Source organism: Pseudonaja textilis, chromosome 3 (assembly GCF_049901715.1).
Source record: "Pseudonaja textilis isolate UNSWEBS1 chromosome 3, rPseTex1.2, whole genome shotgun sequence".
Lineage (NCBI taxonomy): Eukaryota > Metazoa > Chordata > Lepidosauria > Squamata > Elapidae > Pseudonaja > Pseudonaja textilis.
In genome coordinates, this window is record NC_141992.1 from 62,473,784 (window position 1) to 62,617,962 (window position 144,179).

Below are 144,179 nucleotides of genomic sequence, written 5' to 3' on the forward strand. Positions count from 1 at the left end.
GACCTTTCCTGATTTACTAGTTTTGAAATCCCTGCTCCCTGCCAATTCCCCTTTTTGAAGGAACGTGCAAACAATGACAAACGAAATGGCTCTTAGATTCATTTATTTATTTCATTAGAAGCTCACGCTGGACTTCACAGCTATCAGAATCTTAACATGTGTATGTTCTGCATTATTTGTTCAAGGGATCAGTAAAGAGGAAAGCAAGCCTCAGCAATGCTACCCACTCCAGCTACTGGTAATTTCCTGTTTACTAGAGCAGCTGCAGGGACGATTTTACGAACCTGGGGTGGGGGTGGGAACCCAGTTATTTAATGGTGAGCACAATAACTTTTCTCTTTGCTATGCCCCTCTAGCTCTGTCCTAAACACTCTTTTGCTGGGTGAAAGATCCTATAAATGTTTACTTTTCCTTCTCTTTAGAAAATGAAAGGTCCTTGAAGTTTTTAGCAGTGTGGAGCAAATGCTATGGCCTCTTTTGCCCTTTTAAAAAAAAATCAAGTAGTTAGAGGAAGAAAGTAGCAATCTGCTTGCAGCTCCTAGGTATGCATAATTAATACAGTTTTTTATTCATAAAGAATAAAATAATTGGGAGGTTTCTTTTAAAAATAACAAAACTCTTGGCTTACAACCCGAGTGCAGAGCTATTGTGATCTTAGTATCTTGAGAGGCAGGCAATAAGTCATGACAACTTATTCACCTATTTTATAAAAGCCGAACAACCAGAGAATATATTCCCAGGAATAAGCATGGTTAAGGCTCCACCAGATGTCTTTTCCCTCGTTTTTTTTCCTCTCTCCTTATACTTGTATTTTTCACTTAATTGTTCAACCGGTTGCCTTTTCCTCCCTTGTGCCAGACATACATTTGCCTCTTAAATGCAATGGATCCTGGCACGTTGTGTTCAAAATTGTCTAGTCATGTAATCTCTCTGAAAATCGGCAGAACGGGCAAAAAAAACCCAAAACCACCTTTTATTACTCCTTATTTTTGTTGCCTCGTTTTGAGCTCCTTGGCTTCTTAGCCTATTTATCCAAATTTATACTTCCTCGGCTTAAGCCTTCCCAATACGAACACAGCCAGACTTTCTGGCAGAATTAACCCTTCGCGCTAGTCAGGAAGGCAAGTTAGCTCTGAGGGACGCGCAGGTATGTGGGGGGGCCCCCAGGACGCGCCTCCCTTTTTCCCGCTTCACAGGAGAAAAGCGTGTGTGAGAGAGAAAGAGAGAGTGGGTAGGTGGGCTGAAGAGACGCAAGTCTGCTTCAAACTTGAATGCGGGCGCTGCGCTTTTCCGGAGAGGGGAGCCGCAAATCTCGCGACTGCGGCTGCTATTCCTGCCGCAGCACACGCAGGGTTACAGAGACGTGTGTAGAGAAACGTCTCAGCAACTCTTGTGTGGAGCAGGGAAAAGGGAGGGGGAAGGCGCGGGGGGGAGAAGAGCAGGGGCATTTTGAAACTGCTGGCTGCCGTCTGCTGATTGGCCGAGGCGAGCGTCTCAGCGTTCCAGCCATGGAGCTCACCTCCCTCCACTCTGTCCATCCCGGAAGGAATTTCCTTTGCTGCTTGATCTATTGTTGTTGTCGGTGGTCTTTGCTGCGTGTTTTGGTCAGATCAAGTAACCATAGTATCAAAACTATTCCCGGAGCCTGCACAATTTTTATACGAAGAAACCTTGTCCCTCTTCCCCGCACGCCTCTTAATGATGATTTCATACCATGCTTGGGTGGAGGAAGGGTGGGTGGGTGGATGGGAAGAATACCCCCCCCTTTCTCAATGCAGAGATGGCTTTAATCAAAGGGCTCCGTGGATAATAGTTTTCTTCCTCTTTTGTAAAGTCGTGTCTTCCCCCCCACCCCCACTGCTTACAAGCAAAGCCAATTTCGGCGTAAACCTTTATTTTTCACTTTCACGAGTGTCAATATTAATGAGATTGGTTTTTTGGGGGTCGTTTGGCTATACTTCTCCCCCCTCCCGTATTGCAAGTGGGGACTGTAGCGCAGAACACATCGCCCCCTCCCCCCGGCCCGGCCTCTCCGTCTCCCTTGATCTGCTGCAAACGTTTTGAGTTATACACGGTCGCCTCCGTGGGGAAGAAACCATTCATTCATCTGGAGAGGTTCAGCGCGCGCGCGCATCCACACGCACACGCGCTCCCGCTTGAGGAGCCGCTCCGCCGCTTGCTATTTGTATCTTCTGCTGGAGCTAAATATTAAGGTTAGGAGAAGGCTGAGGAGAAAACCTTGGGAGAAAAAGACTCCCTGCAGATTTGGGGCCGAGATTCTGATCTTTTATATATTTATTTTATGTAACGGGGAACGGCGCTACGGTGAAGAGGTGTGTGGCTTTGTGCCTACTGTGTGTGTGTATATATATGTATACACACACACATACGTATTTTCCCTTGCATCTTAACTTGCGAGATCTGGCGAGAGAGCCACTCAAACGCACAACATAGACCCACACCACCTCACATCAAAACGAACGGAGAAGGACCGTGGGCATGATGACCCTTCTCTGTTGCCACCGATTTTCTTCACCGCGGCGCCTTGGGGAAGAGGGCAGGCTCGACGGTAGAAAAACCCTGGCATTTTCTGCTTTGTAACAGCGGCTCTCTTCTTCTCCCTGGGGCTTTGCAACGACTAATTCCTCCTGAGGCTGACATTTGGCACTTTGGGAGGGAGGAAAGAGGATGCAAAGCTGGGGATGAAAGGCGGGGTGGCAGCAGCGGCAGCGGAGGATATTTCTGAGAACAGGAATACAGTATATTCTCTGTGAACTGGACTTGCCGTAAAAAATAAATAAATAAATAAATAAAATCTCGGAGCAACACTGCCCCCTAGAGACCCACAGGCCGCCCTGCACCCATGACCCGCGGGTTCGCCACCCTCAAAGAAAATGCATTTCATTTCCTAATTCTCGGGGAGCGGGAAAGGCTCGCTATTGAGCTCGTGGGAGGGGGGAGGTCAAGAGCGGGAACTAATCCTTGCCGCGATGTCCCCGGGAGCCCCTTTTCAAGCCCATGTGGGGCCGCCGCGACTAATTTGACTTTCTGAGCAGTCGTCGTCGTCCTTCCCTCAACTGGTTTATAGAGCCCAGGAGATTGGGGGACGGGAAGGCAACGGGGAGGAGGGGGTGAGGGCGGAGGCGGGGGGAGCTACACCTAGACGCCTCCAATGAAGCAGGTCTTTATTCTCTCTAGGAAGCTTTCTTTGTCTTGCAGAAATGATGTGGATCCTACAACGGATCCTAGCTTACCTCAGTCATTTCATGCAAGATAGGCCAGAGGTTGCCGGATGCAACCCGGATGGTGGTGGTGGTGATAGCAGGCAACAAAAGACTTTGGGAATAGTAAAGAGAAGGCGTCCCTGTTTCTGGAAGACCTTGGGCAATGCTAGGGAGGAAGCACTGTGCTGCATAGAGGTTGATCACTCCAAAGGTGGTCGCCCAGGTCTGCGCTTGCACCCTAAACATTACTGGGCCTGGTAGTGAGGAATTCAACCTGTTTCATCAGAGAGCCAGAATTATTAGCACAGCACAGTCCCCTGAAATCTGATTTCCCTGCAAAGCAGCCCTCCCTCATCCATGCTGGTTATGCTAGGAACTACTTGAGGCCCTTGGTAATAATAATAATCATTAGCGTTGTTCTGGAGCTGCCAGAGTGGCCCCTGCTGGCCTAAAAGAATTGCAGGCCGTACAATTAACCACCTCGCTTCCTTCAGCGCTTTCCAGAATACGTTAAAAACTCTTTTAAATTCTGAAACTGTTTTTATTTTGCTGCTTCAACCCGATTGGCTTTGTGAGAAATATATCGTAAGACTTTAGAGTGAGAAACCCCGGGGGCTTCATCCAATTTAGGATGATGTCCTTAGCGGAATCCAGATTGTTTCCCAATTAGGTTCATGATTGTCCTCCCAACTTGCATATGTAGCAGTGATTCTCCTGTTGAATTCTGATCCCATCCTGAACTCTTCTAGTTGACTGCAGGACCCGATGTCTTCATACATTGTATTAGTGTTATCTAAATCTCCCTCTAGATATGTTGGATTATGACTCATCTTGAGCCAGGATTTCCAGGGTTCCAATTGAATGGAGATGAACGATGTCTTGTATTTTCCATTTTTGTCTTTACTGTTGAAGCTGTTGGCTTCAAAACCGTTTCAAAGTCTGGGGTGCCCATCAGAAATTGTTCTTCTGTCAAAAAGTTTTTTACTTTTTAATTATTTAAATACATCTTTGCGAGAACAGTGTGGTTTCAGGTGTTTTACATTTTAAATCAATCATATCTATAATCACAAATGCAACTTTCCAACATCACTTTATTATCTATTATCATTTTTTGTCTTTATAGTCTCATAAATTACTTTGTATCAGCCTCTTTATTTTTATTCATTCTATATCTTCCTTAATCATATATTCTACATGTTTACAGTTTAATCTGTTCATATCATTTCATTAATCATTCAAAATTTCATCTTAATTTTTTTTATTTTACAGAGAAATTTTTCTTTTTTAAATTTTACGATGCTCAGCAGGGTATCTGTGAGGCTGCCCTTTCTTTTTATCCCCATAGCAATAGCCCTGTGAAATGCACGTAGTCCTCAACAACCGGTTCATTTAATGGCCATTCAAAGTTACAACAGCACTGAAAAAAGTGACTTATGACCATTGTAGCATCCCCAGGGTCACGTTTTTTACATTCAGATGCTTAACAACTGGCTCGCATTTATGACGGTTGCAGTATCTCAGGGTCATGTTTTGCGAGCTTCTGACAAGCAAAGTCAATAGAGAAACCAGTTTCACTTAACAGCCTTGTTACTAATTTAACCATAGTGATTCACTTAAAAAATGTAGCAAGTAAAGTTGTAAAATGAGGCAAAATGTACTTAACAAATTTATCACTTAACAAAATTAATTTTGGGCACAACTATGGTCGTAAGTTGAGGATTACCTGTAGATTGGGCTGAGAGAATGATCCCTCAAAGAGTTCCAGTGAGCTGTGAGGTAAGGAGCTTCCAGTCCCAATGCCCAGATAGCTAAATTTATAAAATAATGCTAGATTGCCCAATTCTTCTTTTATGGCATGGTTCCATCTTAAGAAGGTACTAAGTATAGCTGAGCATTTCACAGCAACAGAGTCCGTTTATTGGGTTTTTGTTTTGGTAAGCTGGCCAGAGACCCCGAGAATGAGTATTTATTTTTATTTAAATAAACAAACAAACATATGACCTGTGAAGAGATGGTAGAATTGTCAGGAGTGGTGAACCCATTGCCATTGAATTCCTGTAGGATACTTTGTATGCCTACATTGGAATACAAACATATTTTGAAATCTTTAAAACTTTTAATTTTTTTATTAAAAGAAAAACTCTTTCATAGACCACAGTAACTCTTTGAACTGAAACTTCAGGATAGCCTATTTTTAGTGCCTTCCAGTAAGGTTTTACTTCTGGCAACCTCTTGGCTGAAACGTGCACTTTTCCTGGCAATATTTTTAGAAGCGATTTGCTGTTGCCTCTTTCATAGGGCTGAGAAAAAGTGACTGGCCCAAAGTTACCAAGCTGGCTTTGTGCCTAAGGCAGGAATAGAATCCAATATCTCCTAGTTTCTGGCATCTTTAACCTCTACACGTAAACCCATAAATAAGACAGTGATCTTATAATTAATCCTGGACTTAAAGCCAGTGACTGTTAGAAGTTACAACGGCACTGAAAAAAAGTGACAAGATTTTTTTCACAGAACCGTGGCAGCATCCTTATAGTCACATGATCAAAATTCAGACGCCAGGCAACTGGCATATAGTATTTATGACGATTGCAGTCTCCCTAGGACCGTGATGGTGAACCTATAGCATGTGTGCCACAGGTGGCATGCAGAGCCATTTGTGCCGGCACACGAGCTGCAGGCAAACTTACCTCACTGGGCATGCGCTGCCTCAGAACTGATTTTCAGCCGGTTTGAGGCCTTTTTCGGCCTCCCAAAGGTTTAAGGAAGGCTTCTGCAGGTTTTGCAGACTGAAAACTATCCCCATTTCATCACTTCCTGTTTTCCGAAAATACTGGAAGTGACAAAACGGGGCTAGTTTTCGGCCTGCAAAGCCTACAGAAGCCTTCTTCCAGCCTTTGGGAGGCTGAAAAAGGCCTCAAACTGGTTGAAAATCAGCTGTGAAGTGCAGTGCAGGTAAGGGAGTGGCGGGGGTGGGTGGGTGGGGATTACATACGCATGCATAGGGGGTGGGGGCATGCATTGCCTTCTGGGTGCTGGCACGTGAGTGCAAGCATGCAAGTACATGCACAATTTTTGGCATAGGAGCCCAAAAAGGTTAGCCACCACTGCCCTAGGACATTGTCACCTTTTGCGATCTTCTGACAAGCAAAGTCAACAGGGAAGCCAGATTCACTTAACAACCCCATGTTATTAACTTTACAACTGCAGTGATTCACTTAACAACTGTGGCAAGGAAGGTTGTAAAATGGGTCAAAACTGGACAATATCCTTCCTTAGCAATAGAAATTTTGGGTTTAATTGTTGTAAGTCCAGGACTACCTCTTCAGAATGGGTACTTGTTATTTTGATTTGTACTTTCAGTGCTATATATATAAAATAAGGAGCAGATATGTTGAAATAAAGGAGAGAGTGATTGCAACGTGCCCACTTTGAAAGTGCAGTCTGCCATACAGACATTTTAGCATAATCAGGATCTAATCAGGGTCTAGCTTGAGAATTTGACCAATGTGCCAACAAATATAATGTATAAGGTAGAATTATTTCCTTTTAAAAATTAAGCCTTGAGTTTAAACTGTCATTTTAGGCTTAAATTAAAAAGGTGTGTTTTCTGTAATGATTTTTTTTTTAAAAAAAGGCTCTGCATTTCTAGCATCTGTAAACTGAAATAAACTATTTTAATTGGATTCATCTGTTCCAATATGACAAAAAGTAGATCAAACTCTTTTTGCATGATCAAGGTCGATCAAGGCCCCCTAGATAAATGGGGCCTTGAGTGACTCCTAACTTTTAAGAACAGCAATAAAAACACTGCTTCTCCCTTAACCTGTGGGCTGGAAGAAAGAGTGATATGAGAACCATGTGTGACAATTCCAGCACGGGCAGTAGGAAACAAATGTTAAGCACAAAGGTCTTTTCTAGTAAATAAATTGCATTTGGTTAAGTTGGTGAACGTCTTATGTTCTAGCTTTGTTTTTAATCGATCCTGATTCCTTAAATTTTGTCTGCCCTATTCTAGTTAAACAGTGCTATTTATAATGAAATGGATTCAAAGATGATTTTACCATGTACTTAGGGGTAAATAATGGGAGTAAACACTGGCACAATAAGTGCTGGGTTCTGTAGTATGATTAGGCTGATATTTTTTTCTCCAAATTTAATTGCTGCTCAGTAACGCACTCTTTAGTGAATGCTATGTGTTACTTAACCTAGAGCTATCCAACAGTGTGTACCCTTTTGCAATAAGATAGAATTAGAAGGATTATGCAGACTATTATGTGAGTATTATATCACAAGCCATCTCTAGGATTGTAATCGTGGGAGTCAATGCTGTCATATCCAATTGTTTTCTCTTTTTATTTTTTATTTGTACTAAGGTACCTCCACAGCTACGCAGGTGGCTTTATGCTGTTAGTTCAGGCTCCAGAGGAACCCATTGAGATGGATAGTTATTCACAGTTGGATGATTGTGTAGGTTATTCACTGTGGCTCGGTTGTGTAGGTATGCAGTTAAAAAAAAAATAGCACGGAAGTTGGCAGAGGAATCAATCATGGAAATCCTGCCTACTAATCCCCCTCGTGCCTGAATGCAGAGGAGTGTGCGCGTGTGCGCGTGCGTGCGTGTACATGGACAAAGTGGGGGTGGGGAGAGGATAGTGCAGAAAAACCCCACACCTTCCAATGGTTTGAGTTACAATGTACCTGGAAAAATAAAGAAATTGCAGTTACTAGAATAACAGTCTACAAGGATTTTCAGAAACAAAGGCATTCAGAAGGAAAATTCAGATGAGAGAAGAAGCATCAGGGAACTTGTATTGTGCTGGTGAGACGGGTATCACTGTGGTGGGACAAAAGGCAAGTGTAGCTTAGCAAAAATCTTTGTGCATATTTTGTTCACTACAATATTCAGTTGTTTCCAGGAGAGGGCAGAAATACATGCACAAGTTTAAGGCTTTCTGAACTGCTTGTCCTTTTCATCTGTTTTTCTTACCAGGCTGAGCAAGTGATCAATATGTTCCCCCAGAAGAGTGAAATTTAAACTGGGAGAACAGCTTTTTAATTGTTACGTTACTACCTTTTCCTGTGTTAAATGTAATCCTACTTGGATAATTGTGCACCTGATGAACGCGTAGTACTAGACCGTGGAACCTTTGGGGATAAGAAATGTGTTGGTCTTTAAGATGCTCTAAGTCAGGGGTCTCCAACCTTGGGAACTTGAAGGTTTGTGGACTTCCAACTCCCAGAACTCCCAAAGCTGGCTGAGGAATTCTGGGAATTGAAGTCCACAAGTCTTAAAGTTTCCAAGGTTGGAGAGCCTTGCTCTGAGTTATAGCGAGTCCTCGCCTTATAACCACAATTGAGCCCAAATTTTCTGTTGCTGAGCAAGACATTAGTGAAGTGAATTTTGCCCCATTTTACAACCTTTCTTGCCACAGTTGCTAAGGGAATCACTGGAGCTGTTATGTTAGTAACATGGTTATTAAGTGAATGTGGCTTCCCCATTGACTTTGCTGGTCAGAAGGTTACCAGGACGCTGCAACCATAATAAATATAAATCAGTAGCCAAGCATCTGAACTTTAATCACGTGACCATGGGGAATGCTGCAATGGTCATCAGTGTGAAAAGCAGTCATAAGTTACTTTTTTCAGTGCTGTTGTAACTTTGAACTGTCACTAAATGAACTGTTATAAGTTAAGGACTACCTGCATTTGAGAGGACTGGCAGAAGTTATATGGCACAGTATGCATCTCATGCATGTATGCATGCAAATAATCCTTTTAAATTAACTTTTCATTTCTACCTACTTCCTTGGGAAGGAAGTTCCCAAGAAGAAATATGAAAGATTATTTGAGACACTAGGTAGGAGAACAAAGTAAATTGCTGCAGAGTCACCTTTGAAAGCAGAAAACTAGTCGTGTTTAGAAATCAGTAGAAAACTAATAAAGCATTGCTGCTTTTTATTGGTTAAGAAGCATTGACTGCATAAATTGTCTTTTTCCACTTCTTGGTCTTGTAACATGAGTTGTGCTGCAAACTGAGGATATAACCAGATCAATCATATGATTGATTTAGCATATACTGAATAATGCTGTTATTGGCAGGAGAAACTCCCTGCTGTTTACCCACAGGGAAAACATTGCATTTCTAAAATAAGTGTGGTAATTATTTTGGTAAGATTTTACTTCGTTACATGCCCCCTCCAACATCTCCAATTGAATTTGTGCTAGAGAAACAGAGTAGCTTGTGTGGGGGAATTCTTAAATGTTAAAACTAAGTATAGATATGATGAAAACCTGGGGAACAGTGATGTTGGGTGCCTTTCAAAGTAGCCAGATCTTTAACCAGCAGGCAGAACTACATGTGTATAAAAAACTGCAGCTGAATTCTCAGGAGGCTATTGTTTTCTAATATTTACCTAAGCTGCCTGCATACAAATGTTCGGTATCCACCAGTGTTTTTCAGCCTCAGCAATTTTAAGGTGTGTTGACTTCAACATGCTGACTGGGGAATTTGGGGAGTTGAAGTTCACATATCTTAGAGCTGTTGAGGCTGAGAGACAGGGGTATACACCAGTATATGTTGTTCATCTCTTCTTTCCAAGTGCATGCATTTTCTCAGAATGCCGATAGCATATGCCCCTGTAAGTTGGTGATGTTTACTGAATGTTATATGTCATGCAGAACAGTCTTCACTACCTGAAAATTGTATCATCCATCTTATTTGAAAGCTGGTTCTTGCAATTCATTCTGAAAATGTTAGTTGTTCAGTATTTTTGAAAAAAACTTGTTGGACACATGTGAAATTCCAGGTAATCTGGAGTTGTAATGGTTTTGAATAATAAATTATTTGGTCTCAGTTCGTAATTTATGAATAATGGCATGTTGATTGAATATACAGTTAAAAAAATTTTTTTTGCACCTTCTGTTCTCATGTCTGACTAAGCAAACAGGTGATTCAGTCCTTGTTCTGTTTCAACTATGGTTGAATTGGAAGCTAGTTTGCCCAAGAACTAATTATGGTTTGTTCTTGGTTTATTATTCCAGCTTGCTAGGAGAATTTCCCAATTCAAAATTAAACTAATCTGGATTCATTATTTTGCTCAAGGAGAAAAGCCAGAAATCTTGTGCATTAGTGTTCATAATTAACTTAAGCTTTGAATGTGGATGCTGTGAACATCTTTAACAATATTATACTATATAAAGTATAATCTGCACTACAATGAGCCAGTTTTTGAGACAATGTGAAGCATATTCTTCTGTTTGTGTACATTTTTGTGGTTTTGGTGTTGTCTGTAGAAAACAGATCTGATTTGACTCATGACAATTCATGACCATTGTATAGAATCTTTGTTATTTAACAGAAAAGAAAAAAGAAAGTTATGCTTATATAGAAGGGACAACAGATCCAGAATTTAAAGTTGGTTAATTTCTATAAAAATGCAAAAGAGCTCTTTAGAATCTCCATATGTGTAACTGAAAAAGAGGACTAGAAGAACCAAGAACGTCCAAATGATAAGCCAGATGGGGTGTACTTCCATTTGCAATATGAGAGTTTCTTAACACTGACTTCTGAGTTCCAAGAAGTTCTTGTATAGAGCTCCGTAGATCAGAGGTGGTATTCAGCAGGTTCTGACCAGTTCTGGAGAACTGGTAGCAAAAATTTTGAGTAGTTTGGAGAACCGGTGGTAACCTTTCCTCAGGAGTGGGGTGGGAATGGAGATTTTACAGTATCCTTCCCCTGCCACACCCACCAAGCTATGCCCACAGAACCGGTAGTAAAAAAATTTGAATCCCACCATTGGATCAATTGTGGTACTTTAGCTCCTGTTCATCTGTAAAAGAAGATTAAAGTTTATGTCCAGCTTCCAAGAGCCTGCACAAACCCATCTTGCAACTTCTCTTATAAATATATGAAATGACATTACAATAATAATGTAGCATGGAATTCAAATCACGAGCTCATAGAGTGTCCTTAGGTAGCCAGCCCTTTGAGCTTTAAAATGTATGTAGATATGTTTTCATGTATTTATTCATAACATTTCTAGACTGCCCAACTTGAACAGCGGAACATGCACAAAACAATAAAAGCCAACAAGGCATGGGTCACAAATGTCTGGGGGATACTGTTCCAGAGGGCAAGTGCTACAACAGAGAAAACACCCTATGTTTAAGTTGTCTCCTCATTAGAGATTCTCAAGCTCCGAGAGCACCAAGGACCCCTAATTATCATTGTAGCATTTTAACTGTAATGAAGGGAGGCTTTCTATCACCTGATTAATGTCTGGGTACCACTAGCGCAAAGTGGTCCAACTTTGGCAACTTTAAGGCTTGTGGACTTCAACTCCCAAAATTCATCAGCCGATATGGAAGATGTCAGAAGTGATTAAAAAAAAATAGAGATGGTAAAACAGTTCTATCTTGAAATAAATGTAGTACTTATAGAATAAAATCTACATATGTACAGAATACGTAGAGACTGAGTTGAGGTACTAGAGTTTTAAAGTGAAGGAATGGTTGAAACCACTTCAAATTTTATGTCAAGCTTCTGAGGTTTTCACTGTGTAGTAAAAAGATGACTTAGCTATAACTTTTTTCCACTCATTCTTTGGTTTGGAAGAAATGTTACAAGTAATCAGTTGGTACATTGTACAGATTGATGGGAGACAGTTTTAAATAATCAGTTCTCTTATCAATGCTTTTTGCTGGTGGGGCAGTGGTTAGAATGCATTATTACAGGCAAACTCAACTCACAGCCTGGAGTTTGATTCTGACAGGGCACAAGTTTGATTCAGTCTTCCATCCTTCCGAGGTCAGTAAAATGAGGACCCAGATTGTTGGGGGCAATAGGTGAACATGGTAGACGGCACAGAGAGTACTGCAAAGCACTATGAGGTGGTATGTACATCTAACTGCTGTTGCTATTGCTACTTCTGTTGAGTGTGTAGCCTAGGTCTGAAATAACATCCCTAAAATACATTGTTGCCAATAAGTACATAAATGTTGACAGCCCTCAGTGAGATAAATTTATTTGTATCAGTAAGGAATTTGTAACTCAAGTTATGTGCAGGTATATATGTTGATGAGGGGAAGAGAAGGATCATGTTTTTTTTAGTTTATTTAAGTATGAACTAGCCAGATAAACTCATGTGCCATACTGTAAGTAATCAAGTGATAACAAATAAGCACTTGGGGAAAGAGTGCTTATTAAAACAAAAACAACTCCAGAGACAACTTGATTGTTTTCATTATAATAATACAACATGGGATCTACCATAGAATGTTGCATTTCTATCTTGTTGCTAAGAAAACAACATGGATGTACGATTTCCATTTTCTCTCTGTGTGTGTCTATCTCTCTGTAGAGATGGATGGATGGATGGATGATAGGTAAATAGATACTGTTTTGCATTATTGCATTAAGCGTATGCTTAATCTTTTTTTTAAAAGATGGTAAAACTTATATTTAGAAACCTAAGTTGTGTGACTCTTTCCCAGTCATGATGCTTGTTAATGTGGACAGAACATGGCATAATCCCTATGCACACAAAATGCTGTGTTTCAAATGCCAAGGAAAAATATTTGCTGTTCTTCAGTCTTGCTAATAGCAGAAAAGCAATGATTAAATGGTCTTTGGAACTGCCAATCTGTAGTTTGTACATTATTGTACAGAGACAGTCTGCCTTTTGCCAAACTTTAGTCAATCACTTTAGTATACATGAGATTTACAGTTCCATATATACTGACTTCTAAAGAGCAAAGTGCTAAAATCAATTTTGTCATGATGAGTTCCATGTTGTTAATGGGTTTCTTCCAGTGTTCCTCTAAGTTGCTGAATGAATACACAACAACAAGCTGTATTCTCTTCAAAATCTATTACCATATGCCTGACTTTTTACAGTTCTTTGGGCCATGATGCTCATAGAGTGGATAATTAGCTAAGTGAATTAATTGACATTCATACTTGCAATTAACAAATAGTTACAAGCAACCTGTTCTCTTTGGGAGGACTAAAATTTCTCAGGGACTAGTGTAAAACTACTGTAAAATCATTAAGAGTAAATAATGAGGGTTGATTGCCTTGTATGATTACAAAGGTTGTTTTCTTTCCTCAGCCGTAAAAGAATATATACTGTAAACAAGCCAGCAGAAGTTGGGGGTGGGGGGGTTGTGGTTGAAAAAAAAACAACACTATAAAATCTTCTGGAAAATGCCATCTCTGGAGAGATGTGCTGGATATGTATTCCAGATAGAATCTGAGCCAGATGGATGGCATGCCATAAACACTCTGATGTAGTTGCTTCAAGTGCTTCATCTTCAGTGGCAAAGCCAGTGTTTGCTTAACAGGTTTCCTGTTCAATATTGATTGCACAACAATGAAAAGTGTGCAGCTCTTCCTCTTTCTCTGGGCAATATAGCCATGCTGAAATTCTAATTGGGTAGGTGCTCTGATTGTTGAAGAATCTTTACGAGTCAAAAAGAGGGCTGTGAAAATATTTACAGACCCTTTACATCCCTGACATAAACTGTTTCAACGCCTTCCCTCAAAATGACCCTACAGAGCACTGCACACCAGAACAACTAGACACAAGGACAGTTTTTTCCTGAAAGCCATCACTCTGCTAAACAAATAACTCCCTCAACACTGTTCAACTATTACAAAGTCTGTACTACTATTACTGTTAATCTTCTCATCACTCCTTATCGCCCATCCCCTCCCACTTGTGACTGTAACTTTGTCGCTTGTATCCTTACGATCTACATTGACTGTTTCCTAGTATGATTTGATTGCTTATTGTACCCTATGACTATCATTAAGTGTCGTACCTTATGATTCTTGACTCTTGATGAATGTATCTTTTCTTTTATGCATACAGAGAGCATTTGCACTAAGACAAATTCCTTGTGTGTCCAATCACACTTGGCCAATAAAGAATTCTATTCTATTCTGCATTTGATTCTTAAAATTACATGCTATAGTAAAAGAATAGCTAGCTGTAAAAAAAAAAAAAAACCTACCAAGGAGGTAATATTTCTCTTTAGTGTAATATAATCAGGTTAAAATAATCTAACCACTATATTAAGGAAAAGTGGAAGAATCCAGACTACTAGTTAATTTTTCAGGAAACGAACACTTATGCTTAACGTTTTGAAGTTTACAACCTATCTACGGTATTTTTAATATTTGAAAGAGATGTTTGGAAATTAAAGGTAATCCTCAACTTACAACAGTTCGCTTAGAGACTGTTTGAAGTTACAACGTTTGAAGTTAAAAGTGACTTATGACTGTTCTTCACATTTATGACCGTTGCAGCATCCCCATGGTCATGTGATTTACATTCAGATGCTTGACAACTGACTCACATTTATGACGGTTGCAGTGTCCCTGGGTCACGTGATCCATTTTTGTGAACTTTCTGACAAGCAAAGTCAATAGGGAAGTCAAATTCATTTAACAACTGTGTTACTAACGTAACAACTGCAATGATTCCAGAAGTGGTATATTCAGCAGCCTCTGACCAGTTCTGGAGAACCGGTAGCGGAAATTTTGAGTAGTTCGGAGAACTGGCATATACCACCTCTGACTGGAGATTTTATAGTATCCTCCCCCTGCCACGTCCATCAAGCCGCACCCACAGAACTGATAGTAAAAAAAATTGAATCCCACCACTGAATGATTCACTTAACAAATGTAGTAATAAAAGTTATAAAATGGGGCAAAACTCCCTGAACAGATGTCTCACTTAGGCAACAGAAAATTTGGGCTCAAGTGTCATAAGTTGAGGACTAGCTATGTATGGCGGTAAATGAAGCACTTTTTCTCCTTCATATGCCAACGCTGTTCTTGGGTGTCAGCACGACTGCAAAGTTGTTTTACTTCACTAGTGTTATCTGGGGATACATAAGCATTGCAGATGCCCAGACATTCTCTTCAAAGCAGCTGTGTGAGTCCTCCAAAGAGCTTGGTTACTTTAATGCAGGCTTGTCCAACCCGCGGCCCGCGGGCCGCATGCGGCCCAGGTCACCTCGTAATGCGGCCCAGTGCCCACCCCAACCTTTGTGCCAGAGCTAGCGAGGAGGAGGAGAGGCAGGCGTGAGGCGGGGCGAGGCGAGCGCCACGCCAAGCAGCAACAGAAAAGGCGGGCACCGTCAGAGCGCCACCTCCTGCTGTTGCCGCTGCCGCCGCTGCTGCTTCTGCCGCCACTGCTGCTGCTGCTTCTGCCCCCGCCGCCGCTTCTGCCCCTGCCGCTGCTGCTGCTTCTGCCCCTGCCGCTTCTGCCCCCGCCGACGCTGCCACTTCTGCCCCCGCCGACGCTGCCACTTCTGCCCCCGCCGCCGCCGCTGCTTCTGCCTTCCAGTCCTGCCTCACCCAGCCGGGCCATTTGCAGGAGGAGAGGTAGGCGCGAGGCGGGCGAGCTTTCTTTCCTTCCCTCCCCCACCCCTGCAAAATTTGGCGGAAAATAAACCGTGATAAAAAAACCGTGATAAAAAATAAATAATTTTAAATAAATAATTAATAATAAATAATAAAAACATCTCACTAACTTCATTTCCAAATAAATTTAATATGTTAACTATGTTTTCTATGGGTTTTTTTGGATGATCAGATATCGTTACTGTTATTTTATTTTATGTGCGGCCCAAACCAAATTTTCATCTTCTAATGTGGCCCAGGGAAGGTGAAAGGTTGGACACCCCTGCTTTAATGCTTTGAAAATGAGGGAGATTGACTTTTACACTGCATGCTTTTTAGAAATCCTTTGGGGTCCCACCACTGACTTCTCAAGGCACCTATAAGTTTACTTATTATACCTACTGTATTTTTATATCACCAGAATCCAAGCACTCCTTGAAATTTAGGACCTTAAAATATAAGGCAACATTGATAAAAACAAATAGTAAATTTCCACTGTTTTCCATCATCAGATAGATAGATCAATCAACAGAGGGTCACCTCAGTTTGAGGCCATTTGGAATATGTAACTCCATCTTGGCTGAATTTAAAAATAAACCTGGGTAGCCATCCGTTTGATCTCAGAAGGGGAGGAGACTATTTTATAAAACATCTTTCTCTGCCTCCTCAACCTATTTTTTATGGAGTGAGAGCTGATAATATTCAAATCTGAATTGAATGTACTGGATAGTTATATTAAGAGAACTATAGATTTATAATAATTTATTCTTATTCTCTGCTTTCTGTTCTTTACCCTGTTATTGATTTCATAAAATCATCTGTCCCTTCATTCCAAATCAATGAATGCTGAGGTATCTTTAGTGTTGAACATTTCTCTTTAATAAGGCTCATTCTTCTTAAGGTTTCATTAACTAGCTTCTAATTTTATACATAGTTATTTTGAAACTGATATTACATTGGTTATCATTTAATTAAATAATGGAGAGGCAATTTTAGGAATATCTTACACAATTATTTTGTTAGCAATTTTACATTTAAGTTCCTTTAGAACAGGGGTGTCCAACCTTTCACCTTCCCTGGGCCACATTAGAAGATGAAAATTTGGTTTGGGCCGCACATAAAATAAAATAACAGTAACGATATCTGATCATCCAAAAAAAACATAGAAAACATAGTTAACATATTAAATTTATTTGGAAATGAAGTTAGTGAGATGTTTTTATTATTTATTATTAATTATTTATTTAAAATTATTTATTTTTTATCACGGTTTTTTTATCACGGTTTATTTTCCGGCCAAATTTTGCAGGGGTGGGGGGGGAGGGGAGGGAAAGAAAGCTCGCCCGCCTCGCGCCTACCTCTCCTCCTGCAAATGGCCCGGCTGGATGAGGCAGGACTGGAAGGCAGAAGCAGCGGCGGCGGCGGGGCAGAAGTGGCAGCGTCGGTGGGGGCAGAAGCAGCAGGGGCAGAAGCAGCAGCAGCGGCAGGGGCAGAAGCGGCGGCGGGGCAGAAGCAGCAGCAGCAGTGGCGGCAGAAGTAGCAGCGGCGGCAGCGGCAACAGCAGGAGGTGGCGCTCTGACGGTGCCCGCCTTTTCAAGCCTGCTTTAGAACTTTTTTGGACAAATACCATCTAGTCCTATGATCTTTTCGTTTTAGTCTATCATTAGTTTCAATTTTGGAGGCTAATTTCTTTATTTTATCATTTCAGCATAAGTATATGAAGTATATAGTTATGTATATGAAGTATGTCAGTGTAGGAACAAGCAAAGAATACACATGCATGGCCATACCAATTTCCTCATTTCTTTAGTACTCATTATCTTATTATCTATATTCTGTTTATTTATATAATACTGTATTGTTGATATTAGTAATGTTAGTGATTTATTTCTCAAAATTCTACCTGCATCCTTTATTGTTAATCTGAGGAAAGTTTGGGGAAACCAGGAGTGGATTTTTGAAAGAAGGGCTATCAGTTCCGTTCAGGTTTGTTTGAAAATGAAATCTCTGGATTCAGAATTCATTATTGCTTAGTATGTATCTTTTTCTCAAAGCTCTGAATAATGGATCTCAGGGTTCAGATAAAAAAGCAACATGAATTTTCTGAGCCTAAAATCTGCTCGTCTCTTATTTAAGGATCTAGAGGTTTTTGTCTCTTTGTTGTGATCAAAACATGCACTAATGCCATCCATGTAAGGAGAATTGACAATGACCATTTGTATAATCTGATTTTATGCTCCATTTCAAGATCATTTCAAATGAAGCACACCCATGTATTTATATGTAAATTGTTCCAACATGTTTTTAGTACCTAGCACAAAATGCCCCCTAATACTTGGAAGATAAGGCACTTCAGGGAAAACAAGCTTGGATATTTTGGCTTTCAAATCCTACTTAGATTTATAAATTTGACTTCATGACTACTTTGGTGCCAGTAGCAGATTCTATCTCACTATTATCTACCAAGCTATCGTCATATAAAGATAGCTTGGTAGATAATAGTAGTTAATTTATATGAATGTAAATTTATATAAATTTCTTCACATTAAAAAAACCCACCCGTGCTTTCTGTATATATGGCTTGTTAATAAGAAATGAGTTCATATACAATGCTAAGCCATAAAGCAAGATTTTATAAAGCACCATACTATAGCTAGGTTTTGGTATTAAGCCAATAAGAGCAAATCATTTCAGCCATTTTTTCAAAGGATTATCTATGATTATGAATTCCACTTTTAATTTTCCTTTTTTCTTGGATAGAGGAATTTTCTTGGATTTCCCATTTTTCCCATGATGACTTCTCAGCTTGTTCGCTCTCTTGCTACCTTCTCCTGCAAAGAAAAATCATGTTCGCTATGTTGCAAGAATTTTTTCTATTATGCATATACACCTATTCTTGGGAAGATAACTGCCACTTGTAACTCACCTTGATTATATTACATCTTGTCAAAAGCTCTTTCCCGCTTTCAAGCCGTACTCTGAGATAGCCAATCTAGCAAAAAAAGGCAATGTGATGTAATTAACTTTTTTTTATTATCCTATCTCCTGGCCCAAAAGTCGATGAGTAGATTTGTGTAATGCACCTCATAATCCCAGGAAATGAGAAATGGCTCTTCCTTTCCCATGCTTCTGATTGAGGATTAATGGAGGTACCAAGTTGGAGTGTTTCTCCTTACTCTATTTTCTCTTAGATACCCTTTTCATCTGCCATCCTGACAACCGTTCCACTAGTATTGCAATCTTGTAGGTCTCCAAACTCAGCAATTTTAAGACTTGTGAACTTCAACTCCTAGAATTCCACAGCCAGCACCCTAACGTTGCTAAATTTGGAGGCCTCTGCCTTAGATGGTCCTTTTGTGTGAGCAAGGTATCTCATACTGAGAAGGGAAGAGGTTAAATGTTTCTGTTTTATTTCTTCCAACCCAACAGAATGCTGGACAGCAATTGCACAATGGTAAGTCAGAAGTCCGTCCATCCTTCAGTTCTCTGAAAACAGAAGAAAATAGGATTAAATTTGATGTGAGGAGAAGAATTTGGCTAAAGAAAGACCTTGCTTGAAAATGAGCTTGATCTGGAGGGGGCCAGTGGGGAAAAACTCTCCAGAAACAATGACTGCTGCTGGAAATTAGGTTGGAAATACCAGTAATAGGTGAGATAGAAAATTATGCTAGAAAGAAAATGGGAATTTTTATGGGACCAAAGCTGGAGAGAACTTTGACAAATGACAAGATATAAAAAATTCAGCAACCAAATTAGGTCATTTATTAATTAGAGGTGATGTATTTCTAGAAAATAAAATTCCAGCTTTCAGTGATATAAAATCCTCCTTACCCAGAATTGTTAAATCATGCAATTCATTATCTTCTATATCAATCTGCTCCAGTTTGGTAAACCTGTTGATGTATGGACTTTCAGATTTCAGATTTGTGGCTCTCAGTCATGGTAGAGAATACTGGAAATTGAACTCCACACACAGAAGTCATCCAGGTTGAAGAAGTTTGCTTTAAATTATAAAAAAGAAAAGAGAATCCAGTTAACTATATGGGAAAAAAGTTCCTAAATGCATTTTAGGAATAACCTTATTAGATCAACTGAAATCATACAACAGTATGTATTTTTCAGAGCTTTTCTTAGCTTCATGAAGAACCCAAGTGCCTTAAATATTGACATCATAAGTACAACAAAATGAACTGCAATCGGTTAATATTTTCATCTTTGTAAATTTGATTTTTTTTTACTTAGTTTTTGTTAAGAACAGGAACTAATGTAATTCTTTGCAGATTGTTCTAATCTGGTCAGGATTGTCTTTTGGATCCAGATTCCTGGTTATGTAACCCTCTATTTATTCTTACTCTTGAAACTCATGCCAAATATATGCAGTCAGGCAACACCCAGCAGGAAGTCTCCAAGGTTGAGAGCAAACATCCAAGTATAGAAAAGAAAGAACAGCTCTAAAGAAACGTAGGCATATGGATAACAAACACAAAGCTTTAGAAGCCAAAGCCTTACTCTCCCATGAATCATGACAAAAAGGTGTGATTGCTTTATTCAATCCCCCTTTAACCTTTTCTGTAACTGAAATATGCTGTAATAAAATTCCTCAAAAGTACCCAGATTTCAAAGGCAAATGAGCCTGTTGGCTTTAGAATGTTATCCAGGAATTATTGCCTCCAATATCTACATCTGGCTTGCACTAAAGTGTGACTTGGTACAAAAACATCTCGTCTTCATTTCAAGATTGCTTGGAGAGGGTGAAATGGCCATATCTATGCAGAGTCCATTGCCAGAGTTGAACATAGTTTAAGAAGCATTTAATGTTGATTCTAATTTCCAAGAAATAATAATAAAAGTGTTTGTACTTAATGTAGTGATATTCAATTTTTTATGCATAAGAGTAGCCGAAAGCTTCCACTGGGCTATTGTTTTTAATTTGAAGTCTGCAAATTTTCCATAAAAAATCCGGACACTGCATGCAACTTAGTGACAATGTATTTAAAATAGAAAGCAGAAGTGAAGTGCATATTCGCAGGATGGCTTGTTCGCCAGCAAGACTTATTGTGAAATACTGTCTTATCCATAGGGCTAGACAAATTATGTGTTGTATTTCTGTGCAGTGGAAAATATATCTATATCCTTGCAGGGCTATTAAAAGACAACTTTTGATGCATTGAGGGTAACTTAGTTTACTTTTCATTTGCGTTATAATTACAGTCACAAAATTGAAAATGCTATTGCATCACTCAACAGAAACAAGAAGTAACAGTAATATGCAAGGGAATGCAGTGCTGGCATGAGTAATCAAGGAATCCAGTTTGACTTCATGGCCAATAGTGTTTACTCTATTTTGGCTGTTGTAGCACTAAAATAGTATAGCCGCTTCAAATCCTTTATCAGCAATAGCAGTAGAAAACTTACAATCTGCTCAGTAGTGCCAGACTTAACAATACGTTGCTGTCAGAACCTGGCTATCTTCATGGTTTGAATAGACCTTCTGTGCAATGTAGATCTAACTCCAATGTTTAAAAAACAATATGAGTCCTATTTCAAAAGAATACTAAATCTGTGTTTCATAAGAGTCCTGGATTAGACCTGACCAGGACTATGGTCTGGCATTTTGTCCAGGGCCACAAAATCTTAATATAGAAGTTGAGTGGATTCCCTGAAAACGACCTCAACAACCATATAATCACCGAAACCAGGTTATAACTACAGCCAAAAGTATTAGGAGAAGAAGGAAAATATTAAAACACCAAGTGCTATGGATAACTTCAAGCAGTCTTGGCATTGACTGGACATAACATGAAGGCGTGTCATGATCTCTTGGCAAAAGAAAAAAAAATCGTAGTTACTGGAACATGTTTGTGCCATGGTTAGGAAGACATGGAGAATAGCCTTTAGTTTCTTCAAAGTGGGGATCAGCAGTAAATACTTACTGAGATACAGTTCACCTACTGTACTTTAACTTGAGGTCAGTTAAAAATAAAAGCTGGTTTAGAAAGGTTTGAGGCAAGTCAATTCAGTCATTAAAGGTACAATCATCTTAAAGTAATGCTTGACTTTAGTTAAACATCCATTTTGTTAACTTGTTCACAACATGGGGAAACTTTCCATTGCTTTCTTCCCAACAACGTCCCAATCTCGTACTTTAACCTAAAACCTTGACAGTTCCGGTGGTCTTCCATCAAGTATTAATCATGTCCAACCTAGCTGTGCTTGTTTGAGATCAACCAAAGTCAGCTAGATATTGCCAGATTACTTTGTACTTGCTTTGCCTTACCTGGCTTGAAATGCAATTACGAGCACCTCCTTCTGTATTCACAAGTATCACTAAAGTCCATGAAACCAGTTCCTCATATCGTAACCTATATTCCTTTGTAGACAATGTTGACTTGTCTGCTCGCTTGCATGATGAACCCAGTTCTCTCTCTGCCTTTTTTCCTTTTTCTTTTTTGCAAGGGCCGACTATGCACCCCATTGATCGCTTGACAGCTTTTACCCGCCCCCTTCTCCAGCCTGTTGGCTACCCTAGAGAGCCTCTGCCAATCAATGTAGAAAATACACTGCACAATGGCTCCACAAAGTGGGGACAAGTGAATCCTTGTTCATGTAGCTTGGCAGTCATGAACTCACAATCATTCTGCAAGTGCAACAGCTGTGGCCTCTACTCCCTCCTTTGTTGCTCATTTATTGCATGTGCTTGGAGCAAGCCCTGGCTATTTGCAGGGCCTTTTTATTCTGCATGCCTTAGTTGTCTTTCAATTTCGATCAAAAGGACCAAGTGCAAACAAATGAACTTCCCCTATGTACAATTATGGTTTCTCCCCTGTGATTGCAGGTGCTATACCAGTCTATTGGGAACAAGATGCAGGTTAGGGGTTTCCATTCTCCCCAGTCAAAATGAAAAGAAATCTTCCCCTTCACTGCTTTTTATTCTAAACCACTTCCGTGGATACCAGGTGGGAAAAAAGGAAGCAGATGGTCTCTACTTTCTCCAATCCTAATCAAATTCCTCTTCCTCTGTACAGGCTTTACAATATTGATCCCAAGTTTGGGAAATTTACTAAGAGCCATATCATGGAAACTATGTGGATATTTAAGAGTTGACAATGACTTGATGGGACATAATTAAGGGCCAAAAAGATTAAAAAAATAAAATAAAACAGCAACTTCAATATGCCCAGGAGTTCCCAAACCAAGGTTTTCTGTTTTACTTTCTGCCTGTGAGTTTAAAAAGTGCAATATAAAGACCAGAATTCCTGGTTTATTTATTAAATTTATCTGTCACCTATCTCAATTGTTGAGCGACTTAAGGTGGCTTACAAAACTACAATATAAGAATACTAAAAACATTACAAATTAAAACATTAAAGTTAACAAAAAATAGATTAAAAGGAGGAACTAGTACATAAACGGGGGTCTTCTTACTAACCAATCAATAATGGTCAAAATATCTGAAAATTGCAAGGAGATGTCTCTTTCTTAAGAGGAAACAAGTTCCAGTAAAAAGGGGTTTTGTCAAATTGCTAGGGAGAAGTTTATAGGAAGTTCCACCTTAAGAAAAAGCTTTAATGAACTTCTTTTTTTCTTTTTTTTTTCAAAACGGGAAGTCTGTGTGTGTATTATATTGCTCCCTGGAGATCCAAAAGGCAGATTTGTTGTAGTTCTACTTCGAAGTTGGAAAGCTCTAGAGGAGCCTGTGCAGGGGTGGGAGGAGCCAGAGAGAGTGAATTGGAGGCTGAGTAAACTTCCAAAGTACTGGAAGCAGATGGCTTGCTGTTCCTTCTTGGGCAAAAGCCATTGCTTGGTTTGATCCTTCACTGCAAGCGCGGCTCCCTTATGTAAGAAAACCTCTTTGCAATATACAGTATTCAGTTTGCTCTGCTGAAGGTGAGCCTGGGGGAAACTGGGAACGGGGGAGAGCAATAGAAAGGTGAGGCTATGAAGCCACAGTTCTGCTAGATTTTGATGAATTTACTATTATGGTTACTATGCTAGAAGAATGTATATTACCTAGTGGAGCTAAATAATTCTTTCCTGATAAGAGCGGTCCTTTGGACATAAAACAGATTTATTTTTGGCGTGTTCTTTTTTAGAAGCAGCTTCTGTAAACCTAAAATGCCAACCAACTTGAGTTTGAAAGGTGTTTTTGTTCTTGTTTCTTGGCATAACCCCAACTTTGATGCAATAGGAAAACTTGGCAGAATGGAGGACTGCAAGTTTCCAATTCTTTTGACTGTCCCACAAGAGAAATATACAAATGCAACCACACACACACACACACATTCACATTTTTCAGGCTCCTTACTCATTTGCAACTGATTGATAGGGTGGATCTGAGACAAGGTGTGCAGAGCAGATTTTTAAAGCCATGATTTGCTTCTCATTCCTTGATAATCATCGAAGAATAGTACTTGACATTGTTTAGGTACTTGCCATAAGATATGCAGATGTGCAATTGTGAATAATAACGAAAAGTTTGAATGGTTTCTGGTTCAAAGAAGTTAAATTAATGGATTTCTTGCAAAAAGTGTATGTTCAATGTGGCTGGGAATAGCATGACCAGTTCACAATCCCCCTTCTGATTTAAAGAAGAATTTGATGTTTTGTAAGTGCTGTGTATGTTCTATTTTCCTTCTCTCATTTGTTGTATATCTACCTACAGGTAGTGCTGAACAAGTACTACTTATGATTGAACTTTATAGTTCTGACTGTTAAAGCATCACCACAGTTATGTGTTATGATTTGGGCTTGACCCTTGCAGTGTCCTGTAGTCATGTGATTGCCATTTGTGACCTTCACTGTCAACTTGCCACAAGCCAAGTCCATGGGGAAGTTGGCAGGAGGTCCCAAATGGTGAGCATGTGACATTGTGCTGGATGGCAGCATGGGATTTGCTTAATGATGATAACCAGAAGCGCTGGAACTGCCATTGCTAAGCGACTCAAGTATGTGAGGTTGTGTTTTAACAATCACATTACATAGCAATAAGATTCTAAGTCCCAGTTGCTGTTGTTAACCAAGGACGACTTAAATACTAATTCCAACTCCAACTTGATATACTACATTGATAGGATTTTTTTTTAATACAGGGGAAATATGAGACATCCAGGTTAGACTATTAGTTCTCCGAGTTGCTGAACTTTTTTCACAAAATTGAGACCAAATTTGCAAAACGTTTTTAATGGGTAAGCAGAAATCTCCATCTTGTATACTGCATTAGCAGCTTCCTAGTACTTATAAGGTACATTGCGGCGTTCTTTTCTGTTACGGATTTGTGCAGATGGAATGTACCTTAGTTTTAAAATAAGCCCTAATTAATATGCAAGAAAATGTTTTTTCTAAATCTTGTGGGTGCTTAAGAGGAGGCTGTGATGCCATTTACACACACCAGAGGGGGACAGACGTCAAGTCTCAGGCCATTTTTTTTTTTTGCTGCCTTCAAAGACTGTCTTTGGTGGAAAAACACCACAACAAAGAAGTGCACTTTCCAACTGATTTTATGAATAAAACACAAAGAAAGCATGAAATAGATTCAGTGCATCTAAAAGTTAAACTCTTTCCAAATACGCATATGGACTTCTACAAAACTCCTTCATTTTAATTCTGCATGCTGATTGTGATGTCACTGCTTTGACTTGCTTTGACTTTGGCCAATGGTACTAGGATAGAAATATAGGGTTTACAAAAATAGGGTGTTTTAATTATCTCTGCCACAGTATGGTGAGTAAATGAATCACAGCACAAGGAGAGAGCAGCTATTTGGCAAAGTTAGTTTCTGAGCAACTAAGACCTTTCAGTACTTCCTCCTGAAGAAATGCAGGAGCTTAAGTGAACATGTTCCTCAAACTTCACCCAGACAATAAACTCATGTCCTGTCATTGCCCAAACTCTTTAAACATTAATACAAGGAAACTCCTGTCCCTGCATCATGCTGCTGCTCATTTACACAATTGGGACTTTGAACCTTTTTGTTAAGCAGAATGACTTTTATGTTTAGTTTCTCAAGAACATTATTGCCGTGTGTTTCCCAGGTTATTAAGGGCACTGTGATCTGTGGGGAAGAGGAAGAAAAAGGATGAAGTGCAATGGAGATATGTACTGTATCTAAGATGTGGGTTTTGGTAGATTTATTGGATGTTATTGGTAATTACATTTTTAGCAGAGTAGTTAAAAATCTTTTGAATGTGCAGTGCTCTTACCTCTGAAGCAACAAATGCAGAAAAGTACAAACTGATGGTTGTGGGTTTGCAATATTTCTTTGTACATTGCATCTTTTCTGGTCATCTAAAATGATATATATCTAACAGTCTTTCTTTGTTCATTTGCTTCTATACCTCTCTGTGGGATTTCCATTCATCATAGGTCAACATTTTATCTCGGTAAATGTAAGTACGAAGATAATATTTCCACACTCTGCCCTTCTTATGCAGAATTGGGGAGACTCAGTCAGTTTGTATGTCATTGTCCCAAAAGCTGATGGAATTTTTTTTAAGTAGGTCAGGTTAATGCAGATTTACTTGTTACTATGGATATTGCTTAATTATACACCAATAATCCCCTCTGAGAATATCAGAATTGCTGCTCATTTTTCTGTTTTTAAATATTCCCCGTAAGTATAAATTGGGAATATATTAGAAGAAGCATAGAAGAATCTAGGTTAAGATACAGGTTAGAAAAGCAAAAGTCTCCCAGGTGGTGGCAAATAGTGTTGCTTGAGCTATTTTAATCCTCTCCATTTTTTATTTTTGTTCTGTCAGAAAGGGTGATGGAAATCATAACACTGGACCAGTCTGAAGAGAGGATTCAGGTCAATCAGCCTATAATCTGGAGTCATCTCTCCAACAGCCTTCTGCAACCTCTCTCACCTATCTATCTCCTGTTTGCATCCTTTTCTTATTCTCACATCTTTCTGCCACTTTGGTTTCTTTTGCTGTCGTCCATTTTTCTCTTCATCTGAAGTTCTGCTAGGATTCCTCTCCCGGATCTTATTTATCATTGCTCTGATTTCATTAAAACCCACATTTTTGAAGGCTAAAGATGGGTGTTTGACTAACTACAGTGTTGGTGTAAAATCCAAAACTTCAGTGTTACAGATCACTTTTACTCAGTGTGCTTGCTATTTCTACTTCCTCAGTTATTTATGTCTTTCCTATTGATTCCTCCATCCTCTGAAAAATAAATTTCTCGGCAAGACAAGTCTGGAATTTCCTGGTAGGATCATGCTTATCTGAGTTTGTGTCCCAATCAATGTAGGGTTAAAGTGCCGTCAGACTGTTTATGTGGGCTAGCTTGCTATGTACAGTCAATGACCAAAATTCTTGTCCCAGGACTTGACCTACTTACTTTACAGGTACTTTCCATTTAAAGTGCAAATGCTGGTGAACTGAACTTTTTCACAGTATCTCTCTCTCTCTCTCTCTCTCTCTCTCTCTTTTTGAGATTGCTGCATTCTTCTTTTCCAAAAGATTGGATGCAACGTTCAGTGATCTCAAGCAAAAGAGATTGGAGGTCTAGGACTCTTCTCACCCCACCCCCAGAACAGATCCAGCCTTGCTCCTGCTGCATCCCACAGTGGCTTGATCTTTTATAGCTATTTGGGGAAGCACTTTATAACCAGAAGTGTTTAGGGAGCCATACGGAAAGGTTGCTTAATAACCTAAAGTAATATATATATATCTGAAGGAGATAACAACCTTCAAGATAACTTGATTAAATACACACTGTTAAAATAGGACAAAATATGTATGGCAATTTGTGAAAGCTTTGGCCTCTTACGTCAGCCTTTATAACTTTCCCCATCCATTGATTTGGGAGGGGGGGTGAGAGGAGGAGGAGGAAGATACTTTACTCCAATATAATTGCCATTTTAATGTTTTAGACATAACTTTGATAAGATGCCACTCCAGAACAAGTGACAATGTGGAAAGACAATGATGGTCCTTCTTGTGTATAGAATTAAGGTAGCCAAACCAGTCCCTTCTAGCTTTTTGGGACAATAGGTTTTGCAGTCTTTACCATTTGTTGTAGTAGCTATGACTGATGGAATTTGTTCTCCAAAACAGATTGCCAGACTCCTCTCTGGAGTAGAGGATCCATATATTTTAGAGAGTGGGAAATGAATTCATGTCTGCTCTGCCATCTGGAATGTTTTAGATTGCCCGTGCTGCTAATGAGTTTCCTAAAGAGTCTGAAAATGACTGCCACTTGAGATGAAGAACCTGGATGAATAGAGTTATAGGATATTTTTGTTCATTTCTTGTTTGGCCCAGTCTGGCAGCCACTCTTTTTTCCAGAGTAATGATCAAGGTGAAGACTTTCTTAAATTCAGACCAGTTCCTGGTGATTATAGGTAGTCCTCACTTACCAAATGCAATTTGAACTGGAAACTAGCATGTGAATATAAAATGTTGTAAAGTAAAACATCATGTGACCAATTCTGGCTGCGGTTGTTGGTAAATTGTTTTGCCAGGTGCCAGGGCAATGATCAGGTGCCCAGGCAATTGGTTCTTTTGGATCCAGAGACAAAAAGCACACCAGTGAATAAAGGGAGTTTAAGCTTTATTATTAACATAAAAAGCATACATACCAAGCAAGATGATACCCAAATCTCTTACAAGCTGTCAGGAGTTTCTTTAAAATGATACTAGAGATACTTGAAAGCTGCCCATACTCGGTGCTAGGTTTTGTGAAGAAGCTTAAAGGTCAATACTAAAGTTTTTGTTAAAACCTGGCACCAAGACTTTATGGTCCTTTTTCTGCGGTCATGAGACAAGACCTGACATTGACTGGATGGTACATGATTCTGGGATGGAAGAGAAAGTCAGACTTTTCCAGGTTTAAAGCAATGGGAAGTTCCCTCCTGTTCTCCTTTATTCACCAAAGAAAAGTTAAAAAAAAAAGTTAAAAAAAAACACAAGCAGGTTAGTTCTAAACTCATTGACTCTAGACTTTTCTTACTGTGAAGGAGAAATCAGAATATGTCACTAAATTCCTCTTAAGTACAATGGTCTTCCACATTGCCACTACATGAATCACCAGTGGTGATTAAGGGTGACATCACATGACTGCAACTGGTGACTTCCTCTGCCTTCTCCATTGACTTTGCTTATTGGGAACCAACTGTAAAGGTAGCAAAGGGCGATTATGAAATTGTGGGACACTCTGGCCATTGTGTGTATCAGTTGCCAAGCACCCCAATTGCGATTATATGACAATATGGATGCTGTGACAGCTGGCAGCTTCGGGACCAGTCATAAATCTCCTTTTCCAGCACCATCATAACTTCAAATGGTTGCTGAATGAGCGGTACATGAATGCATCCCTGATATTTTCTTGGGAGCAGTATGGAAATAGTTTGCCTCTTGTTCTCATGAAGTTTTTCAACCTCTCAGTCTTGCCTACAGTTCTGGGAAAATTTTGGTCGTCTCGCATTCTCTGCAGTTTCAGTCCTATGTCATCTAGGGGCCATACTGACTTTCAGGATACTTCATAGCTACCGATACTGTAGTCAGTGTCATCATGGTTTTGTTTGTTGTTTTGTGGGCGAGGAATTATATTGTTAGACTATATTTGCCATATTATTTTTTTCTACTTTTGCAAGCTTGTTCCTTGAAGCATGTAAATACATGTTTTCTTACTCTTCTCTTCTTCTTGTGCCATATCCGTCATCGGACGTTGGCGATCATGTTGGCGAGCCTATTTTTATCAACAGCTGCATGAAAAAGTGCTGCTGAGTTTTGTCCAAAGCAGTCCCTTAGATGTTGAAGCCATGATGTTCTTTTTCTGCCTGAACTTTGTTTGCCTTCAATCTTTCCTTGGAGGATTAAGTGAAGTATGCCGTATTTTTCTGGGTGTCACAACACATGTTACTCTTGGTAGGTATGATTTACTCCTTTATCTTCCCCATCTGGGTTTCTATCCATAGGAATAACATATAAGGCTTAAATATCAAACTAGATAAACCAATTGCCTGATTTGAATTTATTCTGGACTGAATTCCAGAATACATGCACACTGGTAATTCTAAAAATAGCAGTCCCAATAGATACCAGGTGAGACAAATTTGCTAACCACATTCAGAGGTGATGCTAAAAAAGAGTCTCGCATCCCAATAAATAATACATTATTTGATTTTGACTTAGTGTATTGTTTGAACCCAGCTCCTTGTGGCTTATTCAGCAACTACAGTGAAGTCATCAGTAGCTTAGTTCAATCCGTAAACTTGGTTACATCTTGTAAAGGATGATTTATGTTTATTTGAGAGTATCTGGTATAATCAAGTTGATTTAATTTTCATGACCTGCCGACTTGGGAGGAAACTAGAAGATGACAGAAATTTGCTAAGAAATCTGGAGAGGCCCAATAGGAAGTTTGTTTTTAAGGAACTTTAAATTGTTGGCTGCTCATCAGACATGTACATAGTAACAAGACAGATAGCAAACATGATCTCCTAAAGTTGACCTGACAAACCACTTTTTGAAAAAATATTTGTTCCTCATTGTAGGGTTTTGGGATTAGATTACCTCTCTAATCACAACAAAAACTAATATGTCCGCTTGGAGTAAGCTTATGTGCAAACTAATATGCAAAATTTTTAATGAGGAGGGCTAGAATTAGGTCACTCAAGGGTTGCTAGAATAAGAGCGCTATTGCCTAGGTAATGGGTCTTGTTGCTATGGTGCCCCTAAAGGCTGCATCAGCTTTCAACAGTTTGACAGCTGGCTGAGATTGAAGGTTTTAATGAGGACAGGCAGTTAGTTTCAATAATCAATTTCTTGGAAAATATTCTTCAACTTTATTAATGTTTCCAGAATATAAATTAATAATGGAGGTGTCCTCTTTGCAGTTTCGGTACCTGAAGCAGCATTATTTAAGCAATGTAGTTTCAGGTGTTTATTAGTTTATTATGGAAGTCGTAAGATAGTGTTTTACTGGTCTTTTTTGTTTCTTTCCCAGAATAATGGTTGTTTGTACAGGAAGAGTTTACCTTTTCATTACTTTTGGAGATAATGTAGATGTATTTTGTTACATTAGCAGAGCAGGTAATGTGATTAGTTCCACATTGGTGTTTTTAATGGCAGGTTTTATTTTGTCTCATTTACTATTCTGGGCCTTCATATTAATTGTTAATGCGTTGTAGCACCCACCAAGCCGTGTCTCCCCCCCCACACACACACACATTCTAGTACATTGGACCCCATCTCTAAACTTGGATGGCCTACTGCCTCCTCCGAAGAGCAACTATAGCTATTAAAGAGGATTGTTGACCAATTAAACAAATTCATTTCACTGCCTCATTTTAATTGGCTAAATCAATGCTGTAATATCCCAATACCAGTCATTCTTTAGAGGCTATTTAATTAAGTTAGCAGTACTTTCCATTTTCTAATTAAATCAAACAAAACATAGATTGTTTAAACCTGTGGCCTGGGCAAATCTGAGAGATGTGCCGAAATCAGTTTCAGCAGTGAAATTGCCACTGGATGACTTTTTCATTAGGCGCTCTTTGGTTTTAAAGCTCATCTAGCATTCATCACAACTAAAATAATTTGTTTTAATGAACTTCTTAGTTCCAGTTTTCATTTATCAGGGATTTTTGTAGGCATTTATCATTGGCCAGGTTCCTACAACATCCTTAATTGCATTTAAAGGGGATTCATGTAATGTGAGAATGACAAGAAAGGATCGATTGATCCAGTCAGATAAGCCTCGTGTGTTTGCCTGCGGCTTGCGTGGCCTCAGTTCCAAATGGGCTGCAGCTCGGTACTGGGCTACGGCCTGGGTGTTGGGAATCTCTGCTTTATTAAATTGATCTTTCATGCATTGTTAGTAAGAATAGCTTGGGAGACCAAAAATATAAGGTGAGCAACCGTCCTCCTTTAGGGAGGACAGTCCTTCTTTTGTAAGTTCTGTCCTCTCTTGAAAAGTGTCCTCCTACGTGTCCTCCTTTTTAATATTTGACAACTAATCTGTAAATCTCCAGATTTGATCGATACCGATCCGATCCATTGTGTGTGATGTGACATATTTGTATTTGACATGATGATTCCTCAAGGCTCGGTACAGGGTGGCGAGACGTGATTATGAGACGCATGCGCTCCACACAGGAGAATTGTTTTGAGAGAGTGCGCTGCACGCAAGAGTGCATCACACACAAGTGGCTTTGTTTTTTTTCTTCAATTTGTGTCCTCCTTCTCATTGGAAAAAAGTTGGTCACCTTAAAAAATAGTAAGCTCACATTTATGGCATTGCTTAGACCAGGGCTGTCAAACTCCCGGCCCACAGGGCCCAAGGGTCGGGTGTGTCATTGTTTAGTGAAGGGGGAAAAAGTCCTGATACGTCATGTGACACCGCCATGACGAGGTAAGTTTGATTCCCCTGACCTAGAGTGTCTCATACTTCTGTCATCTTTAAGATAGGTCTAGATGTTTGCACTAAAGTTTTTCTCATAGATTTCTACAGGTAATTGGAGGACCTGAAACTCTACTGGGCAGGAAAATTCTCCTGCTTTTTTTTATTTCCTATAATGAAAAAAAAATGACTCAAGAAATTGTATCAGAGAAGAAAGTTTTAGTGAAACTTCCACTTTTCACTGTATAGGACAGGTCTATGTATGATTCTCTAATCCAGGGATCTCCAAACATGGCGACTTTTAAGACTTGTAGTCTGTGCTGACTGGGGAATTCTGGGAGTTGAAGTCCATAAGTCTTAAAAGGTCACTAAGTCTGGAGCTCCCGGGTTTAGTCTTTCACCATACAATCTTCTCTTTGGTGATCTGCAGCTTTTCTGGTAAAACCCACTAGAAGGCACCTGGTATGTTGGGCTTTTCAGAAGTAGGGTTTCTGTCACTTTTGAGCAGACTCTTGCTTTTGTGGAACTGCTGAAAAATACCTCTTTTTCCTGAGAAACTGATAGAACTCATTCACCCAATTTAGAAAGGCTATTTGAGTTCAGTTCTAATCACTTCTCTTTGCAAACATCTACATCTAATGAATCAACCGAGATTAGGAAATCTGGTGGTTATAGGGATGAAAGTCCTTCCTGCTCTCTATTTATTGCCATTGTGTCTTGCAATACACAAAGAGGAGTCCTACATTGTGTTGCCATACTTCCTAAAATAGCAAATTCCTTTTAAAAATCAGGAGAAGGAATGGAACCTGAACTGGGCAATGGTAGCACAATTCTAAACAAGAAACAAGAATAATGAATTTTGGATGCATTAATGTACTGCCTGAAAGCCAAATATTATTCATATTATAATGATAATACAAGTAGTCCTTGATTTGCAACCGTTTGTTTGGTGGCAAATACAATGGCACTGAAAAAAAAAATGACTTGACGATTGTTTTTCAGACTTATGACCATTGCAGCATCCCTGTGGTCATGTGATCAAAATTTAGACATTTGGCAATTGGCTCATATTTACGATGATTGCAGTGTCTGGAGTCATGTGATCGCCTTTTGCAATCCTCTGACAACCAAGTCAATGGAGGAAGACATTTTCTTAACAACTGCACGATTTTAACAAACACAGTGATTGTGGTAAGAAAGGTCATAAAATAGGCAAAACTCACTGAACAATTGTCCCACTTAGCAACATAAACTTTGAGCTCAATTGTGGTAGTAGATCAAGGATTACCTGTGCTATGTGTTATTTCTGCTCTCTTTTTCATACTAAAAAGTGGGATGGGAAGTATATACTTTTTGGAAGAATTTGTAAAGTTAGAAATGTGATTTCCTTTTTGTTCCAAAAGGAAAACACGACATAAAGCAACAATGCATATTGTACTTATTCTGTGCTGAGGGAAAGAATACCTTTAAAAGCTTTGATGAGAGATACCAGGAAGAAGGATTGAATGAAAACTGCATTAAGAAAGCTTTCAAAAGTATCATGGATCTAGCTTGATCGGAGCATCTGTATGTGGAATGTGCCTGCTCACAGGAACACACACTCACCCCCTGAGTGCTTAGACTATTCTGTCAGCAAGCTGCTCACACACAAAGCAGACTGTTCAACAAGTTGCCGAAATGGAAACGCTAGCTTTTGTGCAATTACTTATGTATGTTCCTTGAAGCACAACTGCTGTTTATTTTGTAATCTGTGCCAAAATTTGCCAGCCGGCAGCTACGGAAGGAGAAAAAGGGAAAGCCTTCAGCAGCTGTGAGCCCTGTTTTCCTTTCCTGTCTGCCTTTTCTCCGCATTGTAAAACCTTCTCTCAGTCTTCCGAAAGAGAGCCAGGAGGTTTCTCTTGTAATGGAGATGTAGGAGTGGGAGGATAAAGCCTATCATTAACTTAGTTTTTACAAACAGATGTGCTTTAATTTTTCATGGTCCAGCTTTCTATGCTCAATACTGAGTGTGTGCTGATGTGTCCCCACCCCTTCCCCAGATGTTCTGTCCCAGGTAATTTGGATTATCCTGCAGGATGCTTTAACTTTTTCAGTCTTATTTGTCCTACTGGAAGCAACTATGAGGTCCTTGGTTCTTTCTGAGCGTGGCTGTTCTCTTGCAGATGTTTTATTACCCAAGCTACTAGCACTGATGATGTTACCTAGTTTGGCTAATGAAATGTCTGAAAGAAAACAACCAAGTTCAGAGAGCACCAACAACAGCTCATTTCAACCCTGAACTACAGATATACTTCTTTATTGGGAAGTAACCATTCACTTCACAGCCATATACTGTACATTCTAAAACCATGGTGGTGAACCTATGGCACACGTGCCGGAAGTGACACGCAGAGCCATCTCTCTGGGCACACCAGCCATGCTCTGCCGAGTTCCAGCATGCGCATGCGCGCCGGCCAGATGGTCTTCACGTGTGCGGGAGTGCCGGAAACTGGAAGAGCGAGCAGCTTCCCAGCGCACATGCGTACACCAGCCAGCTGGTCTTCATGCACGCATGCCTGTTAGAAACCGGAAGACCAAGTGGCCGGTGTGCATGCATGCACCGGGGAGCTGTTCTGGTTTCCAGTGCATGCTTGCACGTTTCAGCACTCGGTGCCAAAAATGTGAACCCCTACTGTTCTAAAATCATCTAACTCTTAGCCGAGCCTTGGTGCAACCTGGTTTAGAGAGAAAGATTCTAGGATTACCTGCAAGGGTCAGATCTTTTAGGAAGTTCTCTTTCAGCAGGTGTAATCTACCGGCATCATCCGTACTCCTAGAGCCCCTGTTATATCACAGTCCTTTTTACTGCAACATTCCATACATTCCATACATTCTTTACAGTCTACTTCTTGGCTCATCATCTCCTGTTTCTCTGCAACCTGCATTTGCTTTGAATCAAAAGGATCTTCATTTGCGTTCCATGAACATGGATCAACCCCTTTTAGTTAGTTTTGCTTCCTGTTTTTTGCAGGACCAATCTGGTAGACTTAATTTTTTATTTATTTATAGACTGCTGGTGATGGTCTGGACAAACCCCCGCAGTTTTCTTGGTAAGATTTTCAGGAATAGTTTTTCATTGCTTTCTTCTTAGGGCCGTGGGAGTGGCCCAAGGTCACTCATCTGACTTTGTGCCAATGCAGGGCTAGACTTCACGGCCTCCTGGTTTCCTTAACCATTACACCAAACTGGTTCTCCAACTTTAACCTCAGCTATAATTCTATGAAGGTAATTTAGCCAAAGCAATGGTGATTGTTTCAAGATCATCCTAAGAAATTTAAAGATTAATTACATCCGTGTTTCTTGATATAGACTAATCCTTTATACACAAATTGTGGTACAATGGCTATATTAAAAGCCCCAATATACAGGTGTTTCTTGTAAGCTGATATTCACAGGTAACAATTTAATAACGTGCACATCCATCTATTTTTCCTATACGGTCATACTCCTTTACCCCTTTCTTCAAGTTGTGTGTCTGGATTAGACCTCTGGCATTTTTTAAAAAAAAATTGGATGGTGTGAGTTAAGCATACTGGATTTTCTAATCTAGAGAACCTGTTTTTTTCCCAGCATTGCTCTTTGTATTCTCATTTATCTTCTTTCATTTTCTTCTTCCCAAATGTCAGCATCTGCATGCTGTCTCTCTCCTAGGCAGGGAAGAATTGGAAAGTAGCCATGAGCATAGAAGCCCACCCCTCCTCAATATGACTTAGAGGACCATACATAAATATCCGGCCTGTGTGGTGACACAGACGTGCTGCGACTCCTTATGAACGTTGCACCATGAATATTAAATTGCATTCCTGCACTTTGGACGTCTGCTGTCCTGATCCTGCATGTGATTGAAACCAAGTGATGGGGAAAATGTCCATCCTAATACCAGGACAAAGTTCTCCCCTGCAGTGTCTTCTCCAGCATCCTCTAGGCTGGTTGTTAATATCTTCTCTGCAGAGGTGACTATTTGAAGAAGAAAAAAATTGGTAAGAAAAAAAAGCCCTGGTTTGACTCCTGCTTGGAGAGAGCAAATTTCAATAGAATCACTTATCAAAGGTTTTATCATCCCTTCTAGTTACACCCCTCCTCCCCAATGTTAACACCACAACCATTCTCCAAGCAGGATTAGTTAACTTCAAGAGAAGATAACTGATTAATGGCAGAGATCTTGTCCGACATAATCACTGTTAGAACCGAAGAAAAAGAAATTTCTTGTAGGAAGCTGAAGCAATTAGAACCTGTCCCTTAATTCCTTTTTTATGTAGTTGAATACATTGAGACGGGCAATTTAATATGACAACAAAGGTGATGTCAAGTTTGTCTTCATTACAGTAAATGTTCTTCATTTTATAGCCTCATTGTTAGAAGGGAGACATTTTCCTGTAGCTCCAAATTCCTTCTATTCTCAAAGGGGGAAAAAACGCCACCAGCCTCTACCACCAGCTTCACCTTAATTATACAGCGTGTCTAGTTAACAGCTTGTCACTTTTCCTCTGCCTCATTGTTCATGTATTGAATAGTCATTTATTAGTATCATTAGCTTTCCGTTTCCTGAAGGGCAAGTAAACAAAAGCCTCTCTTCCAAGCACTGATCAAAACCTCTGTTAGAAATCGGTCCTGGGTAGAAAAATTAGCATTGTGTATCTCTTCCGTTTTTTATTGGTAGGTGGGCATTTCTGTTTTGGAACTGGTATCCAGGAGCTGCATAAGACCCATCAAACAGTCTAGCTATTTGTCACTCAAATCCCCCCTCCCCGCACAGACCCCCCAACATGAATTTTTAGGCGTATTTTTGGTTGTTGCAATATGGGATTACGTACTGTACTTCTGTTGTGGTTCGCTGGCAGCGGGTGCGGACGGCTGAGGTCTCGGACAGCGAGGACTCAGATGAGGGCCCTGCGTGTGATGTAGGGATGGGGCCAGGACCATCAGGGAGTGGAATGCTGTTTTTGGAGATTGTGGAGGTTGGCAGCTGTGATGAAGAGGTTCCTAAGGAGCCTTTGCCCAGTGCACATGCACACAGGGCTGTTTGAAGGAAAGAGCAGCTGCAGCAGTATGGCTACTCGGGAGTAAGGCTGCAAGGTAATGGCCCCTCCCTCAGGAGATAAAAGCCAGCTGAGAAACCAGAGTTCTTTGCAGGAAGCAAATAAGTTTTTGCACTCAAGCCTTGTGGACGTTTGGAGTATCTTGGTTGGTGTTTGGAGACTCCTTGTGTTTGAAATATTTCTTAGTAACTTTATCTACTTATCTTGGCAGGCTTGCACGACCTTGGCAATGCTCATTCTTATCAGAAATAATTAATTTGAAACAGCCTTTTAACTGTGAAGGAATGGAATTCGTAAAGAATCATTAAAAGGTTTTGCTATTACCTGTGTTTTGTGTTTGTTTCCTTGGAACAAGGTTTGGGTCGGAACAACTTCTTTGGTATTTTGACTCAAAAATATAAAGCACGGGGAAGATCCAGATGTAGTTTTGCCATCAGATAAATTTGACACTCGAAAATATCTCTTACTACGACCCGATCCAAGAAATATTAGCTGGACTTCAACAACATTCTGATCATATCCATCAGCATTTTATCTGTACTTGTTTTTATTAATGTAGTAATTGAACATACAATATTGTACTCATTATTTTTACATTTCATTTCAGGATGCTCTGAACAACAGTAATAATAAACATCTTAAGGAGTAAGGTAAAAAGCCACTGACGTTGCCTTTTTCAGTTTGTGGACTTTGTCATTATTTTTAGGCAAAACCAACAGAGGATTCTTGGTTAAAGTACTTAGTGGCTTTTTCTGGTGCTAAAATATAAAAGAACACTTTAAAAATTGCTGAGATTCTGCATGGTTGCTAGATCTCAAGAGGTTGCATTGGTTGTGATCCTGAGGTGTCTTATCTTATAGGTGTCCTTCATGAGATTGCCAAGCCTTCATGTGATCTCAGTTTGAAAGCCCCATACTTTCATAAAAGGACTGCTGAAATCTACAACTTTTTAAAATGTCTATGTTAAATTTTATATGGAGGGTTTTTTGTTTTGCAGATACATTGATGCCTCTGGGCACTGCACTGCCAATCTTTGACTTAGGAAATTCTTGCAAATGAATCATTTCAACACATATGCTGTCTACTGGTACTGCTGAGATACAGAAAGATCAGCATGAAACCGATCACAACATAATGGTCAGAAGTAAAGTAGGGAGCAGAGAGATGGATGCTAGTAAAAATGGCCTAATAGTTAAAAGCACCAGGCTAGAACTCAGGAGATTGTGGATTGCAAAGAAAAGAGCAAATGAAGAGTACCAGTGGCACAGTGGTCATAATGTAGTATTGCAAGCTAACTCTACCCACAGCCTAAAGTTCAACCTTGATGGGTCTCAAGGTTTACTCAGCCTTCCATCCTTCTGAGGTCAGTAAAATGAGGACCCAGATTGTTGGGGTTAATATGCTGACTCTGTAAGCCTCTTAGAGAGGACTGGATCTGTAGCAGAATGAAAAACGTGCCTACTGCTTCAGGTAGTCCTCAACTTACAACCACAATTGAGCCTGAAATTTCTGTTGGTAAGTGAGGCAGTTGTTAAGTGAGCTTTGCCCCCATTTTATGACCTTGCTTGTCACACTTCTGAATCTGGTTTCTCCATTGTCTTTGCTTGTCAGAAGGCCACAAAAGGGGATCATGTGACTCCGAGAAACTTCAACCGTAATAAATGTGAGGCAGTTGCCTAGCGTCTGAATTTTGATCACATGACCATGGGGTTGCTGCAACACTCATAAGTGTGAAAAATGATCGTAAGTCACTTTTTCAGGACCAATGTAACTTAGAATGGTCACTAAAGGAATTGTTTTAAGTCGAGGATTACCTGTATTTGCAGAATGCCATTTCAACTGACTTTATGATCACATTTTATTGTTGACTCCAATTGTGCCACCTACAATACTGTTGGGTAGTGGTTGACTACTTAAGTTGGGATAGAATGGCTTTCCAGACATTTTCCCAAGTTGCTTCCCTACCTTTGCTACCTTGGCTTATTTTTGAATTATAGGTAATCCTTAACCTACCAACAGTTCCTTAGTGACCATATCAAGCTATGATGGACCTGGCCAGAGCTACTGAAGAACCAATTTTGAAATTCTGATGGTCGATCTCACCCCCTACCCCCTCTGGACAAGTGATCGCATTTGGGATGCTTGGAAACTGGCTCACATTCATGGCTTGTTAGCATTGTCCCATGATTTTTGCCACTTTTTTATGTGTGCCAGAAACTGGCATTTACTTCTGGTTTCCAGCAAAACCAAATGCCTGTTGGGGATAATGGTTTTGTTTAATGACCATCATGTTCACTTAACGCCACTGCAAAACAGGTCAGAAGATTGGATATGATCACGTGGTGAGCCGTTTAATGACTGCCACAACCACAATTCCTGGCTCAAGTATGGTCATAAGTTGAGTTACTACAGGTAATCCTCAAAATTACAGCATTTAACGTTACAACGGCACGGAAAAAAGTGAACAATGACCATTTTTCAGACTTATGATTGTTGCAGCGTCCCCATAGTCGTGCGATTTACATTTGGATGCTTGACAACTGATTCACATTTATGACTCTTGCAGGGTCCCAGGGTCATGTGGTCATCTTTTGCAACCTTCTGAGAAGCAAAGTGAATAGGAAAAGGCCCAGTGGTGGGATTCAATTTTTTTTACTACTGGTTCTGTGGGCGTGGCTTGGTAGGCGTGGCAGGAGAAGGATACTGTAAAATCTCCATTCCCTCCCTTCTCCACTAACCTGCTTTCCAGCTCCATTCTCCTGTGCAGGGCAGCAAAAGGAGACCCAGCCAATCAGCTGGGACTCGGGAGGCAGAGAACAGATGGGTCAGGGCCAGTCAGAGGTGGGATTTGCCGGTTCTCCGAATTTCTCAAAATTTCCGCTACCGGTTCTCCAGAACTGGTCAGAACCTGCTGAGAACCACCTCTAGGGAAAGCAGATTCACTTAACAACCAGGTTACTAATTTAGCAACTGCAGTGATTCACTTAACAAATGTGGCAAGGAAAGTTGTAAAACGGGGCTAAACTCGCTTCACAACTTTCTCCCATAGCAACAATATAAAGTTTGGGCTCGATTGTGGTCATACGTTGGAGACTACCTGTAGTTTAGAGAATCCTGTTTTTCCAGTGGTAAATGGAATTCAGCAAGAAACCAGGAGACATTTGGACTCGGGGGAGCCTGATCAGAAAAGAAATGCGGAGACGCTTTCTTTTAATGTGCCGCCAACATTTTTGCCTCTGGCATTTTGCCGTCCCTTTTCAAAAAGCACAGCCTGAGAGAAAGCAAGTTGAGGAAACCGTCTGATTCTGAACCATTTGGAAACAGAACCAAGGACTTGAGATTTCGGCATCGGTCCTGAACTCTCTTGTATTTTAAAAGGCTCTCCGTGTTTTCCATTGTAGAAGTAACAATGCCTTTGATGATGGCAATTTGTGATGGCAGGGACGCTTAGCTACTCCTTTCCTTTGAACTGAGCACAGCAGAAATTTTCTCTGATTCACTGCTCTTAGGGGAATCTGTGTGGCAAAACCCCAGGCAGCAGCTTTACGGTGCTTCGCTCCTGATGCTGCAGTTGATGGCATGGGACCTTTGTGGGTTGTTAAAGAGAGCAAGAGGATGGATGTCCTTGTCAAAGAAGACAGAAAATCCTTGTCTCTCTCTTGATGCTCTTCTGAAGGCTCCTCCTGGTAGTCCAAGGATAGAACACTTGTGACTATTTCAGTGGGCCAGAATAGTGTGATTTTTAAGATTAAGCATCTCATGGATATGATATCATGGAGTAAGAGGTGAAAGTAGGTAAGGTGTTATTTTTCTGTGGGTTAATACCTGGCCTAGGAGGAGGTGAAGTTTTTGTATTACCATCATTACCATCTTAAAAAACAGACATTTCCATGGTGTTTGAACCCAAAATAATTTAAATGACAACTCATATCCTCTGTGGTTTTAAGTGACTTCATTTTCACAGGGCTGTTTACTAAGAGATTAGTGGCTAAATTTTAGACCATTCTGGCTGCATTTTATAGGACTAAATCTTGTTGATTTTATGGAGACTTATTTCTGACAAGAAATATGCAGTTTGTCTTAATTTCCAGAAAGAAATTGTCCTTGAAAAAAAAATTATTCGTTGTTCAAAAGGTATGGTGATATATACAGAAAGAGAAAAGAAGTAAGGATTTAGAGAAGCAGTCTGATCTATTTTGAACAATAGATGAGTCATTCTTACTTCTTTGCTCAAGTAATCTCTTAGAGTTGTCCTGTATATAGTTTTAATAAACATGTTTAATGTATCACCTCAGATGCCTTCAAGTCATTGCATTTTTTTTCATCACATGGACCCCTTAAGGCAGTTCAGAAGGAACATAGAAATATGCATGATTTGTGGTAATTTTTTATTATGGTTGTTATTTATTAAATTTATATGCTGCCATTTTTATCACTGCTAGCTAGATATCCAGATTATTTATTCAAATATTTAAAACTAGATTTGGAGATGATGAATCCTTAATCCTAGGCTTAGAATTGACTAAAGATTTTATTGTTAGTACACTTCAATTCCCAATAATCTGTAATAGTTCTTTTGAAAAGCATTAGCCATCTTTAAAGGGTGAAGTCTGGAAAAGAAATATTCAGGAACATTTATTTCATGAACCGAGATCCAGCATTGTATTCAGTTAGGCAAAAGCAAAGTGAAAAATAAAGGTACTTCTAAAACAGCATAGTGCTGATCCTAATTTAATGGCCTTCACTCACATTTTGTCAGACTGCTTCGAAAAGTCAAGGTCATGTAGAAATGCCATGAGTTGGGCCATGGCATGGAATTATTGTAAGCCAGAACAGGCCTGTTTTATGTGTTTGTGGCTTAGGAGGGTCATTGAATATCAGTGGTTTTTGAGCACCTAAAACTCTCTGCAAATCCCAGCTTTTGTGTTTTCAACTAAGCAAATAATTGCTTGCTTTTCATGTCCTAGCTTGTATGAAAAGGTTGTCTGTTTCAACAGGAATGGGATTGTTGTTGTTTAGGAAGGGCATGGGATCCAAGTTTATTTTTTTAAATCTACTTTTTTTTTAAAAAAAAAGAAAGCCCAGTATTGTTGATTGTATCCAACATCACACAGAATACTGCAACAAGTACCTTTAAAATTATTATTCTGGAACATTTAAGAGGAGGCAATTGGTTGGATTCATTTATCACAGTTTGCTGAATTAGCTGGATTCAATTAATGGGTTAATATACAATATGCTATGCCCAAATGAAAGAAGCTTAGTCGGATACGCACACCTAAGTTGTTAATATATATCAGAAACCAATGTTTGTGCCAAAAGACACACTCTTTTCCTGAACTCTGATAGTGAGAAAAAGTAGCTTATTAAACCATCTTAATCACGAAAATATTTTTTTTCTACCTTTGTTGGTTCTGAATAGGAATATAACGTGTATGAAGCCCCGTTAATTTTCTCCCTTCCCCACCCTTTTAATAAATTAAGTCATTTTCACAACTCTAGTAAAAACACTCTAGCCATATTGCACCTGATCAACAGACTTTCTGAAAAAGAATGGGATTGTTTCAATGCTATCTCATTTTGAAATAGTTAGAGCAAAGGTGACGTCGCCTCCTTTAGAGAGCACAATCCTTGACTGTTATCACCCTCTTGAATAGGATTACACAACAGATATCCTAGCCATGTTCTTTGGTCTGATTCCAACCTAGACCCATCTGCTAGCTGCTCTGTGTTCTTACAGTAACAGTACTCTCCACACTAATCCTACCCAATGTGAGAATCGGAGTGCTTGTGCTTCCTGTATCTAGGGAGTACACAGGTAGTCCTTGACTTATGATCATAATTGAGCCTCAGATTTCTGCTAAGTGAGATAATTGTTAACTTAATTTTGTCCATTTTTCTTGCCACAATTGTTAAATGAATCCCTGCAGCTGTTAAAATTAGTGACACGGTTGTTGTTAATCTGGCTTACCTATTGATTTGGCTTGTCAGGTCATGAAGGGTGATTGCATGACCCTGGGACACTGTAACCATCATAAATATGAGTCTGTTATCAAGTGTCTGAAATTTGATCACGTGACAAGGGGGAATGTTGCAATGGTGGTGTGAAAAACAGTCATAAATCCCTTTTTTTTCAGTGACAGTCACTAAATGAATTGTCGAAGACTAAACCTGTAGCTAGAATATTAAAAAATTAATATTAAAAATCACTAGGCTGTCCTTCCTGAATAGTAGTGGGTTTACCAGTTTAGCCTGATGCTTAGGACTATGAATATTAGTTACCACTAGCTGAGTAAGAGATACGAGTAGATATTATGGTAGAAGTTAGAATAGCTCGACTTATAATTTCAGTTTTTTTTTTTTTTTTTTGTGGAAGTGCCAAACTATGCGCCCAACTAATTTGACCGTGTGATTGTGAGCCCTTTATGAAAAAGAAGGCGTCTCGTTCTCCAACCAAGGATGGAACTTGCCCTCTGAAGGGCATATCGGGGACTGCACTAAAAGAAAAACTGGATGGAGGCAGGACAGAAACAAAATCTCCTTTTACAGGAAGTCCTCAATTTACAGCCAGTTTCTTTCTTTCTTTTTTTTAACAAACTTTATTAATTTTACAATTAAAATAAACAAACAACACATACACAAATGTAGAAAAGAAGAAAAGAAACAGAGTAGAGAAGTAAAAGAGAAGAGAAAAAAAGAAAAAAAAGAAAAATCAAAAAGTGATTAAAAACAATTTCATCCTTGACAGTTTTTGTGGGTCATTATTTCTATCCTTAGTTTATGCCATATTTACAAGTAATCCTTAATGCGAATATATAATTGCCACTACAATTATAGCTTATCCTCTTTTACAATGTTATGTAGCCCATCTTTGATCTAACCGTTCATACCAGCAGTTCCAGCTCTCATAGTACATTGATATTTCTTTGTCTTTTAATACTAGGGTTAATTTATCCATTTCTGCACAACTTGATATTTTTTGAATAATCATTTCCTCTGATGGAGTATGAGGTTGTTTCCAACATTGTGCAAAAGCCAGTCTAGCTGCCATCAATGTATGTAATATTGTATACTTCACTTTTTTTGGAAATTGTTTATTAAAGATCCCTAATAGGAAGAACTCTGGTTTGAATTCAATCTGTTCTGTCGTCATTTCCTCCAGCCGTGTTTTAATTCTCTGCCAATATCTTTGTGCTTCTTTGTGCTTACAGCCAGTTTCTTAGCGACTGTTTGAAGTTAAGACTCACCTGAAAAAGGAAGCTTACAACCAAATTCAAAGTTCTGAGAGCCGAGCTCTCTCTCCATGTTCATATGACTAAACTTTGGGCAATTGGGAACATAGTTGGATTTTCAGCCATTTGTAGTATCCCATGTTAAGTGACTGCATTTTTACCATGGTTTTGATGAAAACTGACAAGTTTTCAGCAAAACTGCGCCTATAGAGTTCCACTAGTGAAGGACAGACTCTGCAGGTAGTCCTTAATTTACATCAGATCATTTAATGACTGTTCGAAGTTACAACAAGCACTGAGAAAAATGACTTAGGACCATCGTTCACATTTATGAACCCTGCAGGATCTCTACGGTCACATGATCAAAATTAAGATGCTTGGCAACTGACTCATATTTATGACATTTGTAGTGCCTGGGACACTGCTATCCCTTTGCGTGAGCTTCTGACAAGCAAAGTCATGGGAAAGCCAGATTCACTTAACACCCAAGTTGCTAAGTTAACAACTGCAGGGATTCATTTAACAATTGTGGCAAGAAAGGTTGCGAAATGGGGCAAAACTCACTTAACAACTGTCTCACTTAGCAACACAAATTTGGGGCTCAACTGTGTTCGCAAGTTGAGGGCTACCCGTATTGTGGCTGTATGTTGAGGACTAGCTGTATTTAATTTAGGTACAAATTTAAATAATCTTACATGTAAAATTATCCCCAATGAACGCTACGTTTAATCCCAGCTATGCAATTTACACCAGGGAGGCAATATAGTTTTCTTTATCAAGTCACATTGTGTTACTTTTAGGCCTTATTTGGCTGTTGCAACAACTGAAACCTTTCCAAGTTACTAAAAACCCCAGACTGTGTATTTTAGAGCAAAGCACTGCAGCTCCTTCGCTTCACTTTTAGGATATGGAGGCACACTTTGTGAAGAGGTTTGGAAGGCGTATTTTACACATTTTTTACTGGTTTGCAAAGCCTTAGCATTTCCCACTCCGAGTCATGCCTGTGTTATCCACTAGGCACAACATATGCAGGGCCTAGGGCTTATGAAACTTTGGGGACCCATATTAAAAGAAACCCTGAAAATATGGAAGGGAATAGTAAAATCAGAGAATTCTATATCCCCAAATTAAATGCATTTAAGACATTATTGCTACTTTATTATGTGTATACTTCAATTTATTCCTTGCATTGTATTGGAGAACGTAAGGCTGGGGAATATTTTTATAGTCCTGTTTTGTCGGCTCTTGCTACTCCTACAAAGATAAATGTACCATGGGACTGTCACTGCCAGGTTCTTAATTTGGCCCACTCCTGTTACATTACAACCTGTTAACAACTCTGGAAATTTATTCTCAAGGCTGTTGGCTACAGGTTGCACAGTTCTGTGACACAAAATAGAAAATGTGTTGTGCCCTGGAGTATGAGAAAAGCTCTTAATATTGTTGTGCTATTGCTAAACTTGTCTTCTGGGAAAGAACCGTTCATACTCCTGAAACTGCATGGTCTGTATCAAACATCATTAACCAATAAAAAGCGAGGAGGAAGAATTTCCCATTCTCATCCATCATGTTTTTCATGTTGGCCTTATGACCATGAAGGAACATTAGATATGGGATTAATCACAATCAAACTCCATCAACATATACTTCTTGGGGAAGGGAGTATGGTCATTCATTTTTAATAACACAGTATTGCTTAGAATGGCATTGACTTCCATTAGGATGTAACAAAACATTGTCTGCCCCCAGCATAAAAATGCAGGCATGCAAAAAGAAACCAATACAGGTAGTCCTCAACGTATGACCACAGTTGAGCCCAAAATTTATGATGTTGCTAAGTGAAACATTTGTTAAGAGAATTTTGCCCCAATTTTACAAATTTCTTGCCACAGGTAAGTGAATCAGTGCAGTAGTTAAGTTAGTAACACGGTTGTTAAAGTAAATCTGGCTTCTTCACTGATTTTGCTTATCTGAAGGTCACAAAAAGTGCTCACATGACACTACAACTGTCATAAATACGAACTAGTTGCTAAGCATCCAAATCTTGATCACGTGACCCTGGGGATGCTGCAACAGTCCTAAGTGTGAAAAATGACCATAAGTCCCTTTCTTCATACCGTTATAATATCAAACAGTCACCAAATGAACTGTTGCAAGTCAAGGACTACGTGAAGAAGTGAACATTTGTGGCTCAGGATTGAACTGTGGGGTCCTTGGTGCTCTCTGAGCTTAGTGGTTTTCTTGCAGACATTTCATTACCCAACTAGGTAACATCATCAACACAGAGTGAAGATGTTCATACTTAGATGCCAGCTCTGGTGGCCTAGAGGTGGAGCACTCCCCCCTCACAATCAGGAGGCTGTGAGTTCGATCCGAGGTAGAGGCTAATATTTGGAATAGGCTCTCCTGCTCCAGCAGGGAGTTGGACTAGATTACCTCCAAGGTCCCTTCCAACTCTTGTTATTCTATGATCTATGGCAGCCGTCACCAACCGGTGGGCCGTGAGAAAATTTTGGTGGGCCGCAGAGAAATCTCACCCCCAGAGCAGCCCCACAAAGCAATTAATCCAGGCTGTGCAGAAACACAAGGCTGTGCTGCCCACATGGCCCATGGGAACCCCCGCCCACTCACTCCTAATCCAGTAAATTTTCCTGCTAAATTGCTATTTTTCCTTTTTCCAGCCATCATCTGTTCTGCTGTGCTGGGAGATTTAGATTAGCTAGGAAGCAGGAAATGGTTGGATTTTCTTGCTTTCTAGCTAGTCTTTAGATCTTCGGCTCAGCGCAGCCAAACCTCCCTTAGGACTGAAGGTTTGCTTGCAAGCAATTTCAGTGCAGACTCAAGGCAAGCAAATTTGAGACTGAGCTAGCCAATGGCAGATAGATAGATCACTGAATGATTCTGTGAGCAATTCAATCTGCCTGCTTTGCCTGATTTTGGGTAAAAGTTACTCTTTTTAATTAAAAAAAATCAACATTTCAGTGCATGGTGTGTTGTGAGTTAATTTGATGAGTTTGCTTGCAAGCAAATTTTATGTGACAGACTGAGCTAGCCAATGGCAGATAGACCTCTGAATGAATCTGGGATTCTGTGAGCAACTCAATCTGCCTGCTTTGCCTGATTTTAGGTAAAAGTTGCTCTTTTTTATAAAAAAAATCAATATTTATATAAATATTTATATTTACATACAAGCCACGCCCAGCCAGTCACATGACCACCACACCCACAAATTAGGCCACGCCCACAGAACCGGTTAGTGGTCCCTGGGAATCTAAAATTATGAGTTTGGTGGTCCCTGAGGTCCAAAAGGTTGGCGACCCCTGATCAATGAGATGACTAACAAAACGAAAACCAAGCGCAGAGAACATCAAACACGCCAAGTTGGAAAAAAAAGTGAGCGTGGGTCCAAGTTCGGTAGGGGAAGGGCATGAGGAGCCTTCTTCCTACGACTGGATTCCTCCGGGACTCGTTTGACCAACATTGGCTGTGATTTAAGGAGTGCCACCAGAGTTTCTCTCTCCCGTAGGCGAATTTTTCAGGCGGTTGGAAAACTTTGGATGGCAAGCGTCGGTGCCTCACTTTTTCCACCCTACTATATTCTTTGCATGCACACAGCCCAACTTCCGCGAAAGCTCAGGTTGCCCTGTTGCTTGGCAAACTCACTCTGCGGAAGGCGATCCAGTGCGGAGCGGTGGGTTTTTGCCATTCATACCTTTCCTTCGCCTGACATTGGTTAAAAGAAGGGGGGGGGAGGAGAGTAATTTTACCTGCCGTCTTTTAGTGAACTCAAAGGAAGGAGGGCGGGCTTCCCATGGAAAAGTAAAGCCGGGGGAAGAGGGGAGGCGCTCCTAATGGAAGGGATTCTCGCCTTGGGTTGGGATCTAACTTCCAGAATTGCCGGCCCTTCGGCTTGGCTTGGCTTGGCTGAATTATTTCGGCCAGACTTGGAGAAGGCAATTCCCGAAGCCTGAACTTGCGGGTTCTGCTGAGGCGAGAATTACGAGAGGAGCCGCCGGCGCGGCTTTGCGAATCGCGGGGTGGGATAAGCGCTGCGCTTCTAATTCGCGAACGAGAGGAGCGGGGCTCCGGTTGCGCTTTATCATTATTATTATTATTATTGTTTTGTTTTCATTAGGGGGTGACTCGCTTTGTTCTCTTTCTCCTCACCGGCTCTGCCTTCCCTTTTCCCCTCCCCTGCTCCCCCCTTCAGGCTCCCACGGCGGCGGCAGACTCGGCGCTTCCCCAGGAGGACCTTCCGCAGGGCGCCATGGAAGTCTACCGGAACCCCACCGAGGTGCAGATGACTCAGATGGTGCAGCCGTGCCACACCAACCACCGCGGGGAGCTCAGCACCGGGCAGCTGCTGAAGTGGATCGACACGGCCGCCTGCCTTTCGGGTAAGCCGCGCTTGCTCGCTCCGTCTCTCTCTCTCTCCCGCCTTCTGACAGACGGAGGGGCGGGAACACGGGGGGTTTTTTTGTGTGGTTTTTTTTTGGCAACCCGCCCTGGGCTGGATCAACCGGGCGAGGCTGCGGGTGGGCCGAGCGCGGCCGCGCGTCGCTCTTAAGGTGGACCGGAGGAATTGGGGAAGAGCCGCTTCGAAGTGGGGAGTCGTCGCCGCCGTCGTTCAGGTCTGCGGGAGATTCACGCCCGGGCAGGGTGTTTCCAGGCGGAGTCTAAGACAATTCACCACAGCCAGCTCGCAATGGCAAACCTGCCTCAGACAACTCTTCACGTCCAACCCGCTGCAGGACAAAAGTTACACCAGGGGTTCCCAAACTTGGCAACTTTAAGACTTGTGGACTTCAACTCCCAGAATTCTGGCTGGAGAATTCTGGGAGTTGAAATCCACAAGTCTTAACGTTGCCAAGTTTTGAGACCTCTTGAGTTACACTAATATAGAAGATGTGGTGGAATAGAATCATTAAAGAAAGGATGCAAGAGGAGGGACGGAATGAAACGTGAATGGCAAACATTAATTTTTATGTATTTTAAATAATTAAATAAAATTGTTAAATTGCCCTGCAATGAGTTATCTTGGCTGTGACAAGTTGTCCCAATCCCTTCCAGGCCTGCTTTGCAATGGATAGCTGGGGGTGGATGGGTGGCTAAATGCAGATTTCAAAAAGGAAGAGAAGGACAAGGGGTGATATGGTAGCAGTCTTCCAATACCCAGGTACCCATGATCACTATTGAGCCCGGAATTTATGTTACTAAATGAGACATCTGTTAAGTTAATTTTGCCCCGTTTTACGACCTCCCTTCCCACACTTGTTTTAAGTTAACAAGGTTGTTACTGGCTTCCCCGTTGATTTTGCTTGTCAGAAGTTTACTAACAATGACCACATGACCCCGGGACATTGCAACTGTCATAAATATGAGTCAGTTGCCAAGCCTCTGAGTTTTAATCACGTGGCCATGGGGATGCTGCAATGGTTGTAAGCATGAAAAATGGTTATAAATCACTTTTTTTCAGCGCCATTGTAAGCAGCCACTAAACAAACTGTTGTGGGGATTACTTGTATTTGAGGGGCACTCACAAAGAAGAGATCAACCTATTCTCCAAAGCATCTGTGCAGATGCCAACTTATCAAAAGAGAGATCCAACCTAGGAACTAAGAAGGTATTTCCTGACAGTGAGGACAATCGGTGGAACGATTTGCTTCTAAAAGTTCTAGGTGCTCCATTGTTGGAGGCTTTTAAGAAGAGATTGGACGACCATTTGCCTGAAATGATATAGGGTCTCCTGCTTGAGTTGGACTAGAAGACCTCCAAGGTCCCTCTCAGCTCTGTTATTCTGTATTCTGAAAGCAAAATTAGGGTTTAGCCATTCGAAGGTCTAGTTAGACCATATGCCGTAGTCAATGAATGTAGGAACTATGACAGGATATGGGAGGAGTGGGTAGCGAAGATGGACCACCTCCCTCTGCTCTCCATCCTCCCATTACTTTGCTTGCTGACCATCACCAAGGTTAGAAGCAGAAAACAGCCAGTGGGTGGTGAAATAGGAACCCAGTGTCCTCCAAATATTATTGGAATATTATATATAATCCTTGGATTTTGGTATTACTGGATAGGTCTGAAAGGACTTGTGCTGTCCAGCCAGTTATACAGTAGTTAATAGGGAATTGGAATAGTTAGTTAGGAATTGGGAGCTGTCCCCTTAAGGGAATGCATCATGGTAAATGTAGTTAAGGTATCCTGGGAAATGTTGTCCATGTCATGTGGCCACATCTGTAATCCTGATTGGTCACTGAATTGACCCTTGGTGGGAGGTTCCTTCACTCTTGCCTGAACCCAGCATCATGCTGGCATCTCACCTCCTTGCTCCTTCAATATGGGATGAGAGAATACCATCCTTTATGCAAAGAGTTGGACATTGAGATGAATCTTGACGTAACTGTGAGTTATATTGAGGATGCCTGATGAACCAATAAAAAGACTTTGTATGGATGCTTTGTGGAATTAACTGTCTGCTTTATAATCAACTAGTGGTTGTAAGGTCCAGAACAGGACTTGTGGTCCAAAATACTTGGGGGGATTTATTCTATCAATTTTATATAGCCACCCATTTTGCCACCTTAACTCTGGATGGGAAACAGAAGTAAAAAACCAACAAAACAAAAACAATGACTAACAACTTAAACAATAATAACACAGTGACACTTCCAAGCAATCAGCTCAGCCACCTCATGCTGAAGAAAACATCAATGATAGACTTACTCAACCTACAGGCTCCATATCTAGTCTTCAAGAACTTATGAAATGGTAGCAGAACTGGGATTAAACAAATCTCAGGGTGCATGCTGTTTAAAAAAAGGGCGGACGCTTCAACAGAGAAGGACCACTTCCTGGGTCCTGCCAAGTGACACTTCTTAATAGGCAGGAATCAGAGCATGCTACCCTGCCAGTTCTAACACAGAAACAACTGAAGAAAAGTGGCCACCAATTGTAACATGCAAGGAATTGCTTTTGCAGACCTTTTGCCTCTGTCCTAACCAGAAATTACAGAAAGCTATAATTGGATAAACCCTTGATAATTACAGAACAAAGGACCTTAACTCTTACAGACTCTTATAGCTTTATAAAATTTTCCTGCTTCTTCATTTGTAAGACAATTCAAAGAGACTGACAACAATGAATTTAAGTCTGCTAGTCCAGCTCAATTTTATAAATAATCCTGTGCTTGTGAATCCTTGAATATTATCATGCCACAACTTAAGCTGCATAGAAAGGTTGTCTTAACCATAAGATCCCTTTCAGATTAATATGTAAGAAAATAATAGGATCTACCCTTTTTTTTTTTTTTACAATAGATTGGAGGCATCCTTGCAGCTAGGATATGAAGGCTACAACACCTAGCTTTCCTGGTATCTAGGTTTCAAAGGCAAACTGTTTTGACTAGAGAGGTTTCCTTTAGCTGTGCTCTTTCTTGAAGCTGTTCATTACTTTTTTAAAAAGTGCCTTAAACTAGCAGTCACCACCAGACACGATGGGAGAGACTTCCATAAATTAATTAGATATTAGTATATTTCTTTGCCTGAATTTATTGCCATATGATTTCCTGAATAGCAATAGCACTTAGACTTTAATAAAAATGTATTCATTTTATCTATATCATCATTATAAATACCTCTGTCATTTTACTCTTTTAATCATCTTTGCTGCTCAACAAAAAAATGTACTGACACTTTAGTGGGAAGTAGTTAATGAAAAGTATTAAGGTATATCCAGTCTGAATGTCAAATATATTCTTCATATAACATGCAGGTAGTCCTCAACTTAGTTGTTCACCTAAGTTCATAGTTCACCTATGACCATTCGAAGTTACAACGGCACTGAAAAAAGTGAATTATGACCATTTTTCAGAGTTATGATTGTTGCAGCATTTGCAGGGTCATGTGGTTTACATTTGGATGCTTGATAACTGACTCACATTTATGACGGTTGCAGTGCCCTGGGGTCAAGTATTCACTTTTGCAACCTCCTGAGAAGCAAAGTCAGTGGGGAAACCAGATTCACTTAACAATTGAGTTAGTAATTTAACAACGGCAGTGATTCACTTAAGTTGAGGACTACCTGTATTGTTTATCTAGTTGTTTCCCTCAACATCAGCCCTGCTTAGATTTGCTGAGAGGAGAAAGAATGGCTACTTAAATGTCACCTGAGTGTTCAATCTTAGTTTTATTTCTTTTGCTAAGTATTCATTCAGTGAGTGACCATGACAAGATCTCTGTTTTGTTTGATTATTATATCACTCTTCAAGATACAATGTTACACTTATATGTAGGAAATCATAATTGCCATTATTTTGCCTGTTCAAGCAACTTAGACAGCCCCATTTGAAATAATTTACATTAATCTAGCTGTCTCACTTCTGTTCACTTATGAATGAGATGAATAAAACTGGTTGCAAAGGTTTTTCAGTTAAAAAAGCCTGCAAATATTTCATTTCTCATAATTTTCATGCTAGGCAATTTGACATCAGTTTTACAAATTTCCTGGGCAGGAAGCCATACTAATTTGTTCCTCAGCAAGGGCTTTTTGTTTATATATTTAAAAATGCTAACATTATTTTAGAAAAACACTTTCTATTAGTGTCTGAGAAGTTAAGAATAACTAATTTCCTCATTGCTGTCTGGTTTTGAAAACTTGAAAAGAGACTAAAAAGGGAAATAAATAGAATATTGATAGTTAATAAGTTTTACACAGTCTTTAAAGGAATTATTGAATGAACCTATAATAGTATATCTACCTGAATTTTTGATATGATTAATCAGATGTTCTATCCAGAACAATAGTTCAGATATAGTTTCTAGTAAAATTCACAATACAATAAAATATTATATTTTATTGTTTCAGGATCAATGTCATTACAGGGACAAAATATCTTAAGAAATTGGATTTTTTTTAAAGTCTACCATACAGTATTTGATGGCAACACATTTAATCTGACTTTTGAAAGGCTACTGTGTATTTACTAAAATATAAACTGTTCAAATATTTAGGGAGTTGAAAAACTGGCTGGGTGACTTTGGGCCTAGGCATTCTCTTTCAGCCCAACCTACCTCACAAGGCTGTTGTAGGAGAAATAGGAGAAGGAAGGTATATTGGAAATACTCAACACCTTGAGTTATTTATAAAAATAATAACTGTGGGAGAAAAAAATGAAATAAAAATAAATAACAAAATCATCTTATGTTTTATTACAGTATATTAGTGTCGTCAGTGGCCCCAATAAAACTGTTGAGCCCTGTCTTTTAAGCTCTCCTCTGTTTTGGTTACAGTTATTAGCAGTCTTATATAATATAGTAGAAGAAAGTTGTATAGGATAAGGATCTAGAGAAACCCCTGGAAAGAAAGCATTTGAAAGCATTGGACTCTTGAGTTTCTTTCATATTACTATTTAGTCATGTTGATTTTGGGACCCTTTCTAAGCAGTGATTAAACACACACATATAGTGTACATAACTGAGACAATAAGCCTCCAAGCTTCCTGATAAAATGTTCTCTGCTTTCAATTTCATCTAAAGAAACATTTTTATAGTTGTTGAAATTAATTATTTCCCTTTCAAATTAAATCTGGTCAGAATAGATTTTTTGTAACATTTTCCCATTAATTGCAGTTTTCCATAATCCAAATATTTTTGCGAATGTTCATCTGTAATCAGAGCCTGGGCACACCTCCTGTCTCTAAAGGGTTAGGATTGATTAATCCAGCTGATACGATTAGCTGGTAAGGGACTATAACCAAAGATACAAATCTCAGCCATTTGCTCGCTATTAAAATCTTTAACAAGAATTCTGAAACTGGCAACTGGCATTTGGATTACAGCAGAGAATAAAAGCATGCTTGCGCCTTGTACCTGGCTCTTGAATCTTGTGAGGTGAATAATGTCAGAAAGAGGTAGTGAGACTAGACTCCTACTGTTCTGCCATACCTAACAATCTTCTGAAGAGCAGAAAATATGCTGTATATGTGGAAGCTCCTCTTTACTCCCACCAAGTAAACTAAGCATTGTTAATTCAAATTGTCCCTTACAGTTTCCTCAGTTAAACCTTCACATGGCAGTTAAAAAAGTTACGGCTTTTGACTGTTCTCACATTCAATGTGATCTAACACATCTGTTGATAGAGGCTGTTTTTGTGTAGTTTCTTGTACAATTCTTGAACAACTGCCTGTGAAATGAAATTGGGGCTTGCAAGTTAGAACTGCCCATAAAACTGTAGAAATAATCCCTGTATTAGAAGAGGTGGATAACATTTTAGTAAAGGGAGTGTTGGAAAACTAGCAATGCATCTTCTTCTCGAAGAGAGCTGAACCCTCTTTTCAGATTCAATGGCCTTTCACCAATAAGCTTTCTGGGCAACAGAGTATTCACGTGCCTGGAATTTTCCCAGTCCTGTAAATCCTCTTTTCTGGAGAAGCCTTGTGAATTGGACCCCATAATTCATGCACAGTAGAATGTGTACCATGGAGCACAGATTGTGCTCTAGCAGCTAGAATTTCTTGTTTCCATTCTAAACCTAATTGCAATGAAGAAGCGGGGGTGGGGAGCTCTCTTTGGTGCAATGATGTACATAACTAATGTGGTTTGTTTGACTTTTCAGCTGAGAGGCATGCAGGCCGCCCTTGCGTCACAGCGTCAGTGGATGATATCTATTTTGAGCACACAATTAGGTAACTGCCTCACTTCCTTGCCTTTTGCTGTTCAACTGGCTTTTAAATAGATGTTTCCCTGGTGCTTTCAGCAAATGAAGAAGTAGACAAAATCTGTATCACATTAATTAGCTTTTTTATAGCCTGAATAACTTTTGCCAATTCTCAGTCATGGAGCCAATGAACAATATTAAGGGGAAAAATGTGCATGTGACCTATTAGTTAAGCAGGAGGGTGGGACAGTATTTCAACTGTGGTGGCATTTTACATGCTTAACTGAGAATACTGTGCAAATAATGATAGTCTTTGGCTTTTCTTAATATTGAAAGGCATTTGTATAGGCTTCTCCCAAGAACAGGAGAACCACAGGGTTGTTTCAACTGCAGGGGTCCATTTTGGAATAGTTTTAAGTTATTTCTCCAGAAAAATGCTTTCAGCCATTGAAAACATGCTGCCTTTGCTGTTGTGCACCAGACATTTAGAAAAGGATGCTTTTGGAACGTAGGATACAACTTTGATATTTTGCTCATTTAGGAGGAGCCATCATCCAAATATGGGATTCCAGCATGTTTTGATGATAGTGAGAGTAATTATGCATTTTAACAAGAGTCGTTTTCCCTTCTATTAAGCAATTGTATTTATTCCAGCCTAAAGGAGACATATTTGTTCTTGGGTCAGACTGTTTACTTATCTAGCATGGAATTTATTTACTCATTTTATTGGAAAACCCAGGGCTTGTATCAACAATGTCCTGAAAACGGTCATAAGTCTCATTTTTTCGTGAATAGATAAATGGTTGAACATAAGCAAAATTGAAATGGGCATTCCTACCATTTTGTCTGCTATTTTTAATATCTTCCTCATCTTTTTTCTCTACAGAAATAATTTAATACAACTTTAAGAGCAGCCTGGCATAATACTCTTGTAGGAGTGAGTTATTTCTTTTAATTGATACATTATTTTCCTTTTACTTGTTATCCTGTGCCACAGCTCTCTGGAGTAACATCCAAAAATAGATAGCCATAAGGCATAATGCACACGAATCCCTATTTTCATAGCGGAAAATAAACATTAAAAGCATAAAATACTTGAAAATATTTTTGAACAGGGTAAATTGGGGGAGAAAACTATTCCAAATTTAAAATATGAAGTTCCCATCAATAAATTCTTATTGAATCATGACCTGACATTAAAATGAAACAAGTTAAGGCATCTGAAGAAAGAAAAACACCAATAAAGTAATTGTTGGGCAGAACTTTAAAGGAAGAGACACTGGACAATGGATGATAGGGTGTCATTCGGTACATTTATCTGACAATAATGTCCTCAGAACTACGGATGGAATTCTGTTATTCCTTGATGAAATATTACATACCTTGGATCCTACTAAAACTGTTTTATGGAGCAGGGGTCTCCAACCTTGGCAACTTAAAGACTTGTGGACTTCAACTCTCAGAGTTCCTCAGCCAGCTTTGAGTTGAAGTCCACAAGTCTTAAAGTTGCCAAGGTTGGAGACCCCTGTTATGGAGAGTATCTTTTTATTGTGATATGTGACTTCTTTTCCACACTTCCATTTTTTTCTTCTCCTCCCACTTTTATGTCAGACAGGTGCTTATAAATTGTCCTTGGTACTCATGTGGAAAGAATGAAGTCTGGTATGAACTTTTGCAGTACACATTTGTACAGTAGAATAGGCTACTGGTCTCCTAACCCACTGGCATAGCTAAATGTCCCTACTCGTTTTCTGCACCTTCTTGATGTTCCTTGAGTCTAGACTCCAAAAGAAACTGACTATTTGGGGGCACAGAGGTGACTGCGAAACTGTCACTATCATGTTCTCTCAGTGACCATTTGAGTTTAGAATGGACCTCCAGGTGGTACTTATGATCCAATTCCATTGTCCAGGGGCCTCTGGTGATCATGTGGCCACATGTTGGGCTCTCAGAACTAGCCCACATTAATGGCTGTTTGCAGCATCTTTACATTCACGTAACCATATTTTTTGATGGTTTTTTTCCGAAAACAAACATTTATTTCAGTTTTTGGCAAAACAGCTCATAACGAACCACCACAAAAAAGTTCATAAAATTGGGTTAATTCATCTATTATTTCAGCTCTTAGAAATCACACAATTGCCAAATGAGGAGCTCATTTTATACATGTGTTTGACTTCCTTCTTGATGCTCTAAAATGGAAGTGATTTCCTTTTTCTAGGGTACAACTAAACATCAAAAAGATGACTCAGTTGGCCCACAATGGTTGTTCATTTTTATGCTCTAAACTCTAGAGAAGAATCAAGCTTCTTTGAGATGTTTTTTAATGATCAAATCATCCAAAGTACATTGCTCAGCTGAAGTACAATTATGGAGTATTACATTTTCTACCTGTTTGTCATATCAGTGCATTCCCTGATGTCAGTTGACAGAAATGTAACTCAGTTATTATGTCCTACAGCTTAGGCTTCTATAAAGAATCTAGAAATAGTTTCTCTTAACTCTGAATTTGATGTAATTTTATAGCAATATTTAAAAATGTGTGCATGTATCATAATTTTTCTGAGAAATAGGAAGGAGCACAGAAGGAAAGATAATGGCTGATTTTGTGTGTGCATTTTCCTGGGAATAAGTTCTGCTTAAGTGAACTATAACTACACTAACATCCCACGCTAACCATGCTTCTTTATACAAACTATAGTTGGCTTGGGTTGCACAGCAAATTAAGGCACAAGAAATAACAAATTTTGGGTTTACTCTGGGTAGAATCTGGATAGGTGAAATGTTATTTGGCTACCATTTTGGACTAAGTTTCTTAGAAGTCCCAACTGAAACAGGAAGAAGTTATTTACTAGAGTAATTATAATCCAGATGACTTCAGATTTGTTTAGTCTTTTAAGACCATACTTACTTCATTGTGGACTGTGTTTAGTGTGTATCCTGTTTTTAAAGTATTTACGATTACAGTAGAAGATGTTCCGCAAAACCTAAAACAACTCTTACACTGTGACAGCTAATATCTAGATAAAAGTGCATTGTTTTATGTTCCATTAATTCAATTTTCATTCTGTCCTTTGGTTCATATAAAACATTAAGTGTTTTGAATACTCCTTTCGGTTTCATCAGTAGATCACTTTTTGTTTGGCTTTTGTATCTTCCATGTATGCTCCATTTATGTTTCATCCTTTTTAAAGCTGTATAAGTAGTTTTCAACTTAATATCACATTTGAGCCCAACATTCCCATTGCTAAGTGAGGCAGTTGTTAAGTGAGTTGTGCCTCATTTTATGACCTTTTTGGCCATAATTGTTAAACAAATTACTTCAGTTGTCAAGTGTATCATGCAGTCATTAAGTGAATCTGGCTTCCCTCACTGACTGCTGGTTGGGAGCTATTTGGGAAGGTTACAAATGGTGATCAGATGACCCCATGATGCTACAATCGTCATAAATACATGTCAGTTGCCAAGCATCCAAATTTTGACTACATGACCATCAGGCTGCTGCAATAGTTGTAAATGTGAAAATCGGTCATAAGCCCCTTTTTTCAGTCCTGGTGTATCTTCAAATGGTCATTAAACGAATGGTTATAAGCCGAGGACCATCTGTACCTAACCTTCACTTGAGGACAAGATGGGTTTTATGTTCTTTGATGATTAGGGAACAAGAAGTATCTTGCAGTCTTTACTCTCCAGTATTCATGGTTGTGATGAGTGTAGTTATGAATGTTATGAATTTATTCAGGATTTATTTATTTTTCCTATTTATTGGCTAGATTTATTTTGCTCAAGGTAGCATTCCCTTCTGTTTCCCTCCATCCTAATACCGTACAGGGTGGCGGGTTATTCAAGGCTGTGTGATCCAAAATCACCCAGTGAATCTCTGTGGCCTCACCAATTTCTGTCTAACACCTTAACTCCTGCAACAAAATGTTTTGGAATGAAATATTAAAGCAAGTCCCAATATCATTTGAAGAATCCTCCTTATGTCTTCACCATTTGATTCTACACTAGGCAACTGAAAGTTGAGAGAAAGCCAATACTGGTTTGGAGCATTGAATGAAACCTGAATATCTGTGAGTCTAGAAAGATAGCCAAGGAATGGCACGCTCCTTTTCATTTACTGAGTATCAGACATGACTAAATGTATATTTAGTCACATGTGAAATCTTATCTCTGTGTCCTAACCAGTGAACCCAAATGCCCTGGAACTCTTGGCTTCCAAAGTCTTCCGTTTGGGAGAAAGGAAAAATAAAATAATATTTATCCGCAAGTCACCTGTCTGTCCAGAACAGTATCTTAATCCTTCTGTCCAGATGCCTGCAAGAATTACTTTAAGTGTGTGGGTTTTTAGACAGCCATTGGAAGTGACAAACAATCAACAAAAGAACCAATCAGCTGCTCAGAATTCAAATATGGCTCCAAATGAACAGCCAACCAAACGACCAACTGACCAAACTGGCACACAAGACATTTACAAGCTATGGAGAATAGGACAGGACAATTCTGTTGATGATGTTACCTTGTCTGGTAGTGAAACTTTCAGAAACTAAATTGAAACAAGCTTGGAGAGCAAACCATTCCAAAATCTAAACCCGAACTACAAGTATTTTCTATTATTTTAAAGCCATGGGAAGTGTTTAGATTCACAGCCTTTTTTTTTTTTAACAAATGAAGCTTGCCAGCATGTTTGTAAAATAGTACCTCCCGCTCAGATCAACTACATATTAGAACTACAAGATGTTTTCTGTCAATGGCATTGTGGAGAATTTTATCTTACCTTTCATTTTTTCCCCCTATTCCTAGGGTAGGGCAAGTTGTCAACATCAAAGCTAAAGTGAACCGAGCATTTAATACTAGCATGGAGGTATGTATCAGTGGTGGGATTCAAAAATTTTTACTACTGGTTCTGTGAGCATGGCTTGGTGGATGTGATTTGGTGGGCGTGGCAGGGGAAGGATACTGTAAAATCTCCATTCCCACCCTACTCTGAGGGAAGATTACTACAAAATCCCATTCCCCCCCCATCCCACTAACCTGCTTTCCAGCTCCTATGCAGGGCAACAAAGGAAGACCCAGCCGATCAGCTGGGATTTGGGAGGCAGAGAATAGATGGGGGGGGGGCCAGTCAGAGGTGGTATTTGCCGGTTCTCTGAACTACTCAAAATTTCTGCTACTGGTTCTCCAGAACAGGTCAGAACCTGTTGAATACCACCTCTGGTATGTATGCTTCAACACCATCTTGGGTGACTGTTTGCCTTGAGTTTGGAAGCTATATTTCAGATACAGTTTGCATCTTGCCCCATTAAGTGTCCAAATTCTTCCCTACATGCTTCTGAATTCTCTACTGAGAGTTGATTATATACAGGTTGCATCTTCAAGCCCAGAGGTAGACAACTGACCATACTGTTCCATTTTTGCAACCCCAAGGTGCTCATCGATGTGATGGCATTTATTTTATTTTATTTTATTTATTTATTTTGTCAAACTATTAGATAACAGATATAAATATAAACATGATTATAAATACATGAAATGTATATGAATAAGAAAAAAAGAAACAATAGGACAGGGATGGTAGGCACATTGATGTGTTTATGCATGTCCCCTATGTTGCTGTTGTTCAGTGGCTTTTCTCTCTTCTGAAGAAATGAGATATTGGCTGCACTATGATTACATTTTCTTATGGAAGTACATTTGAATTCCACTTGTTCCTAGGACACAGTTCTATCAGATGATCAATCTATACATTGGTTCAGAGTGAAACCCACTGCAGTCCAAAGTATGAGCTTTATTTGCTTGCATGTCATTGGCTGTATTTTTTATTTGATAAATAAATTATTCCCCCTCCCACTATAAGACAAAAAGATTGAGGCACTTGTTAGTCTGTAAAAACACTTGTAAAATCAAAACAAATTTTGTTTTATGAAACAAAAAGCCAGCATTAACAACTTAGCACTACTAACAAATATGGGAATGAAATTTGTACACCAGATTTGTACAGCTCAGAGTTGTACAGTTGCAGTTAAAATCACAAATAGGGGTGGAATAACTAAAATAGTATAAAATCATCATGCTTCAACCTGTTGCCAAAAACTTGAATTTAGAGGATTATGAAAACATTTCTTGGGAAGGAATTACAACATTGGGACAGAAGTTTTAGAAAAAGTTAAGACTGCTCTGTATCTGGCAGGTTTAGAGTCATACAGCAGTGTACAAATGTATATATTCCATATCAAGCTTCCTGTCAGCAAAAAAAGAGTTTTACCAGAAAGCATATCAGATTTGTCAATTTCTGCTTGGGGTGTTACCTTCATTGTAATTGAAATACAATTTGTGTATTGCACATCCCATAATTGTTGAGATTCACACACTAGCATTGTATATCATCAAAATTGTATCTAGCTCATCTAATTGGTCTTTTGGATTTGCTTCTGTAAATCCTGCAATTTAGCAACAACATTGCTAGGTTAGCATTTTGTGGAATACTTAAGAAACGTTAACATAATAAATGCAAATATCCTGTTTGCTCAGGTGGGTTGGGAGAAGATGTGGGGCTCTTAAGAACAATGTCCGCACTTTGGCAGGAAGTTGTTTCTATTTGTCTTTTTCAAGTTGAACAAGACACCCAAACACACACAGAGATGGTTGAACATATGTTGGCTCAACTTCAGTGCCTTTTCTTATTCTCATTCAACAGAGACACTTGATGGAGACTTAGGCTTATATAGCTAGTCCTTGACTTACAACCACAAATAAGCAAGGTGGTTGTTACGTGTGTCACACCCAGTTCTAGGACTTTTTTTGCCATGGTTATTAAGTGAACCACTGCAGTCATTAAGTAAATAATGTGATTGTTGAGTGAATCCAGATTTCCCCCATTGATTTTGCTTGTTGGAAGCCAGCTGCGAAGGTTGTAAATGACATTCCCATGACCCCAGAACACTGAGCTGTTGTAAATTCAAGCCAATTGTCAAAATCCACATTTTGATCACATGACTGTGAGGAATTCCATGACCAATGTAAATGAGAGTAGCAGTTGTAAGTCACTTTTTCCAGTGCTCTTGTAACTTCGAACAGTCACTAAAGAATGGATATAAGTTGAGAACAGATTGTATTTGCTTGAGGGTAAAAGAGATTGCTGTGCAAACAAACTATGTTTGGATAATACAAGTAGAAGCTCCTCTGCAGATTTTTTCTGTGATAAGACTTGGAGGTCATCTTATGCAATTTCCTGCCAGTTCAGGTATCCATTACTTAATGGTGGAAAAATCAGGAAGCCTGGTACTGCCAGCATGTTTCTTCTTACTTGTGCTCATGTCCTCTGTAAAAGTTCAGTGTCGTCCGTGGAATATAGCCTTTGGTTTCATGATGCTATCCTCTATATGGACTAGAAACTTTGAGAATGTTCATTGAAAGTGTGTAAAACAGAAAAGCAACACTTTCCTGAATACCAAGCATTGTGCTATGTCATGTACACAACTTGCATAATGTTAATTTTCCTTTTAATTTTGATTGCTTTTTTTGTAATAATACACAAGTGTCTATGCAGGCTCAAAGGGGCCATTTCCACTCCTTTTATGTATAATTTGGCTTCCTTTATACGTGAAAGGAACAGTTTGATCTAAGGAATGTCAGGTTTTGTTTTGCTGCCTCAGTGAACAAAGGTTTGTACAGTAATTCATTTGCTTAGAAAACAGTAGCAGAACACAATTATTGCACTTCCTACTGTCTTCTAAATATTCAAAGTATGAATTGCCCAAACTGGATTAAACACTGGAACAAAACAAAAAGGTGGTGAGCAGTGCAATTCCTTCAGGTGGTACAAAGTGGTCCTTTGAGGAAGGGAACTGTAATATTTTTTTTAATTGGTTGATTGGTGAAAGGTAATAGATACTGGGCTTTAAAAAAAAAGACTTCTCTCATAAAGAGGGTTTTCATCCTTTCTCCTGATGATGGTTTTCAGGTTGGGGTGCAGGTCAGCTGTGAGGATCTCTGCAGTGGTGAGCAATGGAGTGTGTGCAAAGCATACGCAACATTTGTCACTGAACACAAACTAACTGCTAAGGTAGGTGTACAATCAAATAATTTCTCTCACTGCTTTCTCTCTCATATCTCTCTCCCTCTCCTTCTCCTTCCCTCCCTCTCACTCATCTCTCTACTAATATTTGTTTTTATGTTTCTTATTTACTCCATTCATACAACTGCCCACTTCTCTGGGTGGCTCTCAAGGTTTAAAACAATTAACAACATTGTCAAAGGAAAATGGTAAAGTGATAAAATTTAATAACACAAAACATTGCACCAGAGACCACAACTCAATCAGACAGCAAAATTACCAGACTTTCCGGCTCTGTTCCTGAGCTAAGAACCAGGTCTCAGGGCCTTCTTAAAACCCTGATTTATTTGCAACAGCACTGCTGGCTAATGCAGGGGTCATCAAGATATTTTAACTCCTAGGTGGGTTATAAGCTCATCAAATTAAAAAAAATTAAACACACCCTCAAATGAAGTTATGTGATTCCATGGGCCAAACCTACAGTTCTCTTGGCTGTATACCAGAAAGTTTTGCAATCGACTTCATCCAAGATGCCTTTGATTTTTCAGTCTAGTATATCTCTGTGGTCTCCCATCAATTTATGAATCAGTACTAATCCTGCTGACTTTTTTGAGACCAGCTAAGGTGAACTTGGTGCTTTGTGTATACATTTCTGAAAAGAGTTCTGCAATACTGAAATAGGATGCTATTGCTCATTTATTTTCAGAATGTGTAGGTTGGTGCAGAGTGATAAACATATTGGCAGTGTGATTTGATTGATGGGGTGATACCAAATGAAAGTTGATTGCACAGTATTTGTAAACTATGCCAAGATTGCAACTCTTTGCATCTTTATAAAGCAGGAAGTCTGGCTATGATTAAAATTGTTTGAAAATAAGTATGTATAAGGTTACAATGAAACTATTACAGCTACATACAAATAACTTCTTGAAATTCTCTCCTATGTAGTGTATAGCTAACGGAGGACTCTGTGTGTGTGTGATGTAGTGCATGCTGCTGTTGCAATGCTGTTGCTGCATTGCTTCTTTTTTTCTTTTGATTTTTTCCCCATTTTTTATTAAGTAAAAAGAAAGCAAAATTCCTCTCAGAACTAAACTAAATTGCATGAATGATTCTTCAGTCTGCATTGACTTAGAGAGCAATGACAAGTAGAGTTCCTTTGGGGTCTGCCTTGGAGCCAGGATTATTCAACATTTTTTAAAAAGTATCTGATCGAATTGATAGGCAACTTATGAAATTTGGGAGGGTGCTGAGCGCTCTTTGAGCTTGGTTGTTTTCTGACAGACATTTCATTACCCAAACTAGGTAACCTCATCAGTACTAGCATCAGCAATTTAGCATTGATGATGTTACCTAGTTTGGGTAATGAAATGTCTGAAAGAAAACAACCCAAGCTCAGAGAGCACCAACAATTGCTCATTTCAACCCTGAGTTACAAATATTCTCCTTTATCGGTACTTATAACATTGGAAGGATTAGTCAATGCCCAAGACAAAAAAATAAGATTGAAGTGTAATATGGACAAGTTGGAAGATTGAGAAGATCCATTAAGGTTTGTCCATATTTTGGGAGAGAAAATGTAGGAGTCACATGTGAGAAGGGGAATCCATGGTCTGGAAACATTGCATCTGAGAAGGATTTAGGTGTGGTCATTGAAAGTTGAACAAGCACTGTGAAACCGCTACTAGAAGGGCTAACACAGTACTGGGTGGAGTAGAAAATCAAATGCATTAGTATCAAGTCATTATTCCTTTCTGCTTGGCATTGTGAGACTACACCTGCAATACAGCATAAGATTCTGGGCACCATGTTCTCAGAAATAAAGAGACCTTTACAGAATAAAGAAGGTTCTTGCATCTTAGGTGGGGAAACTAAGCTGGGATAAACCTGTTTACTATTTCAGGGGAAGCCATCAGCAAACCCTAGAGTTATAGATTAGACCAGGAAGTTATATCTAATATGTGTGTGTGTATATATGTACGTGTGTGTGAAATAACACTCATGTATCATCACAAAATCTCCAGAACCGTAAAGCCTACAAACTTGAAGTTTGGCACGTATGTTCCTCTTGACTTCTAGATGCTCACTAAGAAAGGATTTTTCAAAATGACCATCAGAGCATTAGTATTTCCTATATTATTATTAACACGCTCTGATGATCAGGAGTTCTACTCCCCCTCCCCACCTGAAAAGAAATCTGTTCCAAATGCAAAACACAAACAGCCCTCAATTCTCTCACACATTGACAGGACGCCAGCCAGATGAATACCAATGGATGCTGGTAGCCAGAGGCACATTTTTTTTTCTTTATTTCCTTCCCCAAAATCTTGCCCGATCACATAGTTTCATAGCGAAGCATGGGTATCCTGCTAGTAAATTAATATAACCAGGACCTTTTTATAATTCAAGCATCATCACTGTTATAAACATGATTTGTGAATTTAAAACACACTGGCAAACCATGGGGAGACATACAGAGCAGACCTCTCAGGATTTAAGTAAGCCGTATCTCTTCTGCAGGGACAGATTTTTCTGTCCACAAATTGCTTGGATGTGTTTCTGTCATCCCATCATTATTAATGTGTACTTTCATATGCCGCCAAATCAATAATTCTTTTTGAAGTTGCATTAAGTAATATATCTGGGCATACCATAGCCAAACTACATATTTATGTTAGTAAGTTTTAATATTGTGTCCAGGACAAGGCACGTCCTTTTTGTAACAAGAAGCAATTGTACAGGAAGAGGATTTAATTTTTCCAGGTATTTACCCACTAAGAAACCCCTTCATCTCCTAAAAGTGATCCTTGAAAATTATTTCCAATCTTCCACTCCATTCAAGAGAATAGAATATTGATTAGGATTGGGCATTGATCCAGATTCAAAGATAGAAAAGTGCCTTATAGAATACAGAATTTCAGTGTTGGAAGAGACTTGGAGGTCTTCTAGTGAAATCCTCTGCCAAAGCAGAACTTCTTATAGCATCCCAGACAAGTGGCTGTCCTGTCTCTTCCTAAAAGCCTCCAGTGTTGGAACATCTACAGCTTTTGAAGGCGAGCCATTCTGCTGATTAATTGTTTTCACAGTCAGGAAATTCCTCCTTATTTTTAGGTTGAATATCTCCATTTGGAACAATTGTGAATGCTCAGATAATACCTGTCAGCTGCAGGCCCATACACTAGGGGCTGTCTTCCTTTCCAGGCTTATACACAGGAGCTGTCTGATTCCAGAAAATGATACAACGGATTCAAGTGGGTTCTGCTGACCAGTATTAGGTACATATCTATGCATACTCCAAGTCACTTATTCCATTTTAAATCCAGATCACTGATCACTGGCCAGTTCTAGAATTCCCTGAATCTTAACAGAATAACAAGAGTTGGAAGGGACCTTCTAGTCTTCTAGTCCAACCCCTTAATAAGCTTTTGCAGATGGGGCGAAATCAAACTACAGAACCCATCCAAGTGAACAACCGAAGAATGTGGGAAATACATCGAGAGGCTATGTGTGTAAACTCTAAAATTCTACGCTCAGCTAATCTGCAAGGCGGTTACTTGATTACGTTGAGTGTAAGGCAGATTTGAACAGTGATACTTTAGACAAGCAAATGGTCTAGACAGTGAGAGGCATGTTACATATTATCTTCCCTTTTTCTTAGATAAAGTTAAGGCCCCTGGATCCTCAAACAGAAGAGGAGGAAACTGAATACAGCGTTGCTGCTGAACGTCGCCGTATGAGACTGGTGCACACAGATACAATAAAAGACTTGCTTACTAAGAGCCCTGAGCAGGCTGGTAGAGTATCTTCTAACATTCTTTCTGGGGGCTTCGGCTGTGTGGCATGGTTTACCTTGGCTTTATTTCAGTTCACTTCATTTTACATTATCTCTATCATTTTAAAACCCTTAATTGCTATTCATAAATCCCTATGTGAGGAGAAATTCCAGTCAATATTTAAATTGGCAAGGTGTTCTCCAGTTCAGGAAATAGAACTCAACCATTCAAAATGTAGAAAGATGAGCTTACCATTGTTGGCCATTTGGAAAGCATGGCATTCACTGAAAATTGGGAATCACCCATAGATGCTTGGGGAATTCAGTGTTTATGTAAATTAATTTCAGTATATTAAACTAGTCCTCCTAGTTTGTACTGGTGATAATTATATTCGGCCAGTTTGGTGTAATGGTCAAGGCATCGGTTAGAAACTGAGAGATTGAGAGTTCTAGTTCTGCCTTGGGCACAAAGCTAGCTGGGTAAGTTTGGATCAGTTTCTCTCTCTCTCTCTCTCTCTCTCTCTCTCTCTCTCTCTCTTTTTTTTTTTTTTTTACAAAACACATGCTTGTAAGGCCAGTGGATCTTCCTACCAGCTGTTTTTATATGATGAATAGTACATGATGTGCACTGGTTTCCTATGGTAAAAATTACATGAAACGATGATGATAGGTTTGTTGCTAGGAAGAAGAAAACGGTTGAATTCTGTTGTAGAGATAATCTTTTGACCATATTGCTGCTTGTTTATATAAAACAGCAGTATTTATGGTGGCATCTGCTAGTAAACATGGTTGTTAAGAATTCCATACGGCTCATCAATGTGGTTGTGATAGTGGAAAGTGCTACTAAAAAGTTACCTTTGGTTTACAGTTATTCAATCCACAAAGGATCACAGTTATAATAGGATGTTCATCTCTGGCCAGGAATCCATTCACTGATGTTGACAAGTTATTTCTGGAAAGTGAACAATGATGCCACTAACCCTGCTAGATGCCTTGGATCAGCTGAGCTGCAGAGCTGATCTTAATTGCCAGTAACTTTAATTCAGGAAGACCCCAGTACAAGAAGTTGCTGGTTCCATTAATTCTACCTGTTGTGCTGCAAGGGGTGGAATTAATGGGACAAGTATAGTAATAATGCACTAAATAGCAATAAGAAGCAGAAATTATTTTTAAAATAAATCTGCCCCAAAAAGAAAGCGATCAAACTGTTGACATGCAAGAGAGAGGCTACTTGGAAAGCATGGTATAGAAGAAGCAATAGTCATGGCTCCCTTTTATATTTTAAGTACTTTCTTGCTTGCTTCATTTAATTCAGAGATATGAAGCTTGAAGCAACACGCAGCCTCAGAATTCCGCAACAAGTTGAATCCAGATTGTAATTTAAACCTGAGAGTAGGAAGATATGCTTAAATATAGTCTCGTGCAGGTACCCCTAGTCCAATTGTATGCTGCAATTAATTTTTAAGTATATAGAAAGTATACAATATTTAAGTTGGATGCTTTAGGCACTCACGAATGAAGGTAGGTATATGTGCCCCAGGATAATGCTGCAGGATTGGATCTGGGTTGGTCACTGGGATCAGAGGTTTTGTCTTCCAAGCTTTCAGACTCATGCTGGAGCTCATCTTCAAGGAACTTCTCTCTCGCCTAGCCTTCTCTCTAGGCTAGAGAGAAATTCCCTAAAGATGTCTATGGAGATTCTTAGTCACCCAGTTCATGGTTGTCCCAAAGGTGCTTTTTCAAGAGGCAACTGGATTTTCTGGTTTTTCTTTGAAAACGTTTCGCTTCTCATTCAAGAAGCTTCTTGAAGAAGCTTCTTGGATGAGAAGCAAAACGTCTTTAAAGAAAAAGAAAGAAAGTCCAGTTGTCTCTTGAAAAACCACTTTTGGGGCTTTCCTGAAGATGGGTTCCAATATCAGTCTGAAACCTTGAAAGATAAAACCCCTGGTCCCAATGACCGACTCAGATTGGATCCTGCAGCTTTAGATTATACTGACTGCTTGCTGTGTATGACAACAGGTCGACAGCAGTTTCTCTCTCCACCAGGTGAAGCTTACATATACTGGAGTTGGAGGATAAAAGAAGAGACCTGAGCATTACTTTAAGTGGCTACCTGAGAAGGTTGCTCCTGTGAAGATACACCTCTGATGGAGTGCATCTTTTTCCTCTCATAGGTCCCGAGAACAGAGAATGCAATGTGACCATACCTGCTGAAAAGACCAGAGTGGAAAGCGTGGAACTCATTTTACCTCCACATGCCAACCATCAGGGAAATACATTTGGTGGGCAGATTATGGCGTGGATGGAAAATGTGGCCACAATATCGGCAAGGTAGGTGCTTGCATCTTGCTGAAGGGAAAAATGAAATGATGGTGGTTGCTTGAAATCTGGGTTTATATGTAATTAGGACTGAGTTAGAGTTAAATGGATGGATTTACTGCCTGCTTTCTTCACTGAGGGATTCCCATTTCATTATATGTTGATGATAAAGACATTTTCATATGGCACACTTTCAAAATTACTATACAGGAAGTATGGGACATATTGCCTTCTGGAACTTGTTATTTTTAGCATTAAAAACCCAAATACATATATATAGGTAGCCTTCAACCTGATACCATAATTGAGTCTGAAATTACAGCTGTAAGACATACCAGTTGTTAAGTGAGTCATCACGTGACCAATTGTGATTTTACGCCTTTTTTTCTTTTTGATACAGTCATTTAGGGAACACAGCGATTATAAAGTGAACACTACAGTTGTTAAGTAAATCCCCTGGTCATTGAGCAAACCCACTGTAGACTCCAGTTTTCAGCAAGAAAAGCATAAATCAGTGTCACATGATTTATAGGACTTTGCAAATAGCTGTAAATATAGGCTGGTTGTCAAGCCCCTAAAATATAATCACATGACCGCAATGTCAGAACTTTGAATCTGAGTCATAAGTACTTTTTTTTGATCCATCATAACCTGAGACAGTCATTAAATGACTGGTTGTTAAGTGAAGACTATCTGCAAAACTCAGTGGTGAACTAGGGATTGTCGTGGTCATTGTTCTCAGATTAATAAACCTTTTCATACTTGTAGAATAAGTCTGTCTATACATGCACTGTAAGTTTTTCTAATATAAGACAAAGAAGGGCAACTGGAGTCATTAATATTGTCAGTAGAAAGAATATTGAGTTGTTGTTTTTTTGGAGTAGAACAATATTGAGGTTAACCAACTACTGGTTTTCTTCACACTTTATGAAAATTGGGGGCAACCTATAGAAATTAATAATTTACCCAAGATACAAGCACTGCATTTGAAGTCCACTGAAGGTTGAAAGCAATAACAGACTTATATACTGCATCATAGGGCTTTATAGCCCTCTCTAAGCGATTTACAGAGTCAGCATGTTGCCCCCAACAGTCTGTTTCCTCATTTTACTCACCTCAGAAGGAAGGAAAGCTGAGTTAACCTTGAGCCAGTGAGATTTGAATTGCCAAATTGCAGGTCAGCAGACGTAGCCTGCAATATGCGTTCTAACCACTGTGCTACTACGGCTCTTATAGCTCTGATAACAGTTATCCCAATGATAGCAATGTGGAAACATTTGATAAATGATCTGTATTGGTTTGTTAGGCTTGATGTCTCGCTGACTGCCAGGTTGAGTGAACGTGTAAACAGAAATGAGAGAATTGGCGCAGGGTTTAAGAAGGCAGATGGACTATAATCTGGATGATATTAGGCTATTGTGATCACAAGAGACGTCCATGCACCATCAGACAAATCTGGGACAGATTTCGGGATTATGATACATAACTTTTATTTGGAAATATGCTGTGTCCACAACAGTCTGATTGTTGAGATAATAAATGGTATCATTGAATTTTGGACTGTGACTTAATATTATGAAGTTTTCTTAAAATCAATAGGTAGTATTAGAATAATTTTTCACAATTTCTAGATTTGTCAGGAGGCATGAAAATAAGGGGAAAGTATTGGACCGAAATCAATTCTTGATTGGCCAGTTTATTATCATTATTTCCTGATCCTATACATCTTCCATTCTTGCTTCAGTAGTAATAGGGTTTATTTTTCCTAATTGGATAAAAAAAGAATTGGGAGGAAGTGTATATTGTCTGTAATTTGTAAAAAAAAAAAACCTACAGTCTTGAAGGAAATTTATTGTCCAGTCATTGAAAGAGGATAGGAAGAAAGGCAAGATTAGCCTCTGTGCGAATTTGAAAAATGGATGATACGGTCCTTTGTAAAGTTTGGAATTATAATTTCTTATACCATTCAAATAAATCCACATTTAAGGCCACATTTGCAAGTATATGTTGCCTTATGTTTACCTGCAGTTGATCTGGTGTAATTGTTTAGCATTTTCCACTGCACCTGATTTACATTTAACTATTGAGGTAACAGTACTAATATGCTCTAATTCTATCTTGAATTTATTTGAGTGGTTTTCACATCCCCTCAGTTTGTTTGGTGTTGAACTATGCAGCTGGAACAATTTTGTTCTCCTCTCTTTCTGCAATTTTCGTAAAGCTAATGAAAGCAAGAGGTTAATTTCCAAGGATAATGGTGATGCACCTTTATGAATTGGCTAATAAATTTTCCTTAGTTATTATCAGATCAAGGCAGAGATATTTTTAAGTGTGATTCTGGTAGAGACACATTGGAATTTCATTGGGACAGCAGGAAACACATTCCTTCTCAAGAGATGCTGATTTTTCTACTTCCAAAGCTAAATTCTGTCCTTTTTGTGAAGGAAAACAGAAGCTACCTTAGCCTAGCTGTTTTAGAAATTCACTTCCTTCCATACTGACTCATCTTTTAGCATGCATTCTTCTTCACTCCCTTTTTCTTGAAGCTCTGAAACTGCCAGATTGTCTTTCATTCTTATTAGTGACAGACTAGCTGTTTCCCTTTAGATGGCGATGTGTCTCCATTAATTCTGGGAATTTGGACGATCATTACCTGGAAAAGATGGAAAAGAGAAATTCAGTCTGTCCTTTGCAGCTTTCCCACATTCTCTCTCTCTGTCATTGCTCGGGCATCCGGAGTACCTTTTCAACTGGCAGATAGCCTTTCTCACAACAGGCCAGTTGATAAATCTAGCTCGGGCATGGTTTGACACTTGTAGTGTAACAGTAAACTTGGGTTAATTTATAACTTCCATCTGAGCTGTTGCTGATTGGCAAACAGTATTTAAATAGTTTGTTCAGCAGCACATGCATTACAGCTAGATGGACGGTGTTTATAATGTGATCAAACTCGATTCTATTTTTCTATGTTCTTCCAGCCGATTGTGCAATGCCTATCCCACCTTGAAGACAATTGAAATGTTCCAGTTCAGGGGACCATCCCAAGTTGGGGATCGCCTTCTGTTCAAGGCCATTGTTAACAATGCATTTAAGAACAGGTATGTCTTCCTGCCATTGTTCTAATCTAGAGCTAAGTGGATTTGGTCCGGAAATCAGTAGAAATTTGATGGAGTTGCATATATTAAACCATTTGATGATCTACTCTAATAAATGCAAAAGCATTGAAGAGGAAGGTTGAAAGAGGAGGGTAAGAAATCGCTCATTTATTCGCCTCACTTATTCTTATATTAGCTACAATTCGAAACAATCTCAATATAGAACACTGTGGTTTGCCAATGTCTGGAAAGCCATAAGCCCTTATTTCATGAATGGATAACTTCTAAAATTTGCTGACATCTTTAAAATAAATAGAAAGATAGATCTAAGCACATTAAAAATATAATGTGTATTCTTTAGAAAGCGTTTTGAAATTAATTCAAGAAATAGTTAATCAAAATGGCCTAGAATTCATTCTAACAGGTCGTAACATCGTATACAGTGTGATCTCAACAGATTTTGTGCATGCAATTACTTATTTGCTCATTTTAAAATGTTCTTAATTGCAGCATGGAAGTTGGGGTGTGTGTCGAGGCCTATCGAAATGAAATGGAACTCAAGCAAAGACATATAAATAGCGCTTTCATGATTTTTGTGGTCTTGAATGAAAATCGTCAGCCCCGTATACTTCCAGTGCTGAAGCCAGAACCAGGGGTAAGAAAATGAAAATGGTGTTGCACGGCTTTGAAATTACACTGGTAGCCCAGAATGGTGTATGACTCAAGGATATTTGTAGTGCAAATTCAATTTCCAGTTTGGGAACCACCTTAAAAAACACGATACACCTGGAGGAAAATGAATGAGAATTGTGAGTGAAGGTAGGAATGGACATTTGAAAGCTCACACTCTCCCCAAGTTTTGGGTGGAGCCACAGAATTCTCTTAAATTAAAAGTTGACATTGAACTGTGACTTTTAATATGATAGCAAGGAAAACTATTCAATACAGATAGTCCTCAACTTACAACAGTTCATTTAGTGACTGTCCAACGTTACAACGGCACTGAAAAAAGTGACTTATGATCATTTTTCACACTTAGGACCCTTTTGGCATTCCCATGGTCAATCTGGACGCTTGGCAACTGTCTCATATTTATGAGGGTTGCGGTATCCTGGGGTCATGTGGTCACCTTTTGCAACCTTCTGACAAGCCAAGTCAATGGGGAAGCCAGGCTCACTTAACGTCCCATGTCTCCAACTAAACTGCAGCGATTCACTTAACGATTGTGGCAAGAAAGGTTGTAAACTCAACAAATGTCTCACTTAGCAACAGAAACGTTGCGCTCAGTTGTGGTTGTAAGTCTAGAACAACCTGTATGTATGAAGTAATTAACTGCATTTAGTTATTTTTGACCCACTTATTTTGTTCTGCTTGGTGAAATATAGTGCTTGCCATGGCACTTGAAGATTTAAGAGTAGCTTGTGCCCTAAGAAGATTCAAGTATGTTACTGCTAAGCTGAAGTTTCAGTTGCATAGTAGACAGAATCCTAGGACTTCTGATGTTTCTAGCTTTAGATTTAAAATATGCTGTTGTTTCACTGTGTCAATCCTAAATGTGGTCGGCTGGTACTTTTGCTCACTCGTGTGCAAATCCAGGCAGCTGAGTTAATTCAGGAACCCATAGCTAGATTAAGCCGAATTAGTAGGCTACACAAGCACAGCCTATATGTCTTTGGATTTACTTTGTTTTTCCTCTATTATTACTTTGCTATAAACAACAGTTAATATATGTATAGAGTTGGTGGAACATAGTGAGATGAATCTAACTAAATCAATGAGGAAAATACAGCAATACTGTTTGTACCTCACTACAATAAGTGCCCTATATAGAAGCAGCCTTGATTAGCTAGTAGGGTTTTTTTTTAATGTATGGCTGTGTTTTTTCCCTTTGGAGTCTTCCTTGGTTGGTTATACTTGTAATCCTTCAAGAGTTATTTTTCCCCAAGGCAAAGATGCTTCTAGTCTGCCTCCAATAGAATGGCTGTATTTGCTATGTTCACTTGGGAGCAGCGTTGGGAAGACCAATTGGGAAGAATTGACTCATAAAATTCATAAACAGACCGAAAGAGACCAATAGAAGAGAATAATTGTAGCTTAGGGTTGAACTGTGGGGTCCTTGGTGCTCTCTGAGCTTGGTGGTTTTCTTGCAGACATTTCACTACCAAGTAAGATAATATCATCAGTGCTCTGATGATGTTATCTAGTTTGGCAATGGAACAACTGCAAAAAAAGCCACCAAGCTCAGAGAATACTAAGGACCCCACAGATTGAAAGCGAAATAGGATGAAGTATTTTAAAAGAGGGAACTGCAAACACTGAATACAAACCTTCCTCCTTTAACGTTTGATTGCAGATCCCACCAATATTTACTGAATCGGGTTCTTAGTAAAACAGTGCCAGTCTCAGTGAGTGACTTATAAGAGCCATCCACAAAGCCTCGCTAGATTCTCTCACCCGACTAACTGCTATGGTTTTGAATAGACAAGAACATAGTGAGGCTTTAATTAAACAGAAGGGTCAAGTGAAGAGGGCATACCGTGCATAGATCCAGCTTCCTTGCGAAATCTATAATGCTGGGAAAGGGGAAAGAGAAGAAAAGGAAGTAGAGGCAACCAGCGGAAAGCTGGATGGACTTGATTACAGAGGCAAAAGTTTCACCATAAGGAGACCTGAAGAGGCAGCATGCATAATGTAATCCGTTCATTTTATTTCCCTTTAACAGGATGGAGAAAGACGGTTTAAAGAAGCTAGCGCAAGGCAAAAAATTAGACTAGACAGGTTGGTAAAACATTTTCTTACTCTTTCAGCACTCTTCCTGCCCTACAGCTCTACCCCTGTTAAGTGAAAGGGAGACTGTAGAATTTTAATTACTGAATGTATGATTTTTTTTTTCCTCTTGCACATTTGTAGGATAGAATTATGTGCATATTTAGGAGGATGAAATAGTTTATGTATAACTAAATCTTCCTACCTATAGGTTTCATACTCAGACTTGCCAGTGAGTTAAACCCCCATCCCCACCCACCAACCCTCAGGGAAGTGGAGGCTGAGTGTTAGAGTCGTGCACACTTCACAAATGATTTGGAAGAAGTGCTTGAGACCTAGTACAAACACAGCACTTGGCTGCTCTTCATTAAACGAAACAGGAAGTCTGGGTTTTTTTTCCCCAGACTTCCACTGAGCCTGACAAAAAAGAGGCTGCTGCTTTAAGGGCCATCTGAATGGATTCTTTAAGACAAGGGCAAGTTTTGTTTTACAGGCTCACCCATACTCCTGAAAAGAATTGGGGGCTGCTTTAATGAGTAGCAGCATGGCTTTGTGAGAATTCCACAGGAGACAGATTTTTGTGTTTTTTGCTTTTCTGCTTAGATTCAACTTAGTGGACTTGGGATGCATTAGCTGGATATTTCATTTGGATGCTGCCTGCAATTAATGTTTGTTTGGTACTTCCAAAATAGTCCAGTTAGTTTTTGCTTTGTTGTATGTATTAGTATTATTTCTTCTGTGCATGTAATGGATCTCTGTCTTCTGCATTTGCATTGCTAGTCTTAGCATATTGCTGTTTCCACTTGTTAGTGAGTTGGCTTCCATGCTGCTATGGTAGCTTCAGAGGTTTGAACAGTGAGCAGAAAAAGCAGCTGTTAGATTTAGCATACCACTTCTCACCCAACAATCTGTTAAATTGAGGATTTACTATGGTTTTTCTCCCCTACTTCCTTGGAAGGGGCAGGCTGGTCTGTCGCCCATCTCAAAGCACACTTCAGATTTTGGACTGCTGCAGCTTTTTTGTGAACACAGCTTGCGTGCTTGCCAGTATGATTTTATAAGGAATAAGGTCCAAACACATGTTTTCTTTAAACAGACATGTAAACATATTTATATGTAAAACACCTAAGGAGCTATGTTGATCACTAATTACAGTACTATGTTCCAGTACAAAAAAAAAAAAAACCCACTGAACCAGAATGGTCAGGAAGAGAATTGTAGGCGAAGATTTCAGTATATGTGTATTGGATTTTCTCTAACCTATATTATTCTGATAGCAAAAGGCAGGAAAATATAGAAGCCTGAAGAATACAGCTGATCCGCATTTTCCTCCACTTTACTCATCTCTCTGTATTTTAGATTTTTAATTTTGCTGCAACATGACTTATAAAATGGATTCCTCTTCCTCAGATCTTTATTTCTGCCTGCTTCCAGTTCTGCTTTATGGTTACTGCACAGCCCACTCCCGTTTGCCTGTTGTTATGTCACAGAGCTCTCATTGTGTATTTATAGCCTTCCTGTTTGTTATCTCTCATGTATAATTTATCCAGGAACATGGATGGAGACAGCCGTCATTATCTTAGAGGCCACTCTTCTTGAGGAATTAATACCTGATTAGCGCATCTTCATGGGATCAGTGAGAAAAGGCAGGCTAGGAAAAGCCGGGGACCATATACACGAGAAGAACATAAGAGGCACCGCTATATTAAACAAGATGCTCTAACTCAGGGGTCTCCAACCTTGGCAACTTGAAGACTTGTGGACTTCAACTCCCAGAATTCCTCAGCCAGCTAAGGAATTCTGGGAGTTGAAGTCCACAAGTCTTCAAGTTGCCAAGGTTGGAGACCCCTGTTCTAACTTAAGGGTTCACAGCATTCTTCAGCTTGAGAATTCTATCTCTTTTGACATTCTCTCTGGCTTAATCGTTTGTCTGTCACTTGCCAGCTTGTGAATTCCAGGTATATTCAGCCTATTGGGAAACTGCTGCAGGCTGAACTGTAAAAATAATCTAAAGAATCCTTTATCTTAATTGTTTGCTTGAATATCCGGAGTGTGGAGATAAGGAGGAAGGATGTTAATATTTCACTTAGACTGAAATATGTATTTGTTAGGAGGAGTCAGAGGTCGAGATAGGCAACATTTAATGGAGGAAATCGGAAGATCTGCTGTCTTTTGGGGGGTTGCAAAGGATCTACAGATGGAATCATGAGATAATATCATGGGCATTCTCATGAGATTTATTTATTGCTTATGGAGGTAAATTCTGCTTTTCTCCAGCAATTTAAATGGTCATACGTAGCCTTTCCTCCTCACCTTTTCTTCCACAAGAAAAAAAATCCCTGTAATATGTTGGACTGCAAAAGAGTGACCGGCCCAAAGTCGTTCAGTGGGCTTCCATGATGGAAGCTGACCTAGAACTTGGGCTCTCTCCTAAGTTCAGTGTCTTCACTGTTATGTCACAGTCTTGGGGGCACTGGCCAACTCAATGACTAGTCCCCAAAACCCATTTCACAGAGGCAAGCCACCATACTGTAAAGCAGGGTTTCTCAACCATGGCAACTTTCATGTGTGTGAACTTCAATTCTCCAAAGTGATTCCCCTGATAAAGTAAATCACCATAAGAAGTCTTAAAGAAGTATTCAATAAATGGACTTGGGTATATGATCTTTATGAAGGCTCTACTCTTAGTCCAGTAGCCCAGGGGTCCCCAACCCTCGGTCCATGAACTGGCACTGGGCCGCGGCATGCTAGAAACTAGGCCACGCAAACAAGGGAAGCCCCGTCCGTGTGATCCGGGCAGCATGCAAAATCATGCCCCATCCGGTCTGCGGAAAAGCCTCTCTCCACGGAACAGGTCCCTAGTGCTCAAAAGTTGGAGGCCGCTGCTGTAGCCACTATGTGGGGGTGAGGACAATAGTGCTTTAAAGTTGAAAGCCCTTGGGAGAGTGTGTTTTGCTGTATGTGTGATAGTGTATTAGGGCCTGAAATGTGTCATCCATACCGGTAGCTGCTATAAGACACACACACACACACACACACACACACACACACACACACGCATATTCTATAACTTTGAGGTCTTCTTATCTTTAAATAATGTTTACTCTATTGGAACAAAAAATAATATATAATTTTTTCTTAAGAATCAGTATCTCTGGAGAGATGCATGCAACTTACATGCGTACCTCAGTCTCTTTCTTTGTTCAGCTGGCCTGAGAACTTTGTCCTGTCTTTTTCCCTCCTCTTCAGATCTTTCGTTTAAAAAGTGTCTAGTTGTTGTGCTTGGCAAAGTTGAACTTCGTTGTTTACCATTGCTCTTTTTGAAGATGATAGATACCTGTTATCTACCAGATCTCTCCTTATCCACATTTCTTTATCTAAGACCCTGAGAACGGGAGGTTGTAAAGGCTTGGTAGTTGAGCAGTTCATAGGAGCCTATTGTGACTGTGCAACTTTGCGTTCCTGGGGTCCAAGGTTTTTGCTGGCTGTTGGATTGAGTCATACAGCAGGCAGCTTGTTTCCTTTTGCTTTTGATTCCCAAAATGGACTCTCATAAGTGTTTGTATGCAGAAAATGTTTTCTGGAAGTAACCCCAAATGAAGGCTTTTGTTTATCTGAAAAGAAAATGAAACATTTCACCCAAATCTGTAAATGCTGGAGAGGGTGGGGAGTCACCTTCCTTTGGCTGAGAATTTGGAAGAAGATTGGAGATTGTGAGGTGCAGTCAGTGGCTAAAAGAAACACAGGAGCTGCTGTCTTTGCACTTTAGCTTTTGCATTTCTCTTGCCATCCTCCATGCATAGAAAATGTGAGTTTCCAGGGGAGAATCTGCCTTTGGAGTACAGTTACTATAGTGAAGATCGTAGAAAAACCAGGATCCTCGAAACTTTGGTAGGACAAACTTACCTGCAGAAAGGATACTGAACAGGACTTCTAAGCATCTAAAAGTGGGACTGGTTACAGAGTAAGCATCCTATTGCTTAAAGCCCAATACAGGTAATCCTCGACATACAGCAGTTCATTTAGTGACCATTCAAAATTACAATGGCACTGCTAAAAGTGACTGATGACCATTTTTCACAGTTACAACCTTTGTAGCATCCCCCTGATCAGGTGATCAAAATTCAGATGCTCAGCAACTGGTTCATACTTATGATAATTTGCTGTGTCCCAAGGTCCTGTGATCTCCTTTTGTGACCTTCTGACACTCAAAGTCATCAGGGAAGGAAGATTCACTTAACAACCATGTTACTAACTTAACAAGTGCAGTGGTTCGCTTAACAAATGTGTCAATAAAAGTTGTAAAATGGGGAAAAACACACTTAACAAATGTTTCACTTAACAACAGAAATGTGTGGCTCATTGTAAGTCATAAGTCAAGGACTACCTGTATAAAGGGATTTATTTATTTACTTACTTTCTGCAAACAAAAAGAAAACACAGCTCAATATGCTAAAGATCTCTTGTCAATTTGCCACTCCACATCCACAAACATACATACATACATACATACATACACACACATACACATATACATATACATATATATGTTTTCTTAAGTTTTCGTGGGTACTTACATGTATGGTATTCAGCTTTGTTCGGGTATTTTCCCACGTCATTATAGTTGTGCTTTTAAAGTTGAAGCAACGTTTCAGCAGAATCTCATCTGCCATCATCAGGCTTCTGTATTGTGTTCGTCTGTGTGGGTTTCGAACACAATACAGAAGCCTGATGATGGCAGATAAGATTCTGCCGAAACGTTGCTACAACTTTAAAAGCACAACTATAATGACGTGGGAAAATACCTGAACAAAGCTGAATACCATACATGCATACATACATGCATACATTTGTTTTGTCAGTTGCTTACAAGATAACAGGTATAAGTATAAACATAGTTTTGAATACATGAGATGGATACGTATAAGAAAAATAAAAAGAAACAATAGGACAGGGACGGCAGGCTTATGCACGCCCCCTACAGGCCTCTTAGGAAAGGGGTGAGGTCGTTAGTAGTCAGTCTAAGGTTAAAGTTTTTGGGGTTTGGGGAAGAAACCACAGAGTCAGGTAGAGTATTCCAGACATTGACCACTCTGTTACTGTCGTATTTCCTGCAGTCAAGTTTGGTGCAGTTTACCTTGAGTTTGTATCTATTTGCTCTTGTATTGTTATGGTTGAAGCTGAAGTATTCATTGACAGGTAGGACATTGCAATGTATGATTTTATATACTATACTTAGATCAGACTGAAGGCGGTGTAGTTCTAGGTTTTCTAGGTCTAGAATTTCAAGTCTGGTGGCATAAGGTGTTCTGCAATGAGTAGAGGAGCGGAGAACTCTTCTTGTGAAATATCTCTGGACTTTCTCAATTGTGTTAATATCAGATACATGATATGGGTTCCAGACTGATGAGCTGTATTCAAGTATAGGTCTAGCAAATGAAGTAGAAATATATGAAGTAGAAACTGGTGTAAATAGATCCATTTGCAGCATAGAAGCAGCCTGTGTATTCTTAACTGAGAATAAGAGTAACTAAATGGTAGGAGAGTTTCTATAAAATAAGTATTCCTATGTTTATGCTTGCTGAGCCTAGATTTCCAGTTTTTCTTCCTCTCCATGAATATGTCTATACTTATGCCTTTCTCTACATGATAATATTTTGTGTACATGTATACAGAAGGGACAGCCATGGATTCTACAAATAGGTGCCTTATTTAATTAGTAGTTATCATTTACTAATTAAACTTTCTCTCCTGGCCTCACATTTGTTTGGCACCGGGCCTCTCATATATTTGCATATATCTATGAGCACAGTTGCTCAGAATGCTGGAAAATCCCCAGGATTGCTTTCCCAGCAGACAAAGTTGAGTGTCTTTAAACTGGTCTCGGCTTTCTTTGGAAACCAGCGTATAAATAGCAAGATTGCTTCTTGGGCAAGATTCTTACAGTGATGTATTTTCAGTGCCAAAATATGCAACAGACTGAGAAGAGATGACAGGATCTATAATCCCTCGTGCAAGTGTGGGTGTTTTGCTAATTCATGAGAAAAAGCCATTTTGAGTCAGTTTTGACTCCAGTAGACTACCTAGATAAGTCCTTCAGTTTTCTTGGAAAGGTTTTCAGAAGGGGTTTGCAGTTGCCTTCTTCCTAAGGCTGAGAGAAAGTGACTGGCCTGAGGTCACCTTTGTTCCTAAGGCGAAACTAGAACTCATGGCCTCCTAGTTTCTAGCTTGGTTTCTTTAACCACTATACCAGGGTGGCTTACTTGCCTTATGTTCCCTAAAGTAAATATGTCTTTTCTTACATACTCTTTTGGGGAAGGTGATATTCAAAGCACGTTTGTTGTTTTCCATGTGTGAGAGAAACTGTTTTTAATACATTTTGTCATATTCATGTTAGATTAATATGTTACATTTGCTTTCTACAGAAAATACGTTATTACCTGCAAATATACCGAAGTACCTTTATCTGTGCCTTGGGACCAGAGTAACAAGGTAAGCTTTCATCTACCTCTCTGACCTTCCAATTGATTCTGTTTACTTTATTGTTAAAATTTTTAGACTTGAGGATTCCATTCCATTCCTTTCAAATACCACAGTGATCCAAACATCTCTTCTTCTCCCTTTGTAGCTTCAATTTCAAATTCCTAGGGATATTTTGCTTTTTAGCCTCTTTTGTATGCAGAAGCTGATGGGACTTGGAGCTGATGGGATGGCATCTTCAAAACACTATGCTTTTGTAGGGTGGGAGGTCTCAAAATAAGTCATGCCCTACAGTTGCTCTCAACAAAACGTTCAGTCTAGCAGTAAGGAGCTCCATGCATTAATTATCTGGCATAAAAGCCCTAGAATTGTTATTTATCAACCAAGATGCAGTGTCTTATCTGCTGTCTTGGAAACGGCACTACACTATCCAGAATACAAAATGACTGGAGCATCTCTTCAGGCACAACTTTGTTCATATGTCTGGAAAACCAAACATTCAGTAGTAAAGAGTTTACTTATTTCTCGCTGGTTTGTCATTGCAGAGATCAGTTTAATTTTACACCCTGGTTTTAGAAACTTAAAAACACTTGCAAACTCCACTGATGTTTTCTGGCATTTTTAGAACCGCAAACCCATCCATCTTTACCCAGTAGTTGCAACTGTTGCAAAAAATGCAGTCATATCTTATTTCTAGAGCCCTTGACAGGTATTTAGTGCTTTCATTGAGCTGCATGGTTAAGCCCATGGTCCACTGATTTCATACAGGTCAAAGCACTGAGGAGGGGAGGACATCAGAGAAGGAGATAGCGTTGCTCAATACATTTTAAAAAAAAAGCTAGAAGAAGACACGAAGTTGATTGTTTTTTTTTTAATATATACCCAATGCAGGTTTATCTGAGTTATAACAACGTTACTGCACTGAAAACATTGGTAGCTAAAGCCAACTGGGAACTTGCATCTGAAAGAGAAAAGGTAACTAACCTATCTTCAAGCAGAATATCATCCTGGATCACTTTTCCCCATCTGGGTGTCTTCCAGGTGTCTTGAAATTACAGCCAGCTGAATTCTCAATTTTGATTGTACGGTTAGTCTTCAACTTACAACAAATGAACTGTTACAATGGCACTGGAAAAAGCAACTTAGGATTGTTTTTCATACTTACAACCAATGTAGCATTGCTGTGGTCATGTGATCAGAATTTAGACACTTGGCAACTGACTCCTATTTATGATGGCTTCAATGTCCTGGGGTCATGTGTTCACCTTTTGCGGCCTTCTGAGAAGCAAATTCAGCAGGGAAGTCAAAATCACTTAGCAACCATATAATTAACTTCACAACTGCAGTGATTTACTTAATAACTGTGGCAAAAAATGTGGTAAAATGAGGCAAAACTCACTTAACAAATATCTTGTTAGCAACATAAATTTTGGGCTCAATTGTGATTATAAGTTGAGGACTATCTGTATTTCTGGGGATTGAAGATAGGAGGCTGAAGAACGTTGTCCATCTTTAAGACAAGGCAGTCTGGTCCCTCTAAATCAGAGGTCCCTAACTCCTGGGCTATGGCCTACTACCAGACTGTGGCCTATTTGGAATTGGGCACATGAATCGCTGGCTAGAGTGCATGCACATGCACACATAGCTCCACTTGTGCAAGCGGTGGGCTAGCGGGCACTTGCGTATGTTATTATTATTCTTATCTTTATTGTCAGAATACAACATGTGTACAATGAGATTGGCTGAGCCTCCCTTGATGCACTCCCCCCCAACACAAATCACAGTGAGGACAGAAGTCCCTAACCCAGTCCCAATCTTATGAGACTATGTGACCTTGTTGCACAATGCGCCGGCCCTGCAAGTCTATGCGTTGCTCATGCAAGTCAAGCTGTGTGCATGCGCACCGGCCAGCCACTTACTCCAAATAGGCCACAGATTAGGCAGTCCAGTTCTTCTCTTCCGCCTCCTAGCTGGGCCACCAAGCCACAAAGTTTGGGGACTGCTGCTCTAGATCGTTTGAACCACCATTTCCACCCACTCTTGCTATGGACTGCATTGGATCGGAATCAAACTCAAAACCTCTATACATCAGTGGGTTTTTTGTCTCCTTCCCATCCTAGTTGACAAATTGCCCAGATGACAACACCACTGTGGGAGATAAGGACTTCTAAACATTTTGATTGCTAATTTGAGTTAACGGGTACACAGTGACCTTTTTTAGTTTAAAGTAATAGAATGTTAACCTTACTGGTCCTCCTGGGTAACCTTACAAAACATTCTAGTATTGTAGTTTTTCTGTGTGTTGTTTTGGTATTTCAGGCTGATTCTTTATTCTCATCTTCCACAATATAGCCTGGCAATAGGCTTTGCTTTAATATCTCCCAATGATCAATTAAAATGTAGGATTATTTTAATCAATAAAATCATTTTCTTTCCCCTTTTTTGTTGGAGATATCACTTCATGTAGCTAATGCATAGGAATGCTGAATGGCAGAAGAGGAGTTAGGAGAACTTTACTTTCTTTAGTTAAAGGGCTTTGGCTACTCCTTTGAAATTGTTGCTCATCTTAGTAGTATAACACTTCTCTGCCAAGTGGCAGATGGATGGATCGCACTTCAGTACAGCTACTGTAGATGGAAAGGCCCCAAATGAACTTTCCTTTCCAAAGAGACAAGAACGTCTTTGTCTCTAAAAGGGTCCTGAGTGATGCTTGCATGTGTAAGATGCATCGGGGTATTTATAGCCAGTCCTCTTGCCATTATTAAAAAAATCAAATACATGTTGAGTAGAAGTGATGTCCTTAACGACAGAAATCATTTTTTTTTTTAAAGGTGCAGAAAAATCAGCTACACTTTTCTAGCAGTAACTGCTAACCTTTCTAACTGCATTCCGCTTCAGGACTGGGTTCAGGCCATGATGCAAATCCCTGTGTCTGTATATTCTGATTTAAATAGTGATAGAGAAAGAAAAAAGAGAATTGATGGTGGATGGGGGTGATACTATGGAAGTGCCCTGATAGCAACTGATAGTAGTACTTTAAGGCTGACTGTTTAAAGTAGTTCTTTAAGGCTGCACTGTAGTAATGCAGTGGTTAGAATGCACTATTGCAGGCTAATTCTGCCCATAGCCAGGAGTTTGATTCTGACCAGCTCAAGGTTTGACTCAGTCATCCATCCTTCTGAGATTGGTAAAATGAGGATCCAGATTGTTGGGGACAATATGCTGACACTGTAAACTGCTTAGAGAATGCCATAAAGCACTATGAAGCAGTGTATAAGTCTTAAGTGCTATTGCTATTGTTATTGCTATTAAATAATCATCATGGCACTATATAGCTGTTGAGGATATTCTAATGATTCTCAAATGTTCTTCCTCTAATGACTCTAATACTGATGAGATGAATTCCTTTGCAGGGACATTATTTGAGAAGTAATGCTGGTCCTCATTGAATTCAGATGATGCTGTTTTGTCACTTATTTTATTCATTTCATGGATAATAAAACAATGATTGCATGTTTTCACACTTGCGATAAACTATGTGGTAACATGTTGAACTCGATCATTTTAAGTTCAAGATGTACATTCTGGAGGAGGACACATTTCTCTCTGTCCGAATTGAGATGACCATCTGCTGTAATGTAATGCAAGCTTTCTTGTTGCTGTCTGATTTACGGAACAGACACGAGTGGGATAGGCATTGTGCGTAAGTACTTTGGAAAAACTTGGGGTTTTTTTAAATTGGAGGTTGTGACTTCATTTTTTTAACTTTGGAAATTTCTGCACAGATGTTTAGCAATAACAATAATAGCAAAAATCTTGAGTTTCTCATAATCTCAAATATTACTTATTAATCTTCTCATCTGTCATCTTACCTATTTCCTTAGCGTTTTATGACTATAACTTTGTTGTTTGTATCTCCTGATTTATGTTGATTGCTTTTATCTAGTATCCTATTATGATTTATGTTGATTGCTTATTTAATATTCTATGACTCTCACTGAATGCTGTATCTTATGATTTATGATGATCATATGTTATTATGATCATAATTTATCCCGTTGCTTTTGTGTACATTGAGAGCTTATGCACCGGAGACAAATTCCTTGTGTGTGTCCAATCATATTTGGTCAATAAAGAATTCTACAGTAGTTTCTATTCATTGTTTGCATTTGGCAGAATCCTAACACAAGTCACATCTGATTGGATGTATTCATACAACACACCAAATTAAGCCAATTACAAAACTACTGGTTACATTTATACAACATGTCAAGTTTGTTTAGCTAAAATATTGGTTTATTGTGAGTGCATGTTGGGTGAACACTGGCAATTTAATTAATTTCTGATTTAATGTTTTGTGCCAGCCCCAAAATGGGATAATTCAGGACGCAGATCTAAGTTGACGATTACTGTACCAGTAATTCTAAAAGAGAGATGGGCAACTTTTCACCCTTTTGGATGAGACTTTTTAGTTATTAGAAGGCAAGAATAATACTTATTGCTTTCTCTCTGGTGATGGTTACAGTTTAATACACATCTATATATTTCAACCTTCAGAGGAATAAAAAATAAAAATGTTGTAGCTGGAGTTAATACGTGCTTTTCATATGTCTGCATTCTCTCTGCAGGAGCTGTGAACTTGTCCAGCAAGTTGACAAAGATGACATGATTTATCATGTAATTAGTCATACTATCAGTGAGGAAAACAAGCCTATGGACTTTGTTGTCCTGGTATCACGAAGAAAACCTTGCAGCCCTGGGTATGTCAGCTAGGCTATTCCTCAAAAGTCCTGTTTTCATGGCCTCCTTTTAAATGAATTTGGACTAAGGCTTTCAGAATTTACAATTGGGTATTGTCCCAAATTCATCTGGGGGCACCAGATTGGGAAGGTTGGGGTTATGTGTGGCTTTAATATTGTATACATCGAAATCTATTGATCAGCTCCAATCTGATTTGAATTTTAAACAATCAATAGAGAATCAGTTTGATTCATGGACACTGAAGTTTGAATGGTTCCTTTTACTTGCAGAAGTAGGAAAACAAAGACGGCCATCATCTGCAAAATTCCATTCAAATTTGATGCTGCTCAACAGTTTAGTCTACACGGTCAAATATTTTTTGGAAAGTTGATTGAATTCTGAGATTCAGTTGAATTGTCATGAGTTCTCCAAATCAATGTTTTGTGCCTGCATATCTACAGAGGTTATGCTAGTTCTAAGCTGAAATTTTAACATCTGCTGGAAACCTTTTTTTTTTTTTTAAGTAAAAAGGTTCCAGGGTACTTGATAAGTGGAATAAGGGTGCATTGATTGTTGTCCTTGCTTGTTCTGACCACATTTTCTTTTCTTTTTTTTTTCCTTTCCAGAGATCCCTTTGTTTTAGCATTCAGATCAGTCACATTGCCAACACATCCTATAATGCCACAGTATACCCGAGGGGAGACTCTATGTTCTGGCTTCTGTTTTTGGCAGGAAACAGATAAACATACCAATGTAAGCATTTGCCTTAGAAGCAGACAACAGTAGCATCATGAAAGTGTTCATACTTGCAAAAGTTCCCTTTCACACTCCCAGTTAGTCTAATTCTGGCTTTCTACAGCACCAAATTCACACCAACTACAGTTTCTGCTAGCCTCCAAACTATTGTTTGGAAATCTTAATTTTTTTATGATTTATAGCATGGTTGTAAGATATATGAGCCCTGAAATGTTGATGAGCTTTGAGCCAACAAATCTCAGAACTCACCTCGCTGCTCTGGACTGCAACTTGTGTAAGCATTTCAATTCAATTCCCTAGCATATTCTTCACAGAGTGAACTCTCTTAAATAATGAACTACTTCGGGATTTCCTTTCTATTCATGAATTTTACTTCTTTTTAATTTTATTCATCTGCTACACAGTATAGGATTGGCTGGACATTACAGTCCTTCTGTTTTTGTTTTAATAAAGAAAACATCTATTCAGATTCCTTGACACTTTCTGAGCACTCTTGATGGGATGAATTCTTAATGTGGACACTGTTAGGATCTATTCTTAAAAGTAATTTGATGCTAGCAGTTAATGTTTTTCTCTGTAAGCTATGTAGAAAATATATAATGTTGTGAAATCAGCCTTCTTTTGTATAGGTATATATATCATTTCAAGTTATGGATGAGCAATGTGTGGCTTTACAAATACTTTTAACCAACAGTAATGATTATTAGTAAGTTGTAAGCGACACAGTTAAGGATTGAAGAAGCCAACAACCAATTATGATTGTTTTAAACATGCCATGATTTGTTCATTGGTCTCATGTTGTTAATGCATCCAGTCAAAAATATTTCAGGCCTCAATATGACATAGCACCCACTATGAAATCCTTAAAGGCAAGAGTTCATTTATAAAGTTAGGATATACAGTTAAAATAGATTAAAAGCTGTGTTTCACTCCTAGCAGGATGCTTACATGAGTTGTTGTTTTTTGATCACTACCACTTTGCCAATATAATGGCTCACTCCTGAGCTAAGTGTCTATACATTTGCAATTTCCAGAGACAGCTAAGCATGTTCTTGTGTTTAAGCCTGAAAATGAATCTTCTGGTATTCCATTTGATGCTTATGTTGAAAGAGAAAATTAACAGAATTTATTTGGTCCCAGAGTTTCCAAAGAATCGGCTGATAAACTTTGTTTGTTTCTAGGTGTCATACTATCATCAGGCCACATCAGGTCTGCTCTCCTATATCACAACAAACATAGCTGGCCTGTCTTCAAGTTTCTATCGCACATTTCAAGATTGTGAGCAATTTCTCCTGAAGAACAAAGACAAAGTCCCCGTTGAGCTTCAGAATCCTTAACTGCACAATCCTTTCTCCTTCTTTTTAAAAAACTGTCCCATGATGAACTTTGTTGCAAATACTATCGGAAATTACTCCATTGGGTATTTGAAGAACAGTGGAGAATTGGAAACAGACTTGTTCGGATGCATCCATTTATATAGCCAGTCATAGGAGAAAACCCATTTATGGTGGCCTCTGAGCTGAATTAGAATTTTCTATCCAGGTTAAGTAAACTTTAGTAATTAGAATATATAAATGAGCAAAATAGGGAGATTCTTCCAGGATTTTGCAAGTCTTTACTTGCCTTCCATTGGCTTCTGTTGAAGTCCTATATTTATGATGGTCAGAAAAATCTGATGAAGTATAGAACTTCAAACTTGATACTTTTTGGTGAGGGTCTTCTATCACCATTTTTGCCTTGTTCAGGACACTAGGAATTAAAGCACAGATTGCAATTTTGTATTAAATTCAGCTTAAGCAAGCTGTAAATGTGAAATGTATTTTAAAGTGCCTTTTAATCAAGGGAATAGGATTCGAAAGAGTGAAAAGTCATAGGAAGAATTTTTTAACAGGAGAATCTACAACATAATGTTGGGGATGGTGGTGGGTTATCATACGATGAAATATGTATGAAACTTCAAAGCACATTGTACAAACACAGCTAATTACCAAAATCATGTCACATGTAAACAAAAATTTTAAACATTCTTTGTGCATAGTTTCTCCTGAATGTTAGGAAATTATTGGTATGTTTTATCAACATTTGATTATTTTGTCACAAAGGAATTATTCCTGTATGAAAACGTTTCTCAGATTTATCTTTGGTATTTTGGAAGAAATGTTCTTCTCTGATGAGAGAATACCTCCTTATCTATTTTGGTAGATGGTTCTTTTCCCCTAAAGTTTTTCACAAATTTTGTCATGCAAGTTTCCCAAGCTTTTTAAATGGCTTCTATAGCCGTGGAAGATTATTGAAATCAATGACAATAAAAGTTATGTGAAAGGAAAAAGAATCTTATATCTCCTATTTTTGTTCTGGAAAATATAGCAAGTATTCATATATGTTCCTTTCTTAGTATAAATCAGTGTTTCTCAACCTTGGGAACTTTTAAGATGTGTGGACTTCAACTCTCAAAATTTCCCAGCCAATTTTAGAATGCATGGATTTCAATTCCCAGAATTCTCCAGTCAGCATGGCTGTAATAAATTACAGATTAATCAGAAAGGGACAATGGACCTTAACTTTCTAGCCTGTCAAAGTCCAACAGCCTCTCAAGAATTTAAGTTCCTCATTCCTGGCTTACATTCATGCACATATTCTTGGATTCTGGTCCCAATAACAGTGGTATATCAATAAAGATAGCTAATAATTTTGATAAGGATATACCTATTGCTAGAATAAATTTCACTGGAAAATCTATGATATTTATATATTCTATTGATATAGCTCTAGTATTAAACTAAGGTTACCATGTTGGTTGTTTTTTCTTAGTATTAAGGTTCAATATCATGTGCAAATCCCACCATTATGGTTTGCTAAATTACTATTTAGTGTTATTTGTGAACAACAACCAGAATGGATGAGTATTAACAGTGAATTCTGGCTTCTTTGCCAACATTTCTTTTGCTATGCTATGTATTCCATATATCAAGTTTTTATCTTCACTGACATTTTAAATACTCAATCTGAAAGCATACATTGGTGGAAAAGTTGTAATAAGTATCAATCAAGATAAAAACCAAAGGTTAATGTCCATATAAGCCAGGAAGTTAAATGGGTAAAACTACTCTTAATTTTCTTTCTTTATATAATTAATTCTAAGTCAGCCAACAACAGAGAAAGGGATCTAAGGTGACTTTAAATTAAAGTGATTCAAAACATATCATAATTAATAAATGCATCTCAAGTCCATGTTTGTAGACTGCATGCACTGCCTAATTTGTGGGATATGGACAATAATATGTTGTCTTGCAAGTAATTGTATAAATTAGAGATTCTATCTTACATAGAATAATATGAGTATGGTGGGAAAAAGAAGTGGGTTGCTTTGTGCTTTGTGCCTTACTATTAAACAACATTGTGGATTAAACAAAGCCACAATGACCATGGCATATGGAAGACTGCAATTTCAAATATAAGAGGAATAATGGTATGAGAAAAGGAAAAGGGGGTTAATGTCTGAAAGTAACTGAAAGGAAAAGAATTATAGATGTGAATGAAGCTAGCCTAATCTTATAAAGTGAATACATGTAAAGAAACGAAATTTTGATTTTAATAGAAAGGACTTAAATGTATGTAAGAAGTATGTAATTGTGTCATCTAGGTGGTTGGGAGCATGTATGAAAATAGGAATTGACAGATTGGTGAAAGTTGAGTTTTGCTGCACATAGAACATAATGGAAGGATGAATGTTGGAAAAATGCAACGTTTTGAATTAACATGTTCCATTCCAGGGAACATCATTCTGTTAGTTGGAATGAAGGGGAACTTGTTGAGAAAGTACAGAAGAAACAATTTGGTTATTTGAAGATTGAAGAACGTGAATGGTGACTCTTTGAATTTCCATTTCTAAAACATGGCTTAAGCCTAGGTACATTCTTTTCATATATGTACCTGAAGAAGGAATCACAGTAATCAAAAGGCATAATTAATTCCTTATCTATAATGAAATAGTAAAAGAATCAGTGAAGGTTTAAAAGTACAGTAAGTTCTGAATGTGGGAGAAATTATAACCAGATAGTTCCAGGAAACCAGGATAGTTTTGTGGGAAAAAGTAAGTGTGAAAGAAAAAGAAAGATGTGAAAGAAACTAAAATGGAAATAGAAGCAATGTATGAAAAAGTACAGCAAGATAAATTAATCCTCCAAGATAATTAATGCAAAGTGGATGTAAAAAAAGAAGATATGGAAGCATTTTGAAATACAGTGAGAAGAATCATTGCAGACAGCTACAGGGAAGTGTAGAGTTACTCTAATGGAAAGTATGAAAAAATAAGCTTGATGTGATGAAGGTGTTACAAAGAGGTGTTACATTCATGCTTCTGTGTGCTTCAAAGCACCTCTTGGAGATAGTGTTTTACAACCCTGCTCTGTGTGTGCGTGTGCGCGCGCGTGCGTGCGTGCATAGAAGGGAGGGAGGGAAATTGTCTTTCCTAAAACAATAGAATTTTGCAACAGTTTATTTTACATTTAACTTCTGGAGTTATCTGATTAATGAACTGGGTAATTAATAAAGTGGCTGATTAATCTGGAGCATCCACGGAGTCATTGAGAGTTGGGTGATAGACAAGAAAAATTGCCATTGATAGGGCTGCATGCAAGGACAGACACTATTTTCTCTGCCTTTTTCACATCTTTGGAGCTGTAAAGTAATATAATAATTTATTATAGATAATTTGGGCAGATAATTGGCTGGCTTTTATTAAATTTGACTAAAATCTAGTAATTATTTACATTTTTTATTTATTCATTTCTATCACTTAACAAGTTCTGTCTCACATTATAATGCTGTCTAAAAAACACAAATCAACCCATAGGTTGATAAGCCTTAAAATAGCTTTATGGCCCAGATAGTTGAAGTCTGAAAAGCTGGTCAATGCTTTCCCACATGATGAAATGCTATCAAATCAGGGGCCATCTTGTGAATTCAATTATTCCAGAAGACTGGGACCCTCCTTTAAGAGAGGGGTGTCAAACCCGTGTTGTCATGGTGTTGTCATGTGACATATTGAGACTTTTCTCCCCTTCACTAAACTGGGGATGGGCATGGTCACCACATGGGTTTGGGTGTGCCCAGCATGTGATGTATCTGGCCCACAGGCTGCAAGTTTGACAGCTGTGCTTTAAGGTGACACAGTAGTTAGAGTGAAGCATTGCAGGCAAACACTGCCCGTAGTCAGGAGTTTGATCCTGAATGGTTCAGGGTTGACTCAGCCTTCCATCGTTCTGAGGCCGGTAAAATTGGGATCCACTTTATTGGGGGCAATATGCTGACATTGTAAACTGCTCAGAGCACTGTGGAGCGATATATACTGTATAAATACTATTGCTACTGCTATTCTGCTTCTGGCCTTTCATTCTCTTAAATATTCAAAGATGGGAGACCTATGACATCCCCTTCAAAGCTGCACAAACAAGAGGGTGTTTGTCTGTTTAGAGGATGTGTATTTATTTATATTTATATTTCACATTTCTGGATTACCCATCTCCCTCAAAGAGACTCATGCCACATGTGATTAAAGATTAATGGCAGCGCTTCTCCCTGTACTGAGAAACTTACCAGCCACCAGTACAATTGGGTGAAGCAGGTGAACTGCTGCCTTCTGTATCTACTCCTATTTACATCTATAAATGCACAACCCAACCGCTTCCAGGATGGGTTTCTTGTGAATCTCCAAAGCTATCTTAAATAAATGCCATATTAAATAGGAGCAGGCTCTGAAAATCCAGTTCGTGTTTGAGAATGCCCAAGCTTTTAAAATGCTCCCAAATCCCTTTGGCTTGCCATTAGCTCACTTGCGCTGATATTACAAGAACTTGAAAACAAGAAACAGTCTCTGAGGCTTTAGAATTTGAACTTCATCTCCACCTGAGTTGGATGACTCAGCCTTGATACAGTTTGGTTCAATAATCTTGGGACCTCTGAATCGGCATGCGCAAAATTATCTGCCCGTTTCCAAGATGCACTGTTAGTACTACTTTTTATAAAACCCATTACAGTGTTTGCATAGGTGCAAAAAGTGCTGGTTTTTTTCACCATCTTGTAAATGAGTACTGGTCTTATGAATCCTTGGCTTATTTATGGCTGTATAATAAGCTCATAATTAAGTGATGTCCTGAAGTGGAGTGTTTTAGGCTCTTGCTCTGAACTCTCAGATTACATCCCCCTGTGTAGTTTTAAACAGATTTGGCTATTTCAAGAGTCAGTAGGGAAATGAATGACTTTCTAAACAAAAGACAGATGGACTTTCCATTCTGATGTTGACAGGGGTGAACAAATCAACTCTCCTAAAATTCCTTGTGGTCCTAAGAACTCTTAATGGGAAGTTTGAATATTCACCAGCACTGCTTAGGTCCATGATGTCCTCTTTACGTGTAGTATTATACTACTTGCAAACGGAAATTGGCAGAATGCTCATGTAAAACTCATAATCAGAAAATAAATTGCAGTCTACTGATAGATTTGCACTGTATTACCCAGATGGCAAAGCTGCTGTTTAGAAGTGTGTTACTTTTCACCAGCTCTTGTAATTCTGACAACCAGGTTCAAAGCAGTGGTATGGTGGTCTATTCTTTGACAACGAAAATACAAATCTGTACAACTTCCCATTCCTTGTGGGTTTTTTCCTTCTTTAAAAAATATCTTTATTGAAAGAATATCTTACAAAGATTTTTAAAATTACAGAAACCTACAAGACGAAGTAAAAAGAAAAAGAAAGGGTGATGGAAAAAGTGAAGAAAAACAAAAAAGGAAAGAAAAAGACATTTAAAATAACGACTTCAGTCTTCTTTGCTGCAGTTAGAAACACAAATCTTTTAAATACTTTTTAACCAGTAAATCTCCAAATCCCCACTAGATTTTTATTCATCTTCAGCCAAAAATCCATAAAAGGTCTCCAATTTTTTTTAAATAAAAGTGGTTCCTACTTAATCAAAACAAATCAATTTAGCAATTTCTGCAAACTCAGCTATCTTGACAACCCATTCCTCCCCTACTGCTGTTTCCATAGTTTTCCATCTTTGTGCCTATAAAAGCCTCACTGCAGTTATATATAAAACTAATTGTTCAGGAGATTTTTTTAAAGTTGACTGTCCATAAATCCTAATCAGAAAAGTTCTGCTTTTATCTGAAATTAAAATTTTTAGAACTCCCTCCATTATATCAAACATTTTTTTTGCTTTTTCATAAGTCCATCATACATGATAATATATCCCTTCGTGTTTTTCATATTTCCAATGATGATTAGATTACTTTTATACTTATTAGATAATTTCTCTGATTGCATACACCAACAGTATACCTGTTACTGCTGGCTGAATATAAAGACAGACAGACAAACTCTACAAAGGCTTCCATACAAAGTTTCTTTATTGGATCACAAGGCATTCTCAAGGTATAACTCATGGTTATGTCGAGATCCATCTTAATGTCCAAATCTTTGCATAGTTGACTTCATAGTGTGAAAATATAGTGATCTTCATCCCATAATGATGGAGCAAAGGGTGAGACACCAGCACGATGCTGGGGTCCAAGCAAGAGTAAAGGAAACTCCCCCAACCCGACCAAGGATCAATTCAGTGACTGATCAGGATTACAAATGTGACCACATGACATGAGCTACATTTCCCATGATGCATTAACTACATTTACCATGAGGCATTCCCTTAAGGGGACAGCTCCCAATTCCTACTTATCTATCCCAATTCCCAATGAACTATATACTGTCTGGACAGCACAATACCATTTTTAAAAAGTGTTATCCAAATTGTAAGATAATGTGAATTTCAGGCCTTACCAGTGGTTAGAGTGCAGTACTGTAGGCTACTTCTGCTGACTGCCGGTTGCTGCAATTTCGCAGTTCAAATCTCACCAGGCTCAAGGTTGACTCAGCCTTCCATCCTTCTGAGGTGGGTAAAATGAGGGCCCAGATTCTTGGGGGCAATATTCTGACACTGCTCAGTTATATACCTCTTTACAACTTATATTTAATTTTGGGGTTTTTTTTTCTCCTGCCTTCTAAAGCTGGGTATTTCGTTTGCACTGTTCAAATGGTACATCAGTTCTCAAAAGAAGGTATTGTCTGACATAAGAATAACATTCTAGCTAATGAAGACATTCTTCCCAACAGTGATATTTGTCATTTTTCTCACATTAATAAATCCTATTTAATTTAATTTCATTCCATATTTTATTTTGAAATAACTTACAAGGCATGGTAGTAATAGTAATACCCAAATATTTCCCTTTTTCCCCAATCCAAAATCTAGCGTTTATAGATAATTCCTTTTGCTCTTCCATCTTTATATTCTTTGTCAATATCTTTATTTTTTCCTCAGTTTTAAATCCAGTCAATGCACCACATTCCAAGATTTTTTCTTTAATATAGCTGTCCCTTTTAGGTGGTCTCCCAAAATTAAAGTCAAATCATTAGCAAAGGCGGCCTTCATTTATACACTTAAAAAAAAAACTTTCACTCCGATAATTTTGTTATCTTGTCTTTTGGCATTATTTGAAACATTAAGACCCAGAATGAATAACTATGCAAAAAGTGAGCTTTCCTGCCTCGTTCCTTTTTGTATTTGACAAGGCTTGATCAACCTTCCTCCATATTTATTTGTACAATTTGTAAAGTATGTATCAATTGAATCCATGTAATAAAGTTGTCTCCAACGTCTGTATCTTCCAAATCCGAAAAGTCCATTTTAAATCGTCAAACATTCCCTGTGTTGTAAATTGGCTGTACATTAATTAGTTCCATTCTTTTTCCCAAAAATTTTCATTCAGTTTCTCCATCTTCTTTTTGCACTTGACTCTGGTTGAGAGACTTTGAGGTTATAGTAAAAAGGAAAAAGAAAAGAAAGAAAGAAAAATAAATCAACCACATCAAAATAAATCAAAATAAATTAACCATACCTGTTAAAGTATGATGTTTCTGATGTACAGTTTTGTGACTGAATCATTTCTGATTTCATCACTTATTACTTAAAGTTAAAAAATAATAGTTTTAAACACTTCTTTTATTTGATTCCTGGAATATATATATTACTGCAAAGCTTTTTATAACCAACTGCCTAGAAAAGGGAAAATGAGTAATGCTCTTACCTGATTACCTGAAACGCAAATAAGTTTGTGCTGTCTAATCAGATGCTCTTATCTTCTTGGAAACATTAAGGCTTGTTATTTATTTAAAGAAGTACAATTGTTGTACTCACATGCCAATTTTTTGAATTGAGACAAAATAGGTTCATAAAGGTCATAGTAGATTTGTTCAGGTTTGCTGTTGTTTCGAATAAACAGAAGATCTTCCACAGTAACTGGATCAGTCTTCCCTTGCCACAAAGTCAGGCTGTATCTAGAAACAGAAGATACTTGGGCCTTGAAAGAGATTTTCAGAACTTACGTAGTTGCCTCTCTCTCTCTCTCTCTCTCTCTCTCTCTCTCCCTCTCTCTCCCTGTCCCACTCCTTTTCTCCCTCTCTCCCTCCCTCTCTCCCTCCCGGCCTCCCTCCTGCCCTCCCTCTTTCCCCTCCTTCCCACTCTCTTTCTCTCATACACACACAGTGAGAGTGACTTTGATTTAATCATGATTTGTTGAACAAACTACAGTCAGTCTTGCAGATGAGAAAGCAATAATGGCTTGTTCTGCCAATTCTGATTTATTCTTTATTCTTCTTCAAGTATCTGGGAGAAACCAATTCTGATTGAGCGCTTTCAATCCAGATGTGTTGGGATCACCAATTCCAGAACTTTCATTCAGTCTGGTCACTTGGCTAAGAATTCTAGGAACCATTCTTTCATTACTTGTAAAGTACAGACATGAGGGAGGGAGGATGGTTTGAATACATCAAGATACAGCCATGCTATCAAAACTCTCACCTTTTGGATTGACTCAGAAGCCAACTCAGATGAGTCCAGGCTGGTTTTACCATGACAGCTCTTACAGGGAAGGTGATTTGCTGAGGGAGGTTTCCCACAAGGGAATGCATTTCTTCCACCATCCTCTGCGTATAGGTCTTGTTTGGAAAGTGAGCTAAATAGAGGGTTGTCCATCCCGGAGAAAGAGTGCAGTTTGGAAACTTCTCCTGAATGAGAGTCAGGAATCTAAGAAGCAATCGGTAACAACCATGTAGTCACAGTTCCATATGCATTAAAAGAAGAAAGCCATTATAAGCCTTCTCCATACTGGACTAGACATGATTTTATGAACAGTATGTCCATTGGACAATTTGATTTAGAAATAACATTTGATATCCAGAGACTCAGTCTGGCTCCAAGTGAATTTCTATTGACAAGGTATGGACTTGAATTGACATCTTCCTAGCTAAAATCTAGAAAGCACTATAGAAAAGTTTATCAGTGTGCAGGGACAACTTACTCACATGATAAATCCACAATTTCATTTGGAGAAAACAGATTTGGCATGTGCTTTGTGGACATCTCATGTGACTTTCTGACTGTTGCAGCCAAAGTGTCTGGTACATCCTGGCACATGTACATTTCTAATCAAATCTGCCAATCTGCTATCTCAGATCTTTAGGACAACTTCATTAAAGATTAGGTTTATTATCTTGTTATTCATCAGATGTAAACACAGTAATCTGTTACTTGTCTTAGATAAGGGCTACAACAAGAAAAGTTAATGCCTCTTATAAAAGAATATTTTCTTAATATATAGCATCAGGAAAGGAGGAGTCATAGCTCAGGGATGAGAAGTCATAGATTCAGTCCTGGTTTATCATAATAGATTACTGCCATTCAAAGGTTCATTGACTAACTTCTTTTTAAAACGCGGTATCAAATATTTGGGTTATGCCTCGTATCTCCAGCTAATGAGTCTAAAGGCACCAGAGTGGGAAAAAAGGCTATTATAGATAGGATTGTGGTCAATGAACCAATAATTTGTCTTGGCTTAAGGTGGCTTTTTATGGTCCTTGGAAATAAGTAATGTGATACATACTTTTATATAAATATAAGAGAAGTTCATTTTACTCACTGGCTTGCATTAACTGCAATATCAATAGGAACATTTGGCCCTTTCAGAATATCTGCGTTTAGCCAAACAGGTCGGTCAATATTCAACTCCGAAGACGTTTTTAGTAAGATATCCAAAGATGGACCCACTGTCTTGATGTTTTTGAAGTCTAGCTTGATCACTACCGGCAAGAAGAAGAAATCCTTGAAAAAGCTTTATTTCTTTTCCCCATTCATTCCAATTGATGTCTCTTTTTTAATAGCAGTGTTATACCTTTATCAGATAACCTGAGCACTGTCGTTAGCCAATTCTGAAGTGTATTGTCACTGTAGATGACAGGGGGGTGGGCCATAATCGGTTTCTCTGTCTCATTGGGCGTATTGTATCCTTCAAGGGTGACGTCAGATTCTAGCGCCATGATATCAGCTGTCCTCAGAGAGAAGGAGAAAAAGAGAACATTGAAAAATGAAGGGAGGCTTTTCATGGAAATTCCATTGGAGCAACTTATATGCATAAAAATTACCAAGGATTTATTTCAAATTTGAAGACCTGGGAAGGGATGGGAACAAGGATTAAAGTAGTGCTGTGCAGCAAATCATCTGTAATTTTTGTTAACATGCAGCTCAGAACTTTTATGGGATTCCCTAAGGATTTTGTTTCAAGAGACAAGAACAAACTCAGTGAAATTCTCATAAATGATGTCTGATAGTTCTGTACTTATTGTTACAATTTTGTCCAATAACTCATCACATTCTACCATCATCTCTCCAACAATCTGTAGCCTTCCTGACTTCCATACCTCAACTGAAATCCAAGGGATATCACAATAACAACACTTTTGCCATAATCTTCTTCAGATTGAAAATGTGGGCTAATTCTAAGCCAGTTCCAACAATAAATAAGCCCAGAAACATTACCAAGAAAAATTCAAAGGATATTCTCAAACATTGAACAAGAGAGAGGGAGGGAGGAAGGGAGGGAGAGAAATTTTTTGTGAGGGGCTTTTGAGAAATTGCAAGCAGATTTTGGCATATCAAATCTCAGGTTTGGTTATTAGCATCACTGCACAGGGCTGAAAATATTATTGAGAACATTAATAAGTTAGATAAGTCAATGACCAATTCAATGTAAAGTAACTTCTTACTTGTCCATAGATACTATATAAAGTCTGTGCTTCTCTTTCAACTTTTATTTTTGGCTATTTTTAAAATGAAAAAAATCAGCACACATGAGGCAAAAGATGGCACAATTTTCTAAACGTAAAGTGACTGGCAATTTTTGGGATGCATAAAATTAACAAGCTGTGAAGAAGTTTGGAGCTATGGCTCTATGTCCATGATGGCAAACCTATGGAGCATGCCAGAAGTGGCACTCAAAGCCCTTTCTGTGGGCATGTGCACCATCGCCAGCTGTTCTTCTGGTTTCTGGCACTCCAATGCACATGAAGGCCACCTGTCCGGCATGTGTTTGTGCACCGGTCAGCTGGTCTTCAGGTTTCAGCACTCCGGCGCGCACGCACATACTCACACTTTCCAGTTTGGGCACTCAGTGTCAAAAAGGTTCGCCATCACTGCTCTATACTTTTTTGTGCAAAGTAGAGTTTCTTGTTTTCCTATTACAGTAATATAGTCGAGCAGTAAAGTACATGGTGACTGTATTATTTTTTTGCCCTTGTGTGGTGCTTTATATATAAAACAGAATTTCTAACACTTTTCCATCTGCTCCCCAAATGATTTGGGGGAGGGGGGTTAGCCAAATTATGGAGGTATGACTATTTAAAAATTATACACCAGACACATGCTTTGGGGATTTTTTTTCATTCTAAATCTCAGTACAGTTTTAAACTCCAGTAATTTCCTAAGTAGGTAAAATTATGTTAATTTTCTGCTTGCATTGGATTTTTTGATTCCTCTCATTGGGCATCTCTGTAATCTTGCTAGGTAATCATCATCCGAATAACACTTTGTACCATATCTATTATATGAATAGGGAATTTCAATTGTTCCTGTCCCACAATAATTCGTCAATTCTTCATAAAATATGTGATTTTCTTCATACTCAAATAAATGTTTGATTTGTTTCAAAAGGTTTAATACATAAATTTGATAAACAAGGCATAGGATTCTACCTTCCTATAACTATGACAAGGTGGTAAGTCATTTCAGGCAATTCCATACAAAATGCAGTGTTTTGCATACTAGATATTTGTAGAGTACAACTAAAACCATTCACTTATCGTTATCATTCCAGTTTAATCAGGGGTGGGATTCTACCAGTTCACACCTATTCACTAGAACCGGTTGTTAACATTCTAAGCAATTCGGAGAACCAGTTGTTTGAAGAATTTACTGGCCTAATCCTGTAAGGAAGGTAGGAAGGAAACATTCTGGTGTTGCTTACAGAAACTGCCTCTCCATTAACTCTTATTACATCCTTGGCAGGACTAGACTTCCTGTCTCTGGAACTTCTCTGGAGTTTTTTCCCCCTCCTTTGCTGGAACTTTGCTTGTGTGGAGTGACCATTCAACATTACAATGGCACTGAAAAAAGTGACATGACCATTTTTCACACTTACGACTGTTGCAGCATCCCCACAGTCATGAGAGGCCAGGCGAGGAGACACATGCCTCGATATGAGTGATATTGAGTTGGCCATGCCCAGCCAATAACATGACTACTAAGTCACTCCCACCAACTAAGCCACACCCACAGAACCAGTTATTAAAAAATTTGAACCCCACCCCTGAGTTCAATCCATCTTTTTTCCTTATCACTGGAAGATATCAAGGACTTGACTAACAACAAAGAATGATTTGGATCATGTGTTAAAATTTAACAGAATTTTTAATTTATAATCCACTTCTTGGTGATTTAAAGAAATGTTCAGTCTTTATCTATAAAACTAAAATTAGACCAGAACATTTTTTAAAAAATGGTTTGTTTCTTATTGAAATAAATTTATAAAATATTGCAAGCATTGTGCCTATTAAATAATGTTTGTTACCAAAGGGTCTAAGAATTCAAAGCGTTGGATTCTTTTTTCAAATAGACAAAAGAAAGGGCATTTGTTTTTCAGGAAGCAAGTAGAACCAGTTACAATGTGCTTACTTAGTGCTACTAACCTGTTCAGTCAGGCATGTTGTTATTTGATGGTGAGTGACGTACTCCCAGTTCATTTATAATCTATTTCCACTACAATTGGAAGCAATTATAGCTATTAGGGTTGTAACTTTTGGAAATGTTTTCAGTGTAAGTGACATCACTTGCTAGCCTTCTCCTCCTCCCTGGAGCAATTTTGCACACATTTTATTATGCAGAAATAATTGGACCATGTACCACTTCATTTTTAAGGGGAAAACAAAACTGGACAGCCTAGACAAAAGAAGGAGGAGTGGGACAAGGAAGACGGCCAGCTCAGTCTACCCTTTGATTTACAATAAGTTGTTGCTGCTGTTTTTCTTAGCATGTAATTCAATGATTGAGTGTTTACTTATTTTTGCAGCTCCCTCATCAATTCTTGCAATGAAATTTATCAATGAATGATGCAATAAGAAGGTTTATTTATCTGTTGGCACAGAACCCAATGCTGTTTAAAGCTAAAAAGAAAATTAAATTCACCCACGGTTATCTAACTATTTTGTGTATCCCAAAGAGGACTAGAACCTAGATTGCCAGCTCCTAGCACCTTAAATGCTACACCACAAATTGGAATGTATTCCACTACAGTTGCTGTGTACATAAGTACCTCCTCAGCAGGTTCTGTCCACTTCTATAGAACCAGTTGCTCTGAAGAGCAGCAAACAGAGAGCATACATAGAACTGGTTCTATGTTTGCTGCTGTTTTGGCCCACCCACCTGCCCAGGCTCTTACTTGACTTTTATTTCCTGTGTTTTCAACCGCAGCTGCTTTGCGCGACACAGCTGCAGTTGAAAAAGCAGGAAAAAAAGGCTTTTCCAACCGCTGCACACTTGCACATAGCGCTGCTCAGCTATCTAGGCAGTTCAGCAGCTCGTAAATTGCACATGCACGCATGACGCAGAGCGACAGAACCCGTAGTTATACCCATCGGATCCCCTGCTCCTCAGTCCTCACCACTTCTGTTAGAACCCCAATCAAGAACAGATTAGAGAGGAGACACAAAATGCCAGGTTGGTTGCTAGGCAGAAGGAAATGTTACATTGGGAGTGGTTGGGAAAAGAGTAGTTCAGGATAAAGAGAACAAAAACAAGAACTGGAGTAGTTGTGGGAAAAGATGGGATTGCTAAGAAAATGTTGGGTGTGTGGAACTAATGGAAGGTTGGAAAAATCATTGTATTTGAGGAGGAATGTGCAGTGGAGTGACTGGGAAATAGATAGGCAACACACCAGAGAAAGAAATTTGAGGAGCATCTGGGAGTTTCTAATTGTGGCATCTTGTCTGCTCAGCTCTGGCAGCGCTGTTGGCATAGCAGTCACTTTAAATGCAGTGAAAACAGCCAATACACCCATGAACAAAACCTGGCCAATTATAATGGAAAAAAAAAAAAAAAAAAAAAGAGAGAGAGAGCAAAATTTGCAGGATTTATTCTGGTCCCAAGACTTATTTTTCTGTAGTGAGACTTTTTGTGTGTGATGATGCTTGTTTTGAAAACAAATTCAGGGTTCAGAATTCCCAAAATAGAAATACGGATGCTCTCTCTTTCTCTGGTATATCTAGACTTAAAATTTATAAACATATAGGATGTATTTAGAAAGAGAACTCACTGAGTTAAGTGGGATTTACTTTTGATCACATGTTGTTTGCTAAAGGTTCCCTTTGCACATGTATGCTAGTCATTTCTGGCTCTAGGGGGCGGTGCTCATCTTCCTTACAAAGCTGAAGAGCCAGCACTGTCCAAAACAATCTCCATGGTCATGTGGCTGACACGACTAAATGTTGAAGGTGCACAGAACGCTATTACCTTCCCATCAAAGTGATTCCTATTTTTCTACTTGCATTTTTACATGCTTTTGAACTGCTAGGTTGGCAGAAGCTGGGACAAATAACGGGAACTTACTCCGTTACACGGCACCTAGGGATTCGAACTGCTGACTTTTTTGATCGACAAGCTCAGCGTCTTAGCCACTGAGCCACCACGTCCCTTATGTTGTTTGCTACCAGTGTCCATATTAGAGAGAAAGCACGGGTCTTACCTTTTAAGGCCTCTTCCATGTCATTCTTACTATTTGCAGCATGATACCAGGTAACCAACAATCCATCTTTTCTGTCTATTCTCTTCAGATTAAGCAAATAATCTAATACGTCTCCGCCTGAATAAAAGGAGGGCCTCGGTTCCATGTCTGAAAGATTCAATCGGGACATTGTACAAGAAATAAATAAATTCAATTCATACTAATCTCTAGTCCAAGAAGAGGAACATTTAAGAAACATAACCACCTCTAGGGTATCATCAATATTTGGGACCTATTAACACATATAGGTAGTCCTTGACTTACAACTTTTTGTTTAGTGACCATTCAAAGTTACAATGGCACTGAAGACGGTGAATTATGACTGTTTTTCACACTTACGACCATTGCAGCATCCCCATGGTCTCACAATTAAAATCTGGACTCTTGGCAACTGGCTCATATTTATGATGGTTGCAGTGTCACAAGGTCATGTGATCACTTGTTGTAACCTTCTGACAAGCAAAATCCATGGGGAAGCCAGATTCACTTAACAACTGTGTTACTACTTTAACTACTGTTGTGGTTCACTTAATAACTATGGCAAGAAAGGTCCTAAAATGGGGGAAAAAATCACTTAACAACTGTCTCACTTAGCAATAAAAATTTTGGGCTCAGTTGTAAGTTGAGGACTGCCTGAAGTTTCTTATCTTTGTTTATAGGAACAATGTTTCATTCTCTTCAGTCAGGAAAGAATATTCAGTGCTTTTTCTTCCCGTATAAGGTATGTTTCTGGAAACAAGCCTACATTTAGTCTTGTGTAGTTCAAATGCATGGAGAAATTACAAAGCTGGACTAACAATGAGAATATTACCTGGCTTAAGTGGTCCTATGTTTGGATTCTAAAGTTGGCTTCATAAGACTTGGGTTTACCATAGTTTCTTCTGTACTCAGATTGCAAAGATTCAGAGCCTATGTAGCTCAAAGTGTAGCTACTTAGGCTCTGAATCTTTAAACTGGATTGACTGAGAAAGAAACTAAGAACTCAAAGGAGCATTGTAGGTTAGTAGGATGTTTGCATGCAATCACTTTGCTTTATTTGCAAAATGTTATTGGATACAGATGGTTATGTCCTTCTTGTGAAACCCTCTAATCTTTACCTACAGTTTTCCCCGCTTACTTTTGTTTCCAGAAAAAAAATATTTTAAGGAGGAAATGATGAAATTGTTCAGGTATCTTCTGAAGGCACTCCTCCATCTGGAATCACTTTCACTGTGTATCTTTCTCCATGGTTGGTAGCTGAGTTAGTCTGTATATTCTACCAACGGACAGTTTCTATAGTTTCAGGTCATTTTCTTCATGAATTCAGCTCTAGGAGAGATTCTACAAGGCTATATACCATTAAACTGAAATAAGTCTTCTTTCTCTCAATGGGACATACCTTTAAATCTGTACCTTGTAGGAATATTTTACTGCAGATATAAATCTAAAGTTAAATGGTATCTTTCATTATATCAATAGTTCAGTCCAATATACAATGGGAAAGTGTTCATATTGTACATAATTTTTTCATAGGATCATCTGCTAATCAAAATATTCTGTGAAATAGGAAACTTAGGCTCTGAACAAGATGCAAATTAAAACCAACAGTTAATAAAAATGGTGAGATTCAAAATAAAAGCATAGATCTCTAATACCAGCATTAGAAAAAATAAATAAATGAAACACTTGAGAGTTTAAATGAGCGGGGAGATCTCCAACACCCCAACTGAGTCCTTGAAAACAAACGATATACCATGCCAAATCTTCACAAAGTTAATATTGTACAGTTGTTTTATCTGTATCCATATCTATATGTAGTTTGTAACAGAATTAAGAATGTAAAAGTTTTACACATATGTATTTCATTGCTCTTTATTAGCACAACTGATTCTTATGTGCCAAGATTTTGTCAGGAAAAGATTTGGAACAGTTCCTTCACATTGTTTTTGGAGGGCTGACATGTTATAAAAAGGTAATTTTTAAAATGCTCTTTATAACCTGCTGAATCAACCACTGACTCTGGCAGTTTGCAATAATAAAAAAACACTGTGCGTACAGTAATAAAGAACATAAAGAATTAAAGTAAAAGTCAGGTTATGTTTAAAATCTAGCACAGCTGTCACTTATCAATATAATCCAAATAGGAATAATCCTATGAAATCCTGAACCTGCAATCATTCACTCGTCGAAAACACTGGCTCCCAGCTCAAAGGCGTTTGGCTTAGCTTGGAATTTCCTACCTTCTAGAAATTGTTTTTTGACTGCCAGCCACACTAAGAGAGCGATGCAGCCAGAAATCACTGCCACAGCACTGATCAAAGCAACAACTGTTCCTTTTCTTCCAGAACAAGAAAAGCCCATCTTGGAAATGATCATATATTTGATGTGCAAAAGTTTCTTGGCATCTGTGTTTCAACAATGACACCTTCTTTTCCAATGGAAGGCAAGAAAATCAATGGAAGTCGAAAAGAATTCTGAAGAATTTTATTCCAGCAAGAAACCCTGGTTGATGAAACCAGGATCCAAAACAAATTCAACAGGGTATGGTCCAAGTGAGCATTTTCTTGATCAAAACTCTTCTTTAAAATCTACAATTCTTTTCGTGGTTATTCGAACAATGGTAATGGTAGAGCTTTCTCTTGAACAAATTTCTTCTGCTGTCATACTATTCCCATGTTACTTCACTATGCAGTTTGTCCATTCTTTCTTGAAGAATTATAACATGGCTGAAAAATTTCTGATCATCTGGTATTGTCACCTCCCCAAAAATCTTGTAACAGATACTCAGTTCCTTGCAGAATGTGCTTGCTAATAATTATAGGCTGTTGCGCATGATTTAAAAATGAAGAACAGAACAGGTTCTCATAAGGAAACTCCAAACAACAATGACTTCTCTACTCTGTGGCTCACGAAGAACTCTGCACAAAGCCTCTCTGGTTATGCCTATTATAGATGGAATTTGGGTCCCTCCTTCATTCCGTGTCAATCAACTCAACAAGTGCTTTGAGTTTAAAGTCCATCTTTCCAACAACTGAAAATGGAAAGAAGGTTTTTCCTGTCAAATATTTGTGGCATTGGAGCCATAGATGTGAAAGTTAGGGTTGAGAGCTTTCTTCAGAAAGCTTTTCAAAACTCCATGGGCAAATATTGGGTCTCACCAAATCTTGCAGAAAGAAAATCTTGCATTTTTAAATTAGCAGGTTAGAAACCACGGTGATAAGATCACACCTTCATTTTTCCTATCCTTCCCAGATTTTTTTTAAAAAAACATATTAATCTACAGCTATATGTATCCTGGGAGATGCAGAGATTGAACTTATCCCACTGTACATACAGGAGACTGGAAGCAAACCCTAGCAAATCTCTATAAAGCCTTTCAGAATCTGTCTGGCTTTGCATATCCCAAGGTGAAGATGGGCTTACAATTGATATACTGGGCCAACTCCTGAGTCTTCTCTCATTGTTGTCAAGTTAGAACCATGGCAACCAGCTGAAGCTGATCCAGATAGCAAAATTACAAGAGCATCACGGAGGAGGAAGTGTTTTAGGGCACAGCCAGGTGACAATATTAAATTGCTATCCTCCAATCGATGAGCCGGCAGAAAAGTATGCCAGCATACACTGTGCTGCCCTTATTTGATGCTAATCCCTATTCTGACACAGAAATGAGGCCAGTGACTGGTGCCTATCTTTGTAAATTTAATATGGGACAAGTTAAGCAATTGATGGTTCTCTTTGGCATTATTCCTCCCACCAAGCATCACATGCCAGCATAAGAAAACACCCCTTTTCTTAATATCGAGTGTGAGGTTAGGTGATCATAAAAGAGTAGAGTAGATTAACTCTACTTTGCTGGCAGAGAAGTGCTCCATGCCTATGATCTATTATGCTGTTTCTGAAATCAGGTCTAGCATCCTGTGCTGTGATTAGAATGCAATAACTCACTGCTCATTCCAGAAATTTGATCCTGACAAGGGTCAGAGTTGACTCAGCTTTCCATCCTTCCAAGGTTGGTAAAATGACAATCCAGATTGTTGGGGGCAATATGCTGAGTCTGTAAACCTCTTAGAGAGGGCTGTAAAGGCACTGTGAAGCGGTGTATAAGTCTAAGTGCTGTTGTTATAGGAGCAGTAAATCTGTAGCCCAGCTATCAGCTGCAAGCACAGAGAGGAGTTGCTTAAAAAAGGAGCATCTTGAAAGATCCCACAAATTTCATCTGCTGCATTGACTATATGCCAGCAAGTTGGTGTCAACTGTTAAAGATCACAAAGTTTCCTCAGTTTCTCCTTTTGTAAGTTCCTGGCTGCTTCAGAGAGAGCTAAATTCTATGACACTTATTTTGAAGTGGTTTGAAAAGAGACATGATCCATTATTAAATCCACAGCACTACAGTTACATCCAAGAAGATCAGAACAGGTTTTGTTCTGCTATAGATACGCAACATGTTCTGTGAAGTAGATTCTGTAATTATTTTATTTTCCCCTCCCAAAATGTGTTAGCCACTGTATAGGAATTGTTTTCAGGGTGTTAAGTAAATAATAAGAAACATAGCAAAATTATGAATAAAAGAGCAGCTAAAGCCAGAAAACTGACTTAAAACAGCACAAGCAGCACAATGTAAAGTCTGGAGAATCAATATGCATTGCACAGCAGTTGGGTCAGAACTGAAAAGGACCACTCCTGGCCCACTTCAACATTTAAGTTGGGTTTCTATGTATGACCACAAAACTCAGGTAGAAATATAAAAGAGGCCAGAGGTGGTATTCAGCAGGTTCTGACCAGTTCTGGAGAACCGGTAGCAGAAATTTTGAGTAGTTCAGAGAACTAGCAAATACCACCTCTGACTGGAGATTTTATAATATCCTTCCCTTGCCATGCCCACCAAGCCACGCCCACAGAACTGGTAATAAAAAAAAATTGAATCCCACCACTGAAAAAGGCATCAGATACCAGTATCTACACTTGAACTAGACAGAGAACTGAGAGCCTGTCAAGCCCGAAATTGACATATGTGTAGCCATTTTAGTTAGGCTTAATATATATTCTTTTCCTTACTTTCTCTGTGTCAGTCATGGGGGAAGGGTTTTGGGCTCACCACATTCCTAAGAGGGGGAGGAGTGGAGATAAAGAGAGTGTTTTGGCTAAGTGATCTTCCTTCCCGTGGGAAATGGGAGAGAGCTGTCTTTGCTTGGGCCCCTTGAGGTGGAGATTTATGACATCGAGCAACGTTGAATTATTTCTATTGGAGAATGTGACTTTTGGGGGTTGTTTCTAACTTGTAATATTGTGGGGTAATTCCGGGTTGTGTCAGATCTGGAATTACCATGGACTTTGCCAATTTGATGCTTTCCTAAATAAAAGAAATTTCTTTTGAAGATGGACTTTGTTCTTTTCTTTTTAAATGGATTTCATCACTTGGAAACCTGAAATTATTCTGGACATTAAACCTGACAGAGCCATGGAACCAGTTTGGTTCATGCTTGGTGTGATCATCTCGTCCAGCAATAATTTCTCAATAAGTATCTTATTTCTTCCTTCCTGAACATTTCTGTACTATTTTCCAGATCATTACTGATCTGACCACACTTCTGTTGTATGGCCAGATTTGTTTTCAATTTACAGTCCAGTGGTTTTCCTGACACAATTTTATCCCAAGATTAAAGATTTTCCATGTGGTTATCATCATCATCATCGCACTATCTTCATCATCATCACACTACCATACCATCCTCTCTTTAGTCCAGAACAACTTTGCTGTAGCATAGTAAACTCTTCTCTTCATCCTGTAACATGAAAAATATGACTCATAATGATGGAGAGGGGGCAGAGAGAGACTATTAAATGAAAATCCTGGCTCCCTTCTTAAAACTCAGAAGGTCTTCTTAGGAGAAACAATTCAGAAGGAGCCAGTTTGGTTAAGGTGCCAGGAGATTTGAGTTCTAGTGCTGCCTTAGGCAAGAAACCCAGCTGGGTAATTTTGGACCTGTCACTTTCTTTCTCAGCCCAACCCACCTCACAGGGTGGTTGTTGTGGTGAAAATGGGAGGAGGAAGGAATATTAGGTATGTTTGCCACTTTGAGCTATTGATAAAAAAAAACAATAAAGGTGGGGTATAAGTAAATTAGTCTGAAAAACACAGCTTTTACTTGATAACACTTCAGGAAGCTATGGGGTTGCCCAGCAGGGACAATGAAATACCTTTCATTGCTTCCATTTCCTCCCTCTACTCTAAATTGTGGATGTAGGTACCAAGCGGGGCTTTTGAACAAAGAACAAGTCGATTATTTTCGTGCCAATAAAGCTAAGGTCTAATGCAAACAGCAGATCATTGTTGGAGACCACATTAATATCTATTACAAATCCAGTAATTAGTCCTGCGCCTGAATGACCCAGTCTTCTTTGCTCTTTTAATATTGCCGTTATTCTAATGATTCGGTAATCGTGTGTTTTGCTAACGCACACAAGTGAAAGGCGGGAGGTGCAAACTGCAACACCTTCCCCCCTCCCCTGTGCTGTCACCTAGCCCCTTAATTTATACCAAAAATGTATCTGCATCTGGTGAGGAGTGACATCATTTCACCCAATCAAACGGAATGGAAAAGAAGCTTGATCCGTGATTCATGGGCTGCAGGGGTGGCTCCTGAGCAGGTTGGTTTTAATTTATTTTCTTAGTCCTCCGTGCATCAGCACTGTCAGGCATTCAAAAGCTCCCTTATGCTGCCATCTTCTGGCAATCCTATTGGGATGGGACAAACTCTACCAGTTCTACTGTATTTTGTTCTTTCTAAAATCACTTTAAACCCCATTTCTTCTCGAGCTCCAAAGCAAAGAGTTCTGCCAAAGGATTAACCTTTGTTGTGTTTCTTCCTAATTGCCCGATAGGAATGGCTGCAAATGATCCCAGATCTGCAATAAAATTCTCCAGGCGGAGTCCAGATTCCGTTCTTGGAAACTCTCCAAAAGAACCCTATCCTTGAACCCCATTGCAACCATTTAAAGCGTCTGGGGAAAAACAAAGTTGGGTTTCCTTGACAAACAGATGACAGATGTTTTCTTTCACATAAGGTTGGATCACTTCCTCCAAATCATATTTGAAACATATAAATGAGAAATAAATGAGAAATATTAACATTATCGGATCAGGTCCCTACTATTTGACATATCTCTCATGAATGACCCCTCGTTCAGCTGAAAAACAGGTAGCGGCACTTAGTCTGTGCTGCAAACATACAGGCAGTCCTGGACGTATCACCACAGCTGAGCCCAAAATTTCCATTGCTAAGCAAGACTATTGTTAAATGAGATTTGTCCCATTGTACGTCTTTCTGTTGTGGTTAGCAGGCAGCAGGTGCGGATGGCTGAGGAGAGCGAGGACTCAGATGAGGGGCCAGGCCTTCAGAGATTGTGGGCACTGGCAGCAGCGATAAGGAGATTAGCGAGGAGCCTGTGCCAAATGCATGTGCACGCAGGGTTACTCGTAGGAAAGGGCAGCTGCAGCAGCATGGGGGACTCGGGAGTAAGGCTGCAAGGTAATGGCCTCTCCTTTAAGAAGATAAAAGCCAGCTGTGAATTGGATGTTCTTTGCAGGAAGCAAAGATGTTTTGAAACTCCAGCCTCGTGGACATTGCAGTATCTTAAATTGGTATTTGAAGACTCTTGTCTTGTAAAATATTTCTTATCTGTTATTCTTGGCAAGCCTCTCACAGTTTTTGGGAGGCTCGTGCTTACTGAAGTTAATTAGTTTGCAGCAGCCTTTTAACCGGGGATTCGTAAGAATCATTAAAAGGTTTTGTTAAGTTTGAGCAATGAGAGGCTGAACCAGAGCATGAGTGCAACAGTACTTTATTTTACAAATAAAGGGCTGACCGTGCTTGCCAAGCCTGGAACTGGCTCGCAGCAATCAGCAGCCAGTTGGACCCCGCAGCCTGCTTTTATAGCTGGCTGCTGGGGAGAACTGACCAATGGGAATGGGGGAATAACGCCCACACAAAGTGAGTGGACCTGAGTGAGAACTCCTTGAGTCCTCAGGACATAACACCCCTTCCCCCAGATGCGAACACGCATAGTCCTTGAGGTAGATGGGGGTTTGTGTTGGCGCCCGGAGCGGCGCAACTCGGGAACATTGTCTGACTGTTCGGTATCAGTCTGTGACGGTTGAGCTGGCATAGTGTCGCCAACACTCTCTCTGGACTGGCATCCTCGGAAACCACCGGGTTGGTTTCTGGAGTCAAACTCTCGTGGGTTGGATCCGGTTGATCAACTCTCTGGGCGCTGTTGTCCGAGTTTGGGCTGACCGGGAACGACGCTGGCGCAGACTGGTCACTGGGTGCGGTGTGGCTGGGTGGCGGATGGGACGGTTCCCCTTCGACTGGAGACTCTGGATTCTTGTTTGCGAGGTTGCTGAGGCGCCTTCTGAGTTGGTCTATGTGTCTCCTCCAGACGCGACCATCCTCCAGCCTGACTCTATATGATCTCGGCCCGGTGACGGCGATGACCTCGCCCGGAATCCAAAGTGGGTCCCCAGCGAAATTCCTTGCGAATATCGGCTCCTGTAACATAAAATGTCTAACCCCGAAGTGGAAGCGAGGGGAGAGTCAGGCAGTATTGTGGGTGCAGTCTATCTAATACAGTCCTCAGGCGCCGGCCCATCAGAAGTTCCGCTGGGGACTTATTGGTGACTGCACAGGGGGTTGAGTGCTGGCTCATCAGGAACCGTGAGAGTTTGTGGTGCCAGTCATCTCTGCCAAACCTAGCGAGGGCCTCTTTGGTGGTCCTGACGGCCCTTTCAGCCAACCCATTACTCGCAGGGTGAAATGGGGCTGTGAAAATGTGGCGAATGCCTAGGTTGGCTGCAAAACGGCTGAATTCTACTGATGCGAACTGTGGGCCATTATCGGAGACCAAGGAGTCGGGTAGTCCATGGGTAACTAACAGGCGCGTTAACACGTTGGTGATTGCTAGTGTGGTGGTCATGGATAGCTGCGCCACGTCTATCCACTTGGAATAAGCGTCCACGACCACTAGGAACATCTTTCCATGCAAGGGGCCGCCAGATCGATATGGATTCTAGACCAAGGGCGCTGGCGCTCCCATCTGGTAGGGGTGGCGATGGGGGAGCAGGACGGGATTCCTGGCAAATGCTGCAGGAACTTACCCAATTGACAATGTCCTCGTCTAGACCCGGCCACCACACGTAGCTGCGTGCCAACGCCTTCATTCTCACAATGCCGGGTGTCCCTCGTGCAACGCTCCAGGACTCGGGTACGCAGCGAGGTCGGAATGATCACCGAGTGCCCCACAGTAGACAACCCTGCAAACTGGACAGCTCCTGCATGCGAGTCTTAAAGGGTGCGAATTTGTTATCAACATTGCCTCCCGGCCACCCCTCCTCACTCAGTCGAGCACCTGGGCGAGCGTTTGGTCTGCCTTGGTTTTGGCGGCGATGTCAAGGGCGGTGATGGGCAGGTCCAACTGGATGATTTCAAAAATGGCATTGACAGGAGCTGGGTCTTCAGCCGGAGTGGGTAAGGGCAGCGACTGAGTGCGCCAGCGTGGGATAGAGTTTTGCCCGGGCGGTGGATAAGTTTGTATGAGTAGGCCGCTAGGAAAAGCGCCCACCTTGTCATCCGAGGGGAGAGGACTTGAGGTGTCTGTTTGTCACCGGCCAGTAGGCCCAGGAGGGGCTTATGGTCGGTGACCAGTTCAAGAAGTGGCCAAAAAGGAATTCGTGAAACTTTTTCACGGCTGCAACAGCTGCTAGGGCTTCCTTGTCTATTTGGCTGTATTTCGCTCCGTGGCCGAGAGCGTCCTGGAGAAAAAGGCGATGGGGGCCTCGGCGCCATTGGTGAGTCGGTGACTAAGGACCGCCCCAATTCCAAAAGGGGATGCGTCTGCTGCTAGTACTAAAGGAAGGTTGGGGTCGAATTGGATGAGCACTGCCTCTGACGTAAGTAGTGATTTGACGGCGTTAAACGCCTGGTCTTCTTTGTGCCCCAGTGCCACGGTGACTTTTTGTCTAGTAATCTGTGTAGGGGTTCGGCTACTGAGGCTTTATGGGGCAAAAAGGATGCATAAAAGTTTAGGAGTCCCAAGAAAGCTTGTAGCTCCGTTTTGGAGGTCGGTGTGGAGCTTCGTGGATCGCCCTGACCTTGGACTCCAGGGGTGAATGCCAGAGGCGTCAATTTTATAACCCAGAAAGTCCACCTGTCTAGTGGCAATGGCGCATTTTTTTTTTTTTTAACTTGAGGCCATGCTGTCTGAACCTCTCTAACACTGCTCGCACTCTCTGGAAGAGTTGGGGTCTGTCCCTGGCCGAGACCAAGATGTCGTCGAAGTAGGGTACTACACCAGGAGGCCCTGTAAAATCCGCTCCATGAGGGATTGAAAATACCCGGGCAACACTTACGCCAAATTGGAGACGCTTGCATCGGAAGGCACCCCTGTGAGTGACGATGGTCTGAAGTTCGCTGTTTGGTTATCAACAGGAACTGTTGATATGTTGAGACATGTCCAATTTAGCAAAAATACTGCCCGGTTCGAATGTGTGCAATAAGTGCTGAATGACGGGCACGGAGTAGGCGCTAACTTGTAAATATTTATTGATTGTTGTCTTGTAGTCCGAGCAAATTCTCAGGCTACCATCTTTTTGAGGGTGTGACAATGGGCTGCCTCCCACTTGGCGAAATCTGTTGGCTCAATGACCCCTTGTTTTAGTAGTTTATCCAATTCAGCGTCTAGTTTTGGTCGAATAGCAAATGGAACTCTCACGTGGTTTTAATCTGATTGGGACTGCCTGGGGTCAACGGTGAACGAGATGGGGTTCCATTATAACACCCAGCTCCTCGCTGAACACATCTGTGTAGTCAGCGAATAAGGAGTCAGTGTCTGAGGTTGAGACAGCATGGACTCCTGTTAACCCTAGGCCGAGGTGGGGAAACCAATCGAGCCCCAATAAGGTGGGTAGATTGCCGTTAACTACCACTAGAGGTAGGTGGCCTTTAAAAGCTCTAAAACTGACAAAGAACTTGCCTCTGCCGATCACGGGAATGGCCTTCCCTGGTAGTCCTTCAGACCGAACTGGCATCTCTGAAGCCGGGTAGTAGATAGGCTGGGGTGGAGTCTCTGAGGGTGTTCCACGAGATTATTGAGAGCGCTGACCCTGTGTCAACCTCCATGTGGCACGGTTTACCTTCTAGGGAAACGGAGAGAGAAATTTTACTAACAGAGTGGCAAGTACGCCTGGCAAGGCGGTGCGTGCGACAGTTTAATACTTGCCTCTGTGGTCCCGGAGTGCGAGGACGGGGTCTTTGTGCAGCGCTTTGGGGGCTTGGCAGACTCTGCAATGTGCCCCTCTTATGGCAGTTGTTGCAAACGGCTCCTTTAAACTTGCAGGTGGCCCTTTGATGTGATCCCCACAGGCTAGGCACAGGGTGATGTGCTTGGGTGGACCGGTGTATTCTTGTTTGGCCCCTACCTGCACCGCCTGTCATTGGTGAGGCGATGGACATCGTTCTCATCGTTGTGGCCTTCCTCCGCTTCCACCTCTTCGGAATGGACTGGGAACGCTGCTAGCTTGGCGCTTGGGCCCTGAATTTCGGTGGCTGAGTTCATTGCTAGCTCGGCTGCTAGGGCCTCCTCTCCGCTTGCGCGAGGTTGAGGTCTTTTTAGCTAGCAGTCGCTCTGTAGGTTGGAGATCCTTGACCCCACAAACCAATTGATCGAGGAGCATGTCCTCCAGGTATGTTCCAAACCCGCAGTGCAGGGCTGCTGTTCTGAGGGCGCCATATATTGGCTGATGGTCTCCTTACTTGATTGCTTCCTCATTCGAACGTGAACCTCCTGGCGATTTGTGAAGGCCTGGGAGCGTAGTGGTTTGTGAGGATCTCAAGCAACTCGACCACGGAACGCTTTTTAATTCTCTCGGCGCCACGAGTGCTGCAGCGGTATCGTAAACGGTGGCTCCGCAGTAGATTAGGAAATAGGATTTTTTCCGATGCTCTCCCCGCATCCGACAGGCCGACCGCATCGATGTAATGATTGAAACGGTTCTTATACGATTCCCACTTCTCTTCGTCTGGTTTAAACGCCGGAATACTGGATTGGAACTCATGGTGCTGGAACGGCTGGGCTACCATGGAGAAATCTCTCTGGGACTACGAACGCCGTGAGTTACTAGTGATATCAGCTCTGGAGAGGTTTTTGCTACCCTCTCTTCTCTCTTCTCTGGGTTACCACGCTGGCTGCCAGCCGTTGGAGGTGTCTAGATTCGCGCCAAAAAAGTGGGCGTTAGTGACTCTCTACAGCGCTGTGCTGTGATTCTACTGGCTCGAAATTCAAATGACACCCGCTTGAATTTCGCGCCAAATGCAGAGCGGCTGCTGCTCGCAGCGCTCACTTTCCCCGTAGCGAGGCTAACAAGCTGCCACAGACGCTCTAACTATTTGACTCAGACCGCTTTCTGGCTGCGGATCTGCGTTTGCTCTTTTTGATCGCCGTTTCGCTAGCTGACCGCTCTCTGGCTGCGGATCAGCGTTTCCTTGTTGCCAGCCGATCGCTCTCTGGGCTGTAGATCGGTGGCTAGTGACTCAGCGGTTGCAAGGTGCTTCTGGTAGCCATCCCACCTCGCCGCCAGTGTTAAGTTTGAGCAATGAGAGGCTGAACCAGAGCATGAGTGCAACAGTACTTTATTTTACAAATAAAGGGCTGACCGTGTGCTTAAGCCTGGAACTGGCTCGCAGCAATCAGCAGCCAGTTGGACCCCGCAGCCTGCTTTTATAGCTGGCTGCTGGGGAGAACTGACCAATGGGAATGGGGGAATAACGCCCACACAAAGTGAGTGGACCTGAGTGAGAACTCCTTGAGTCCTCAGGACATAACAGGTTTCTGTTCCCTTTGGTTCGTATTTGTTTTATTGGGAAAGGGTTTGGGTCAAAACACTTTTCTTGCCAGAGTTGTGAAGTGAATCACTATAGTTGTTAAGTTAGTAACACTATTATTAAGTGAATCTGACTTTCCCATTGACTTTTCTTGTCAGAAGTTCGCAAAAGGGGATCACATGACCTTGGGACACAGCAACGGTCATAAATATGAACCAGTTGCCAAGCAGCTGAATTTTGATTGTGTGACCACGAGGATGCTGTAAAAGTCATAACCGTGAAAAACAGTCATAAGTCACTTTTTCAGTGGCATTATAATTTTGAATGGTTACTAAATAAATGGTTATAAGTCAAGGATTACCTGTACAGAAAAGTGCTTTGTGGCCATCTCGTTCACATTTTTGCAGCCAAATCTGGAGAAAACCACAACACCTGTTCTGACCCAAATCTTGTTCCAAGGAAACAAACACAAAACACAGGTAACAGCAAAACCCTTTAATGATTCTTTACGAATTCCGTTCCTTCACAGTTAAAAGGCTGCTTCAAACTAATTGTCTCTGATTCAAGGCTGCCAAGAATACTAGATAAAGTTACTAAGAAATATTTCAAACACAAAGAGTCTCCAAACACCAATCAAGATACTCCGAACATCCACAAGGCTCAAGTGCAAAAACTTCTTTGCTTCCTGCAAAGAACTCTGGTTTCTCAGCTGGTTTTTATCTCTTAACGGAGGGGCCATTACCTTGCAGCCTTACTTCCGAGTCACCCATGCTGCTGCAGCTGCTCTTTCCTTCAAGCAGTCCTGTGTGCACACGCACTGGGCACAGGCTCCTTGGGGACCTCATCATCACTGCTGCCAATCTCCACAATCTCTGAAGGTGGCATTCCACTCCCTGATCCTGGTCCTGGCCCCATCCCTACATCACATGCAGGCCCCTCATCTGAGTCCTCGCTCCCCAAGACCTCAGCCGTCCACACCTGCTGCCAGCAAACCACAACAACTGTTGACCATGGCATCTACCCTTCTGGACTATCTGGGGGATTTGGGGGGGTGGGACATTGTGTTGCAGTAATTCATTTCCTTCTTCAGTGGTCATTTTCAATGACAAGACTCAGTGGCTGGGGAGTTCTGGGAGTTGAATGTACACATCCTCCAGTTGTCAAGGTTGGGGAACTTTGCCATATAGGAATATGGTCTGATGGAAAAGTCATATTTTTATGGACCATTTGAACAATGATAGTATGATACATATATTGGGCAGGGATGTTCCTTTGCTTTTATAAAGGACTAAATTAAACTGGGAGCAGGTTAAAAGTCTCAGATGTATTGTAAAAGCCACTTGAGGGTCCCATTTCTGCTTTCAGCTTGTTAGGTTTGCATCCAGTTCTCCAGAGGGCAAACTTTATAAAACCTTGCATTGTATTGTACTTTCTCCTTTTCTTGTCGTTGCCATTCTGTCATTCATTTCTATGGAAACGGCAGAGATTGAACCTAGCCAGAACTCTTGATCATAGCCATTGCCTTTTTGGTTACAGTTTCCATGAGAACAGATGTTTGGTCATTGAAAGGGGTGGGCTTTTTTTCTGGTAACTGAGCTTTTGGTTGAGAGAGAGAAAAATTTGTACTTAGTTTGCACCCTTAAAATTCTCAAAGTAAGTTTCCAGTGACTTTTGTTTGTTTTAGTAGTGTTCTCTTCGGAGTAAAGTCACCTCACTTCTAACACTTGTAAAGTAGGAAAATAAGGGTAGTAATAAAGTTTATAGAAAGTCCTGTATGTACTTTGATGTTTTGAATAACATCAAGGTGAGAGTGTAAACACATCCAGACCAAAGGATAGGTCAAACCATCAGTAAAGTGCTTCTTCCAATAAACTATATATAAGAAAGTGTCTCCCCACTGTGCAGCTTCCAAAATCCAGTAGCACAAAGGTACGAGGATAAGATCTTGCCCAAATGATTTCAAGAAAATGTGCAGTTGGAGAACCGGTTGTTAGAAGAAATTATTGGCCTAATCCTGTAAGGAAGGCAGGAAGGAAACATTCTGGTGTTGCTTACAGAAACTGGCTCTCCATTAACTCTTATTATATTCTTGGCAGGACTAGACTTCCTATCTCAGGAACTTCTCTGGAATTTTTCCCCCCTCCTTTGCGGGTACTTTGCTTGTGTGGAGTGACCATTCAAAGTTACAATGGCACTGAAAAAAATGACTTATGACTGTTTTTCACACTTACGACTATTGCAGCATCCCCACAGTCATGAGAGGCCAGGCAAGGAGATGCGTGCCTCGATGTGAGTGATATTGAGTTGGCCACACCCAGCCAGCCACATTACTACCAAGCCATACCCACCAACTAAGCCATGAATCGGTTGTTTAAAAATATGAATCCCACCCATGTACACAGGCACATAGCATCACTTGAGGAGAAGGACATATAGGTAAAATAGGGAGACAAAATTTTGTATGAACAGCTGCTGTTCGATGATATGGTTCTCCCCCTCTCCCCGATACTTGCTCAAGAGTAACAAACACTTATCAAGACCCAACACCTAAATGGTGTCTGTTATGACCCAAACCTTGTTCCAAGGAAACAAACACGAAGCAAAGGTAACAGCAAAACCTTTTAATGATTCTTTATGAATTCAGTTCCTTCATGGTTAAAAGGCTGTTTCAAACTAATTGTCTCTGATAAGAACGAGCCTTACCAAGGTTGTGCAAGGCTGCCAAGAACACTAGATAAAGTTACTAAGAAATATTTCAAACACAAAGAGTCTCCAAACACCAATCAAGTTATTCCGAACGTCCACAAGGGTTGACTGCAAAAACTTCTTTGCTTCCTGCAAAGAAGTCTGGTTTCTCAGCTGGTTTTTATCTCTTAAGGGAGGGGCCATTACCTTGCAGCCTTACTCCCGAGTCACCCATGCTGCTGCAGCTGCTCTTTCCTTCAAGCAGTCCTGTGTGCACACGCACTGGGCACAGGCTCCTTGGGGACCTCTTCATCACTGCTGCCAACCTCCACAATCTCTGAAGGCAGCATTTCACTCCCTGATGGTCCTGGTCCCATCCCTGCATCACACACAGGCCGCTCGTCTGAGTCCTCTCTCTCTGAGACCTCAGCCATCCACACCTGCTGCCGGCGAACCACAACATCCTCCAAATATGGTCAACCTACAGCTTTCCGTTTACTGCTGAAGTGGACTTGTGTAATACAATCTTTGTCAGTGTGCCATAGCTGTGAGAAGAATCTTGGAGTCCCAGTGCACAATCACTTAAATACGAGCTGCATTAATGCAACTCCCCAAAAAAGTCACGCAATCCTAGGCTGCATATTAACACAGGGATAACTCAAGATCATGCGAAGTGTTAGTATTACTTTATAATGCATTGGTAAGACCACTCTTGAAATACTGCATCCAGTTTTGGTCATCACGATGTAAAAAAGATGTTGAGATTCTTGAATGCAGAGAAGAGCAACAAAGATGATTAGGGGACTGGAGGCTAAAAAGTATAAAAAACGGTTGCTGGAATTGGGTATATCTAGTTTAATGAAAAGAAGGACTAGGGGTGACATAATAGCAGTGTTCCAATATCTATGGGGTTGCCAAAAAGAAGAGGGAGTCAACCTATTCTCCAAAGCACCTGAAGGCAGGACAAGAAGCAATGGATGGAAACTAATCAAAGAGAGAAGCAACCTAGAATAAAGGAGATATTTCCTAACAGTGAGAGCAGTTAACCAATAGAACAATTTTCCTCCAGAAGCTGTAAATGCTCCCACACTGGAAGTTTTTAAGAAGAGATTGAACAACCATTTATTTGAAATGGTATAGAGTTTCCTGCCTGAGCAGGGGGTTAGACTAGAAGACCTCCAAGTTCCCTTCCAACTCTGTTATTCTGTTATAGCAGACTGATGTGCTACTACAATAGCATAGCTACTTACCATGGCACAAACTCAGCATTTATGGGTTTAATGATGCCTCTAGATAAGATTTTGATTATGTAATTACCAAACACCATTCATCGAATTTTAGAGATGGCCTGGGTATCCTCATTCATTTGCAACCCTCTTGAGTATTCACAACATATCTTTTTTTAACCAGGAATAAATTTATGAAGAAGAGCAAAGTGGAATCCCTGCATAATCATTTTGATTGGTAGCATTTTTGATGGTTAACTCCCCAATTTTTTTATGTACAGTATTCCTGTTTACCATTGGTCTTTTCTCCTGAATTTTTTTGGGGGGAGGGTGTTATGTGCTTCCCATCCAATTCATAACGATCTTGCTAGACCAAAGTCGGGTTAATATTTGCCCCTTTAGTTCCTTTGGCCTCAGAGTACCTGTTCTATAGAAAACTGGCTGCTTAAGAGTGCATGAGATCCCAAAGGATCTCGTTTGAATCAGCTAAAGCAGCCTAGCATAGGAGTTATTCCTCAAGCAAGCAACTTTTCAATGTATTGGAGAAAAGTTTGCATTTTCCACCCAGCATGGATGGGATAATTGGGGCCCAGTGTGTTTTTCTCTGTTTCTCCACTATACAGGTAATGATATAAATCAGTGTTTTCCAAACTTGGCAACTTTAAGATGTGTGGCTCTCAACTTTCAGAATTCCCCTGCAAGCATGCTAGGGGATTCTGAGAGTTAAAGCTCACGCATCTTCAAGTTGCCAAGTTTGAAAAACATTGGATTAATGTATGTATTTAGCATTGAATGCATATTTCTTGAATGTATTTTTTCGAAGGTACTGTACTTACTTTGCGAATAGTGTAGAATTTCCTTATTTGGGCATTAGTTTATAATTTTGCAAGCTTACCCTTGGCGTTTTTAAGGTTTTCCAAATTATAGTACAATATTGGGTTGGAAAAATTTTTAGTTACACCATGAAAAATATATGTATGTTAAATGTACTGTACAACCCTTTTTCCTGGCAATGGTGAAATTCTATGAAGCTAGATTACTTCCTTGTCAGCCTTTTTATTTTTAAACATGTTTGGTTGCACTACTGGACTCCATTCCCATTTTGAGCATTTGTCTTTAAAAAAATAAGATTAATGGATTTGGGCATGGCCTTATTTCTCTCTGTTCATTTTTATTAAACTAGAATCTTTCACTTTTTTTTTATTACCAGAACAGGAACTGCAGTCCTTCTGAATTAACTTTTCCAGGAAAAAAAGAAAATAAAAGAACTACAACAATGTTCATGTCCTCCTAATTGTCAAACAGGATGTGTTTATTATCTGAAAAATCCTTGGGGAGGCTGTGTCTCTCTTCTATTGCTCGTCTCTCAGAGTACAATCCTGTGCAGGACTGACAGGAAAGTGGCTATGAAATCAGAGCTTACTTTGTGTTCCAGGCTAAAGACAAAATACCCCTGGGGGCCTTTTGATGTTAAAACTTGGAAAGCTGCCTTCCGGCCTCCATTCCAATTGGCTGTGTTCAGGATGTTGCATCCTTTGAAACCTCCCAGGATCACAGTATCCTTGGTGGAAATACTTTCCCAATAGGATTTGATGACCAAAAACATTTCCTTCGGCAAGGCTCTAATTGCACCCTTCTTCTTTCCTGCAACTGGTAGGTAGTGGGCAACTAGCCAATGGTGCTCTATTAAGATAGCTAACAGAAATTCAATGAAGCAATTTGAATGGAAGGTACATGAAGTTGTAGTCTGGGCTCTGAAAAGTTGAGGGGTGCCTGGGCACCAAAAGGTCATCCGCCTTTGCTATAGGTTGAAATTATTATTGCCAGATGTGGAGATTTCAATTAGAAAATGAGATTTTCAATTAGAAAAAAAGCCTATAGATTTTCAATTGGGGGGGAAAAACTATAAAAAGCTATGTTTGTATGATGGTGTACCCATAATTAATTTAAAGCATCCTGTTAATTCAGTTTTCTAGGTTTATGTCAATTTCATGACTATTTCACAGACAAAAGCCAGGAAAAGCACCAGAATCAGACAAAATAACTCCTTCTTGCTTAAAAGTCTGTGCTGATCAATTGGCCCCCATCTTCACCCGAATCTTCACTAGATCACTAGAGATGTGCTATGTTCCTTCTTGCTTCAAACGCTCTACTATCATCCCAGTGTCAAAGAAGCCTTCCATCAGGGAACTGAATGACTACAGACCAGTTGCTCTAACATCTGTAATTATGAAAGGCTTTGAAAAGCTTGTGCTGTCCCACCTGAAAACCATCACAGATCCGCTGTTAGATCCCATGCAGTTTGTATACCAAGCAAATAGATCATCAGATGATGCTGTTAACATGGCTCTGTATTACATCCTACAACACCTTGAATCTCCAAATACCTACGCAAGGGTCCTCTTTGTAAACTTCAGTCCAGCATTCAATACCATCATTCCAGATATTCTTTTAACTATACTAAACCAGCTAGCGGTACCTGGACACACTTGTAAGTGGATCATAAGCTTCCTAATAGACAGGAAGCAGCAGATGAAGCTAGGCAGAATCACATCTGATACCTGTACAATTAGCACAGCCCCCCTGCCCCCAAGGCCGTGTGCTTTCTCCACTTCTCTTCTCCCTAAATACAAATGACAGCATCTCAAATGATCCATCTGTTAAAAAACTGAAGTTTGCTGATGACACAACAGTGATTGGTCTCATTCAAGACAATGACGAATCCGCATACAGACAGGAGGTCATACAACTTGCCTCATGGTGTAACCAGAACAATCTGGAAATGAACACATTCAAAACCATCAAAATGGTGGTAGACTTTAGGAGAAACCCTCCCATACTACCACCTCTTACAATATTAGACAACACAGTATCAACAGTAGACACCTTCAAATTTCTAGGTCCTATCATATCAGAAGACCTAAAATGACACCTAACATCAAAAACATCATCAAAAAAGCACAACAAAGAATGTTCTTTCTGCACCAACTCAGAAAGCTCAAACTGTCCAAGAAACTGCTGATACAGTTCTACAGAGGAATTATTGAGTCTGTCATCTGCACCTTTATAACTGTCCGGTTTGGTTCTGCAACCCAACAAGACAGACACAGACTTCAGAGAATAATTAGGACTGCAGAAAAAACAATTACTACCAACCTGCCTTCAATCAAGGACCTGTATACTGCACGAGTCAAAAAGAGGGCTGTGAAAATATTTACCGACCCCTCACATCCCAGACATAAATTGTTTCAACTCCTTCCCTCAAAATGACGCTACGGAGCACTGCACACCAGAACAACTAGACACAAGGACAGTTTTTCCCCAAAAGCCATCACTCTGCTAAACAAATAATTCCCTCAACACTGTTCAACTATTAGAAAATCTGTACTACTATTACTGTTAATCTTCTCATCACTCCTTATCACCCATCCCCTCCCACTTGTGACTGTAACTTTGTTGCTTGTATCCTTACGATCTACATTGACTGTTTCCTAATATGATTTGATTGCTTATTGTACCCTATGACTATCATTAAGTGTCGTACCTTATGATTCTTGACTCTTGGTGAATGTATCTTTTCTTTTATGTACACTGTGAGTATTTACACCAAGACATATTCCTTGTATGCCCAATCACAGTTGGCCAATGAATTATTCTATTATATTCCGTGTGGCACAGGAACTATGTCCAGGGCTGCAAAAGAAGACTTACTAGTGACAAAGTGATTTTTTGCTGGTGATTGTCCAAGAGTCTGAAGGCCAGGTATTATATCCTTAATAGAACTGTAAGTTCTAACCATGAGGTGTGTGTGTGTGTGTGTGTGTGTGTGTGTGTGTGTGTGTGCATACACACACAGAGAGGGAATGAAAAAGAGGAGAGAGGAAGGGACAGAGAGAGAGATAAAGAGAGCAATATCTGAGGGTTTGTATGTTGTATAAATATTCTGTTAACTGCTTGGAAGTGGATGAGGCAAAAAGCTGCAAAATCTGCTGTTTTGCAGTATAATTCTGGAATAATTGTTTCATACCTATACATGCCTGGTTTCTGCTTAATATTACCAGCCTCTCATACACACACACACACACACACACACACACACACACACACACACATATATACATACATACATACAAACGTTGCTACAACTTTAAAAGCACAACTATAATGACGTGGGAAAATACCCGAACAAAGCTGAATAACATACACACACACACACACGCACACACACACACGCACACACACATACATATACATACATATATATATGTTTTCTTAAGTTTTTGCAGGTATCTATATGTATGGTATTCAGCTTTGTTCAGGTATTTTCCCACGTCATTATAATTGTGCTTTTAAAGTTGTAGCAACATTTTGGCAGAATCTCATCTGCCATCATCAGGCTTCTGTATTGTGTTCATCTGTGAGTCAGGCTTTCACAGCCGTTTCTGTTTTAAATTTGGTGCTAGCCTACTGCTGTGTTAGAATGGTTTTTTCTTCATCCTGATTGGTTGGGAGTCTTGGTCTGTGTTTATTGGTCTTGGAGTGTAATGTGTTCTGCTTGATTGGTATTTCTAATATCTTCCATCTGTTTTGTAGCATTTTTTTATTGGCTGACAACAATGTGTTTCCTGTATTGGAGGCTTTTAGTGCGGTTTGGCTTCCGGTAAAAGGACGGCTATCATTTATTAGGAAGCTAGGTTTCATCTGGGTGCCTGGTTGGGGCCAGGATAAATGTAATCTTCTTTGCCCTAGTCCAAGAATAAACTTAAGGATAAGAATTGGATGGTGGCAGTGGTAGAGGGAGGTAGTGGGGAGATATAGTTGTCCATCCTACAACCCCTCCTCCCTCTCATTTTGTAAGTTCTAAGAATACAATTCATATCCTATTGCAACCAGTAGTTAAATTTTCATTGATGTTAATCGCTCCAGATGTTGCCTGGCGCCACTAAAACTTGAACTTGTTTTAATGGTGACATATGGCGACTTCGGAAGAGAGGATGTGTGGCTCTTCACAGATGGCTCAGAATGGACTTCTCTTGGGAGCCGACTGCTTGAACCTTCTTAAGCACCATTAGTTGATTCATTTTAATTTGATTCCTGCTCAGCATCCAGCAAGGGATTTGCAGATTCTTAAAGAACATGTACCTCAAAGGATATGTTGCTGTAAATATCCTTTTTTTCCATCAGTCACCTGAATTCTGCAGAATGCTGCGTCAGTGCACAGAATATAGCAGGGAAAACATTTTGTCTTTCTTACTGAGGGTTCTGAACAGATGAAGGAGCATTTCTCAGGATGAAGGGGGACTAAAAGCTCAGCAAATTATTATGCACACTGAAGCATAATAACCTACAGATAGTATTTTTTACTTAGGAAAAATGCTCCAGTTGATTTTCCATTTAGCTTTTTAGAAAATGCAAATTCTAAAGAGGGGTTATTAAAAAGCCACACACTTATAGGAAGACAATTCCCCCCCCCCCCATATCAATTTAGGACGTCATAGCATCTGATGCCAGAATCCCTTCCTAGTTCACATACATATAGAGGGAAGAGGAAGAACAGCCAAAGAGCTAGTTTGATCTAGTGGTTAATGCACCAGACTAGAAAGTGGGAGATCATGAGTTCAAGTCCCACCATAGCCATGAAAGCCAGCTAGGTGACTTTGGGCCAGTCACTCTCAGCCCAATTCACTTCACAAAATGGAGAAAATAGGAGGAGGAAGTGCATTGGTTATGTTCAGTAAAAATAATAAAGGTGAGATACAAATAAATAAATACAGACTTGCAAAATTCTGTTAATCTTGGGGTTTAAGAGACAAGAACTTCTGGGCCTTCCTCTCTTGGTCCCTTCCTTATAACAAGGCACTTTTAAAGCCTTTCTTTCAGATATAATGAATATTTGTTAGCATAGTTCAATGTCTGGGCTACACCAAAAAGCTGCATCCAAGACAACTATATTATTTTACTTTTTCAATGTGAGGTACTACTGTTCGCTTGCTTGGGATTCTTTCAGTGTTTAGGTTCAAGAGTGCATACTTTAACAAGGCTTCCTGGAGAATACAAAATGCCATCGCTATAGAATAGTTTGCCTTTGGAATTGAGACTTACCTTCCTTCTAGCAGTTTAGGAGATTAAAAAAACCTCTTTAACCTCTATAGTTTATATTTTTCAGATAAGTGTTAGTAATTTGTTCTTTTGGATTTTATTATTTAGGTGAGTCACCTAAAATGACAAGTAGGGCCAGGCTACAAATAAATTATCATGATCCATCCTTTATTTTAACCTCTATTTCCCTCATTTGTTCTTAGCGCAGCAAAAATCCAATACAATTGCAGAGTGCTCAGCTCTTCATTCCTATTTTCCTCTTTAAAAGACAAGACATAGATAAATTGTACCTTGATCTCAGCCATCCTAAGAAACTATTTGCTGAACAAGAGAAAAGCTGGAAACTATAGGGTCTGTTAAATCCCATAATGCAGACTCAATGTAAGTATGAAAAATGCAACCCAGATCCAAATGGTTTCATACATCTATAAATGGAAATTCTAATATTGGGAATTTTTAATAGGTTAGCCAATATCCAAAAAGTTGCTTCACTCATGCAAAATAGTCTGATACTTTAAACGCCATGGGCAACGTATTTATTTTGTTTTACTGTTTTAATTTATTGAAAGGAGGAGAAATAAGACAGCTTAGTTATTCAAATAGAGAGGAAAAGTTAACAGTATAGTAAAAATAGCACTTAGACTTATATACCGCTTTACAGTGCTTTATAGTCTTCTCAAAGTGGTTTAGAGTCAGCATTTTGCCCCCAACAATCTGCGTCTTCATTTTACTGACCTTGGAAGGATGCAAGACTGAGTCAACCTTGAGCTGGTAAGATTCGAACTGTTGGCAATTGGCAGAATCACCCTGCAATACTGCATTGTAACCACGGCGCCAACATGGCTCTTAGTCTCCTGATATATGCTTATCTTTTCTTAATCCTAATTGTTACAGAAAAATATATATTCTGAAAACATTCCAATTTAGGACATTGCATAAATGGTAAGAAGAAAGTCACTGCTGTGATTTCTTGCTGAGGTCATCCCAATTCATGTTCATTGATGAACCGTCTTCCCAAATAAATAGCTTTTAGAGAAAGGAGCATCTTTCACCAAGACTAAAAAGGCAGGAGTTCCAGCTTTTACAAAGTACCTGAAAAATATTATTTAGAAAGTCATGTTCTGCTCTTAGCTACCTTATATATTTAACAATATTCAAGAAAAATCTAGATTTGGTGTTTGAAAATGTTTGCTTTATAATAATGACTGTTTTTGTAATTCCAAATTGTTAGCTACTACTACAAACCCACAGGTTAGATCAACTTTTCTCAACCAGATGGTTTCCAGGTTATGTAGAACTCCCATAAACTCCTACCCCAAATATCTAGGCTTGTACTGAATTCAGAATAATGGGAGCCTAATTACAACACTTCTGAGGGGGATGAGCATTGGAAAACCTGTTCTGATGGAGTGTAGTTCAGACTACATGCAAGAGACTCTGATTTTTGAAGGAAACTAATAGGCTATCCCAGTATATAGAGATGCTTCACCTACAGAGATTCCTGACAGATAGACAGAGAGAGAAAGAGTTTTGCAAGCAAACTCACAAAATTAACTCACAACCCATGTATATAAATATTGATTTTTTTTATAAAGAAAAGAACAACTTTTACCCAAAATCAGGCAAAGCAGGCAGGCAGATTGAGTTGCTCACAGAATCACAGATTCATTCAGAGATCTATCTATCTGTCATCGGCTAGCTCAGTCTGTCACATAAAATTTTCTTGCAAACTCACAAAATTAACTCACAACACACCTTGTATGTAAATATTGAATTTTTTATTAAAAAAGAGCAACTTTTGCCCACAATCAAGCAAAGCAGGCAGGCAGGCAGATTGAGTTGCTCACAGAATCACAGATTCACTTAGAGAAATCAGTGTTTCTGCCATCGGCTGTCTGAGTCTGCAACTGAATAATAGAACCTCCTAAGGAAGAAGATCTAAAGATTAGCTAGAAAGCAAGAAATCAAACGATTTCCTGCTTTCTAGCTAAACTAACTCTCCTGGCACAGCAGAACAGCTGATGGTCGGAAAAAAGAAAAATAGCAACTTAGCAGACAAGTTTGCCAGGTAAGGAGTGAGTGGGCAGGGTAGGTTCCCGTAGGCCGCATGGACGACGCAGCCTTGTGTTCCTGCGCAGCCTGGATTAATTGCTTTGGGGGGTGCTCTGGAGGTGACATTTCTCTGTGGGCCACCAAAATTTTCTCACAAACCACCAGAGGGCTGTGGCCCCCAGTTGGTGACCACTGATCTAAACATCTTCACTACAGAGATGTGTTAGACATCACAATGAAACTGAGAAAGGAAGGGGTTGCTTGCCATTCCTTCTGTGGCAAGGTCTACCTACAGAAATATAGGTAGGAAAACCTATAGGATTTTCTCCATCTTTTTTTGTTTTACTTATGTAACTGTTTTGAAACTAAAGGCTTGCTGGGAAACCAGCCAGCCATTATAGTGCTGTGATACCGAACCATTAAACAAATGACTGGAAATATTAAAACTATGTTTGGAAAACTTCAATGAAATACATTAGCTAATTGAGCTGGTACATAGTGTACAACACAGGCTAAGTTCTGTACCGCTTCTTTACTTTTAATAACGTATTGTTGATAATCCTATGCTTTTCAACAGTACGGTATTTTTTGTATATAATTTTTACTACAAGTTTTAAAATAAAATCTAATACCAATGATATAAAATGAGGAAGAAAAAAGAAAATGAAAGCAAAAAGTACAAGAAAATAAACAAGTTGAAGAGAGTTAGAAAAGAACTAAAAAAGATATAAGGAAGTGACTTCTGATATTCTTCAAACCAATTACAAGTACAAATATGTTACAATCTATCTCTATAAAGTTACATCATTCTATAAGCTATATTATCTAATCAGCACAGCCATAAATCACAAGTTTGGTTTGTTTCATTTTCATGCAAAAAAATCCATAAGAAGCTTCTAATCATCAATAAATACAGATGATGAGTTTTCTGCAATCAAATTTTGATTTATTTTCCTTTTGAAATCATTCATTCAATACTCTCCATTCTGAAAGTCAAGGTTAATAAAATGTCCTCAGTTGCTTTTATGTTTATTTCTAGTTTTGTATGTTGCCCAAAAGCCATTAGAGTTGGATGGTCAATAAATAAAAAAATAAAAAAGCAGCAACAACAACAACACCCAAGTTATAGTTCAACACCTCACCTTTTGTGCTGCAATGCCTCTAACAATGTGGTTTCTGGGTTTATCTGGTATAGATCTCCTCTTTCTTCATCCTCAAAATAAAGCTGTTCGTTGTCGTAGGAGAAAAAAATTTAACACATGAGATTAATAGATTATACAGACGAGGCAGAACTTACTTAAAAAACAAACAAGCAATTAATTGGCTGATGAGAAACTGAAGACTTAATTATTTTGTTCTGGTTATATAAAGGTGGGTGAGGAGTCTGGAGCTTTTAGTAACTTGAGAACTACTAAAGATAATGAACTGAAGGAGAATGTTACTGGACAAAGACAAGAGACTATCTAGCCTAGCATTGTGTCACATGTGATCAGTGAGTTGTGGTCAGGAAGATCAGAAACAGGGATAGTGGGTAACAGATCCTTTTCACTGTTATTGCTCCCTAATAGTTGGTATTGAAGATAGACTGCCAATGAGTCAGGAGGCACAGCCATCAGAAGAATCTTTGATAGCTCATTTTTCCATAAAATTGTCCGGACTCCTTTTAAAATCACCCAAATGTGTAGCTATCACGCATCTGAGGGCAGAAAATTCCATCCACTCATTTTATTTCCTGGAACTTCTCTACTGAAATACATCACATTCAAAATGAGTTATTCTTTCTAAGCTTAATCTTGTTTTGGAAATAAAAGATATTTATGACAACCAAGAAGGAATTCTTTTAGAAAGATTCTATTCACCATATTGGCTTGTCTAAGATTAATAACTGATCATATTATGAAACTGGCCTAGGTATGGAAACTTAATGGAAACTTAATTAAGACACCATATTATTATTATTTTTAAAAAATTGCTCCTTAGGATCTATTATGCAATATAGACATAGAATTTAAAATATCCCTTCTCCAAAAAGCTCAATTGAGAGTAAGCAAGGAATCCAATGTAATACATACATACATGCATACCAATGAAACATAATTCTAATGTAATGATAAGAACATATCATTTAGAAAAAGTCCAAGTACTGACTGTACTTGTGTACCTCTAGTTCTTTAGGAACATATTTTCTTTCTGTATCCCAGGCAGGAGATTCTTCAAACATAACAACTAAATGGTCAAAAAATCTGAAACACAAAATGCATTTAGTGAAAATAGTGCTTCAACTTGAGCAATGTTTTGCTTTGTTATTTCAAAGCAACATAGTTAAAGCAACATTAAAAACTAATAACAGGTATCAAAATCTTCAGTATTATATTCCTATTCTATTATTTCAAAGAAAGATCAGGATCTCGTTGTCTTTTAAGGCTGTTTTACTAAAATCAAAAGTGTCTTATATAGTGAAGAAATAACAGAACCACTGATTCACTATAGAAATGAAGTTTCATCTTGACAGCTTGTGCTGTATGGTGGAAAAGCTCCTGTTTTGGTATTATCTGATAGAAAAGAACATAAAAACAAGGGAGATTTACAGGATTAAAATATCTTCCCTGATATTCCCCAGAATGGTAAAGCAGCCCTACAATTTTTCTCTTCCTATTGCCTCAAGTGTCATCATTTTATGTTGCTCCAAGTGCAACTAGAGAAAGACAAAATAACCAACCAAAACAAAGTATCGCTGAAAATGATCCAAGAAAACATTCCATTTCCCCTTTCACCAAGAGAAGAGAGAACAGCAGAGTTCCTCAAGAATGACAGGAGTGCTCCGCTCATCAGAACCTATTTCTACAGTATTGTGCTTGAAATATCTAGAACAAGATATATTTGCTATTCCACTTCAGCATGTACAATGGGTTAAGCCAGCAGGCATAAACTCATTCCTCTGTATATCACTGGCATAAACCACTCAAGTGTTGTATTGGAAAATACTGTGAATAAATCATACAAACTAGACCTACAATTTAATAGGCTATTTTGTGCTTTGAGGAACATTAACCTGGATTCTTCGTGAAAAGCAGAAATGAAGTCAGTTTGTCCATGCTCGGGGTACAGGAAGAGCACTGGCCAGGTAAGGCTGCCAGTGTCTTCTAGGTAGACTTTGGCCCCACTGCCGCTTTCAGAACTGAGTCCATCTAAAGACATCTCCGCGAGGTCTTTTGATATGGCCATCTCATCTGCTGAGGGGACCGGAGATAATCGGATGTTTCGATCCTAGGTCAGAAAATAAAGCAATCCAGCTTGAGGCATGGATCTAAAACAGGGGTCTCCAACCTTGGCAACTTTAAGACTTGAGAACTTCAACTCCCAGAATTCCTCAGCCAGCAAGCCAACAAGTCTTAAAAGTTGCCAAGGTTGGAGATCCCTGATCTAAAACACATCAGGAGGAGTTCACATTTCAAGGGTTGCTTTCTTTTCACAGCTACCTTAATAGCTTTAAGCAAGGCCACTTTCTGAGACTGTTCCTTCTTCTCCTGAAATTTTGCTTTTCTCAAATCTCGCTCTTCAGTACGCTGCAAAACAAATAAAATTCTGTAGTGATAGTGTAAGAGCAGCCAATGCTTCACCAAACTCTTTATCAGAGGGTCTACACGTTTTTATTTTTAATCCTTTCTAACCTTAAGTCTGTCTGCTTTTGTTCTTATTTCCAGAAGTTTTTTTTCCTGTGGATCTAATTTCAGACCCTCCTCACACCATGCCATAGCTTCAGAGAAATGCTTGAGTTCCACATGGCACAGTGCTCCTATAAAAGTACAACATTTTTTTATACTTGTATTCCATAGCAGACAATATACTTTAAACAGGCCAATGTAGTAATGTTGGTCATGTTTTTAATGACAAAAGTGGAGAAAAGTACCAGAAAAAAATAAAGGTGAGATGTAAAGACTCAATTGAGGGATTGAACCATTTATCGAAGCCAGAGGGACTATTTTTCATCATTAAACTACCATAGATGATAATTTCCGGTGCTTCTATTCAGTTTGTCTCTTGCTGACCAGAAATGCGAACAACCCTTAAAACTATATTGTTAATATCTGAAAGGTTCTAACTTTCCACAAAATAACACCTTGCAATATGCATGAATGCATTGCTCCATATCTTTTATTTTGATAAATAGAACTCCCTTAATTACATGGAAGCTAATATTATACTGTGAGAATTGAACATAAAAACAATAGTGGAGTTTCTTACCCCTTATTATTGCTTTGAGGTGGCTGGGATTCAGTTTTCTTGCTGCAACAGCATCATTCAGAGCTGAACGATAGTTGCCTAAACAAAATATAACCTGAATTTAAAAGTTTCACCTTTGCAAAGCCTCTATAGTGCAATCTTCATTAGAAAAAAATTGAACCGTTCTGCTATAAGACTAATTTAGTATTGGAATACAACTATTTTAATTGATTAGGGCAAATTATGATGTGATCTCTCCCTCCAACTACCCATGTTGATGTTGGGGGAGGTTTATTTTGTAAGTGTATCTTTGATTTCATAGTACAGGGCAGTTTCTGATGCTTTGATTTTCCACTGTAACACTACACACTCTACCAAAGCTAACTGTATTAAAATGAATTCTCTGAAGAGATAAATATTAGAACAAATGAAGAAAGGAAATATATTTTCATTAAAAAGATACAAAAACTAGGTATAAATTGGAATGCATCACATTACCCAGATAAAAGTGGGCTGCTGCTCTGTTTGTATGAAGTACAGTATTCAATTCCAAGTCACTGCATTTCTTTTTCAATCCTTCTGTGTAAGATATCACAGCTTTCTTATAATCCTTTTCTTTGAAATAATCATTACCTTCATTCTTATAAGTCTTAGCTTGCTCTGGTGAGGAAAACACAATAGACATCACTATTTTTAGAAAGTGTCTGGTATGAATTGTTTCAGCCACCAATGCAATTCCAAAGAGGGAAATTATAACCTGTATTGTCTTAAAATATTATACGTAGTATAAAAGGGTACCTTCAGAACTCTGTTCTTCATCAAAAATGATAGACTGAAGGCATGCCAGATCAGGATTTTGTTTTGGATTTATTTCAGTGGGAGCATTCTTCATGAATATTGGAATCTGATCAAATTCCTATGAACACATACAGGTAATTCAAGATAGTAAGAATGGAACAAAATAAACAATTCAAAACTTTTACTCGATTTTGAAAACATACCTGATATCTGATAGGTTTTTTTTAGAATAGAATAGAAAAGAATTCTTTATTGGCCAGGTGTGATTGGACACACAAGGAATTTGCCTTGGTGCAAATGCTCTCAGTGTACATAAAAGAAAAGATACATTCATTAAGAATCATAAGGTACAACACTTAATAATAGTCATTGAGTACAATAAAATCATACTAGGAAACAGCCAATATAATGTTAAATTTCTTAAAGAACAGAAGTTTTGCTTATGCTGAAAATCTGAGGCCCTCATTGTTGCAGTTCATTCAGCCAGCATTGGCAAAACTCTGGATTTCAATTAAGCACATCTGGAAGATAAGTTCCTCACACCTGGCCGGAAAATTTTATTGTACTTTTGATTTTTTAAAAAGATGTTTTAATTTTTCAGCTGTCAACTTTGTAAATGAGTACAGCCATTGTTAGGAAATACTGCATTTAACCTTCCCTAAAACAATTGTCACTAAGAAAAGTTATCTTTGTGGTTGCTAAGTATCAATGCCAATTGGAGGGCAGATAATCAGTAATCCATCAAAACAAGCAGATCTGTAATCAGACTAGTCTGACACTGAATGCAAAAGGATGTAATCCCTGAAAAGATGCATTTAAATCCTCATCTGATGACAGGCATAGCAGATCACAGGCTGTTCACAGATTCATTTGCATTACAGGTAGTCCTCGACTTACGACCATAGTTGAGCTCAAAATCTCAGCTGCTAAGCAAGACGGTTGTTAAGTGGGTTTTGTCCCATTTTATGACTTTTCTTGACACAGTTGTTAAGCGAATCACTGAAATTCTTAAGTTGGAAACACAGTTGTTAATAAGTCAATGGGGAAGCCAGCTTCAACTGTCCCTCAGAAGGTTGCACGAAGTGATCACATGACTTGGAGACAGTGCAACCCTCATAAATACATGCCAGTTGCCAAGTATCCACATTGTGATCATGTGACCATGCAACCCTTCTAAGTGTGAAAACCAATCAGAAGTCAACTTTTTCAGTTCAGTTGTAACTTTGCACGGTCACTAAACAAACAGTCAAGGACTAACTGTGTTACCAGGAAGATTCGCTGGAGAACCGTATCCAGCCGTAGTGGCCTTAACCAGGATCATCCCCTTCAATGTCTCCATCTCTCAGCCCATCTTACAGGTCTGTTCGGAAGAATCAAAATGCCCCTTCGGGACCTCTGGAGGAAGAACCGTCTAATTCAGAGGTCTCCAAACTTGGCAACTTGAAGACTTGTGGACTTCAAATTCCAGAATCTGGGAGTTGAAGTCCACAAGTCTTCAAGTTGCCAAGTTTGGGGACCCCTGGTCTTAATCTCTCAGAGAGGCGATTTCGGATCAAACCTTGCAGCTTTGCTTCGCTTCACCCGCTCCTTTCCAACCAGCGCTGCCCACCCCAGACCCGAAACGCGCCTCCCCGGCGAAGAGCAGAGCCTCCCGCCGGGCAGTGCTCCCTGTTCCGCAGCTATACCTGCTCCCACGTCGTGGGATCGAAGGCCCCCTCGTACCGCTGCGGGCCCTGAAATTTGTCGAGGAAGGCATCCCAATCCGTCTCCTCGCTTTCCGCCATGTGTGAAAGCGTCGTTCCGCTAGGCCGCTCCGCCCTTCCGGAGGCGGCTCTTGCAGCCGAAAGCGGCGAGAAAGGTGAGCGCAGGCTGTCGAGGCTTGCGATGGTGCGCGAGGTCGGGGTTTTTTCTCTCCTCGCCTTTACTGTCTGCGGCTACCAGGCCCGCTGGACTACAGCTCCCATTATCCTTACTTGGATGCTTTCTCTACTACGGGGGTGGCTCAGGAATTCTGGGAGTTGAAGTCCACAGGTCGTAAAGTTGCCCTGCTTGCTCATCCTGCTCTAATGTGAAAACCTGACTAGAGAAAACAATTCTAATATAACCGCTCCACACCCCCTTAAGTGTGTAGTACCTAGTTCTGCCTTCCTTGTCCATCAGCCCAACGGCTTTATTAGCATTTATATACTGCTTCACAGTGCTTTCCAGGTTTACAGAGTCAGCCTATTATCCCCAACAATCTCAGTCCTCCTTTTACCGACCTCGGAAGGATGGAAAGCTGACTCAACCTTGAGCCAGAGAGACTCAAAACTGCCAAGCAGCTGGCAGTCGTAGATTACAACTCTTGTGCCAGCGTCACTGCATGTAAACTCTTGAAAGTTTAAAATCCTGAGTGTGTCCAAGGCTGAGAGACTGCTTTCACTTTGCTCCACAGCAAGGTGGCAGCCGTGACCTTAGCTAACTTCATAAAGCTTAGCAGGATCACTTTGACTAGTGCTAGGATGAGCCACTAGCAGAAAACCTCAGGGCTGCAGGTGAAATTAAACTTTAAAAATCACACGTGACAGTGCCAAATACTGTCCTCATTTTTTGCCCAGAAAACACCACTGATATATGTCCATGTAGCTGTCAGCCACTGAATTTAACTCAAGGGAGATTTTTTTCCTCTCCCCAGCAACATTTATCCCGATAGAAGTACATAACACATTTGGTTCTATTACTAAGTAACTTTGAATTCCTACAATACATTGAATTACCAGCTCACCATGGGTTTGCATATCAGCCTGAGCCACAAAAAGACCCAGCCTCAAGAAAACTGAATATACAGTATAATATGAATACACTTGAGGGCTTCTGCAACTTCCTCTCATGGTAAATCTAAGGGTATGTTCTGGAAAGTAGATCTAATGAGTTTGGCGACATTTTGAAAGACTACAGTTTCTAGAATAAGTTGTCCCAAAGGTGCTTTTTCAAGAGGCAATTGGATATTCTTTCTTTTAAAGAAAGTCCAGTTGCCTCTTGGAAAAAAACACCTTTGAGACAACCAGGACGCAGATGACTGAGAATCTCCACTGTTCTAGAATAGGATGCTCTAGAACAGAGGTATTAAACTCACGTCGTCATCACGTGATGTAGTGATTTTTCCCCCTGGCCAGCAGGTGATGCATCTGGGCCACGAGTCGACAGCCCCGCTCTAGAAAAACGATGGCTTTAGTGCCATAAAGAGACTTCAGACTAGTTTCTCTTGGCCTCCAGACTAATTTTCTAGAAATGGCTACTTTGGATTTATGGAATAGTCAAATAGTTCCTGCTTTCTATATGACAGGGGTAGGGAAACTATGGCAACTTTACAACCTGTGGACGAGCTGCTGAGCTAGCCAATTCTGGGAGTTGAAGTCCTCAGGTCATATGAGAAGGAAGAAGAGAAAGAAGAAAGATAAATCAGATAGGACAGAAAGGAATGGCCAGTTTCAGGTATTTGGAGGTTCTTCCCACTCATTTTAACTACCTATAATAGCATAAGCATCTACCAGTTTATTTTGAAGGAAAGAAAGAAATTGCCTTTTGGTATCGTAAAACAAGGCTGTTGCCTGATGAAGTCAGCCTAAAGTAGATTCTGAAGCAGGCAGAACTATATAGCAATAGCATATATGCCTCTTTATACTGCTTTCCAACCCTCTCTAAGCAGTTTACAGAGTCAGCATACTGCCCCCAACAATTTGGGTCCTCATTTTACCCACCTCAGAAGGATGGAAGACTGAGTCAACCTTGAGCTTGGTGGGATTGATTCCATCTGCTAAATTGCAGTAGAAGTAGCTTGCAGTAAGTACTGCACTCTAACCACTGCACCACTGAGGCTTACGATCAAGAATACAAGGCAAAAGCTCTCATAGAAAAGTTTGATCAGATAGGCAATTTGAACCACAGAAGACGTTTAGGGACTTGCACTCCACAAATGTGCCTTTTGATATTTTAAATCAGTATCTCTCGACTTCAGCAAACATAAGAAATGTGAAGCTCAAGTCCCAGAATTCCCCAACTATCATAAGGTGTTCAGGTCCACACTTCTTAAAAGTTGCTGAGGCTGAGAAACCCTGGTTTAAACTGGTCCCAAAATTAAAAATGGAACTCAAAACAATGTGGTAACTCACACAAACAGGTAGTCTACTCTCATTTAAGAAAGAGAGCAGCTTTTTTTTTTTACTTAGGAATGCTAAGGAAGCCCTTTTTACAGGGAGAAGTTCACTCTCAAGTGTAAAAAACAATGGTAAAAGAATCTCTGTAGGATGGCCTGCTGTTTCTGTACCTCAAATGTACAATTAGTTAGAAAGAGAGAGCCACTTTGGTCTAATGGTTAAGGCACTAGGCTAAAAAGCAGGAGATGGTGAGTTCAAATCCTGTCTTGGCCATGAAAGTCAGCAGGATGACCTTGGGCTAATTACTCTCATCTTGCAGGGTTGTTGTTGTGGGGAAAATAAAAGGAGGAAGATGTATTGGATATGTTTGCTGCCTTAAGTTATTTCTAAACATATAATAAGTAAATTAAAAAGCAGCTGTAGGAGGGGCAAGAGACTGTCTCTAGTTTTGGGACTATAAAGGGGACGTGGGGGGAAATGCCCAAACTTGAAGGATTCTGTTCATGTAACCCTCCAATAAAGTACAATTATCTTATCTGATCATGTTTCCTATACACCTTATCTAGTAAGGGTGACACATGCAAAGCTTCAGCAAGAGAGGCACCATCATTCTGCTTCATTGGGATACCTGGGTTACGAACTAGAAATCAAAACAATAAAAAATCCACCATACCCAAATTACTGTATGCTTTCATATGACAAAGTTTTAATATTTTAGAACCATCACCACCCCCAATCCAGTCTTTAGGGAATTTGGACTTTACATAGCAAGTCAATCGTGGCCTCTTTGGTGAGGAATAGGGTTTCACCCGTGTTTTGGTTGCAAACTTCAAAGAGAGGAGGGTCATCCAAAGCCTTCTTCCCACATACTATAACAAAAGGATAGCCAAGTTTGTCCGCGTCTTTTAACCTTTTCCCAATGGTGAACTGAGTCCGGTCGTCCAGCACAAGTTCTTCTTTAAGCTGGGGTATGGCTTCAGCAACACACCTGTGTAAATCCTCTACGAGTTCTGTTGTTTTCTGTGCCTTACTGCCACTTTTGGGAGGAATAAGGCAAACCTGGTAGGGTGCTATGAGGTTCGGCCAACGAATGGCGTTCTCTGTTGAAAGCAACTCAATGGAGGCCGCAAGGATGCGGGTGACACCCAACCCATAACATCCCATTTCAGCTAGAACAGGTACATTGTCAGCGGTTTGGACAGTAGTTTTAAAAACTGAGGAATATTTAGTTCCCAAGAAGAATGTGTGGCCCACTTCAATCCCTTTCTTCTCAACCAGTTCTCCTTTGCAAACAGGGCAACGCATCTCATCTGACTTGACTAACTCTAGATTGGCTGAAAAGTCACAGTTGGTACACATCGCCAATCGGTCTTCACCAACATCAGAAGGTAGCTGGAATTCATGAGACAATGTTCCTCCGATACTTCCTGTTGCTCCTTGGACTTTCAGAAACTGAAGTCCCAACCGGCTGAATATGTTGCAGTAAGCTTTACACACAAGAGAATAGGTCTGGAGGGCAGCCTCCTCAGAGACGTCAAAACTATACATATCCTTCATATAGAACTCTCGGCCACGGAGTAACCCAAAACGAGGTCTCGGCTCATCTCGAAACTTCCTTGTCACCTGATACAACAAAAGAGGAAGCTGTTTGTAAGACAAGGAACCTTGAGAAGCTACTAGGTCTGTGATGGCCTCTTCATGGGTAGGCCCTAAACAATATTCTTGACTATGCCTATCTGTCACTCGCAGAAGCTCTTTGCCCATCAGTTCCCATCTTCCACTGGCTTTCCAGAGCTTTCCGGAACATAACGTGGGCATGTTCACTTTTTGGCCACCTATGGCTTGCATTTCTTGGTCTAAAACTCTGATAAGCTTCTCCAACGCTCGGACAGTATAAGGCATATAGTAATAGCATCCGGGATTGGCAGGACAAATCAATCCAGTCTGTAACATCAATGTTTGGCTTTTACACATCGGTTCTCCAGTTCTACTCTCCTGGAATGCTTCAGTGTCATCCCGCAGGTTCATTTGTGGAAAAAGCTTTTGTTTTTTATGAAAATTGCTGTAAGACCTGTAACTCTGTCTTTGACACCACACGACCCAATTAGCTAAACAAGGCAGTACTATTTTTCCTGTTTTAAAAAGTTGATCCATTTTAAGATTCATTGAGGAAGCTTCAGATCCAAATCTGCAGGAAAAGAAAAAGTAGCAAAAACTAATTTCACATAATTAAGCTTATAAGCTACACTGTGCTGTATGCCATTGTATGATAAAATAATTCACACTGCATTGACAAGGAAATAAGAACTATTCTGGTTTGTAAAATGATATGAAAATAAGGTGTTTCTAGAAAAAAAAACTTGAAAAGCTTGTTTGCAGAGACTGTCTCAAAGAACCGTTAAAAGGTGTCCCACCAACCTTCTAAATACAGGTACGATAAATAAATCACATTTAAAATCCTCACATGAATTTAAATATATTTATAAGTGCTAATTATCTCTAGACTCCCAATCAACAGGAAGAGTGGAAAGAAATCCAAGTATATCCTTAACCTACTTCTTTGGTTTTTTTAAAAAACCTAAACATTTTTCTTTTCTAAACCCTTTCAGGGACATGAAAGAGAGAGAGAGAAAGTGGGTAAAGAGGAGTGGAATTTTCCTTTTATATTTTATGATAAAAATTGTTATAACAACTTCTGCTTATAGTATTTAGATAAATAGTAGTTTGGACTTTAAAAAATGTAGCTGGCAATTTAACTGGATCCATCCTGAACTCCAGTTGAGCAACAGACAAAAAACCAGTTCTCTCAAATCACATTTTGGTATTGTAAATTGTGTAACAATTACAAGGAAATATAATGCAGGAATCAGCTAGCTTTGTACTTGGTGAAATGAGCAGAAAAAAATAACTTAAGAATGATCTGAGAAATTACATATATTAATTTAACTTTGAGTAAAGTTTTAATATTCTTGGATATCCATTTTAAAAATTGCATTATCTATTACATGGAAATTGATGGTTGGACAACAGACAGGGGTTATTGGAAAGGTGCATTAATGACCCAAATTACTCAGTGGATTGATAGTACTTGCAACTAGAACATAGATTATATAATGAAGGGCATAATAAAATATGGCGATCTTTATTAGAATTGGACAAAAATGTATGTATGCATTGTATATATTTCTGGGTTGATATGTTGCTTCCTTTTTTCCTTTCCTTTCTCTTTCACTATTGCTTTATTTTTATTTCTACTGCTCTACTAAAACAAGCAACCCTTTCCTTAATAAGCACCCAAATAAATAAAATATAATATATTAAATATTAAACATCCTAACTCCTATTTAAACATTACTCCATTCAATGTACCTAAAAGTTGGGTAAGTTTTCATTATCTTATTGCTTTGTATAGACATAGTTATTATATTGCACACATTTCTTGTAACATTAGATCTTGCATAATTTTGATGCAGCAAGAAACAATTAGTTATTTAATACCACTCATTATTATGTTTACAGTGTTATCATACAAGGAAGCAAATTAGCATTATTAATGATGAGGTAATTGTGCACAATTCTAACTCAAGGCAAAGGTTATCATATTTTGGGCAAAGACCCAGCTCCATTTAGAAGACCATAATGGTGGAAAAGGCAGAAAGAAAATAAAGATGAGGACAACCAGCAATAACATGGATGCCTGATTACAGTGGTGGATGAGTACACTTTTGGATGATTTGAAGAGTCAACTGGTGATAGATATCCTGTAGAAGGTTATCTTGTAGAGAATTATCTTTCAATCTCAGCAAATATAAAATAAGTGCACTTCAACTCCCAGACTTCCCCAACCAATATGTCCATACATGTTAAAATTGCTGAAGTTGGGGAATATTAGTCTATGTGGTTGCTAAGGGTCAACAGTGACTTGAAGGAAAATAACGAATCAATCAACTGTAAAGAATGCAAATGGGGAATAAAGGCTCTCCATTCAGCTATACCATCCAGTTACTTTTCAGAATGAAATTGGCATTTTAGCAACAGCAATAGCACTTAGACTTATATACCACTTCACAGTACTTTACAGTCCTCTTTAAGAGGTTTACAGAGTCAGCATATTGCCTCCAATAATCTGGGTCCTTATTTTACCAACCTTGGAAGGATGGAAGGCTGAGTCAATCTTGACCTGGTGAAATTCCATCTGCCAAATTGCAGGCAGCTGGCAGACAACAGAAATAGCCTTCTAACCACTGCGGTAGGTAGTAGGTAGATAGATAGATTAGATAGATTAGATAGATTTGCTGAATAGGATGCATGGTGCTTCAAATTCAGTGCCCCCAAAGTGCTTGGGATAATGAGATCATGGATGTAACCCGTCTGTAACTTTTTTTAAAAAAAAGTTACATTTTATCTCAGGAACACCCAATCTTTTGTTAGCTGTGGCAGGATCCAAGGGAAAAGATAGGGTAGGTTTAAAGACCCACAAGCAGGTATTGCATTCATGCTCCTATGTATTCCAAGCACTTTGGGATACTGGGATACTTTTGGAATACTGAATATGAAACACTTGCACAGTCTTGTTGACCAATTGTAACTCATGGCTGGCCAGCGGGGACGGCTAGTAAAACTTCAGCTATATCTGGAATAGTGCAAATTGTCTACCTCTGCTTTATTACAACCGTTCCCAACCTGGTGCCTTCCAGTTTTCTGGAAAAGTATGGGAGTGCAGTAGTACATATACAGGAGGTTAGTCAAATATGTACTGTTAAATTAAATGTTTCCTGACGTTTTTGTGAAGAACATTAGCCCCAAGCCCCCAAAGGAAGAAATTCTGGGAAATAAGTTGCACTACAGGCAACAGGCATGGAAGATCATATATTTCGAGAGATTCAATCTAGAAATAAGGATTAATTTTCTGACAGTGAGAACAATCAACCAATGGATCAGCTTGCCTTCAGAGGTTGTGGGAGCTTCACCGCTGCAAGCTTTCAAGAAGAGACTAGACTGTCATCTGTCAGAAATGGTGTAGGTCGGATCCCCTGCTTAGGCGGAAGGTTGGATTAGATGACCTACAAGGTCCCTTCCAACTCTGTTATTCTGTTATCTGTTACTTAAACTGCACCGCTGGCCCAAGTGCAGATATACAGCTCGGTGTCTGCAAAACAACAGTCCCGTCAGCAAACTCGCCAGGAACAGCCCGAGAACAATCCATCCCGCTTCCATCTTGCGTTCACTTACGGCACCGTAGCTAGGATCGCTTTCCTCGTTGCAAAAGTCGCCGATGCCATTCAATGAGGAGCGCGACCTTCCAGCAATTGCGCAAGAACTGCGAGAAATTCGATTGCAACTACGCATGCGTACACATAGCTTCCTTTTTATTTCGGAACGCTTCCGGGCTCACATCGCGAAATGGGCGACGGTTTTCCCGGGTCTAATATTGTTGGAGGACTAGGGCAAATCCTTCTGGTCCAAATTCCATCATATGACATATAAGGAGGCAGTTCAAAGTTTAAAAAAAAAAACATTTTGACGGCAAGCGTGTGCACACGTTCGCCAGGTTTTTTTTTTAATCTTACCTGAGACATGAGTGGTCAGAAGATTGGATATAAGCACGATATTCTGTTAGATACCCACGCCCGCGTTTCAGGGTTATAAGAGGTTTTGTTTTCGTGCCTGTTAAGTTGCAAATATTGCAATATTCTTTAATTTTAACAACTATTCTTGAAGGGCGATTCATCTACGAGTCAGCTGCAGAGTATTGCAGCATGGGATTTGTTTCTGCGTTGCTGGTATGCATCCAGTCTACATCGGGACTGAACTGGATGGCTGAGCAGCGGTGCAATCCAGATGACATGTGTGGACAATGCGTGATAGGCAAAGGAGTAGCTGATTATTTTGGCTTTGCCGATTTTCCCCTTCCCCGCTTTTCCAGCTGGCGGAAAGAGAGAGAAAAAAACTCCCTGCCAGATCATATCAGAAATGGGCAGATCAAACTGCAAGACTTTCCGCCCGTTTCTAGACTCCTTGTGCCCCTTATCCTGCACCCCATTCCTTGTAGCTGGAGCTGAATGAAATTAAAAAAGAAAAAAACATTGAAGAGAGAGGAGTCACGCTCAGTATTTTGATTTAGAACTTTTCTCCCCGTATTTTCCTTCAGCACCAAGAGCAGATTTCCCAATTCTTCAATGTCCCTTCTGTTCAGGAGGCAATCAGGAATGGTCCTGTCATTACATTCTTACTGTTTCAATCTTGCAATAAGCTGGTACGAGTTAAAGCAGTTATTCTGAGCAATTCTGTGCTGCAGTGCTGTTTTGATACACTTAATTTTACTACCTGGCTATTGGTTTCATCATGAAGGATGCAAAGTGATAACCTCCACGTTATGCTATGCTGTTTGGTAGATGCCTGCTTGTGGTAGGAAAGTTTAAGCCAGCTACAGCAGAGCTGATAGAGAAAGGCAAAAAGGAATTATTTTTTTAAAAAAGAAGCTTAACTTTTCTTTCTCAGATCAAAATAATAATAATAATAATGAATGTGTTATCTTAGGGTCTGCAGTCTGCAGATTTGAATGGGGAACACTAGGGTGGCAAGACTGGCTTTAGATTTTGGGGGCCTAATGGTTGTGGAACTATACCACCTTTGCTGCTGGATGGGGTGGTATTGCCTCAGATAGATCTGGTGTGCAATGTGGAGGTTTCTCTTAGACGATGGGTGTCAAATTTTCCACGTGAGGTTGCCATCACATGATGTGATGTCTTTCCCATTTGTGGAATGGGTGGGTGTAACAGGTGGGTGTGGCCTGCGTGGGATGTATCTGGCCCATGGGCCGCCAGTTTGATATCCCTGCCTTAGATTCACAACTCTTGCTCAATGAACACACTTGTGGCTAGGAGGGACTTTGCATAGCTTTGTCTTAGGTGCCAGTTGATCTGGATTGGGAGGTTCTGCTCACAGTCACTT

At 39.6% G+C, this 144,179-nt stretch overlaps 4 protein-coding genes across 18 annotated transcripts; 1 reads left to right on the plus strand and 3 right to left on the minus strand.

Moving 5' to 3' along the window:
* Window positions 1-292: 292 nt before the first annotated feature.
* Window positions 293-89,262, plus strand: ACOT11 (acyl-CoA thioesterase 11). Of its 10 annotated transcripts, none has more exons than XM_087929952.1 (16): window positions 293-317; window positions 48,504-48,690; window positions 54,905-54,974; window positions 59,750-59,810; window positions 62,910-63,011; window positions 66,661-66,796; window positions 68,949-69,105; window positions 72,072-72,191; window positions 72,699-72,843; window positions 74,911-74,966; window positions 81,380-81,446; window positions 82,326-82,409; window positions 85,004-85,137; window positions 86,063-86,194; window positions 86,801-86,927; window positions 88,112-89,262. In XM_087929952.1, the coding sequence occupies exons 1-16, from the start codon at window positions 315-317 to the stop codon at window positions 88,265-88,267; spliced, it is 1,737 nt and encodes a 578-aa protein (XP_087786078.1). In that variant the 5' UTR covers window positions 293-314; the 3' UTR covers window positions 88,268-89,262. The 10 variants fall into 10 exon arrangements, with proteins under 10 accessions (XP_087786078.1, XP_087786082.1, XP_026562934.2 ...); XM_087929956.1 differs by lacking the exon at window positions 293-317 and adding an exon at window positions 23,287-23,563; XM_026707149.2 differs by lacking the exon at window positions 293-317 and adding an exon at window positions 23,287-23,520.
* Window positions 89,263-95,451: 6,189 nt separating this feature from the next.
* On the minus strand, window positions 95,452-106,052 carry FAM151A (family with sequence similarity 151 member A). Of its 2 annotated transcripts, XM_026706982.2 has the most exons (7): window positions 105,371-106,052; window positions 103,113-103,259; window positions 98,214-98,366; window positions 97,962-98,121; window positions 96,845-97,069; window positions 96,182-96,321; window positions 95,452-95,793 (listed from the first exon to the last, which is right to left on the minus strand). In XM_026706982.2, the coding sequence occupies exons 1-7, from the start codon at window positions 105,504-105,506 to the stop codon at window positions 95,750-95,752; spliced, it is 1,005 nt and encodes a 334-aa protein (XP_026562767.2). In that variant the 5' UTR covers window positions 105,507-106,052; the 3' UTR covers window positions 95,452-95,749. The 2 variants fall into 2 exon arrangements, with proteins under 2 accessions (XP_026562767.2, XP_087786087.1); XM_087929961.1 differs by lacking the exon at window positions 96,182-96,321 and having other exon boundaries at window positions 105,371-106,030.
* A 20,498-nt stretch (window positions 106,053-126,550) lies between these two features.
* Window positions 126,551-134,896, minus strand: TTC4 (tetratricopeptide repeat domain 4). 3 transcript variants are annotated; one of them, XM_087929963.1, is made up of 10 exons: window positions 134,775-134,896; window positions 133,090-133,207; window positions 132,925-132,951; window positions 132,313-132,390; window positions 131,739-131,863; window positions 131,547-131,633; window positions 131,120-131,334; window positions 130,229-130,310; window positions 129,210-129,292; window positions 126,551-127,107 (listed from the first exon to the last, which is right to left on the minus strand). In XM_087929963.1, exons 1-10 carry the CDS (start codon window positions 134,871-134,873, stop codon window positions 127,011-127,013), a joined length of 1,011 nt encoding a protein of 336 aa, XP_087786089.1. In that variant the 5' UTR covers window positions 134,874-134,896; the 3' UTR covers window positions 126,551-127,010. The 3 variants fall into 3 exon arrangements, with proteins under 3 accessions (XP_087786089.1, XP_026563046.1, XP_087786088.1); XM_026707261.2 differs by having other exon boundaries at window positions 132,790-132,951; XM_087929962.1 differs by lacking the exon at window positions 134,775-134,896 and adding an exon at window positions 133,293-133,384 and having other exon boundaries at window positions 132,790-132,951.
* A 3,013-nt stretch (window positions 134,897-137,909) lies between these two features.
* On the minus strand, window positions 137,910-142,559 carry PARS2 (prolyl-tRNA synthetase 2, mitochondrial). 3 transcript variants are annotated; one of them, XM_087929964.1, is made up of 3 exons: window positions 142,458-142,559; window positions 142,172-142,374; window positions 137,910-139,413 (listed from the first exon to the last, which is right to left on the minus strand). In XM_087929964.1, exon 3 carries the CDS (start codon window positions 139,389-139,391, stop codon window positions 137,970-137,972), a length of 1,422 nt encoding a protein of 473 aa, XP_087786090.1. In that variant the 5' UTR covers window positions 139,392-139,413; window positions 142,172-142,374; window positions 142,458-142,559; the 3' UTR covers window positions 137,910-137,969. The 3 variants fall into 3 exon arrangements, with proteins under 3 accessions (XP_087786090.1, XP_026563105.1, XP_087786091.1); XM_026707320.2 differs by lacking the exon at window positions 142,172-142,374 and having other exon boundaries at window positions 142,458-142,554; XM_087929965.1 differs by lacking the exons at window positions 142,172-142,374; window positions 142,458-142,559 and adding an exon at window positions 141,373-141,489.
* Between the last annotated feature and the right edge of the window lie 1,620 nt (window positions 142,560-144,179).

Excerpts from the sequence above, each read along its gene's own strand:
- ACOT11 (XM_087929952.1), top strand. Across the intron at positions 63,012-66,660 it reads AACACAAACTAACTGCTAAG|ATAAAGTTAAGGCCCCTGGA; the intron begins GTAGGTGTACAA and ends CCTTTTTCTTAG. Across the intron at positions 69,106-72,071 it reads GTGGCCACAATATCGGCAAG|CCGATTGTGCAATGCCTATC; the intron begins GTAGGTGCTTGC and ends ATGTTCTTCCAG.
- FAM151A (XM_026706982.2), bottom strand. The coding sequence starts at position 105,506 with ATGATCATTTCCAAGATGGGCTTTTCTTGTTCTGGAAGAAAAGGAACA. Across the intron at positions 98,367-103,112 it reads CATGGAAGAGGCCTTAAAAG|CTGATATCATGGCGCTAGAA; the intron begins GTAAGACCCGTG and ends CTCTGAGGACAG. Across the intron at positions 98,122-98,213 it reads GCTCAGGTTATCTGATAAAG|TGATCAAGCTAGACTTCAAA; the intron begins GTATAACACTGC and ends TCTTGCCGGTAG.
- TTC4 (XM_026707261.2), bottom strand. The coding sequence starts at position 134,873 with ATGGCGGAAAGCGAGGAGACGGATTGGGATGCCTTCCTCGACAAATTT. Across the intron at positions 133,208-134,774 it reads ATCCCACGACGTGGGAGCAG|GAATTTGATCAGATTCCAAT; the intron begins GTATAGCTGCGG and ends ATGTGTTCATAG. Across the intron at positions 132,391-132,789 it reads AGCAGCCCACTTTTATCTGG|GCAACTATCGTTCAGCTCTG; the intron begins GTAATGTGATGC and ends TATTTTGTTTAG.
- PARS2 (XM_026707320.2), bottom strand. The coding sequence starts at position 142,507 with ATGGCATCGGCGACTTTTGCAACGAGGAAAGCGATCCTAGCTACGGTG. Across the intron at positions 139,414-142,457 it reads GCGATCCTAGCTACGGTGCC|ATTTGGATCTGAAGCTTCCT; the intron begins GTAAGTGAACGC and ends CTTTTCCTGCAG.